General features: G+C 50.0%; 26 protein-coding genes across 26 annotated transcripts; 8 read left to right on the top strand and 18 right to left on the bottom strand.

The window, feature by feature from the left end:
- On the bottom strand, positions 1–749 carry ENH_00067640 (hypothetical protein; the record flags this gene model as incomplete). The annotated part of the gene is made up of 1 exon (XM_013582365.1): positions 1–749. A coding segment is annotated over one exon (749 nt), but the record flags the coding sequence as incomplete, so codon positions are not given.
- A 3,769-nt stretch (positions 750–4,518) lies between these two features.
- ENH_00067630 (hypothetical protein, conserved) lies at positions 4,519–8,666 on the bottom strand (the record flags this gene model as incomplete). The annotated part of the gene is made up of 9 exons (XM_013582364.1): positions 4,519–4,604; positions 4,793–4,911; positions 5,122–5,246; positions 5,349–5,473; positions 5,682–6,173; positions 6,367–6,568; positions 6,715–7,396; positions 7,545–7,831; positions 8,040–8,666. 9 exons carry the CDS (start codon positions 8,664–8,666, stop codon positions 4,519–4,521), a joined length of 2,745 nt encoding a protein of 914 aa, XP_013437818.1.
- Positions 8,667–9,554: 888 nt separating this feature from the next.
- Positions 9,555–9,815, top strand: ENH_00067620 (hypothetical protein, conserved; the record flags this gene model as incomplete). The annotated part of the gene is made up of 1 exon (XM_013582363.1): positions 9,555–9,815. One exon carries the CDS (start codon positions 9,555–9,557, stop codon positions 9,813–9,815), a length of 261 nt encoding a protein of 86 aa, XP_013437817.1.
- Positions 9,816–10,445: 630 nt separating this feature from the next.
- On the bottom strand, positions 10,446–14,101 carry ENH_00067610 (hypothetical protein, conserved; the record flags this gene model as incomplete). Its single annotated transcript, XM_013582362.1, has 3 exons — positions 10,446–12,222; positions 12,652–13,122; positions 13,422–14,101. The coding sequence occupies 3 exons, from the start codon at positions 14,099–14,101 to the stop codon at positions 10,446–10,448; spliced, it is 2,928 nt and encodes a 975-aa protein (XP_013437816.1).
- A 1,540-nt stretch (positions 14,102–15,641) lies between these two features.
- ENH_00067600 (hypothetical protein, conserved) lies at positions 15,642–18,029 on the bottom strand (the record flags this gene model as incomplete). Its single annotated transcript, XM_013582361.1, has 7 exons — positions 15,642–16,039; positions 16,237–16,347; positions 16,695–16,801; positions 16,984–17,090; positions 17,423–17,496; positions 17,688–17,786; positions 17,969–18,029. 7 exons carry the CDS (start codon positions 18,027–18,029, stop codon positions 15,642–15,644), a joined length of 957 nt encoding a protein of 318 aa, XP_013437815.1.
- Positions 18,030–22,336: 4,307 nt separating this feature from the next.
- Positions 22,337–24,660, top strand: ENH_00067590 (hypothetical protein, conserved; the record flags this gene model as incomplete). The annotated part of the gene is given in 2 exon segments (XM_013582360.1): positions 22,337–23,038; positions 23,044–24,660. Coding segments are annotated over 2 exon segments (2,319 nt in total).
- Positions 24,661–26,428: 1,768 nt separating this feature from the next.
- ENH_00067580 (hypothetical protein, conserved) lies at positions 26,429–29,021 on the bottom strand (the record flags this gene model as incomplete). Its single annotated transcript, XM_013582359.1, has 3 exons — positions 26,429–26,787; positions 26,885–28,262; positions 28,695–29,021. The coding sequence occupies 3 exons, from the start codon at positions 29,019–29,021 to the stop codon at positions 26,429–26,431; spliced, it is 2,064 nt and encodes a 687-aa protein (XP_013437813.1).
- A 1,452-nt stretch (positions 29,022–30,473) lies between these two features.
- ENH_00067570 (hypothetical protein, conserved) lies at positions 30,474–33,889 on the bottom strand (the record flags this gene model as incomplete). The annotated part of the gene is made up of 12 exons (XM_013582358.1): positions 30,474–30,545; positions 30,870–30,998; positions 31,155–31,198; positions 31,356–31,471; positions 31,754–31,851; positions 32,020–32,113; positions 32,221–32,300; positions 32,440–32,515; positions 32,651–32,735; positions 32,843–32,906; positions 33,027–33,741; positions 33,885–33,889. The coding sequence occupies 12 exons, from the start codon at positions 33,887–33,889 to the stop codon at positions 30,474–30,476; spliced, it is 1,578 nt and encodes a 525-aa protein (XP_013437812.1).
- A 2,472-nt stretch (positions 33,890–36,361) lies between these two features.
- Positions 36,362–37,998, bottom strand: ENH_00067560 (hypothetical protein, conserved; the record flags this gene model as incomplete). Its single annotated transcript, XM_013582357.1, has 2 exons — positions 36,362–37,034; positions 37,268–37,998. The coding sequence occupies 2 exons, from the start codon at positions 37,996–37,998 to the stop codon at positions 36,362–36,364; spliced, it is 1,404 nt and encodes a 467-aa protein (XP_013437811.1).
- A 994-nt stretch (positions 37,999–38,992) lies between these two features.
- ENH_00067550 (nucleoside diphosphate kinase, putative) lies at positions 38,993–40,972 on the top strand (the record flags this gene model as incomplete). The annotated part of the gene is made up of 4 exons (XM_013582356.1): positions 38,993–39,058; positions 39,682–39,938; positions 40,482–40,585; positions 40,749–40,972. 4 exons carry the CDS (start codon positions 38,993–38,995, stop codon positions 40,970–40,972), a joined length of 651 nt encoding a protein of 216 aa, XP_013437810.1.
- Positions 40,973–46,522: 5,550 nt separating this feature from the next.
- On the top strand, positions 46,523–50,034 carry ENH_00067540 (hypothetical protein; the record flags this gene model as incomplete). The annotated part of the gene is made up of 8 exons (XM_013582355.1): positions 46,523–46,564; positions 47,020–47,343; positions 47,628–47,790; positions 47,936–48,027; positions 48,223–48,290; positions 48,403–48,512; positions 48,686–48,949; positions 49,655–50,034. The coding sequence occupies 8 exons, from the start codon at positions 46,523–46,525 to the stop codon at positions 50,032–50,034; spliced, it is 1,443 nt and encodes a 480-aa protein (XP_013437809.1).
- A 4,682-nt stretch (positions 50,035–54,716) lies between these two features.
- Positions 54,717–55,616, top strand: ENH_00067530 (hypothetical protein, conserved; the record flags this gene model as incomplete). Its single annotated transcript, XM_013582354.1, has 2 exons — positions 54,717–54,980; positions 55,293–55,616. The coding sequence occupies 2 exons, from the start codon at positions 54,717–54,719 to the stop codon at positions 55,614–55,616; spliced, it is 588 nt and encodes a 195-aa protein (XP_013437808.1).
- Positions 55,617–56,119: 503 nt separating this feature from the next.
- Positions 56,120–56,913, bottom strand: ENH_00067520 (ATP synthase epsilon chain, putative; the record flags this gene model as incomplete). The annotated part of the gene is made up of 3 exons (XM_013582353.1): positions 56,120–56,184; positions 56,344–56,438; positions 56,846–56,913. The coding sequence occupies 3 exons, from the start codon at positions 56,911–56,913 to the stop codon at positions 56,120–56,122; spliced, it is 228 nt and encodes a 75-aa protein (XP_013437807.1).
- Positions 56,914–57,496: 583 nt separating this feature from the next.
- Positions 57,497–65,190, top strand: ENH_00067510 (RRM domain-containing protein, putative; the record flags this gene model as incomplete). The annotated part of the gene is made up of 25 exons (XM_013582352.1): positions 57,497–57,607; positions 57,716–57,809; positions 57,915–57,964; positions 58,300–58,480; positions 58,668–58,739; positions 58,889–58,932; positions 59,159–59,245; positions 59,534–59,675; positions 59,908–59,965; positions 60,096–60,157; positions 60,333–60,430; positions 60,619–60,702; positions 60,825–60,876; positions 61,095–61,146; positions 61,520–61,639; positions 61,834–61,872; positions 62,016–62,102; positions 62,402–62,640; positions 62,941–63,086; positions 63,209–63,403; positions 63,615–63,776; positions 63,927–64,335; positions 64,596–64,654; positions 64,764–64,852; positions 65,157–65,190. The coding sequence occupies 25 exons, from the start codon at positions 57,497–57,499 to the stop codon at positions 65,188–65,190; spliced, it is 2,766 nt and encodes a 921-aa protein (XP_013437806.1).
- Positions 65,191–66,512: 1,322 nt separating this feature from the next.
- ENH_00067500 (tubulin delta chain, putative) lies at positions 66,513–68,878 on the bottom strand (the record flags this gene model as incomplete). Its single annotated transcript, XM_013582351.1, has 4 exons — positions 66,513–66,827; positions 67,032–67,681; positions 68,008–68,214; positions 68,398–68,878. The coding sequence occupies 4 exons, from the start codon at positions 68,876–68,878 to the stop codon at positions 66,513–66,515; spliced, it is 1,653 nt and encodes a 550-aa protein (XP_013437805.1).
- A 1,510-nt stretch (positions 68,879–70,388) lies between these two features.
- ENH_00067490 (H+-transporting ATPase , related) lies at positions 70,389–73,070 on the bottom strand (the record flags this gene model as incomplete). Its single annotated transcript, XM_013582350.1, has 1 exon — positions 70,389–73,070. One exon carries the CDS (start codon positions 73,068–73,070, stop codon positions 70,389–70,391), a length of 2,682 nt encoding a protein of 893 aa, XP_013437804.1.
- A 330-nt stretch (positions 73,071–73,400) lies between these two features.
- ENH_00067480 (hypothetical protein, conserved) lies at positions 73,401–73,769 on the bottom strand (the record flags this gene model as incomplete). The annotated part of the gene is made up of 1 exon (XM_013582349.1): positions 73,401–73,769. One exon carries the CDS (start codon positions 73,767–73,769, stop codon positions 73,401–73,403), a length of 369 nt encoding a protein of 122 aa, XP_013437803.1.
- Positions 73,770–76,036: 2,267 nt separating this feature from the next.
- Positions 76,037–78,304, bottom strand: ENH_00067470 (hypothetical protein, conserved; the record flags this gene model as incomplete). Its single annotated transcript, XM_013582348.1, has 7 exons — positions 76,037–76,543; positions 76,698–76,892; positions 77,042–77,107; positions 77,288–77,386; positions 77,547–77,758; positions 77,904–77,996; positions 78,178–78,304. 7 exons carry the CDS (start codon positions 78,302–78,304, stop codon positions 76,037–76,039), a joined length of 1,299 nt encoding a protein of 432 aa, XP_013437802.1.
- A 1,087-nt stretch (positions 78,305–79,391) lies between these two features.
- Positions 79,392–80,231, bottom strand: ENH_00067460 (hypothetical protein; the record flags this gene model as incomplete). Its single annotated transcript, XM_013582347.1, has 1 exon — positions 79,392–80,231. One exon carries the CDS (start codon positions 80,229–80,231, stop codon positions 79,392–79,394), a length of 840 nt encoding a protein of 279 aa, XP_013437801.1.
- A 4,044-nt stretch (positions 80,232–84,275) lies between these two features.
- On the bottom strand, positions 84,276–84,791 carry ENH_00067450 (hypothetical protein, conserved; the record flags this gene model as incomplete). Its single annotated transcript, XM_013582346.1, has 1 exon — positions 84,276–84,791. The coding sequence occupies one exon, from the start codon at positions 84,789–84,791 to the stop codon at positions 84,276–84,278; it is 516 nt and encodes a 171-aa protein (XP_013437800.1).
- A 6,807-nt stretch (positions 84,792–91,598) lies between these two features.
- Positions 91,599–92,099, bottom strand: ENH_00067440 (Generative cell specific-1, related; the record flags this gene model as incomplete). Its single annotated transcript, XM_013582345.1, has 2 exons — positions 91,599–91,751; positions 91,950–92,099. 2 exons carry the CDS (start codon positions 92,097–92,099, stop codon positions 91,599–91,601), a joined length of 303 nt encoding a protein of 100 aa, XP_013437799.1.
- Positions 92,100–99,387: 7,288 nt separating this feature from the next.
- ENH_00067430 (hypothetical protein, conserved) lies at positions 99,388–101,193 on the bottom strand (the record flags this gene model as incomplete). The annotated part of the gene is made up of 1 exon (XM_013582344.1): positions 99,388–101,193. One exon carries the CDS (start codon positions 101,191–101,193, stop codon positions 99,388–99,390), a length of 1,806 nt encoding a protein of 601 aa, XP_013437798.1.
- Positions 101,194–102,863: 1,670 nt separating this feature from the next.
- Positions 102,864–104,428, bottom strand: ENH_00067420 (hypothetical protein, conserved; the record flags this gene model as incomplete). The annotated part of the gene is made up of 3 exons (XM_013582343.1): positions 102,864–103,034; positions 103,158–103,967; positions 104,174–104,428. The coding sequence occupies 3 exons, from the start codon at positions 104,426–104,428 to the stop codon at positions 102,864–102,866; spliced, it is 1,236 nt and encodes a 411-aa protein (XP_013437797.1).
- Positions 104,429–107,492: 3,064 nt separating this feature from the next.
- On the bottom strand, positions 107,493–108,410 carry ENH_00067410 (Leucine rich repeat containing 23-like protein, related; the record flags this gene model as incomplete). The annotated part of the gene is made up of 1 exon (XM_013582342.1): positions 107,493–108,410. The coding sequence occupies one exon, from the start codon at positions 108,408–108,410 to the stop codon at positions 107,493–107,495; it is 918 nt and encodes a 305-aa protein (XP_013437796.1).
- Positions 108,411–112,107: 3,697 nt separating this feature from the next.
- On the top strand, positions 112,108–114,471 carry ENH_00067400 (adenylyl cyclase, putative; the record flags this gene model as incomplete). The annotated part of the gene is made up of 1 exon (XM_013582341.1): positions 112,108–114,471. One exon carries the CDS (start codon positions 112,108–112,110, stop codon positions 114,469–114,471), a length of 2,364 nt encoding a protein of 787 aa, XP_013437795.1.
- A 1,900-nt stretch (positions 114,472–116,371) lies between these two features.
- On the top strand, positions 116,372–124,003 carry ENH_00067390 (hypothetical protein, conserved; the record flags this gene model as incomplete). The annotated part of the gene is made up of 7 exons (XM_013582340.1): positions 116,372–116,999; positions 117,142–118,487; positions 118,629–122,473; positions 122,867–123,130; positions 123,228–123,399; positions 123,558–123,629; positions 123,812–124,003. The coding sequence occupies 7 exons, from the start codon at positions 116,372–116,374 to the stop codon at positions 124,001–124,003; spliced, it is 6,519 nt and encodes a 2,172-aa protein (XP_013437794.1).
- Positions 124,004–135,089: the final 11,086 nt, after the last annotated feature.

The raw sequence follows: 135,089 nt of genomic DNA, 5'->3' as shown, positions 1-135,089 counted from the left end.
TCAAAAGAACAGCTGTACAGGTATCTCAGCACGAGTTGTTCCAACCAGACTGGTTGTACCCCCAAAATCGTGCTGGGATCTCGACTTGCTGTGTTCTCGACATCCTCTTCCTGTGATTCCAGAAGCTGCAAGAGGACCTGTTCTATGGCGTCCTGTTCTTCCTCACTGACCGGCGTGTTAGTGAAGATTTGTCTGTCCTCGTGATCCTCACCAGCCGATGCGATCCACTCAGCCAGTAGCTCTTCCGGTAGCAACCAAGAGCCCCGCTGGTCCCCATCTGTCACATCGAAGCAGATCTGGCCCAGCAAGAGGGAGTGCTCCTGAGATGGAAGCACTTTGCGGAGGACCGGCTCCCACATATTAAATTGACCCGCATCCTGCAGCGCCACCACGTATTCAGTTGACACGTCAGTCCCCAGGCCTCCTCCCTGTGGGCCTACTGTTGGAAGCGCTGCATCGTGGCCCACCACTTCTGGGGCAGGCAGCGTGGGTTTACCGCAAGCAACACCAGATATACTTGGCTTCATCTGGGTTCCATGATCATCGCAAGGTATGCACTGTAGGCAAGCGCTCCTAGCAGTGGAGCTACTTTGATGTCTTTCATTGTGTTTGCCAGTATCCAACGAGGGAGGAGAAGCCTCATACGTGACAGCAGCGTTACTAAACGTGCATTCGGCAGGCCATGAAGCTGAAGGAGGTGAAGATGCGCTAGTTTCCTCCAAGCCAACGCGGCTTGACAGTGATTCCATTGCACCCGTAACTACTTTGCAGCGCAGATTACTCGCGAAGAGTACGCAACTGCTACTGAAGACTGCAAGTGCGTGGCGTGAGGTCCTGCAGAGCCTTAAACTTGCACTCGAGAGAGAATGGGCATTGTTTTCTCAAAAATCTGAATGAAGTAACCGGGTGAGTCGTCTGCAGGCCTGACAATCTCGGTACGCACATGCGGAGTGTTGTGAGGAAAAGGATACAGTGAGGGAAAGAAATGGTCAAATTATGCCATTACACTGCAACAGCATGCTTGCTGAATGCGCCAAATATTCAGGGTGGAACTGGGACATTACTAATCATCAGCTCCTGAGCCGGTTGGAATTCTGAGAAGATGCTGACAATGCGGATTGCTCCAGAAATGAACGCGAAAAACACGCGAGTCACTATAACCTCAAATTTACACAAAATGCACAATTGCTCAGAATATAGGGTCGGTAGAATCCCTGTAGCGGGTTCGCAACCCCACATGGGCTGGTGCGACTAGGAACCCGTCTGCTAAGGAGTGCTGGGATTTAGTCGGTCGATGGCACATTCAGTTTTTCTCGCTACATATTTCGTTTCCAAACGACTATGTATTGTTTGGAGTTTCCGTATATGAGAGGCACTTTCTCTGGCCGCACTGAGCCACTGGAATGGTCCTGGCCACACTGAACCCGCCTTTTTCGTATGCAGTGAAAAACCTCCGTTTCCAGAATTTCTCACGCCAGATTGTGGCAACTATTTGCGCCTGCAGCGGTCTTCAGTGGGTAAATTAGTTTGGTTAGCGCTCATGAAAAGTTAGTGAGTTTGTTGTTGACGCGCAGGGGTTCACTCTATTTCCTTGCAGGCACGCCACGTAAGAAAGGGTCTGCGTCCACATTTCGAAGCACCTCTCTACACATTTATTTGTTTTTGCCGAGGCCGAGTTGACTAGCTTCGCAGTGGTCAACGCTCTGATACTTGGCTTGGTTGGTTCAACACGTTGAGGTCAACAACGTGCGGAGTAAATCGGAGTAAATCTTGTGCATGAATTTTCAGAGAAAAGTAGAAACAATCCGCTCTAGTAGTGGGGCACCTGAAATTGTGGTTCTGGGAAGCACAGTGTTTTCAGGCTTCCGTTTTATTCATAAATGTGGTGCACCACTACCGGCGAAAAAAAAGCCCGGCATTCCCTCTAGAAACGGAAGTTCAGTGATACCTACAGCATCGCCTTTTGCAGCTCATCCACTGAGACCAAAAAGTTAAGTCGGAATATCCTGCTCCTGGAATATATTCCGTAGAGGCAACTCGGTGGAAGGCTAGTTAAGTGGGCGCCTTGTTCACAAACAATATCTGCCAGCAATGACCAGATGCTTTCATAGCAGTCCCAGAAAAATAATTCTATGCCTCTATGGTTAACCTGTTAATTAAAGCTTGCATACAGATTACCAGAACTGCGCCTCCGCTCTTTGCGAATCCTTGCATTGACACTCCTCCTGGCCTGCACTGCTCTCAAGAAAATCAAACTCTTCTTGCTGGGCATGGAAGCTTCCTCGGGCCTTTTCATTTTCTCTTAAGTGGAATTTCGCGCGGCGATGACCCTGTGGGCTTCTTTTTCATGTTGGCACCACAGTTTTGCACGCGAGATTTACTAACTGCACTACGGGAAGGTCTGCGAATTCGGTCTCTACTCGATCAACAAGCAAAACAATTACCGGCCAGTAGACTCTTGAATAAGGCGGCGCCTCAGAGCAAATTGTATTTTTGTACTCTATCCCAACAAGCTGTCAGTAGTGAGGAGGCACAATCTCCTGCCAATGCTCATCGTTAAAGCAACCTGAAGTACGATGACTTTTTAGCGGAAGCGAGCTGAATGTCTGGGCCTCACTCTGTTCTACGCAAAAAGAGTTCAAAAGCCCATTATCTTGCATCGATATTTCTTGAAAGGATGACAGCTTGCCAGGGACAAGCAGCGTGGCACGGAAAACCCATGATGGAATCCTTTCGCAGTGAGGCATTCATGGACATCTGCATTCTCCTCAAGAACAGCAGAGGCACACTGCACGTAGGCATTATGCACTTCAGTGCGCTAGATTGGTTACTGTAGATACGCGAGTGCAAGAAGATGCTATCTTTTGGCTAAGTGAACAGATTAACATCTGCTTGCACTTTGGCTAAGTAAACAAAACTTGCCACTATTCGAAGCAGCCAGTTGTGCTGAAGTCACGCGCATCAACACGGCAGCCAGCATCGCTCAACCAGCACGCAGTTGTTGCCAGGAAAAGCATCATGCTAAAGTAGGCGAGCTACAGCTCTGGACGCATCGAAGAGTTTAGCATTAGTTTTTCTGTCGATTACACTCATTCAACACTCAGCATCTCATACAAGGCGCTGGGCGCCATGGAAGCCAGGTGCCAAGGTACAATGACTGCCAATGGGGTTACCGAAGCTCCACAACTATTCACGAGGAATAACCTGTAAAAGACAAAAAACGATCGCAGCATAAAGCAAAATGTGTGGCCTGTCACGTGCAGCGTCACTCCGTTGGTTTCATTCTTCAAGACTGTCTGCGCATTTGGCAAACTTCTTTCAAAGAAGCATGGAAGGGCTCGATAAACGCCGGAGTCACGTGCACGGTTAAGGCTTCAGGAAGGCTCGTGACAACACGGGGCAAATGTGGCCGACTTTTGAGTGCCAGAAAGCTGGGAATGCGAAGCATGGACCCCAAAACATGAGCGCTGCTGCAGGTTAGGGAGGATTGAAAGGCGATAAAAAATTGAAAACTGGGCGGAACGAAAACACAGAGACATGGTTAGAGCCAAAATCAAAAGCAAGTGCGGCCAGCAGCTCTTTCGCCTCCCAGAGAGACCACTACCTCGAAGTATAAATAATTTACACCGGAATAGTATGAGCAGCAAATGCCCCTCATTGTATTTGCTTCTTATGTCTGCATAGTAAAAATATCAGCACGAGCATAACTCAACCATGATAGCTTTCACGTCTTCGCGCATCATCTACGTTGCAGAAGCCGCTCGCATACACCACTATCGCTCTGTAACAAAGGCCACATCATGCAGTTTTGGCATTAAGAAACACACCACAACTGGGTTACAACGTACTACAGCTGTCCAAAATCACGAACTGCAAGTACAATCCAAGTATGTATCCTATGTGAAAATGCAGTTGGCGCACATAAAGGTACGAATAGTTTGAGTGTCTACTCAGTAAGACTGAAAAAGGACTGTTAGATCCACTCCGTCAGAATTCATATCCTTACACCTCAAGCTGTGCTTCCACATGAAACTAAAAAAAACACCGTAAGTAGCTCCTAATTCTACTGCCTGCAGTGTCTCCATTGTCCAGCTACACTTGACACACGAAAAGCAGCGTCGCAGCATGGAGAACAAAACTTTGCCTCCGTCATTTGGATGCTGCCACTGAATCGTGCTGGCTCCCCGCATAGTGCCTGCTAGCAATTAGCATGCTAGTTACAATCGCGTGACTCCTCTTTCGTTGCGTCTGGCAGCAGCTTACATATAGCGGCTGCTGGCCCGGCTCCCCCTCCACTGGTGCAGCAACCGGAGAGGAAACAAAGAATTTTTGACAGTTCCAAACTGGCGAGAACTTGTTCTATGTATGGGCGCTCATGGCGAACAGGCTGATTAATTGATGAACTTGATTTTACGGGGCACATAACTCTTGAAGTTTGCGACTGATTCCAACAAAGTGTCCAGGATTTTCCGTTGAAGTGTAGTGACGAGAGAACATCACCCGCTTGGCCAAATGCTGCTACTGCTCAGGGGCGAGCTGCTTGAGGGATCCTACGACGCAAGCGACGGCGTCTGTGGACGGCATTAGGGTCAGTTGCGCTATATCTGCAGCAAAAAGCAGATGCATCTCGCCAGCAGATTCCTAGTCCTCTCCGCTGCCTAAATTTGCTGAATTTCCAGCTCCCTTAACTTCTTCTAAACGTCAGTTTATATTTCTGTGTCACTGAAGTGTGCTTGTTTGACAGATGCGCCAGCGCTTGCTGCTGTGCATGAAGCGGGCAGTGAAGGCATACGGTCGCACACTTGGGCTGAGCGACGCAGCATCTTGAAAATGACATAGATCTTTAATTTCGCGCTCTGCAGCAGCACCAGCTCTAGTGGCTGTAGCAACAGACGCGGGTTCAAGCCTGTCCTGAGATTCGCACCGTAGCGAAAACTGACTAAAAAAGAATGCTGAAGTGTGGATGACACCATAACGTGGCAGCAGAAAGGAGCCACATGCCTCGGCCAACGTCCAGAATGCAACAAAGAACTACCCTCCGCTGTTTCAAGAACCGTTTTCGTGAAACGTACATTAATTGGAATTCCATCTTTCTTGAATATATCCAGCGTATCTCCGCACCAAAATTTATGATGGTAGTCTCTCTTCCGACCTCTGGAATGCCGCAGTAAAGGGAGCAACTGCAGCAACACCGGGCCAACTAGAAGGTAGTCGCCAACGTTAGCTCCCACGTCAGTGTACGCTCGCTGCATACACAAGAGCAGATTATTATAGGGAGACATGGCACGGCTCTACGACTGCTGCTGCGCAGTACCTCATCCAAACGCCCTGAGCTAGGATAACCGTACTTCTATGATGCCAAGGGCGTTGAGTTGTCTGTACAGCCGCAGCTTCGCTGCTTCGCTGCTGAACTTCACAGGTTCAGTTAACAGTGACACAAGGGGTCCCCTTAGTTCGAAACATCGCCGATTGCCTGCGCAACACAGAATTCGGGGCGACACTGTACATGCGAGCGGGGACAGGTCTTTTGGAGCTGTTGCAGTGCCTTTCGTAATATGAAATGTTGTTGCCTTGCAAACAGGCAGTCTAGATTATTCAGGAAGCACAGGTAACTGCTGATGCGAAGCAACTTGCTACCGATTGTGGAGCTGATGCCTATTCAGCCAGTGATGACCGCGCACTGATGCTGTCTTCACCCGCAAAGTCTGGGGAAGCATGCAGCACCTCTCGGCTCTGCAACAGTCGTTGCAGAGTTCCGTGTCCCTCAAGCTCCACGAGGGCCCACTTGTAAGGATCATCTAGGACAGGAAAGCAGGGGTACACGTGCTTCTTGCTGCTGATGCTGGATACGCGTTGGGGTGGGGCTGGCGCCGGACGCTGCGCCAAATCTGCTCCTGGGTTCTGCTGTTGCTGCTGCAGCTCGCGGACAGAAAACAGCAACATATTTCGACGCGCCGCTGCAGCAGCTGCAGAGTAGACGGCGAAAAACGCCAGGTGATAAGCAGCTGGGTCGATCTGCTTGTGTTGCTGCTGTTGTTGCTCTTGCTGCGGCTGTTCCTGCTGCTGCTGTAAGTGCAACAGCAGCTGCTGCTGCTGCTTTGGACTGATAGTTGCTAAGCCTGCAATCCTTCGAAGCACTTCCAGAAGATCACGACAACCGTCGCCTCGTAGTGCTGCAACCAGCAGCACAGAGAGTAGGTCTTCAGGGTAACAAGGCGCTCATGTTGCATGTTGCATGCCAGAGGCGATCAAGTGCTGCAAGCGAGCTGCTTGTCGCCTTACGCCAGTAGCAATGCATTTCAGCGGAACGAATGATACGCCACTACAGCAAATAAAAGCAGAAGCAATGAAAAAGCAATGACTCACCCGACACAGCGTACACCTCTTTAATTCCTGTCTGCTTTCTCACGCTCTCTACCAGCTCTGCAGCATGCGATGGGCCTTGCTCTTGCTGTTCTTGCCGTCGCAGGTCTATCTTGTTAAGAACAAGGATTACTGGTAGCTCTGATAGCTGGGGGTTAGCCTGAAGCATCTCCTGGTGGAGCGTCATAAACTCCCCTGCAGGATTCTAAAGCAACAGCCCTCACAGCATCTGTTTGGATGTTAAGCATTTGCTGCCTCCGCGAACTCAGCTCTACTGGCTGCGCTGCCTCAGCTGAGAAGGCAATGGTCTTGCCACTGCTGCTTAACAGAGATACGAGTGGCAGCTCTCACGGGAACGGATCCATCGATAACAAGTAAGACGGCGGTGGCGGCACTCAAACCCTTGAGGGGATCGTCCTGTTGCCCTGCTGCAGGAAGCCATCTGCTCTGTGAGTATGTCGCTGCTTGTTCTGAGTCTGAGGAAACTGCCGGTGTTAGTAGCCCTGGTGTGTCGAGGGCCACAACTGGTGCCGCTGAGGCGAGCGCTATAGCCTGCTGTAAGGCATCACCCAGGCCTCGTTTGCCTTGCTGCTGCTGCTGCTGGATATGTGTGCCGCATTTTACCCCTACCATTTGTTCTGAAGGTGCAGGAACTACGCAGATAGCTGGTTCGGTAGTTGGTAGCCACACATCATCTGGGATCCCAGCTGATAGCCACTGTAACTGCCGTTGTTGCTGCTGCTGCATTGTTACTTCATCTAGCAAGACTTGTTCACCTTGCTCAGCAGTGACAGCGATGGAGTTACTGCCAACTGTCTCACCAACGGCAACGGGTGCATCAGTAGCCGCACCCACAGAATCTATCGCTTCTGCTGGAGCAGTGTCAGTTGCTGCTGAAGTGAGGGCTCTCAGCAGCGTGGATTTGCCACTTTGCATGCGACCTACGACAATGAAGTCTGCAAAGTCGTGCATCACCAGTAGTTTTCGTTTTTCTCCAGGAGACCCTGTTTCGCCTAGTAAGGGATGCCTATTGCTACAACGCCCGCAAAAAATAGCAGGACCATGCTATATATAGCAACTGCACTGGCAGCAACCGTGTGAGTGAGCAGCCAAGTTTGCACCACCTACACTGCTCTCAGTGATGCCATTTACGTCATCAAAAAAGGCTACGTGGAGCTCACTTGTTAGAAACAAAGGCGGAGTTGCCACGCCCCCCGGACCCGCCGCGGGCGGCTACGAGGGTTTCCCCTGGAGCTGCAAAGTAGGTGCAGCAAAGAGGGCGCGATTGTTGTTCCTCTTGCAGCTGTCGATGCTCCTGCTTTAACTGTTCTGCTTCAATGATCTCGTGGTCGCTCTGCTGCTGATGCAGCAAACGCCGCATCGCAACAGCAGCAAGCGTCTGCAGAGGGGAGACGTCTACGACCAAAGCATTTGGAGGGAGTCCCAGCAGCAGATCAGAGCCACTCGCCTGAGACGGAAATACCACAAACACCAACTGTTGAGCTCCGTCTTCGTTTTCGCTCCTCCTATGCCTGCGGCAGCAACAGTTCCGTGTAGGCAGCAAAGCTGGAAGGCATCAGGCCCATGCACCAAGCATTATCAGTAGCAGCAGAACCATAAGTACGATCTGTGGCAGCAGGTGCAGAGATATGCATATTGCAGCAAGTCCTACACACCCCCGTCTTCCCTTGCCCTGCTCCTGTCGCCCCTGAAGCCGCACGCCAGCATCCGCTCTCCAGCAGTGATGCGAAACGCCGCAGGCCCCCTGAGGATTCATCAAGGGGCCCCACAGCCCGCAGCAGCACACATCCGCCTCGCCCACCGCAACCCCCTGCAGCGCCGCTGCGTGGCGCTGCCTTGAGGCGAAGGAAGGCAATGGAACCGTCGCCGCCACTGCCACCCTCTACAGTTACAGGTGTACATACAATAGCAGCTGCAGCGGCTGCTTCTCTTGCTTCAGCTCTTGGACCCGAATCACCCTGAGTCAGTTTTTCCAATGGCTGCTTCAGAAGGCGACGAGCTGCAAGAGCGAAGACGAGCGCCGGGTTAAGGGAGAGGCCACCACCCAGCAGAAGGCAGGGGGCTTCCTGACGAGTATTTGGCAACAGTGTTTTCGATGGTGAGGAATCTGAATTAGCTATCCGACTGTTGCAGTGACCCCTATCTATGCTATTACAATTGGTAGCGTTGCGTGAGCCGTCAGAGCCCAAAGACACGCTCCACGGACGTGCATGCGACACGGGAAACGGATGCAGCATCCAACAATCCGCTCCTGCTGGCCTCTTTGGCACGCTTCCAGCCATTAAACCATTGAGAAATAAAAGGCTTTCCTGGGGTGTCGAACCTCTGCCTCCTCTGGTGTCCCTAAGAATGATGCTTAGAGCCGGGAACAACAGCAGTAGTAGCAGAAAAGGAAACCACACCACGAGAAGGACCCCGCGCGAATAACAAAGAACCATTTCGCATCATTTAACTCAAGTCCGATACCTTCTTCGTCTGGTGCCAAACTTCACACATCCCGTAAAGGTTGCCACACTTCCACGTGTGCAGTGGTTCGTGGCCCTCAAATCTGAAACCTACGCCCTAAACAAGGGGCCTGCACCATACACCTTAGAACTTATGTAGCAACTCTTCTATATAGATTGTATGCCAAGCGTAACTGAAGGTCGTAGGCATCTCCAACTGCTTGAGCGGTCTCGTACATTGCTGGCTGTCTCCATGAGGCGTGTAACTTTTCACCACAGTCACTGCAATGGCGGCACTTAAAGATGCCGCCATTGCAGTGACTGTGGTGAAAAGTGACAAAGAAATGACGCTGAAATACACCATGTTACTCTCCGTAGGCCTTGCACCTTACTTGTCTTGTGTTGGGGCCCCCATTTCTAGTTCCTTCAGAGTACTTTACGCAAGCCTCAGTGGCCCCCCTTGATCGAGTGTTCGAACGACTTGTTCGTTTACTTCTCATGATTGTTGAAGCTTTGTTGAAATTTTGCCTTAAGTGTAGTTTCGAGGGTCTTTTGTGGGGAAGAGAGGCTGTGGTTGCCGTCGTCGCTAGTAGTGTGCGTATGCTGTCCCAGGAACTCCCAATGCATGCAGGTGAGTGCAATTATCGGCGCCCATTAAGAGTAGGTACTGTTTAATTATTTTAATTGAACTTGCGAGCGCAACTTTGCCTACGTTCATACTTCACGATGCATCTGTTCCACCGCAAGGATCCATCGGGAACCAAATGCCCAGCTGCTGTACGACCCCAGAAGGCCAGCGAAGTGTCGGAAAGCGGTGTTCTAGGGTCTTCTAACCAACCCACTGAGGGCACAGCAACAGGGAAAATTACGTCGATAGCCCAAGGGAACCCTCACTATGGAGAAGACGTGGACGAAAAGATTGACAACACAGGTTGTTCAAAGGAGTACGGTATTTTGCAGGATTGTCTGGATGAAACAGACAAGTAGGCATTGCTCACACGCCCTAGATCACAAATCGTCTATTCACCCACATGCTTTGGCTTTCCACTACCTGCCTCTCCGTACGACTGCTTAGCATCGTGTGCTGCGAAAGTGGGCTGCACGGCGTACGTGTGACCCACTAGAGATGAACGCGTACGAAATCGTCTCAAACCTTACACTTTATGTTTTCATTCTAATCCCGTATGTGCATGAGTTGCCAGCGGCACTCCAGCCTTTCACAACACTCGAAAGGGGAACGTTTGTGGAGGGGGAGCAAAAGCGAGATGCACAAAGACCGTGAGATACGAACGAAGAGACACTGCCCGACTGGTGCGATTCTTATTGATCAGGGACTGGCGAAAATGCCAAAAACAACTCCGTGTGTTCCAGCAGTGCTGCCAGCGGAACTCGGTCGCCGGAGCGTAATGAGTAGCATCTAAGCCTTAAGCTGTAAATCGGTTGACAGTCAGCGTAACTTGGGGCCAATGACTGCACTCGTTGGCGAATCCAACTGATAACCAAACAAAAAACTGCTTCCTATTGTTTCCTCCTCAAGGCCCCTGGGCGGCATTGCCCTTCTGCCATTCGGCCGGCTGGTATTGCCGCCGTTGCTGGTGTTGCTGTTGTCACTTGAGCCTAATCGCTGACTACTTCGACCACCACGTATTCCTTTGGGTTCTCCTTTTCCTCGTGATACTGGAGCTGAGCCTGTCTTTGTCGGTCTGGAAGCTGCTGCCTTTGCTTCCTGGATAACTTAAGAAGTTCAAGCACTTGCGGCTGCTGCCGCTGTTGGTCAACTTTCGGACGCTTCTTCTGCCTCAGTCGCTGATGAATTGGAGGGGAAGGGAGACGACGGCGTTCGTGCTGCAGCTGCCGCTGCCGCGGAATCACGTTTAGGAGCAACTGCTTCTCGCCTTGTCGCTGGCTGCTGCTTCTGCTCCCGCCGCCGGTCTTGCAGCTCTGCTGCGGTCTCGCGGACCTACAGACGGATTCGCTTTGTGATTTTGGGGTCCTCTCAACAGCACCAACGTCGACCTCGGCTTCTGCCTCCGTAACAGCCTTTTTGACTGCGGCATCTTCCAGTTGGACCGCTACTGCGCCTCCCGATACTGCTGCTGGTGGCCAATCTGCTCCCACTGGTGATTTTGCAGCTGGTTGGGATTCTTGTGCATGCGGCACTGTCTCTGTTGGTGGAAGCCCTGCCTCCTCCGGCGGCAATGCTGCTCCTGCAGCCGCCTTCTCATTTTTGTGTTGAGAGAGAACTGCAAGCAAGTCGTCGAGTTCCTCAGCCTCGATGCACCACTCTTCTTTAGGGTGTGCTACAGCATCGCGTGCCTCTGCTGCGAGTTCTTGATGCTGCTGCTGCTGCTGCTGTGAGAAGAACTCATCTAGTTTACGCAGCCCCCTGTTCCGTGTCTTTGCCTGTCTGAGGCCGGAGCAGCGCACGCCTAGCAGCCTCACCCATGCTGCCGTGCCTTTGACGCTACCTCTTCCGCTGCTGCCGGCGCTTGTCGGCTTCTTGAGTTGCTGCTCCCGGATGACGGATTGCAGCAAGCCTTGGGCTGCTGTTGCGATTGTTACAGCATCACCGGTGTGCTGCAGCAATCTGTGTGAGATAGTTCTCACCGAGAAGTCCGCAAACTTGACCTTGAGGGTCACATGGTCGCTCTCCTGTCCCATCTCCTTCAGCTCCTCTGCCACTGCTGATGCCAGCTGCTCGACGACCCGGCGCAGCACAGGCAGCTCATTCGTTGCAGCAAACGTTTCTTCCGAGCTGACGCTCTGCTGCTGCTGCTGCTGTTGTTGTTGCTGAAGTTCCGGAGGCATCCCGTCGATCCCGAGAGCCATGCGTATCAGATGCACTGCTGTTATTTTGGGCAGCAAGTGCAACAGTAGCGGTGCGTGCTGCAGGAGTTCCCCACAGGTGTGTATGCCCAGGGCGTTAAGCATTTTCTCTCTGTATTTTCCAACGCCTGGTATTTTGCGTACATTGAGCGAATCCAAGAACGCTGCCGTCGCTGCCGTTGCTGCTGCTGTTGTTGCTCCCGTTGCCTCTACTATCTTCTGGCCGTTTGGCTTGTTCATGTCCGATGCAATCTTTGCTACGATGCGACTCGCTCCAGCACCCGCGCTACAGCTAAGCCCTGTAGCAGAAGAAACAGCGGCGCGAATCTCCGATACCAGCGCCGTCACCCGGTCGGTTGCTGCTTTGGCTGCTGCTGCTGCTGCTGCAACATATGGTTTGGTAGCTTCTCTGGTTATCGGAGTGGTTGCTGTGGGGGAATGTGATGTTGATGGTGTAGTTGCTGCTGTTGCTTTTCTTCCTGAAGACGTATTGTCTGTGTTTTCTGGAGACGCGGTGATGTCCACTGGGCTGCAGGCGTCTGCGCTCTCGGCGAACCGAAACCTTTTGCTGCAACAGTAACAACACTAACAATACCAGCATGGGAGCAAAAAGCAGTGACCATGTGACTGTGAAGCAGTGACAGGAAACGAAGAGACTGCGCAGGTGTAAGACGAAGGGAGGCAAGGAGTGTGGAGAGGAACAGAAGAGACGGCAAAGCTCCAAACAGCTCCGCGAGCGCCCTAAGGGCAAGGCTTGAGAGATATAGTTATAATTAATACAGAGACGAGAAACAGCTACGGAACGTCATAAGGCAAACACAAGCTCCAGAGGAAGGCCAACTGAAGCCAGAGCAAAAATGCACTAAACACAGGCACCAAGGTTTAGAAAATGGACGACAGACACGAATTTTGTTATCTCAGGGTCTCCCAGGCTCCCGTCCTGTCCCTCATGCACGCAGTTGCCACCTCAGCTGCAGCAGTGGCTCATGAGCTTTACTTGAGGTAGTCTGTGACATCCAAAGATGCCTCATCAAGTGAGTGTGAGGAAAGATCGGGGTCGTAGGCCTCGAGCACGCGCCTGATAGCGTCCCCTGCTGCTCTGTATTTGCTGAAATTGGGACGCACAATCACCAGAGACGGGCACAGCTGTTTAGCAATAAAGCCAGGCATTGCCGACCGCACCCCGTACCGCCGCGCGGCATAGTTGGCTGTGGCCAGCATAGACAGGGAGCCCACTGCCATGGGCACAGACAGCAGCGAGGGGTCGTCGCGCATCTCGACGGCGCAGAAGAACATATCCATGTCCAGGTGGACATACACCCGACCTGACTCGCGCTGCTGCTGCTGCTGCAGCTGTTGGAGTACTCGACGAGCAGTGGCAGAAGCAGCGGCGCTGCCACCAGATGACGCAAAGAGCTGTACGCGGCGACGTAGGACCGACAACTGCTGTTCCATCTGCTTGTTCTTCCTGTAACAAGCAGGCACGATGAAGTGACAGCCAAGGATTGAAGAAAGAGAAGTAAAAATAAGCATAAAGGAAGAGTTCAGGCAACTCAAAATAGCAAATAATGCATCTCCACAACAGCCCCGTCTCAACCGCGACGTGCACAAGGACTTCCTGCTACAGTACTTTCAGCAAAGCAATGCGCGTAAGTCGCTGCTGCGCAAGTGCTGCGTCAGCCACAATGTAAGTGCAACTAACTATACTGCAGTACTGCTGTCTCTACTGTCGCGGAACTGCAGTTGCAGGTACGGCCTTCGAAGCACCTCATTTCGTTTGCGTAGAAAGGCGAGTTCCTGGAGAGCTCAAAAATTTTTGCTGCTATTTTCGCCTTCTCCTCTTCCGTCATATCCATTCCCGCTTTCGAATTTGCAAAAATAAATGTCTGGCGACATACTGTTTCGAGGTCCGGTTCGGCAGCTGCTGATGTAGAACCTGGCACCGCAGTTGCTGATGCAGCTTCACACGCATTTCCTGAAGTAGCACCTCCTGCAGCTGCAGCGCGGTTTTTTCCCTGAAATGCATAATTGCCACTATCTGCATTGGGCCTCTCCAGAGCATAGTCCTCATCGCTGCCTTTCCCGTCAGGGCTTGCATGGAGGGCTATCTGCTGCAGCTGGCCACGCCGGTGCAGGTGCTCCTGGGGCTTCTGTCCTTGAAGTTCGTCAGGATCATCATGAGCTTTTTCAAGGGTCCCTTCGGGTCCATGCATTCCTCCTGGCTCTTCAAGAGAAAGGGAGCGATGTACAGAGGAAGCCTTGGGAAACTTCCGTGGAGGCGCTGATAGAGGGTGGTCAACAACATAATGAGAATCGCTACTGGCTGAGCCCACAAGAGGGACGGCGGCTAGGCCAACAAAGTTAGGTGGTGTTCCAACAGCTCCTCCCCCATCATCTGCAACATAAGATGCTTTTGTGCTCTCTTTTGCGGCAGTTGGGCTCTGCATTGCGTCTGCAGAGGCCTTTTGTGCCGCTGCTTCCGAATAGGACTAACGTACGCTGCGTCATGCTGCTGTTGCTGCCCCCGCTACTCCGCTTCAAGGGCAGTGGCCACCACCACTGAAGCCCCCGTGCGTTCCATGGTTTCTGTGCATGTTCAATAAAAGCGTGCAAATAATAACATGTACCAAAAGGCAGGCAAACTATTGGGCTAACTACAGGGAACTCCAAAAACCAGGCGGATAAGCACGGATGCTACGAATCGTTGGCAGCAAGAAGCGAATAGAAGAAATGCCGGGACACGGTAAAGGCGAATCCCAAAATTTCTGCCTCAGTGGCTCAAAAAAATTGAGATAAGTAGAAAAAAGCAAATGCTGAAGTACTCCAAGGGTACAAGCAGCTATCTACACAGCCAAGGCGACGTGTCGGTGCAAGGACAGTGGCCCTGCTTGGCAGGCACAACTAAAATAGTCCCTTGAAATACCCTCATTGCCAGCTGCACAGCAATACGAATGTCAAAATTAATTTTAAAGGAACCTCGTACGACAGGCACCTCTGTAGCGCTGCATGCGGGGCCCTCGTACAAGAAGCCCCAAACGTGATCTTTAAATTGTTTTTTGATCTCCCACGTACGCCATTGCTAATCCTAGTTGAGGACTTTTGCTGCGTATGCCATGATTTTTGGCTGTTGTCATTATGCTCCTCTCGGGAGATTCGTAAGAGCTTCAACTTTTAATAGACTTACGTGTTGAATTCCCAATACGACTCCCCGTCGATTCATCTGCATGTCCTCGAATCGGGTTTCATTGGTACACTGAACGGTATGTATATTACAGCTATATATATACATTTATGGCGTATGCCACTCCCCCACTATTGATAGTGATAAGCACTGCTAAATGCTTCCCGCCGCCACTGTACCAATGCTTCTGCATCACGATTGCAATGCTGTTCTACTCATGAGCATTATCTCCTAATGGGGATCGGTAACCATCTTACCCCAATCCCTGCGGCTGCCGTTCTATAGATTTTAAAAGCAAGGGTTCATGAGCACGGACTAATTCAAGCCCTGGGAATACATGCACGTTAACTACAATGAAGGGAAGTGCAGCTGTTGCCATATTCATCTTTTTCAATGGTTGGTGCTTACAAGAGTAATTACAACAAAATTAACGGCAAAAGAGTGCTAATGGAAACGAGAAGAATGCTGAGGCAACTCAGTGAGCTCTCCGCTGGGCAAGCTCCCAAACAACCAACTATTCCTATCCACTCTGGGCAGGAAGTTTGGCAGCGCTGCATGGAAATCTGTATATGTGCAGATACGCGTTTGCACGTGTAAGCATTTATTTATACGTTGATCAGAAAAAACACATACGCAGATGCATGCAAACCTGTAACACGCAGAGTAAATGGTACACATCGCGTACTCCAGGGCCTTTCCAACGCTGCTCCAATGCTGCTGCTGCTGTCGCGTTTGTCAGCTGCATTCCTGTGTTGTAACTGGGAGCTGCAGAGATTGAGTTTTGTCGTGCATGCGTCATATGCACCTTACATGCCTTGTGAGTCTGTTGTGTCTCGGGATTCTTCGGGTCCCTGGGGCGCCGGCTCTGTGTCATTATCTGCTTCTTCTGCAGACGAGACCGACTCTTCCTCCTCCTCGTCCTCTCGAGCATTATAGCGCTCTAAGATCTGCTGCCGACGCTCGAGCTTCTCCTCCTGTTCGTGAACAGCGACTATCTCCCGGGCCTGTTGCAGCAGCTGGTTCAACAAAAAGCCAAACACCAGCAGCAGCAGCCACACCTCAGGTCGACTGAACAACTCATACACTGTATACCAGCTCCCCCAAAGCCAGTTTTCAAAGGCCTCGCGCTCGCTTCGATGGCTCCCGTAGCCACCCTGTCTCTCCGACCGCTTCGGGGCGGCGCTAACTGAAGCTGTTGGCACACCTGCGACAAGCAGAAGCCCCAAGGCAAGTGCAAAAATTAGCCTGAACCATCAACGTCCTTCAAACGGAGAAGCTCAGCCCCAAGACAGCTCTCAAGACTTCCGTTTCGTAATACAAAATGTCACAGGCAGCATTCCTCTGCGATTGCATCTGTCAATTCTCAAGCGACAGCCCTGAACCCTAATCCAGGAAAATTACCACCGTAACAGGCACGCCTTCTCTGCTTCACGCCTTCAGACGAGTCAGATGCATCCTCCACAAGAACTTCGTAGCCCATCCCACGGCAAAAGGAGAGGCTATTGTCCAGCGCTGCATGCAAGCGGTAGAGCAGAGCAACAACAACATTCCCACTGTGGTATGTGCGTGAATGGCAAATCACACATGTACATGCAAACATGCCGTTGATATGTGCGCAGTCCTATGGTACACCTACGCATGCGTCCGTAGACCTGCATAAGTGTACGGTGAAACACATCTTGCAGCTTGCAGTTGCTGCTCGTACATGTATACACAATCGGCGTTTGTACATGCATGAAGTCCAAAGTGAGCTTCACTGAGACGTCTGCACGAGTCTTCTGTCATTCTAAGCACCAGCTTGGGAAGCAGCTGCCGCACCAACACCAGCAACCAGTAAATGTACCAGGAGCAAGACCCACTTGCAGAGAGCCGCGAGCAGATGAGGCAATTGTCGTCGCAGAAGGTCAAAGCACTGGAGCTGCCAGATGGGGAGGCGGAAACAAACGCTTCTTTACATGCAGCAAACCTGAACAAAGTCTCCAGTAAGTCAAACCTAGGCCCTCTAACCTGAACCCTGAGCCACAAGCCTTCTCAACTGCAGACCTGTACAGTTCACAACTAAAGCGCGTGAGACAGCCAATAGCCTATGCCCACTCTAAGAGCTGACCTAACAACGTTAAATCCCAGCTAGTGGCCCTACATCCTCACCACTTTTCACAGAGCTGCGGGCACAGGACAGGGTTGCCTTTGCTCTCGAATTCTCCCGTGCCAAACCGTGGCTCGCATAGCACGCACATTACTTCCTCTGACACCTTCTGCGCCAGCAGTAGCAACAGGACGCACCAGCAAGGTGGAATGCCAGCCCGCAACACGTAGACTCAGCACGCATTGATGCGCGCCACGTTCGCGGCAGTTCAAGAATCATGCTCAGCAACGGTTCCGCTGGGTCTTGCTGCAGCAGCAGGTGGCATTTGTAGCTACCAGCGAAGGCCAATGCAAACTGGCATCAAGAAAGACAGAACTCTTAATCGGCGACTAGACTGGGCTAGCACCTACAGCGGGTCCTGCAGCAGCATTTCCAGTCTGTACTGGCGCTGCTTCATCTGCTAGCGTCGGAGCAGCAGCTGCAGCAACCGCATCCCCTCACTTTGCATTCTTTGTTGTCCTCCAAGGCCCCTAAACGCCTTTTAATTAGCTCAGTGTGCTGCGGATAGCAGCAAGCTGCAGAGGCAGCAGTAGTGCAGGCAGCGGAAAAGCACCAACCAAGGCCTATTACCTGACAATTCTAGGTCCACCTAAATTGTTAAGACAGCAACTGCAGTTTTACGCACCCACCAAACATCCCAACTAAACAGCAACAACAACAGCAGCTGCAGTTTTAGCATTAACGTCAACAGGTAACAGGGTCGTACTGTTGGCCGCATGATTTGTGCAGCTTTGGAATGAGTACTCGCGCTGGTCCTGTGGGGGCTGCCCATCAAAGCTCAGTCGACGAAGACACACAGCTCGGTCTGCTCGCACGACACCCGTTTCGAGCCCTTCACAATGAGCTCTACCGTAATTTCTGGAAAATGCCGTGGTAGCCAATGAAGTGGACATGTTCATGCCACTGCGGCGGAGTGTTGAATTCAACCCTAACGCCCCCACAGTGAGGATTCTGGGTCCAAGGACAGCGCCTGCGGGAAAAACTCACCAGAGAATGCGGCTCCTATGGAAACAACCAGCGCAAGCGGAAGGAGGACCACCAACAGCATCGTCTGCTCGTTTGTGCTGCCCGTGTTTCGCCCGTTGCTGCCGCCGCTGCAAAGCGCTCGTGTCACTGCCGCTCTGGCCGTAACGGGATCCAATCGCTGCCAATGGCTTTCTGATGCACTCCAGAGATTCCTATTCGGGTTTCGGCTATTAAGTCAGCACGGGAGAATCGTTGTATCCCTTGTTCTTCTGGTGCTGTTGCAGCCAAGCGTCCTGGTCGTGTTCCTCCTGTTTGCCTATCCCGATGTGGCAACAGTTGGGACAGCAAGAGATGCAGCAGCTCCCGCTCTTGTGCAACAGGCCTGATACTTTTGCAGGAACCTGTAGTGCTGCTGCTGCTGCTATACCAAAAACAATGCAGCTTAGGAAAAAGCAGCCGCACCGGCGACGCCTCCTGTCCTGTCAACTCTATGAGAGCTAAGAAATCAGGTTTTCAAAGCTCTCGTGGAAGCATGGACTATCTGCATTCTAAATAGTTCGTCATGGTGAGGCGTAAACTGCAGCAGCCGCAGAAACAGCAGCACATAGCCGCGGTTGCTACGGCGAATCTAACGGGAGTTAAAGCCCCCTCTGAAAGCCGGTGTAAATATCTCTAAGAGCTACTTTGAAACTTGTAGAAGGCAGCAATTAGATTTTATATTGCCAACACCTGGTTTGGATACATGTTTGCGGGGCCCCGAGATCTGGGATCCCTCACGTCGGGGCCCCTTGATCTGACAGCCCTACCAAAGCGTACGCATGCTCATCCGTGCGTTTTGAAGATAAAGTAAGTCAGGTTTTGATTGCTGAATATAGTTTTTTTAGGGTAGAACAAACTAATGAGGAAAATCATCCTGGCACTCGAACGCTATAGCCAAACTCGGCCAAAATTCATCGTAAGAGATGATACGGCCCAAGCGATTTCATCTACAGCGTAGCCATTCTGGGCTACATTGAAGCATCACGGGGACTCGAGAAGATAAATATCACGCAGCAGCGGCAAATCAGCCAACACGGATGGTGACGTGGTCAACTGCATTCCATGGCAATTCCTGTGAATTCTTCTTTCTCGCTGTTTAGCACTTCTCCTGGTATGGCCGGTGCTTTTCATGGAAGTCAGGCAAATAGGCAATGCGCAAAAAAAAGTAGGATTGTCTTGAGTTAAACATGGGCCAAGAGCCCCACATGGTCAACGGCCACTTATGCCACCTATGCGTCTGTGTGAACTCCCCTAATATATTCACTCACGCCTTACGTTGTCAGCATTACAAAGCACGACCCCACAATAATTGTCCCACTGGACCTGCTATAAAAGTCAAACCTAGGCCTGTTGCACTACAGGACTGTTGAGGAAGTCCTGCAATCCTGCTTGGGCATCGAGACGCATGTTAAGAAGCAGTGGAGGTGTTGATCGTCAGTAATGACCCATGTCGAGCCATCCTAAAACACCGTAAAATTTGGTGACAAGCCTGGCTGCAGGCCAGAGCGAATAGCCAGCTCCACGGGAATTTTCAAGCAGTCCAGTGTGCCGCGCATCTTTGTTCCTTGCCGTCCTGGCGGCAGAACAGTGCGCATTCTCATTAGGAAGAATTACCACGATCCTTCTGGCATCGAGAAACACCTAAGTCTTCCGTTATTCTCCTCGTCTCCGCAGAGGCAACCTTATGTCGCAGAGCGCTCCCGGCAATTGGGAAGCAGCGACGCGGCGTGGTGCGTCTATTAGTGTTCTACGGTGGTCAAACTTGCAGTAAGACACTAACTGTCAGAGACTAACTGGGTGTATTCGTCTTCCTCTTAATACCGCCAGCTTCCGTGCGCTTAGCTTCCTCAGGACCATCTTCACTAGCTCCTGATGCACTCGCTCACATGGGGCTCATGCTACAGCTCATTCCAGTCTGCGGACACTGTGCCTAGTGTTAAGAATCTGTGCTTCCTGCAGATCACTTCAAGCCGTGTTGCAGCCTGCAAATTCACTTGAAGCCAACAAGCTGGGGGTCAGCTGTATTCGTTCGTCGTCTCGCTCTTACTTGTCTTTATTTTTCCGTTACACTCGTCTACTTCCTGGCACACCTAGGAACCTCTTGATAAGCTGAAGGCTAAGGGGAGGTAACTGTAATTGTTTAAATTAAGAAGGTCTCACGAAAAAGCGAGACGCCACCTATGCCCAGAGCAGTTTAAAATGAAGAGGATGATTGTGGTGCTTTTTATCTCCCTACACAGCAACAAACCATCCTAAAAATTGGTCTCATGAGCTGTTGTTCAAGATATGCGACGACTGGTGGTGCGCTGTTCAGGAGCTGTTTCTTATTCATACTGGCTTGGGCCGCGTAGCAAGCTTTGCCCTCTCATGAAATCAGTTCGTAACGGTGTCAATCGAAATAACAGAGGCAGTCCGATGAAACGAGCCCAGATCAAATTATCAGTTTAAGCCACCGTCGGTTATGACGTAAACAGCCATGATGGTAGTGCTGACAACGAACTGCCAATCGATTGAGAAAAATCACTCCAACATCCGTAATGTTCAGACATAAGTAAGCAGCAAGATTAATGAGAGATGTCATGAAAGTAAACCCTAAAGATGTGGCAGAAGAATGATTCTTGATTTGCCGAACAAATAGCAATTGCAGAAAACCCATGGGCCCCACGGTGTTGTAGAGCACAATGCATATAGAAGCGTACACGTCTGAAAGGCCACTTTTGATTAAATTACATCCCATCGGCCGCTATTGACATAAAATCCATGAAATTCCTCACTATCAATGCATCTCGAGGGGGGAAAAATTGACAACGACTCTTACGGACCACAACGTAACAAAATGATGCTCCCTATTAATGATCAGCAGTAGACCTGCCCGCACCAGCCCCCTTATAGCTGTATTCATAAGGGGTCAAAACTTTGCTTGCGAAATCAATAAAGGAACACCACGCCCACCGACACTGACGAAATCCAGAGAAGCTGGGTTCTGAAACACGTTGGAACCCGTTGGTTCACGAAGCAGCGGCTCACGGGCATGCCTACAATGGCAAATTCGAAGTAAAAGTCTCTAACAAAGTCTTGAATCACACTTTGATAGAGGTTAATACACAGAAAGTGATCGAGTCCGCACTCTAGGAGCCTCAGGTGCTGACACTGCTTTGGCAGGAGTGACACAGGGGAGGCCACAGTCAGATGCACGCAACTCAGCTGTCTGCCAACTCACAACAGGCCCTCTCCAAGCTCAAGTCAGCTAGTTTTATATACTATACTGAATAGTTGCAACTATTGAGCTTCGAATTTGATTACGCAATTTCAAGCAAATGGCCTGGAGCCGCGGAGGGCTCAGCCGAGACAAGCGATCGGAAGCGCCGAGTTGCTGTCTGCCGAAATGACCCGTGGGGCTGCCGGCGGGCGAAGGCGCCTCTTCTCAGTGCATCACTCTCTGTTTCAAACTATCAAGTAAAATTAAAAATCATTTTTAATACATTTAAAGGTGAGAGGTCTCTATGCGGCTCTTGCCTCGCTCCTAGTTCATCTGCCACTGCCGACAGGCCGCCGCCTCCAGGCCAGCAGGCAGTGTCAATGGCGCGGAAACGGTCGTCTTTGCCCGCCATTTAGCCCCTTTCGTTTATAAGTATCTATTTAAATTCACTTACAGTAGCTGAGCTTAAACCTCTGCTGGCAGCACCCGCTTGGCCGCCGCCAGACATTGAAAGTCTTGCCGCCGCCGCCGGTGAAGCCCCGTGCATTCCACCGTACAGTACAGCGATTGCAATAAGTTTTTAAGGCCCTATAAATCAAGCTGGTGTCTGAGAGGAGGGGAATTTTCGCCTCTTTAGTTGCCTTGGGAGCTGGTAGCGCACTACTCGCCACTGCTGGCGGTTGCTACAGCGGTCACCTCCAGTGGAGCGCTCTGCAGGCATCTCTACGTCGCTAAAAGGGGCACAGGTACCGCTTCTTGGCTCTTTTGCCACTATTTCTACTTCAGGTAGGCACTGAGAGTCGCGGAATGTCGCAGGTGCCGGCCACCCTCTCCAACCCGCCCCCGTTTAAATGCAGCAAGGCTTAAGTTGCTGCACATTTCCTCTTCCGTAGCCACATGCTCCACAGACAACCAAGGCACGCTGTGAGCGAATCGACTCGTGGAAGCTGCTGAGCGCGACAGTTCCCAAGAGTGCTCACAGCGCTACCACGCGACTCAGCAGCGAGATTAGTTACCTCGGCACCAGCGGACGTCAGAGACGGCACGAAACTTTCTTCGTGCTTGGACACTGAGTAAGCGGCGTCAACCTAAGTGCAGCAACTCGGGCTCGAAAGAGCGCCGCGTTCGCGCTGCAGGAGCTCAACCGTACGATGAACGGATCGGACGGGCTCGCTGCGGCCCCCACTGCAGCAGCAGCTGCAGCAGCAGCAGCAGCTCGTGACAATGCGTCATGGCTTCTTAGAGCCGCGCGTAGGTCTGCGTCTGCTGCTGCCGGGATTCACTCCCCATGTTCGGTGCAGCCGTGCACAGATATCAAGACCAAGGTTGGGGACACGCAGCTAGCTGCTTCTGCAGCAGCAGCTGACGCCAGTAAAATAATTACTACGAGCCGCCCTAGTGCCTCGCTCGAATCCTGTAATGACAAAGGAGGGCTCCTGCAGGAACTGAGCATAGCTCTTTTCTCCAAACTTGCTGAGTCGCTGCCTAAGGATAGGGGTCCCCTCAGTTTCATGAGCTGGGAGGACGGCAGTTGGTACTGTGGCCAGATGGCTGACGGGGCCCTTGATGGTGTCGGAGTGTATAGGTACACGGACAACTCGGTCTATTGCGGTCAATGGTCCCGTGATCGGCTTCACGGCTTTGGCGTCTTCATCACCCCCAGCGGTTTCGTCTACAAGGGAAGCTTCGAGGCAGACAAACAAAACGGGCCAGGTTGGCACCTCTTCGTATCTTTGTTCGCCTTTTGCCTTTGTTTTGAATATGTGCTTCGCTGCCGGCTATTGACGAACATGACTGTACTTCTTAGGGACTTGCGTCTCGTGCTCGACATCAAAAAAAGATGCAGCGGCACTTAGAGCAACATATTGGTAGCTTGCTCGGTTCGCATGCGTTTCTCGTGTATTCAGGCATTTTTTTGGTTCCCCAGGGCCCAACCTTTTTCGGACATTTCCGCGAAGGTCGGCTACACGGTTTTTCTTGCTGTGTCTCCCCGTCGGGGGCCTCGCGACCCCTGTTGGGAGAGTGGCGTGATGGGGAGTTTCTTCGGGCTTTGCCACTACACAGCCGCATTGCAGATTTTTACATTCGAGCAGCAGAGGCGCTCGACCTTTTGGAAGCTCCCTGGGGTCCTCTTCCCGTACCAATGCCCGACGCGACTCTTCTCGGGCTTCCCAAGGAAGAGGTCCCAGGAATCCTAGGATCTACCGGTGCCCCCAGCCATGCCCGGAGGGAGCCCAAGCTTTGCAGTGCCGCAATGCTAGAAGCGCTTCGCATAGAACTTCCTAGGAGTCTTCTGCAGGTGGCAGCAGCAGAGGGCGCGCGCCATGCGGCGCAGCAGCAACAACAACAGAATGGACGACACTCCAGTGGGCGACTCGCGTGCAGTGGAAAGTCTTTAGTAAGAAAACGAAAGGCCAGCAATATGCCAAAGGTACAGAGCAAGGACGGGAACGATGCCGCAGGATCGCGGGTCAAGGGACCCGGCGGCGACGGCTACATGTCTGGAGGTAACACCACTGCACCCCCTCGCGCTACAACTACCAAGGCGCAGCTGTTGAGGTGGGAAAGCGAAGCGAGAAAGCTGCCGCGAATTCCGCACCTAAACTACAATAGAGTTCTCGGGCGCTGGTACGCGAGGGTTCGAGACCCGACAAGTGGCCGCCGCATATGGAAGGGATACACCTGCGCAGTACACGGCTTCTTTCAGGCCAGGGATATGGCCATTGACAGGCTGAGACAGTTCAGCCAGCTCGTGGCTCCATTGCCCACAGCAGCAGCGCCGCATGAAAGCACTAATGAAGCAGGTGGAGGCACAGAAGTACATAGTACAGAGACTTCAGGGGATGGCAAGGAGCAACAGCAACAACAAGAACACGACCACCAATCTGTGCCTTCCCAACAAGCAGAATCGGAAATAGCTGTCGACGGCACAGTTGTCTCAACTGCGCCATCCGCAAAGGGAAACGTGGACGTCAAAGAGGCCCAAAGACAGCTGGGCCTAGTTCCTAATGGTGCAGTTTGCGGTGCCATGGCCACTGCAGAATGCAACTCTTCTGCAAACTCTCCAGCTGTTACCCCCACCACTGCTGACACTGCAAGAAAAGAGAGTCCAAGGTCAGAGGCAAACAACCAAGACGGCCCTGAAGTCGCACTACTTAATGCCAGGCAACGGTCACCAGCCGACCTCAAAACCCACGCCAGCTGCAGCACAGCAGACGAAGCAGCTGCAGCTACTGTTGCTGCAGCGACGACCGCTTCCCCGTTGCCGCCTCAGCAGCAACAGCAGCAGCTACCCGCCATCACGCCTTCAGGCCTATCCTTCGGGACAGAGGCAGAGGCAGCAGAGCACAGCTGCTTACAGCACAAGGATTCAATGCAGGATGAAGAGGGTGTCTCCTGCAGCAGACTGACCACAGCCGATTGCAGCGACACGTTGATCAGCCGCTGCACCCCCACGCACTGCGACTCTGCCTGAGTGCCATTTGTAGAGCTTTCCCTTCTCCCTTCCCTATCCCATCACTGGTGACACTGTTCCTATTAGCTTTCTTAGCTCTAGTTGGGATCGCCAAGGCCTTCAGAAGCCCTTGGCAAACATCCGGAGACGACTAATCGTCTTCGTCTTTGCTGCGTAGCTGCCCTTCGTATGTCATGCGCACTCGCTGCTTTTATAGACTTCACAGCTGCAGCATCAGCAGCTTATATACCAGCAGCTGAGGCAGCTTGTCATCGCAGCTAGGGCTGCAATAGCTCCCGAGTTCACACATAGTTACATATTAAGTGTTAACATACACAAAGCGGGAAACTGAGTCCAACTGAATTCCGCACCGAATTCGCTTGCTGCTGTAAGCTCGCTCCACATTCCAACGCCGTGTAGATTGCGCAGCAGCAGCAGTAGGTACTGCTGCTGCTGCACCAACAGTTGCTCCTGAGGTGGCCGGCCGCGGCCATGTGCTTCTGTTTCGAAGAGTTAAATCCGTTGAGGCGGGTGACGCATTGACTAGCGCACAAGCATGAAATATTACTTTGAGTACTTGCGGCAGACAACTAACAGTAGCGTTCCCCTTGAAACACCGAAAACCCAAAGCTGCGTTAAATTACAAGCACCAATAAAGAGTGAGAGCTCTACACACACAAGGCACTTCCACATTTTAGGGTCAGAAGGCTCCTCCAAGAAGCTGCTGCCACTTCGTTGGGAGCCTCTCCCATGCCAATCAGCCAAACAGATGTGGAGTGGGCGCCGTTGTTCTTGCAGCGTACAGTGGCAGTCATAAATTATACACTTATCGTAGTTGTGTATACATGGTTGAGGAAACAGAATGGCAGCATGGACACCTGGGCAGACGGTTTTGAGCTCAATGCCTAACAAGAGCTATTGAGATATGTCTGTTCAAAAGGATTTGGGAAGACAGAACATTCAAGGCTACATGAGTTTTAACAGGGTGGTAGAGGCGCCTGCATAGCACTTACTCTCCACTGCTGTTCTGGACGAGCAGAATTAGTGACCACTGAGATGAGGTCAGCCACTCTGCTGCAAAGCAACGAACCCCTTGAGCTGTTGAAAGGCAGCCTTAGCAAAGGATGATGCGTTTTAGCTGCGGCTAAGGGAGATACGGCGATGCGCATTATTCTGCCGCCTCTTGGTACTCCTACTTCTGACTTCTCTTTCCTTTGGAAGTGCCAAAAAGTATTTTTTAGTTGAAGGAATTAAGACTAAAACTTGAAAAATGCAGCAAGACATGCAGCCTGCACCTATAGCCGAGAAAACTTATGGCCGATTACCTTTGACGCTTGTACCGCTCTGTGGAAATGTACTAGCAGCAACAGCAGCAGCACAGCAGCTGCACTTGCTGCGCACTAAGCTACGCAGCATGCGAGTGCGCTCGACTTTGGATGAGTCCGCTACTTTTGTTGTGGTGCAGTCCCTGCAGTTTGGAGACGGGAAGCTCAGCTTGCAGAGCAGTTGCAGCATCGAAAACGAGTATGTTCATTTGCAAGCTCGATTTTCTCAGTTACACAGCTAAGCTGCAAATAGCTCAGCCAGCCGAAGTAAGTACATCTGAATACATGTTAAACTCCATATTCAAGTATAAAACAGATAGGCAGCCAGTTGCTGTGCCCAAAACGTTTCGTCGTAAACACTTATCCAAAGCTAAAGCTTAAAACAACACCTGCTTGATTAATTCCAATTCCACGCACACACTGCTGCTGCAATTGCTGTTGCGGCTGCTGTAAGGACTGCAAGGCTACGACGTGCCGGTCTGAAGCGGGGACCTAGCCTGCGGTTGTTGTCCCTCTTCTGATTCCCATTTCTCCTCCCCGTCTTCTTCCTGTGACAAAGGCTGCTGCTGCTGGCCCTGTTGTTGCTTTTGCTGCGGTTGTTTTCCCTCCTCGCCCTGCGCATCAAGGCCAAGGAAACTCTGGTGCCTCATTCTTTCTCGAGCCATGTGCAGCAATGGATCTGAAACGTTCGTGCGATCAGTCTCTGCTTTTGGTGTCGTAGCAGCCACCGCTTCTGCCTGGTGTGGCTGTATAACCAGCGCTGGGGGAGGCAAAATCATCCAGGGGTTTCTCTTGATGAGCACCATGTGTGCAAAGAAGAGATCTACAAAAGACAGGCGGCGCAAGCTCACAAGCATATGAAGCTGTAGTGACAGCAGTGCCTGAAAAAAAAGGATCGCACTACTTCTGCTGCACCTTACCTTCACACCATTCGCCAAGGCTTGTGCCTATGAGAGGCAGCAGTAGCACAAACGCCAGTAGCAAAAAAGCAGCTGCTGTTTTCGAGCTCGGTTGCTCCTCCTTGCTGCTGCTTGAAATCTGGTTAACTCGCAGCTGTAAGAAGGATTCTTCAGCCATTGTGTACAAGTTGGGGTTCCTTAGCTGCAGCTCAGAAGAAGCAAGACTAGCAGCAGGAAGAAGACCAGAGGACGGGTGTGATGGCTGCAGTACTTTGGACTGGAAATGCCCTCGCCGCTGCTTCCGGGGGAGCTGCACCACTGAAAGCGGCAACTTAGTGTTCTCCTGCTTTGGCTGCGGCAGCTGTTGCCGTTGTTGTTTCTGTTGGGGAGAGCGCAACGCTGAATGCACGCTGTCTGACTCTAGTGACTCATGCGCTTCAAGTGCGACAAACGAAACTCTCGTCAGGTGCTCTTCCTGCTGGTGCCTAACAGCCTGCGGCAGCAGCAGCCGTTTGACGTCTTGAAATGCAGCAGGGCCCGCGAGGCCGTGTTGTGCTGCTGCTGAGTCGGCGCCAAGTGCAAATAACAGGAGCGACGTCGCAACACATAAGGCCCCAAAGCTTGCTATGAAAAAGGGGCCTCTGAGCCACAGGGCCACAAGCCATGCGCCCTCCGTAGGCGCCCGTTTCTGTAGTGGGGCTTCTTCTCCTGTGGCATTATCTTGGGCTTCTAAGGCCTTCGGCCTCTCAGCAATAACGGCAGGGGCTCCTACAGTTCTTCGTTGTTGAGCCATAGCAGGGCCGAGGCGGCGGGGAGTAAGTTTCTCCCTTAAGAGTTGGACGAGGGTGTCCGGGGAAGGCGGGCATATGGGCTTGCGGGGTGACAGGGACAGAGGTTTGCCAGATACAGCATCTGCGGCCAAAGTGTCTAAGCTGTGCAGGTGAGGGTTGGGAGGACAGAAGATATAGTAACCGCCACGGGCAGTGGCCAATAACAGCTGGAGGTAGTGGGATAACAGCAACATAGCAGAAAGGAATGCTGCTACAATTAAAGGGGACAGCCAACACAAGTGACTGTAACCCACAAACGTGAACCAACCACGCGGGAGCGAATCCACTGCCAGAGCAGCCAAAAGCCGCTGGGTGCCCACCAAGAACAGCAACACCGCTGCAACGCAGATGGCCCAAAGCTTCCCGAGGGGAACCGGCTGTAGCAGGAGCAGCAGCAAAAGCAGGCTGCAAGACGCCACAGCGGCCGCCAAATTTAATGGAGATGATTGGAGGCCGATACACTTCAGCAACGCCGCAGAGACGGCGCAAGCACAAGATGAAAAGACAATGGCCTTGAGGTGAGTCCCCACAAATAACAAGGCGTTGCCCACCTGCGCACGGCAGCTCGTCTGAGGCAGACGCACAGCGCATTCCCAGCCTTGCAATGCTCTCTGGGCGCATTTCACAAACTAGACAAAGTGCAATGTGCGTGCATGCATGCATGGATGCATGAGTGGACGCACGCATGTACAGGCACGCTTGCGTGCATGTAAATCTACATATGTATTCTTAACTACGCATATCTCTGCGTGCGCATATGCCTGTATATTTGCATTCCAGTGTAAAAATTAGCCAGTGCCTGTTTATGTGTGGGTTTGGCGTCGATCATTTAGTTCTGTCTTTGCCTGCATCATCACAGCACTGTCCTATGTGGATCTGCCTCTCTGCTTTGGTAGTTATCAGCTTGCCAAGCTAGCAAGAGTGCGCCGCGGCAAATTAATGCCAAGAGAGGTCAGGTGTCAGCGCTTTTAGATCTGCTGCTGCATGCATGCTTGACTTACGACCCAGGCGACAAGTACTGCGGTAATGGAGCAAAGGAGACAACAGCCCGAGAAGGTGGTGAGCAACACGCATGCTAAGCGTCTCAGTTTTTGCGTCTTGTCTGCTGATTCCGCCCAAGGAGAGGCAACAAAGCAGAAGAAAGCTGCAGCAAGCTGCCCTGCAAGGGCCACGCAGGCCGCAAAACGTAGAACCTTCCTCATGGTACCCAGCGACCAGTAACGGAGCTCCAACTGATATAGACAGTCATACTCGCGAGAAACGGAAGCGCAGCTGCCGTCACTAGAGCCCTTCAGCGGCGCCTTTGGGTCCTCCATGTCTGTCGACATGAGGCCTTGGTTCCTTTTGAGCCTGCAGCCCTAGTTTATCTCCCTATATCTTTTCCCCTTCGCTTTGCTTCCTCTTTTCTTCCCTCTGATGCTTGTCTTCGTGTTTTAGGCTCCTTCTTCCTTGATTTCAGTCCAAATACACCCCAAAAAGTCAGTTTCTCGCGGTCGCCCCCTCAAGTTCATGTCGTATAGCGCCCACCACAACGCTTGGGGACAACAGAGAACCAGGGCTGGCTGCGGGCCTCGTTTCCAAAATAGGTCTCCACCCGTTTCCTGCTGGATTTGGAAGCTGCACAGGATGGTTCTACTGCTGCGTAGACTGCTTTCAAGGTGCTGCGAGTCTAGCAATGGAGGCAAAAAAGGGTTACCGTTAGCTTTGTAGGCATTTGGAGAATCGGCTAATGGGCAACCTGTAGCTGTCTTTTGGCCGAGGCCCATCCTGCGCACTTATTCTTTTGTTGTTAGAATGAAGTGCCAGCGCCGAATCCCAGACAGTGGCGAGATTCCACGGTTGCAGGATGTCGGCTGCCCGTTGTTGGCTGGCTGTATGCAGAATGTTGGAGGGGTCTCTCGGTTCCGAATTATCGATAATGGGTCTCTTGAAAAGCATAATTTTGAAAGCCTGCGTGAAAGGCTTGAAACAGTCAATTGAGTGCCCGAAAATGACACATTGCTGCCAAGTCAGCAATTGCCCATTGGTCTCCCCTTCGGCGGTGCTTGTGAGGCAGCTGTCGGCCAAGGCCAAGGCTCAAGTACGTCCGTTCATTCAAATTAGTTTCTTGCAAATAAGTGGAGTTCGTTGACTGCATAATTGCCATTTATTTGTTTGTGCTATGCACTTTTCCATTTCTACGGCTGGGAACCTCCACACGAGGCGCCTTGGCTGCCCCACTCTAGCTAAGGCTTGCCGCGCCACATGTAAGGTTATACACATTCACAGTAATACGCACGTGAGTGTAAATAAGCATAATTAAGTCTTGGTGTAAACTGTAAAATATGCTCATACTTGAAAGTCAGCTGTTCCTTCCCCCGCATAAATCTAGCAATGAGCCCGTCTCTATGCCGAGCGTGATGCAATAGCGTAGACGTGGATGTACTGATTGTCCCCAAGGCCATTTTCCGCTTTTCAACCTGTGCATTATCAAAGTCTTCAGCTCCCTGTCGTATCCGGTCCCTACCACTGCTACAGCAGAGTCCGCCGCAATCGTCACAAGCTACTGCCAGCCCCTGCAATTAGTCTGTCTCCTATCTATAGGTTCAATTTCGTTAGAAGACACGATTCAGGTCGCTGAAACCCTTCGGCAGAATTGCGCTGTGTTGCCCTAGCCCAACGGGTACCTCAAAGGCATGGGCTTCAACCACCTTTGACGGGTTCTGATACATCGCCTCCAATACATTCTGAGAGGCGCAGAAAGGCTATTTCAAGAGAGTTCTAAGTGGCACAAAACAAATTTAGTTTTTACTTCCGCCTCGTTCTGTAGATGCCGCCCGTTTCCAGCGGCTCGCGAAGTCAAGCTTCAAAAGCTGAAACAAGCAAACAGCAAAACACAGGCGGAAGTGTAAAAGAACAAGCTGCAACCCGCCATCCCTTGGCTTTTTTCTCTACTTTCTTTCTGGTTTCTCCTTTTTCTAGCTCAAAGCGGAGCTGCATGTGTCTGCAGAAGCCGTCCAAGCAGTAGTGACCTCCACTGAAAAGTTCCACGCGTTCATGCGACGGGCAGTGGAAATTCATGCATTACTGTTCTTCGCTTGCAGGCCCTTCATGCATCCTGCTAGCCAGCCGGTACAGAATGACTCTTCAGCTTACTAAAGCCATCGGGGGCCGCTGCTAGGGCTGATATTCCTTACCATTTGTTTTCTGAAGTATAAGGCGTCGCCTTCTTCTGCCATGGGTGAGCACCCCTCAGCCAGCTGTGTTGCTATCATGCAGCAGAGGACTCCTGTGTCTCTCTCGTCATACTGAGCAGCGATCGACGGCTAAGAACACACGGAGAAACCGCCGCGACAGCCTTAAGGGCAATGCTATGAAGAATGCCTGCCGCAAATATGCAGCAAACTGCCATGTAGAGCAATCTACAGCGATAAAAAAGGACTAATAGTGACATTAAGGGGGCGAATTTGAGGCAATCAGACCTCGGAATCAAAGTTGGTACGATAGAGGCTGTAGACCCTGAGGCCTGCAGATCGGCAGCATATGGAGAGGTATCGAGTGATTATATTAAAGGCGCACATTACGCGTATAAAAGCAAGACGCAAGGCAGTTATGCTGCCTGCAGTGAATGTGCATGGGTTACCCCAACTGAGGATTTCCCAGAACTGGCTGTCCTGGCTTACCGTGCTTCTCTGCAAGCCGCTTGAGCAGGGGGAGCAGGTGCTGCACTGGAATCTTTCCTGGCTCTCCGAAAGGGTCAAACCAACGAAGCAAGAACAGCACCGCATTGGGGCCCGTGCTGCAGCAGCACAGAGGAGAATCCAGCGCAGGTGGCAGTGATTCCCATCCACAGAAAGTGCAGCAGCAGATGCAGTTCTTGGCAGAAAAAAGCTAGTGCTTAAATCGTGGCGTAGATACTGAAGGCTATGCAAATCCTGTTGTTGACGACCTTAAAAAAATTAAGACTTTGAATAAAACCGCGAGTGGGCGTAGACAAAAAGGCGGTTACTAGAGTGAATGTAATGAACCAGCGCAAAGTCAAATGAGTTATTTCTAGAACTCTGGGAGCGTGAAGCCCCACATGGTGTCCAGAATGAGAGCTGAATAATGCGTTGAGCCGCTCAGTAAGGGCAAGACAGTTACTTGGGCTTCCAGCACCCCGCGGGTCTCCAATGCTTCCTGCAACCCGCAAGACAGCAGGCACACCCATTACAGAAAACCTCTGAGCCACGAGCTGGGAGTCCTATACTCTATGTTGAGAGCCTGCAGCAGCCGTCGTAAAGCATTTTCTTCACGCTTTGACGACTTTCAGAGCCTATGGTGTTGCACCTAAGCAGGATTCCTCACCAGAATAGCCTCGTTGTCTTCAGGGGACAGAACGGGGGAGAGAAGTTTTGAAGCCAACTCCACAGTCAGGCTTGTCTGCTTTGGTCTTCTCCTCCTGAAACACCACACGACACCGCAGCCAGCCACAGCCGTACTGCTGAATAAAAGTCAACGAACTCTGCGCAAGTTGCCTTATGGAGTCTGAGGCAGCCTCCCCGTGACTCAAAATCACTGATTTGCTCGTGGGCGTGAGCTATGAGGCAACACATGTACTTTGGCGTCGTCAGCGGTGTCTTGTTGATCTGCAAGGCCACATGCACAACAGCACAGATTCACAGAATCTGCAGAACTTTCAGTTGGGTGTGCAGCGGCAGCTGCGGCCTGCGTGTGAAGCTGCAGCTCGAGTTTGATGCGTTTACAAGGCTGTGATGTGGCACTCACCTCGAGGGCCTTCAAGAAAACGTTCACCAGATTAGGAGTCAAGGCTTCGTTGTGTAGCATGATTCCTTGCTCTTCTCTGGATGCACAATAAAATGCCGGCGCTAAAAGGAGTTTTGAGAGACCCGGCTCCCAGTAAAGCGAGCGCATTGTCTTGTGCCACAGGCAGAGCATATATGCAGGAGCGAAGCAACGGCAGACGCTTGAACCTTACGGGTTTACTGTCATCCCTTCAATCTTGAAAGGTGGAAAACCCGCCTGCTCCCAGCGACTAACGACACTGCTGATGAGTTCCTCCTCTGCAGACAAGCCCCTATACATACTCTGCTGCTCCCCGCAAACTTAGTGCTGCTGTTGCTTGTGGGTCGCCGGGCAGACGCGATAAAGATCGTCAGAGTTGACTCACCTGAGCGTGTCATTTTCCTGGCTGTCTCCCCGCACTTTTCATATCTCTTGTTGATCTTTGTAATCTGGGGAAAAATGCAGCAACTCATACGATGATTTTTAGTTATCAGGTGTATCTTCAGCTTCCTATGAAGCGAGCTCGCGCGCTCACACAAACCAGTGCGGGTAACCCCAACCGTGCTCACCGCTTTGTTCACAACTGACGCCGGTAAGGATGATCCTTCGAGGTTTCGCAAGTCAACGGGCCCATTTACAGGTGCGGGGGCCTCATCTTCTGCCGCTGAAGGCCCCTGTTCTCTGCTCGTCTCCCCGTCGCTCCAGTCGCTCTCTTCGGAGTCGCTAAACTCGGGAGTATCACCGGGTTGCTGCTGCTGCTGCTGCTCTGCCTCCACAGGGATGTCTGTGTCGGAATCTTGTGGGTCCACACGGAGCTGTAAACGCACAGGCTTACGTTGCCGCTGCATCTGCTGCTCTTCCAATGGTCCTTCCGTGTCGCTGTCGTCTGATTCCGAAGAGCTAGAGTGCAACTGGAAGTGCACAGATTGCCGGTGTCGCTGCGTTTCCTTCTTCTGTTTCTGCTGCTGTAACAATTGTTCACCATTTGCTGGGTTCAGCGATCCTCGGTGCACCTTGAAGTGCAAAGATTTCCTGTGCCGCTGCTCCTTCTGCCACTGGCGCTGCTCCCCTCGATGCGATGACTGAACTGCTGCTTGCCCCACGGGTTTACCATGCAGCCTTAGGTGAAGAGATCTCCTGTGCCACTGCTGCTTTTGTGATTCCTGAGGTTGTTGCGATTGCCCTTGGCCGTGTTGCCAATGGCCAGTGGTCCTAAGCAAGGCCTCGCCCGACTCCGGCTTGTCGACCGTCAGCCACCAGAAGCAGCTTGGCCCCTCTTCTTCCCTAGAAAACGCATAAACAAGGGATGAATCTCAGTCCCACTAGTGCATCCAGGGGAACAATTGTCCCACACTGCGATCTAAAGAGGGCCCCTGATGATCTCGTACTTTTGTGCCAAACTGCTCCATCTTATAAAAAAGACTTACGGCATTGGGTTCTCTGAAAGGGAAAGAGGCCTTTGGTAGCGTGGAGAAGAGAAGGGGACTTTCGGGGCGTCATGAGGTTCCAAGGCCCGCGCGGGGCTACGGGTCGGGATAGGCTCTCTTTCTGCAGAAATACGCGTAGCGCAGAGGGCATTGCAACGAAAAGGAAACCAGTGGAAACTGCGGATGAGGAGGCACAACTTCATGCGGTGGCAGAAAATACCTAGCCCCGTAATGGGGATAGAACAGCAGACAAAAATAAGGGAAGAGCACATGCAAAGGCTCGAAGATCCACCGGAAAAACGGAGAGAAGATATGAATTGGGAAGCGGGCAGAAAGAAAAAATAAAAATTTGAAATGCAGACAAACAAGCACGAATGGAGGTGCGGGCAGAGGAAGAAGCGCCAAAATGACAGAGGGCACAAATGAGAAAGAGAAATTGTAAGTAAAAAAGAGATAAAAAGATATATAACCTAGAGAACGAAAGCGGTGCCAAGAAGACAGTGACAATCAGGCTCTTAAGCTAATGATAAGGAGACTTCTTAGCCTCAACATTCACCCGCGCCATTCGCTCGATGAAGCAGCTGAAAGAGAGCTGCCAGCCCTAGAATAAGCCCAAACATGCTGTATCTGAGTTAACTTTTTTATTGCTGTTTTGTTCTGTGCCTCCAGTTTGCCTCCTAGGGAGTCGGCAGCGCATGCCTGGACGCAGTTTGGCCCCAGGAAAATTCCCGGCGCCCCCAATCTCAGCTGCTTTGGAGGATTAGAGCTTGTATTCAATGATATAATGTTTGTGGGTAAGCGCTTTGTGGGCTGTGGATCATCAAGCCACCGCACATGCACTGCAAGGACGGCGAGATTCGGCACCAGCCGGCAAGCTACTCAAGTGAGGGGCTAGACGCCCTGTTTCGTCTGCCTGTTCCAATTGAATCTAAATTATAAAAATGGCCATACTATAATCATTTACTAGGTGTTAATCCATGCAAGCGGGAACCAAGAAGGTCTGAGGCCTCAGCAGACCGCCCCGCCCGCTGCCGCCTCTATGTCCAATGGAGTCTCTAAGTCTCCAACGCGTGCAACTGTTTCTGGTGAACTATGGAACAGAAATGAAAAATAATATCATACGGTTTTATTTAATTTTGTTTGTTTCCTGGCCTTTGTGTTTGTCTTCAGCAGGTGCTGGAGCAGTAGCGTTGAGCGCGGCAAATGCGTCCCGCCTGGAGAGAGTCGCGGCTGAGCCCAGGCGATCGTCTGAGCATAATCACTTTCCACAGTGTTTTGCTCTATAGAAAAGCAGATTTCACACAATTTTTAAGTTCGTTTTACAGCTTCACGAAAGGGGAGGGATGCCGAAGGAAACGGCGCTCTCACTGAGGCCACTGGCCCGCCGTGCTGTCCACAGAAAAGTCGTGCAGCAGTTACTGCTCTTGCCACTGCTCTAGTTGCAGCTTTTCGCCAACGATCTTTACCTTTTGCTTCTGACATTTGTTGTTTAGATAATCGAACTAAAGCAGCCGTGTTTATTTTCGAAGGCTGTATCGGCGGATTTTTCCCTTTGACTGGAACAGCACGCTGCTACTGTGTTCAGCCTTCATGAATAACGCGTTGTGCATATTGAGGATATTATTTCTGTGTTTCTCAGTGCTTTTTCAGGCCTTTTTATGACACGTGGACCATGGTGGCAGCTGCCTTCCTGCTCCCCACTTGATCGCGTTTCTCTTCTCAGCCCCACTGTTGGGAGGTGGGAGTGGGCAAGATGGTAGTCCTCTGTGTCAGCGTGCATCGCCTGCTATTGTCTCTGATGCTGCTGCGTACTACTAGGGTAATGCCTGCCCAAGCTTAGCAAAGGTTGCATCACTGCGGCAGAGGTTTCAACGGTAGTAATTAAATTACAGCAGCTAAAGCTTGACTTCATTGGTAGTAGTAGCTTTTTACAGCAGAAGTATCGCTCACAGATGTCTGGCTCTGAGCTTTCCCTGATGTCTTCGTATTAAATGTTGCACGTACCTTGACTGTTTGAGGCCGCAATTGCAGGATTAACAACAGCAACAAAAGCAGCTGCAGCTGTTGCCCCTAAAATAAATGTAGCATTTAGTTCTGCTGTCACGGCAGTGAAGGCCCACTTTCCTGTCTCAACTCAAAGCCCCAAGACCCTCCTGATAAGTGTTGTCTCACGGAGTACTTTACTAGCGATACCCAAACGGATTGCTTTCTGGCTCCCTCAGGCATTTCCTGACCAAAGCCACATGTGCTTGACTTTTTAAATAATTTCGAGTGAATTAAAAAAGTGTTCAGAGTTTATGATTCGTTTAGTAGACGCTCTTGTGGGTTGTGGGTGCCCCTCGAGCTTCAGGCTGCACCGGAAATCAGATTAGCCTGTCTCCAGCGTGCAAGCAGGAAACTACGTGCCCCTCCTAGCCTGAATGTATTGGTCCCCTTTTTCCCTTGCCAGAGTCTTCCTTCACCTTTCTATGCTGCAACTAAGGCAATACTGCATGGGGCGGGGGCGGCACGAGTATTTTTTGGGGAGGAAGGCACTGGGGAGGCAGTGGTAATGTGGCCGGGGGTGGAGGGGGCCCAACCGGTGTGGTGATCACTGGTGTAGCGCACGTCTCGATCACTGCGTGAGCGTGTGGCTGGTGTGCTGCAGCGTGAGCAACAGCCTCGCAGAGCTCCCTGTCTCTTTTTTGCTGCCTTCTCTTTCTTCTGTAGGCATTAATTTTTGGCCCGAAGGCGCGAGCAAACATGAGTGTTGCGGGGTAGAGACAAAGGAAGACCTGCATTGCTGCCATTTGCACCAGGCCAGCCACGCCGACCTCATGGCCCAGGGCAGTAGCCCACTGAGCTAAATTCACCAAGGTTTTTAGCTGGGCAAGCAGCGATGACTCTTTGTGGGCCCTGTTGCTATAGTTGACGACATATGTCTCTTTAGCGGCTGCCCAAGCGACAGCCGCAACCAGCGCCGCCGCTCCAAACAGCCCCATCAGTCCCGCGAATTGCCATCTCCCCAAGCATCCAAAATTCAAGCATAGGAGACAAGCAACAGATAGCAAAGCCGCCGGAGCTCCAAACACGGGGGGCGCCAGGCCCCCTATTGCCCCCTGCACCAGCAGAAAAGTCACTGCCCACGACACTAACAACGCGAAACACGTCCTGGACACAAAAAGCACATACCGGGAAATGTAATTTCCAGTTTGCAAACTGCGAGCGACTGAAGCCTTCATAAGCTGCAGTCATATCCGCGGAGTGTCAGCTACTTGAGTTGGGGCCTCTAGGAAGTCTGAAGAAGCTCATTACGCCTTAGTACGAAGTTAAAGTAGAAAACTATTCTAAACTTTGGTTTACGCTATAGAGGCTTGTCTAGCTCGTTAGCATTTTGTACGTACGTGGCGGCGCCTGCTGCAGTGTCATGGCATGTGGCTCTTGCTGCTCTTGCGCTCGCTGCTGTTGCTGCTGCTGTCATGGCACCTGCTGCTCTGATAATGTGCTCGTGAGTCTTAACAAAGAGCAGGGTGCCATAGTTAAAGGGGACCATGAAGGCAACAACTGCGGGGGTCCGCTGGGCAGACTGAGCCACGGCGTAGCCACAAAGCCACGCACCACAAGTGACAGTGGTAGCAAGGCAAATAAGGGACTGCACTATGCTAAGGGCGCGAAGGACTTTCGCCCATTTGCAGCAGCCGAGGTAGATCGCAACAGCGCCCGCAACCGCAACAGCGAACGTAAAGATCAGGAGCAAAGCCACCAACACAAACGCCAAACACCAGGCGTACGTCTTGGGATCCCTCTGTAGCACGTAAATGTAGATAGACGGCAGCTCAGGGTCCAGAATGTTGGGGAGAAGCCCGTGAAGTCTCATGCCGTTGGTGGCGGCTGCCAATAAAAGCAGCGCTGCGCCCAGCTGCAGACCCACAGAAGCAGCAACTAACCCCAGCGGCGGCAAACACGGCAAAAGCCTACACGTCCACTGCCTATTAGAGCTCTCTGTAGACAGCTCAGAGTCAACCGAGTATAGGGGATACGCCACGGTCAGTGCGCCTGGTTCAAGCACCTCATCAGGGTCCGCGTAGGTCACCCCCACGTCCCCCCGCCAGACCACGTCTGCCGGTGCTATCATCAGACAAAGGCTTCATGCTCTTCTGCTGCGGCTGTCGTTGCTGCTAGGGCTATTGCTCTTGCTACAGTCAATCTAAACTCAAACGGTCCCAGTCCCCGCGCTCCTGCCAGCCGCCCTCAGCTGGCAAGGGAGACAGCAACATCAACCTCCTCATGCCGCCCGATGCCTAAGGGCTGCTGTTTGCCTTTCGGACGGAGCAGCGAATCGAAAGGCTTTCACGAGATGTGTAGACGTCTAGTGTATCTCTGTAGTGTGCGGCTGGAAGTAGGCCTCGCTATTGCATGTTTACGGACTAAGACTAACCCTTATATGTGTTAACACTCTTGTTTCATTTCAGATTACGTAAAGCCACGAGCAGGCGACACCTCCGCTGGCCTTTCGTTCATTGGTTGTTGGTCGCACTCGGTGGGCACTGAACATGAGACGGCTGCAAAGGACAAAACACAGCTGATCAGCCAGCAGCTAGTGTTCATCTAAACTGAATCCTGAAGTCATAGAGCACAGGGTGGCACCATGGCTGCACGGAAACCGGCATTCGAGCGGTTCCAACCATGACCGGGGCTGCATGCGAGTGCAACACCGGATCTGGAACTGCTGTAAAAGCCGTCAAGCTGCAAGCCCCGCATAAAAGTGAACACTATGATTGCCAATATCAATACATATTCTAACTTCGAAGAACTTAGAGTTAGCGCCTACGTGTGATCTACGGGTCACCAGCCCCCTCACCGCCTCTGGCGGTCACCGCAGGACCAACTCACAGCTTCATGGGGGCCTCAACACTGCTTGCATCCATTGTATGCTAAATTCATGAGTGGTTGAAATGACTGTCAACTCAGCATAAAGCAGCAGCCGCCTCACGTACGACTGCAACGGAAACGGCAGCAAATAGAAGCACGCACACACCTTTATCTCCTCGCGTACCTGGCTAATAGTGTTCTGATTAGTACGCATTTTAAGAGTGGGCCAACTGCAAGTAATTGAGGCTAACCTGGCCATGGCGGCGCGACCGGGAGATGGAGCTGTGCTGCTCCTCTTCCCAGAAATTCTGCGACAGAAGAAGGTATAGCGCTACGCGTAACTCTCACTTGCTAGTTCTGCTGCGATCAATTCAGATACTCTCAAGCCCAAAAGAGCATCCATCCGCTAGTGTAATTGGGTATTTCAACGGACGAGCTGGCATGCGTGTAGACTTTACTAAACAGAGTTGCCTGGTTCGCTGACCAATATTTTTCAAAATCTACTGCATATACACCAGAGCTGGCCTGATCGAATTGCTAACGCTTATTGATATTTGAGGGCCTTCCTACATCGCAAGCCCGTGATAGCTGTATGCGCCACAAGGAAACATGCCGTGAAGGCTTGACTGCACAGACTAAACACGAGAAGGAGAACTCTGGGCTTTTCTTCAGGCAGCAGAGGTGGAGGAGCTGCTGCTAGACATGTGCTATGACATAATCAGGACAAAGACCGTCGCATTCACTGAGGTACTGCAAACTTTAGTGCTTGGGATTTATGGGTCAAGGCCAAGCTCTGCTTAATCTTCTTATTCGAGCTGAGAGATGAGGGCTAGGATTAATGGCTCTTGCTGTGACAAGAGGGAAGCAGCAATCTAACTGCTTCACGTAGGAGCCAAAAATCCTGCCTAGGGCTTAAGTCTTCGGGTTCAGGACTTTGCTGCTGCAGGAAGAGGCGAGTGGAGCTTTTCCCGAAACTCCTGAAGGATGGATTCGCTCCCAGTTTATCGAAGAGCTTACACGGGGTTTGTCAGCCATCATTTTGTTGCAGCACCCTCTAGGCAAGACGCGTAAGCGGCTGTCTGAGTCTCTTGCTGCTGCGACTTCACTAGCTACTACATCAATAACTGATGCAGCTGCTGCTGCAGCAAAAGCTGACGCCGATGATGACGCGCAAGAAGAAGATGAAACCGGCTTGGCTGAAGCGTGAGGCCCCTGAGTGCACCTGCCATCCCTAGCTAGCTGTAGAGATATGTATACAGAAACAACGATGTGGAGAAAAACGGAAGCCATGAATCCACTATACACAAGGCATTCACACAAGGAGGCATAAACAGAAAGTGTGGCCCGGACACAGAAATACCGACACAGACAAAAACAGAGACAGAATGAAAAAAAAAGGAACAGGCAAATGGGGACATATAAGGAAACAGACTGCAACACACATTGAAAGGCAGAGGCAAACAATTAAGAGAGAGACACTGCAGCCGATAACCACAGAAAAAGACAAACAGCGCGTCACATCCTCAGACACTTGCCCCAAAGGAGCTTCATAAAATAAGGGCAGGGGACAGAAGCGCACACTAAATGAGCATTTAAGGGGAAGCAAAGAGACAAAAGCAAACGCATGCTACTGAACGTCTCACTTGAGCCTCTTTTTCACGTATTAGAGCTTCAAACTTGACGTTTCAGTCCTGGCACTTGGAACTAGTAATAATTCACCATTAAATGTACGACCGTGTCCTGCAGGTTTCGCAAAGCTTTCTGCATTGGACCCACTGGACCTCAGCAGTTTTATCTGAGCACTTGCAGATGGACCTTTGAAAGAGATGTACTCTTCTTCTACCCTTCAGGTTAGCTGTTGCTGCTGCCACAGTTGCTGCTTCGCTTGTTGCTGCTGCCGCTGCGTGGGTTGCTGCACTTCATGCAATTTGTGGCGCTGTTTTGCTGGATCGCATAGATGGCCATGGCCGTATCACCACTGCAGCTCTTGCTTCACTGCTTCTTGTGTTACAGTGAAGCCGTCTGAAGTAGAGCGTTCAGTGCTGCTGGTAAAACCCAACGTGACAGCAGCTGTTGCAGCAGCGGAAGCGCGTGGGGAGTCGTGTCCTGAGAAGGCTTTGGAGGTGCTGCTGCTGGAAGAGGGCCTCACAATTTTGGCATCCGTTAATTTTCAGCCCAGGAAAAGGGATATACAGAAGCTGTTCCCCGGCCACACTGAAAAGGTGCTTACAGCTTAGAACATCGAACTCAAAACCATAACTGATAAACCGTCACCCGCACTGGGCTCGACAAGCCAACGGTTGACCACCAATCAATTCCCAATAAAGTCCAAAGTCTACGCTCCTGAACATGCACATAACCCGCTTTCTCCGTAGCAAAGTGCACGAGCGCCTGGATTGCATAGAGTCGCTGCAGTTTTGGCTTTTCTGCCCCGCTTTTAATACCATAACAAGTCACACGCAGAGCTTCCGCAACAGGTGAAGCCCACAGTACACTATCACGCAGGCTCTTAACTATCCATTGCACACCTGAAGCGCCACCAGGACACACAAACAAGCAGTTCTGGGGAGCTCCAAGGTTAACGACTCACACCCGCAGGAGCTCCCAGTTAATTTATGGGGGCCTCTCTGTCCAGCACAGCGTATAGGTGCTGCCACGCATGCAAACACCAAAGCCTTGCGGGGGCACTTGCAGCAAGCATGGCACATTAGCACGCGCTTCAAAGGACTGCGCACTAGCACGAGCCCTCCCTGACTCCGCAGGCCACTCAGGGACGGTGGGGCAGCTCCAACGGAATTCAGGAGCCTAAAGGGCTTTCGGATTTTGTGTGCCTCCTCGAATTGTCGATATCCTGCTGCCGCTGAGGCTTATGCAGGCCATAAAAATTGCTGCCACTTCTGTTGCAGCAAATGCCAATGATGCGTACCTGTCGCTGCTGCCTGAAGAGCTATGATGGTACGATTTCTTGCTTCTGGCTTTGCGTCTGCAGCCCTACTACCATGAGATGGAGGACTTTCTGTGCGAATCCCCTGGATGCAGTAAGTCTGCTGCACTATGAGTCAAGCTCCCGGCATCATCAGTAGCAAAAAAGCCGACTCCAACAGCAATTGATGCAGCTGTTGCATTGCTCGGACGCAGCTGTTAAGCTACCCTTACATTTGAACTTCCGCAGAACTGTTGAAGTCATTTTCGTTGTCATTACCACCATTATCGGCAGCAGCAGCAGCAACAGCAATAATAAAAGCAGCACCAGTTGTAGAATGATTAGAGCAAGCCAGCATGGGCGTCGCTGCAGCATTGCCATTGCCATTGTCTGCCTAAAGCAGCAACCACAACAAACCATAAGGCATTGTCAACAGCAGCAGCAGTAGCAGCAGCAGGCATCTGTGCGTGCTCCCATGTGCAGAGGCCATCGCTGTGGAGGGCTACGATGCCCTCCGTCGCCTTCGGCAGCTCTGCGGGCCCCCTGATCCCGCAAGAGCCGCCATACTTCGCCCCAATAGCCTTCGAGCCCTTTGCGGTTCTTCTTTGCTCAGAAACGGATTTGTGAGCAGCAGTGGAAACAACAGCACGGCACCAGCTGCGGCAAATTAGAAATCTTGCTTGCTACTGCATACCTTCATTTAGCAGCAGCCCTAACACAGATAAGAACTGGTTTTGCTAGTTCGCCTGGTGTCGCCGCTAAAATATTTTTCTCTGGAGGTTTGGCTAGTACTGCTGCTTCTCGTAGTGGAGATGCTATTTTTCTGCGTTTTCTTCGGCTCCTACAGCATGCACCCAAAAACCGAGCCGAAGCTGCGCGTTTCTTGGAACTGTTGTTCGGAAGTCCTCCGCATCCGTTGCCCCTCATCCGACCTCAACGCACGTTTGCCGTTTTCCTCATGAAGGAACTGCCGCTCTTGCAGCTGCACCTGCAGCAAGAAGATCACAGGCAGCAAAAGCAGCAGCAGCTCCATTCGCAGCATCAACCGCAGCAACAGCAACAACAAATCCGTAAGTTACTCAAGCAGAGGGGATTCTACATACTGTGGGAAAGAGAGATGAAGCTGGACAAGGAGGCCGTTGGCCTTCTCTGCCAGGTGAGGATTTTTTGCATTTGCCATTGCTGCTGCTGGCGCTGCCTCGTTACTTATTTCGCCTTGAGCGCTCCAAGTGTTTTCCCGCAACTTGCTCCTTTAGCGATTTCCCCTGCTGCTACTAATGTACTCGTTTCTGTTGCTGATCGTGCTTCTGATGTTTGCACTGCATCTGTGGCTGCCATGCCTGCTTAAGGAGTGGCAGGACCGCCCTAGCTACGATTCCCTTTTGTCTTCACTTGAGGGTCAACCAGCCTGGACCTTGTTGCTAGCGCGCACTGGAGCCCCTCGTGTCTTTTCGGATCTATTGGGGCCCTGCTGCCCCATGCCTCTAGGAGCTGCAGCTGCCGCTGCTGCAGTAACGGCGGCAGCAGCTGCTGCTGCTGCAGCAACGGCGGCCAGAGTCTTGGCGAGTGAAAACGGCGGCAGCAGCAGCAGTGGAGAAATTCTTGCAGCTAGGCTGCAAGCAGAAAAAGCCGCAGCAACAGCAGCAGCAGCTGCTGCTGCTGCTGGGATGCCACGACCAAGCAGCTTTTGCGGAATGGCCCGCCGGTGCGTTGGCTTTGCTGCAGCAACCGAGGAGGAGGCAGCAGCACTCGCTACCGCCTGTTCTGATCGGCAGCTGCCACTGTTGCTACCACCTACTGCAGCAAATACTGCAGCATCGTACCTTTTAGAGGCCGGAGACGCAATCGAAGGCCCATCAGCGTAAGCACTACCTAAAACCACCTAGGCACTGCTGCTGGTGCTGCCCATGAGGCACGCAGCAAAGAGAATTTCTGGAAAGATTACATCTGGGGGGCACCTGGGAAATAGCTGTCGCTGGTGCCACCCTGCCTGCTGTCAGTTTCGTTTTTCCTGGTGCTAGTGCTGTTGCTTCACGATATGTAGTCCAGGAGAGTGGAAAGGCTCCAAGGCCGGGCAGCAAAACCTCCAATCACTCCTCCTGAAGTAAGCAAGCGTACAGCATGCAGCCCTTCAACTTCTTGCCGCTTCTTCTGCCAATGCGATGACTAATCCAGTCCTCGATGGTGCCACCCATACTTTCCAAATGTCCCGCTTCTGTTGCTACGAGTGTAACGGCTGCAACTAATGCTGCTATTGCTGCTACCTCTTATGCGGCTGTGTACACATTCGCCGTTCTCGTTTCAGGTGCCTCAAGGCTCTGTGTGAGCAGAATCCTCGGCCCCAGGGCCTGAAGGCGATTGCCTGGATAGGCCATTGGATTGAAGACGAGGTCAAAAGAGAAAGGCAGTTAAAGCAGGATTTGGCTAACTCTGCTAACCTTGCAAACAGTAAGATTCACAACCTATGGGATTAAACAAGTATTTGAAGACTGGAACTTTTCTGTTACAGTCAGTAGTTAATATGGCGAGTTTGAGGGCGACTCCGAAGGGTTGGGGTTTGAAGTGATGGGCAAGAGGAAGTGCTAAAAATGACAAAAGTCAGCGTGTAGCTGTATGAGCTACCGTCGCTGCCACTGGTCCTGCTGTTGCTTTTGCCATTCCTGCTGCGAATTTGCTCCTAAGGCGTACGCCCTGGAGAAGAAGGAAAGAATGCTGCGGAGAAACAACAGCAGCAGCTTCAGCGGCAGCAAAAGCGACAGAATTCTCAGCGTAGGCAGAATGCCAGCACAGAATGCAGTGCCGGCGGGCCCCGTGTGGTATTGCTGCTAGGGAACCAGCCGGAACATCAACCGCCGCACCCCGGAATAAATCCGGCCCCAATCTTATCCGCAGGTGTGTTACTGGGCGAGGCATCTCTCGTGAAGACGCAGTAATGGCACGAGTTGATGCTGCTTGAATTTTTTGCCATTCGCGCCAGCGGTGTCATCGCCTAATATTGCTACTCCTGTGTATTTCCGTTAAGCAGTACAGCTTGCGGTTCCTTCTGCGCAGCTGAGCTGTTAAAAGAGGCTGTGGCTGCAGAGGAGCCTGCAAGGGCCCTACGGGACCTGCTTAATTTGAAGCTGTCTCAGCGCAAGACTTGCAGCAGCAACAGTACTTGTGGTAGCAACAGCAACTGCAACCATGCAACGCTTATATCTGTAGAAAATAAATTGGGAGCCAAGGACTGGCGGAACTTAACAGAGGCTTTCTCCGAAGTGCAGCCCCTCACATTCATTCCTCAAGGTGCGGCGCCCTGTGGTCAGTGGCATGAGCAGTACCAGATGCAAGAAAGGCAGTGGACGGCCTAGCAACAGCTGAGATACTCATATTTGTTGCGGGGCTTGACAGGCACAGTCGTCTCCGGAACTGCTGCATTGACAGCCCTCTCTCGTGCAGAGGCCACCGGCCGGGTAGGGAACTGCTGCAAATGAAGCCGTGCACCCTAACGAGGGAGCTATAGGCTCTTGCAGTTGACTCCTAGAAAAACATAAAGATTCCTGCGTCACGTACCTGAATCCAGTTTACTAAAGAACGACTGCGCATGACGTAAAGGAGCGGCATTTGCCCCGCAGCGCCCAGGTTGTTGAAAGCAGTTGATCAAGGCCTGCAACTGAAGGTTTAGATCACGGAGTAGTGGAGAGCATAGAATGATGCAACTTGAGCTCAAACGTAGAGCGCTTTCCTGCTGTTTTGCAGCTTGTCAAGTACTGCAGCAGCACAAGCGCTCGTACTGCTGTCGCTGCTGTGCTGCGGCCCTCTCTCTTGTTCGTTTTCGCCGACTCCGAGTTGCCGCTTGCCCCACTGCTGCAACGGCTGTGCTGCTCTCTCGGCCTGGCCCACATTGACATGGACAAACTCGCAGTGTCAGCAGCACCAGGTGTTGTTGCTGCTGCTTCTGGTGCGGCGAAAGTCAAGGTTTCTCAAGCATCCCTCTCCGCGGCTGTGGCTTGCCCTGCTCTGATAGACAAAGTAGCGGAGCTCCAGAAAGAAGGCAAGAACTTAAGCCCTAAATTATTGTCCTCTAATTGGTGGCTAGAGGCATTTAAACTTAAAAACCAATAGGCCCTGAGAACTACGGCTAGCCGCTAGCTCATGATTATGGCGGTGCGAAGTAAAGAAAAGCGCCGCCTGTAAGCTCTGACCAGAACTTGATTTGTTGCAGGTTGTCCAGCTTAGATACGTTTGATCCTTGTCAAGTGCTAATGCGTCACGGTGTGGTGCGGGGGTCTTAGAGCGTGGGGTTAAGGGTTTAGTGTTCAGCGTCTATGTTGTTCAGGCTACTCGGGCTTCATTGTGTCAAACTTCCCACGGAGTTCTCTTCAGCTTGACTTTGTCGAGGAAATGGTTAGAGACACACAAATACACACAATAAAAGGAATTTCAGTGAATTCGGGGATCCTTTAGGGGTCCTTGAAAGCCCCGTAAGGTTCTTTTGGAGCCTGGCTGAACTGACGAGAAGCACTCCACGTTCTACTTCGGCAGTCTGTTGAGAGTCTCTCGCCAGCACTTAGGGGGCGCATTGAGGATCACCAGAACCCACAGCGTCTTTGTAAAAAGCACATACATTCTTGTGGAGCACTTAGGGAGCCACTTGCACTTCAATGTCCGCTTATTGTTAAGCTGGCTGCGTTCGACGTTCACTGTGCAGAGGCCCAATTGCTGCTGTTATTAATGCTAGCTGTCTTGCTGCTGCTTGCATCCTCAGCTTCAGTGCCGTATGTGGGGTTTGTCTATCTCTTGCCCACTGAGCTTCTCAAAGTCGCTGCCCTTGGGTTCCCCCAGTGACAAAACCATTTTGGAGCTGGAGAAGAACAGAGCCGCGATGGAGTCGTTAGAGGCGCAAGAAGCTATCGAATCAATGAAAGTAAGGGAAGACAAACACTCACCCAGTACACTTACTGCCTATTTCGCAATTTGGAGCTCTTTGGAGTTTCTGTGCAACTCTGAGGAGCTCCATTGACGGCCTGCACCAGGCTCGTGGACGCGCGCTATGAAGTCAGCAACTCCATTCTGTGGCGCTGAACACCTACACCGTAGCAGGCAGCAACAAATGCAGAGGCAGGAGGCGCTACCACAGCGGCAATGAATGCGCTAGACTGCTCAGAAACATGTCGAGAATATTTGAATTAAAATGGCTGAGGCGCCGGCACATACATGCAAATACGCCTTCTGCTGCAGGCAAAGCTGCGAAAGTAGCAGCGGAAACAACTGCAGCAGGCACAGCTGCAGCCACAGGATCAGCCACAGCAGCAGGTGTACAAGCAGTAGAAGCAGCAGCATCTGAATACTAACACAGTGTATGATTCTTCATTGCTGCAGAGTCGGGGCCTCTTGTACACTGCAGACTTATCTCCCCTTCTGCGAAAAGGCCTTGCTGCTGCACCACACGTGCTGCAACGACTGTTGCAGCAGGCGGCGGCGCAACAACTACAAGCTCGCGTGCTGCTGTTGCATGGACCACCCGAAACCACAGAGATAGCAGCTGAAGCAGCAAAGGATGTTTTGCCGGGTACAGTTGTTGCGGATGCGGAAGCTCTTCTCTCTTTGGAGCAGCAGCAGGAGCAGCGGTACCAAAAGCAACACCTAGGCAGCAGCTGCTGCTACTGTGGAGTCCCGGACGGAAATTGCGAGTGCCTCGGAGATGTCAGTGTCTTTTACGGTGATGGCGCTGCCACCAGCAGCAGCAGCTGTGCAAGCAAGAGCAACACGGCACGCTGCTTTCCCTTTGCAACAACAGAAAGTGCAGAAACGGCGCTACAGTCGCCGCAGTCAAAGAACCCTTAATGCTTTGTTTCGGGGCATATCTTTGCGCACTGAAGCAACCATTTGTGTGTTCGTATTTCTGTCACCTATGGCTAGATGCATTGCAGTCAATTTATTTCATTTGTTTTGTTCAGCACTGGTTTACTTTTGTATTTTGCTCACAGCAAGGGATCCTGCTCTCCCGAGCAATAAACAAGCTCGCATGGCTACGCACCGCCCCTTTGGTGGCCCTCCGCCTCCCACCGTCACTTTTAGGCGCAAACGGAGCTCGAACGCTGGACTCCAACTGTTCTGTAGCAGCCTTGCTGCATCTGTTGCCCGTCACAGGTAAAGGCTCAACAACAAACGCAAATCCTTTTCTGGTCTGGCCTGCAAAAGGCCTGCAGTGCTATTGTCTTAACTTGTAGTCCCTAAAATAGCAAAGCTAAGAGTGAAGGGTTCACGCATTAAGGCTGACGAGCTGTGGCTGTAGCGACGGAGCATGTGGAAGAAGAAGAAGAAGTGAACCTTCCTATCGAGGACCAAGAGCCACCTAGTGCCGCTCTTTTGCATTTCGCCACTGAGGTAACGTGTATATGTGATCAACAAAACATTAAAGTGACTATCTCTGTGCACAATGACTGGCTTCCATTCACACCATTCCACTGAGATCCGCCTCGGTCTGTAGGGGTTTGGTCACCGAGCTGTTGGCGGTCTCAACGTCTCCAAGTGCAGCAGCAATGCGCTTGTAAAAGTCGCCTGTTTGCACTACTGCTGCAGGGCAAAGCCAAACGCATTCTGGTTGTCACAGGAAATGATCCACTGATGCTACGCGAAGAGCTGTCGAGGTGTCTTAAGCAATCTTGCGGTTGCTGATGCCACTGCCGTTGCTGATACTGTATACTAATGTTTTTGTTGCCTTTGATTCCATTTCGCGCCTGGTTGCATTTTTTGTTGCAGCGTTCTGCGACCTGAAGTCGCCGCTGTTGTGTCCCCCAAAGGCCTTGCAACCCCTATTTTCGGTCAGACAATAGCTAAACTGCTGGGCCTTAGGCTCATACCAGACTTTGGTAAGCAGCAGGACTAGGAGCAACAGTTGCTACTGCTGCTTCTCATTAGACAGGGACCAGCGACACAAGCAAGTCCTTCTCTTTCTGCTCTAGCTGAGAGGTTGCGTGGCATCTGCACCAGCGCGACGGCAAAATAGCTTTAGAATATTGCGATATTTGATGTGCCCTTGCAGATCAGCACGTTAAGCAGCAGCAGCAGCAACAGCAGCCGCCGCATCAGGGGTCAACAGCAGGAGCCGCACCACAGGCAGCTGCTGCGGCTGGAGCGGCGACAGGATTAATGAAGGCAATTCAGCAAGCCAAAGGCAACCTAAGGGCCCCTACGGTCATTGCTGAGGCCATCAGGGCCCTCAGGAGGCCTCAGGGCAAAGCCGTGAGCAATGGAGTTTTGCTCCTCGACGTTCTCGACAGCGTTGAATTGGTATGCAGCAAAAGCAGTAGGAAACAGCAGTGGAAGGAGCACGAACACAGAGCAATCAGTAGCAGTGACACCTTCTTCACCGCTGCAGCTGCACAACTATGACATGCTTTTAAGACGGCTTTATATGATCACGGTTTTCTGAGCTGCCGGATACAAAGATCAAGGTTTTTACGGTGTAAAGATGGAGCTGAATCTATCTGCTACAGGCCGAGGAGCTTGTGAGCCGCAAGGTTCCTCTGACCCGTGTCATTATCCTTGAGGCTCCTCAAGCGGTGCGGCTGCATAAACCACCTGTAGCAGCTGCTGGCTGTACACTACTAGCTAGCAATGCACAAATTTTTTAGTCACAGCTGGCAACCGCAAACCTGGGCCATTTTAATCGCTGACAATGGCGCTGCTTAGGTGCTTGAGGAGGTAGACGGACATATCGAGGGAGAGAACGATGACGAAGGAAGCGGAGAAGGAGAAGAGTCAAGGCTAGTTAAGGAGAAAAAGACAAGAGGCAAGCACTAGGGCCCTAAATTGATCATTGCACCCTAGCCTCTAAGTTCCAGAAACAATTAAGGAAGCAGTTTTTTAAGACCTGTGTAAGCAGTTCTCTTCTCAAGGGTGAAGGAAGCCATGAGGCCTCAAGACCTGGAATTTCGGACATCGACTCAAAACGCCCACAGTTTTCAGGGTCAGAAACATAATGTTCTTGGCTACTGTTGTTCATACTCAGATAAAATTGCTGAAGTCTACAAAGACCGATGTGTGCGCATAAACTTGAGTGCTGCTGCTGCTGCTGCCGCCCTCGAACCTTCCCTAGAGAGCAGCGGCGAAGGAGACGATGAAGACTCAAGCGTTGAAGCAGCAGCAGCAGCAGCAGCAGCAGCAGCAAAGGCAGCATCCGAAGCAGTAAAAGAGGTTGCTGCTGCCCTCATGAAGCCCCCCGCAATACTGCTTACGGATGGCTTTATACAGCAAGAAGCAGCAACAGCAGTCCGTCAGGCCCTGGCGCTTAGCCTCAGCTGCAGGCTTCATGTCCTTAACAACGAAGTCCTAGGTAAAGAGAAGCACTGGGTTCAAGTCCTTGAAGCCCAAACCTTAAGCACTTCGTGAAAGCCAAGCCCTAATCTTCATTGTGCACAGCCCAAAATTCAGCATCTGGGGACAAGCCAAGAACTGATTCCTAACGCACACATGCCACATTGCCCATCATATGTTCCAGTGCAATTAGTGGCAGCCGATACAACCTTCAGCTCCAACTTGTCGATAATCGAGAGATTAAAGTTATATTGCCAAACGGTACATAGCGCCAACCGCTTGAGTTAGTCGTGCGTGAGCTGCTTTGGATGCAGGGTTGGTGGGTCTCTTACTCTCACGGTCTGTCGCTCCTCTGAAGGGCTTTAACTCTAGGATTAAGTTTTGGCTCTGCGCAGCGAGTTTCCAACTATGAATAAAGGGCAAAAGAGCATCACTTGCTGGATCTTGAGGTTTTCGTAGTGGTATAGGGTCTAGACTGTAAGGCTAAGGGAACATAATTCGGGCTTCATAATCAAGCTTATGCTGGCTCTTTGGGCCCTTCTGCGGTGTTTTTACAGGGATCATCCTTGCCACTGCCAATCAGCGCCATTTCCCAGACCGGATCTCATCTTGTCCTTGCGGGTTTTCCTAACGCAGTAAATACTTGTGCCCTTCCGCGTATGCAGTATATCACTGCTGTAGCCATAAGCTTTTTGTCGCTCGCATCCATGGATTTGAGGCTCCCGGCTCGGCGCAATGGTTGTGCTCTCAGTCTCTTTCTAATGACCCAGCAGACCTCCATGCCCAGCTGTTGCGAGTTCGCGAACTGTGCGATATTAAAGGTAAAACCTGCCCAGAAAGAGAGACGTGCCAAGGCTTCCCTCAGGGGGCTCAGGTCTGGGTTTTCGGGTCTGCTGCGGAATCCCAGGGGTCTCGTAGTTAAGGGTCTTGAGGGCTCTGTGCTACGAATCCAAAGGCGCCTTTAAAATGACGACTACCGGGCGTGAAAGGCTTGAAATATATGATTTTGGGGTGAACAACTGAACTTAATTGCAGCGGCACTTGCTGCCGCTGTGGTTGGCATTGCTGCTGCTGTTCAGGCATTCTGATTGTAAAGCATCTGGCTGCACAGAACAGCAGGATATCTGTATGTGAATCCAAACGAATGATAAACGTTTTAAAAGCTGTGAACCCAGTCTCCTATCCGAGGGCTGTTTGGATTCTATGTTGTGACAGACACGCATGTAGCCCTACTGAAGTTAATTAGAACTACGGCAAGAATTTCCTCCGCTTACACTTTGTTTGTGTTTTAAATTGATTAATTTCTGCTCATATTTATTTTTGTAGGCACGTTCTGGCCCCTGGAATTCTCTGCCCGAAGTTGCCGCTGCAGCTGCCATTTGGAAAATCAAGACTGCGGAGCTTCAAGTAGAGGTAACCTTACTCTACAACCGTCCCTCATACAGCAGCAAGAGCAGCAAAATGATGAGCTAAGCCAGCACTAGCATCAGCGATAGAAACAACAACAATACCAAGCATCGGCGCCAGCAGTTGTTGCAGTGCCAGAAGTTGTTGCCTTTGTAATGGGACACTAGACCGAAGTCCCGAGGCAGTGCACACACCTTGCAGCTAAAAACACTGTGCCTGTCTCGTCTTGCTTGACCTATGTGCCTTAGGAGAATGCAACAGCCACCGAGTTGCTACCACAGATAGAGTTGCTTCTGCAAGAACTGCAGGAGCCACGAGAACTAAGTCCCCTAGAACAGCTGCAGCAGAATCCTCCACCCCCCGACTCCTCAGAGAGAGAAACAGAAGACGAAACAGACGATGAGGAAGAAACGTAATCAACCCAAGCTCGTGTAAATAGAAGAAAGCGTGCTCTTGCTTAGGAATGAATGCAGCAAGCAGCGGTGTGACCCATGGTAGAAGCCTCGATTGAGAGCTTGTAAGCTCTGATTCTGAGCCGCTTGTGCGTTACGCCTCAAGCCAAAATATGTACAAACACAGCAAAGCATCGAACGAGCTAGCCAGCGTACGGCTCCAAAAATACTAATGGATCTTTTGGAATGCCTTTTGAGGTGGCTTTTCTTTGTCGCATGTGGCGGTTCATGCATATTCATGAGCACTTGTATGATGAGATGCACCTCGCGTACGACACAGTGTGCAGCTCCTAAGGCTCAGCGTTTGATCAGGGCTTTCAGCCTGAAACTACTTCTCAACACATGAGATACATATACGCATATGCATGACGCTACAACTACACTAGTATAAATGTGCGTAGAGGCAATGCACAAAGACAGCATGAAACAGCCGGAAGGCTACTGTTTGCACCACTTTCACTACATGTACTATCCTCGTTGGCCGCAAGTGCAAGGAAAACATCACTGCCCTGTCTAGGCCCAGCACAGATTCGCGGGTAGATGGCTAGGCAGAGCGCACATGAATGCCCAGGCGGCTCGCTGCAGCTTCAAGATGCTTGCCTTCAGCCCTGCTGTTTGCTTATCTTCAGCCCTTTGAAGAGAGTAGGACATGGCTAAGTAGACGAAATTGTAGTTGATGAAAAACTAGTATAGCCCTTCAATGGAAGCAAGTTGATATAGAGACCTGATGTGAATGCCTAGCTCAGTAAATATGGGCATGTGCAAGCTTGAGCCTGATCAGGGTCATCTGACAGAGCAGCTATCAATGTAGCGAAATTGCCTGACGATCATGTTATAATGCCTGCAGTGCGCGAAGGGTTTGCCATTCATGTGGCTACGCTAGGCAGACATAAATGTGCATACAAAAATCACAATCCCACAGCATCGTTGCAAGTTACTTAGTTGTACGTCTACTTGACGTATAGACAAGCATTAGTTAAGTACATTGTCAATGAGCATGCATGGACAGGCAAATGAACTCCAAGATATTGTGGTCAGACCATCACCATGTTGCGGATCTGTTTATACTTTGATTTACTTTGAATTTATCTCTACATAGTTTAATGAATTTCTTCCACTAGCTTGCGTTAAATGGATGTTTCAAAAAACACTCGCCGAGAGGGACTCCACGGGACTGGGGGGCCCCGAGCTGCGTCTCAAGGTCGCAAAATAACGTGGGGAGTGCTAAGCCGACAACAAAATACTGAAGCATTGAATATCTACGCTCTTAATGCTATTTTGAAACAACCGACCAGTATGTTTTAACTCGCTCCGATTTTGTAGTGAATAAACACGCAATGGGTACGGCTAGCCCGACGGCGGCGGTGTGCCTCCTGCATGCATGATTATCTGCCGTGCAGTGTTCCCTTACAAAACATTAATATATAATATTGGGGTGATATCTTTTTAGATATAACAGTTGACTATCTGGGGAAACCAAAGACAAGTGGTCGGCTTAGCATCGACAACTGTGGATCAACGACAGGGGAAGTGCTTCTGGGATGCAGCGACAGCTGCAACGACAGGGCAAGAACACAACTAAAGAGGCAGTGCCGGCTGCCACAACAGCCTGAATGCAGCAGCAAAGAGCCTGTCGTTGCTGCTGAGGGATCAACCACAACTGCAAAGCCAACAAAGCAGCAGCAAAGCCAAGATGGAGAAATACCGAACTTTCGCAGATGAGCAGACTGGCTGTCAGCCCTTTGTGCCAACGTATTACATGAGGCAGCAGCTTCGGGGCCCCCTATGCGGCTCCCGTGTTTTATCTTTTGTGGTTTACTGCTGCAACTGGGCTCTGTATCCGCTGCTGCTCATTCTGGCAGTCTTACGGCTGTTTCTGCTGAGCTTCGCACTGCTGCTGGCTTTGTTGCTGCTACTACTAATTCTGCCACTGCAGCGGCTTCCCCGTCTTTACTGGAGATCCAAGCGGTTGCTGCTGCACTTGCCCGTGCGCCTGGCTTTACTTGCATTTGGTTTCCACTTTATACAAGAAGAAAGAGCAGGTACATTGCTTGTCCACTCTTCCTGTTTGTAGTTTTATTAAAGTCTTTATATATGTCCACTGTTGGCCATTTTGTTCCCCTCAGTTTTCTTTTCTACGTCTAACAGAAAGCGGTAACTCGCATCCGCAGTGGACTAGTGGCGTACAAACCCCTCATGTAGTGCACGAAGCGCACAATTGCCACAGCTACTTAACGCACATCTCATTTTTTGTCTCTCAGATTATCGCCGATTGCAAATCCGCCCTCCATCAGTCAAGCCAAGGTCTATATTTGCTTCCTTCCTGTCTCTCTGCATAAACTCCTCAACGAGCAATGAGAAATCCGATCCCCAAGGGTTTCCTACGGATTTCCGTGGAGACCCCCTTGGGGGTCCCCATGGGGCACTCATGGGCTACTCTAGAGTTCCGTCCAGGGCTTGCCTTTGCCTGTCGACCTTCACTTGTTTTGTTGAAGTACTGTATTTGCAAATGCGGCTTTGCCCTCTTTTTTTGGGACTGCATGCTGATGGTTCGTTGTCCGTCTTGTCTGTTTGGAGTGCTATTCGGTACTCCTTTTCCTTTGAGGTGAGTACGCGCTGTCATTGCTGCCACTGCTGTTTCTTCGTGTCCGGGCTGCTGCTGCTGCTTCTTGTTCGCTGCTGTCAGGTGTGTGGATGGATTGGCGCTACTGCAGCGCGCGGGGTATCTACTGCTGCTGCAGCGGCTGCAGAGGATGGTGAAGTGCCGTCCTTGTTGCAACAGCAAGAACAACTGCTGCTGATTCAGTTGCTGCTGCGATCGCTGTATTTGATGCATGTTCCCTTTTGCTGCAGCTTCTGCCTGGTCGCGGTCAGTACCCATCACTGTCTGCCCTTCTAATGTCCCTTGAGGGCAGCAGCGGCAAAAGCAACGATGGCAACAGATTCATTCCCCCTCTTGCGATGTTTCCAGAGGGCCAGAAGAGCAATGGCAGCTGTTTGTTGCAGTGGGACGCCAAGGGTCTGGATGCTGCAGCCATCAGCAGGCTCAAGGGGAGGGTGGCGCTTCTGGGGTGTACTTACACTCGAGATACAAGCAACAAGCAAGCATCAGCTACAGCCCCAAATAGTTGGAGAGGGCCCGCCTACACTGCTCCACACACAGTAATTCATTCACTATTCTTGTCGCTGCTGTGGCTACTGCTTCGTCCGTAAAGACCCGCGGCTGTTGTGGCGTTGATGCAGCCCCTTCCATTTTTGCTTCAGTTGCTGTTTTCCTACGCAACCGCCGGTATCGCCGTTGCAGTTGCGCTTGCCGCGGTCGCTCCTGGTGCTGCTGCAAGTGTCCCGCTGCTGGACTGTGTTGTTGCAGCTATGCTGTGGCCCTACTTTCAGCTGCTTGAATGCATGAGCACTTAGAGCCTAGGTTTTGCTAGCTACGATGTATGGTCTAAGGCTTGTGCCTTGCGTTGCCAGGTCAACAGCCCTCTGCGCCATATGCTGCTGCTGCTGCTGGAGCCCAGCCAGCACCTGCGATGCATATGGGTGTCTCCTGAGGATGTATTGACGTCTGTTCAGCAACAACAGACCCAACAGCAGCAGGGGCTATTCCAGCAGCCATCTCCACAGCAGCAACAGCAGCAGCAGCAAGCCTACTTGGGTTTTCTCCGCAACATTATGCTGCGTGCTGTCCCGGGCCTAGTGTCTGTCAACAGGTGCGGCAGAGATCTGAAATCCTTCACTGATTACTGGCGCCGCCAGCAGCAGCAGCAGTGGAAAGGCGGTGCGAAGAAAGTGTAGATACCGTGCTGCTGCTTGCATCTCAGCGACCATCGGCACCACTAGCAGCAAATATAGCACTGGGTGGAACGGCAGGTAGTGGACCCGGGCTTGAACAGTCCAAAGTAAAACACAAAGAGGAATGTCCTGGTTGATAGCAGGTGCTCATGGGACTGCCATCGCAGTACACTGCAGCAGCAAACTGCCGCAGTAAACAGCTGGAGCAAGCTGCTGCAGCAGACTGCAGCAGAAGCTGCCGGCCTTGTGACCGCCGCCTTGTGGTATCAACCTTAAACTAGGTCTATCTGGGAGCCATTCTTCATCTGTTTTCATTATCAAAATCGTTGCATGTTTGATTTGCCGCGTGTCCGTTTGACTTGCGGAAGCGAAGAACACAAGCAAGCGCACACAAATCAGGGATACGGACACAGCGCCACTTGCCACTGACCACCCAGCCGCGCACCAAAAACATAAATGAGTTGCAAAACGTCGGCCCAAAGCCTTAACACTTAAGCAGCGGGAAGTTAGTCCGCTTTCTTTGCTGTCCCGGAGCAGGCTTCAAACGCTGCCTTGAGCTTGTCATAAGTCTCTGTAGCACAGCCGTACGCAAAGCCTCAAGCACTGATAAGCCAAGCAACCCCCGAAGCTCGCCAGAGGGAAGTCTGCGGGAGCACGACTTGGAGTTCACTCGATATGCGAAGGCGACTAGCCCGTTGCGCCATTGCTGCCTAGACCACGGATGACTTACCCCTAGACACAACAGCTCCTTGCTTGTAGATGGTCTCCTTAAAGTGGACCTGATTTCTGTTTTGCAGCTGGGTCCTATAGGGCTCCTTGATGCACCTATTCAGCCACAAGACCCAAGAAGATGACCAAAAAACCCGAGATGTCAAACACTTATACAGTAGAGTCCGCAAAACTCTCCTTGAAAGCATCGAGGCAAAAGTGAAGAAAGCATCTAAATGGCTGCAGACTCCGCGGGGTTTTCACAGGGTAGCTACTGCGGCAGCAGTAACAACTCCAGCTGCTGCTCCTCGCCCTGTGGCTACCCAGCTTTCCTCATAAAGTTCTGACTGTGCTACCTGCCCCTGCATCTCGGGACGAGACGCCACAGATGCCTTATGGCGCTCTCTCGCCCCCGTTGCCGTCATGGGCCTCGACTCGCCCTTTTGTGTCCGTAATGAGCGTGGGGCATCCCCATGATTCCTAAATTTGTATGTACCCTTGTGAGTAGATGTGTGGGGCCTCACTTCCTGAGTAGGTCTGCCATCTCGGCAGCGTACCGGACGTAGGTGATACCGCAGGTCTTCCAAATCATCGTGGACGCCTACTGAGTAACTAAGCGTACAGATTTGTCAACATGCAAAGCCTAGCAAGCAAATTGGAGAAATATTGAAAATTATATCATCCAGAGCCGCATACTACACAGCTGGAGAGGCCCAAAGGGCTGTGGTCATGCAAGGAGGTCAGGCAGCTGCATGCAGAGCAGCAGCTGAGCTCTGGCTCTCTACACTGGGGCATTATTTCTTTTTACGATAAATAGATTTTTTATAGCTATTTGCAGCCGAGGGACTAATACTATAGCTGCAAGAGGACCAGGACGTCTCGTCGGAGCTCTCTGGGGGCCCTTTGACCTGAACGCATCGAAGCCACAGTCATACCTGTGCCTCAACCACTGCAGCGTTTGGTAACTCGCCCGTAATTTAAGCTTTTCTTTCGACTGGAATATAGTGAAGCAGCGGCAGAAACCGAAGCCGCAAGAACAACAACATAAGTAGCTGCAGCGGCAACTTAAAACTGCAGCAGGCGGGCACCTGCTCCCGAAGTGCCACTTTGGCAGTTGCACTTCGTGTCCTCTTGTCTCGAGGACAGCATACAGTGGCAGTTTTTGCCACAGTTGGATGCGGCTACTCCGTGTGCTCGAGTTTGATGGTCCTGATTTGCAGCTGCACCGGCAACAGCAGCACTCTCAGGAGTACCAGGGGGAAACATGGCGGACCGTCGCGGTGGACGTAGAGGAGTAAGGGCCCCAATTCTTTAGGCTTCATGGTTCTTGTAGCCGTCAGTGCCGTCACTTTACGTTACAGCTGCTGTGCGGCTACGTCTGCGCTGCTGCTCAGGGTGCAGCGGAACCGGAGACGGCTCGTGTCTACCAGGAATTCCTGAAGACATTTCAGCCAGAGGACCCTTCAGCTGACAAAGCGTTTGTCAGAGGTGAAGTAAACTCCCAAAGTGTAGGGCTTCGCTGCTACTGTCTAGGTTAGAAGGTAGAAGGTCTAGGGTATAGGGTTTTACGCCCGTTCCTTTGCGTGCGTTCAGGGGGAGTGATAAACGCTGGATCGGGCCAAGTTGCTATTGACAGTAAAAAGGTAGGGCTTTTTGCTCACAGCTCACGGTTAAGGAATCGATGTGTTAGACTTTAAGACACGCGCAAAGCTTTAGGGGACCCTTTTTGGTTAAGGGTTCGTAAGCCAAGGCGACGTTGGGCTCCATGAAGTGGCCTGTGTGCTTTTGGGAGAATTATTCGGGTTTAGGTCCCTACTTTGCAGGCACAATCCCCTGGTTCTTCGGGTGCTCCCTGCAAGGGCCTTCTTGTGCTTCAACCTATTAAGCAGCCGCTGGAGCCCTGTAAAGTTCCTTGCGGCGGATTTAATTCGCTCTGGGGTGGATTTTTGTTGCTAATTTCGCTTGTCCTTTAAATCAGGGGTCACTGTGGGTGCCAAGCAATGCTCCCAAGTCAGCCGAGGCAGCAGCCGCTGCCGCAGCCGCTGCTGCAGCAGCTGCGGCTGCAGCGAATAGCAGCAGTAGCAACACGCAGTCCCCAGCCCCCAAACGCATGCCAGGCCGCCCTGGACAGAAGAGGGAAATTGATTCTTTCCTTGAAGGTTAGAGCTTAGTTTTAGGGCGCAATATTTTGCGGCTCGAGCTTAGATGCGTTTATTGTAGAGAGCTTACAGCTGAAGCGCTTTTATTTTCAGCTTCTTGATTGGTTTCGACAATCGAAGATCTTCTATGACTCATGACCCCATGGTCGTTTCATGAACGTACGGTTTGCCACTGAGTGTATCACAGAGATCAAGAAGCGCCAGGAACTTCAAGGTCAAAAACGGAGACTTTACGAAAGGCTGAATCTTTCGCGCACAGGTGATTTGCAGCTCTTGCTGGCGGTATTTCGACGTGTGTGGCTGCTGCTGTTGCAGTTGTTGGGTCTAGCTCACGTTGGCGCTTCTCCTGTTGGTGCAGGCACTGGTGTTGCAGTGCTGCTGCTAATGCTGTTGTTTGGCTGTCTGCAGAGGAGGAGCGATGCGCCCTCCGTTTCCAGATAGCCGCCCTAGAGGTGAGCCGCAGTTTGTGGTCAAGGCTGGGGAAGCCTAGCTCGCTGCTCACTCGCTGTTTTGGCGTTTTACGTTGCTTGACGTAGTTTCGAGGTTGTTGGATAGATCATCAAGGGCGGGAGGTCTGGTCCGTAGTACTGAGGTCTAGAGAGGTCTAGTCCGTAGTATTGAGGTCTAGTCGGTAGTATTAATCGTTTCGGGTTTGGGATCTGTCTTTCGTCACCGCAGAATGCAACGAGGCCCCGTGGTGCCCCTCCGATAGACTTGGAGAAAGAGAGCTCAACCAATTTATATCTTGGCAACCTTTCCCCCGAGGTGCGTATACACTGCATGCATGCTACTTGGAGCTTCGAGTGACGGGGAGCGAATGTGGCTTTCATTCATTGAAAGGGAAGCTAAGCACTCGTTTATGCAGCTGCAGGTGTAGCTGCGTGCAGCACGTCTGTGCTGCTGGAAGACTGGGGCTGTTTTTCGACATGTATGCGTGGATGTGTGCATCTGTGCATTTAGTCCATATATGCAAGCGTGCAAGTAGTGCAGGTAAGGCTATTTTTGTATAGCTATTTGTAGATAAGCTGTATATATTCGCATGCATGAGTGCAGATAACGGAAGAGTTTCTGTGCCAACAGTTTGGCAAGCACGGCGTGATTACGAGCGTGAAAATAATGTACCCAAGAACAGAAGAAGAGAAGCGAAGGAACAGAAATTGTGGATTCGTCTCCTTTGAGACTAGACCACAAGCGGGTAAGCTCTAATCCTCAAGTCCAAGCTTGTGAATTTGCATCGCAGACCGTGAGCCCTAACGAACAAGCCTTCAGCCGTAGTTTGCAAATTCTAGGGCTCACACTGCAGATAGTATTCCTGGAAGGCCAGGCTTCGAATGCTTACAGGCTTCAATTCTCGCGAACAGGAAGGTACCACCGCTCTCAGCAGTTCGTCAGCAGTTCCTCAGCGGTTCCTTTTTGTGTTGTCGCAGAGTCTGCCAAAAACAGCCTTGACGGCAAGTCTTTCTATGGAATGGTCATTCGCATTGGGTGAGGGATCGAACTCCAGGTTTTGGGGTTCAGGTTATGGCTTTCAGCGTATGAGCAGGCGTGCGATATTTATTCTAGTGGATCAGGGGTTTACGGTACAAGGTTTGGGATGTGGGCGCTGACTCTGCAGATGGGGAAAAGCTCTTCGGCCATCATTTGGCGCCACTCCTACTGGACTTAGTGGAGGCTTTTGTGGGTTGCAACGTTTAGGTTTCCAGCTTTGGCGACTTCAGAGGTGTTGGCTTAAAGTGCTCATTTTGTAGGCTTAGCGGTCTGTAACATTGCATTTAGGCAGAAGCACAAACAAGGTGGTGGCTATATAAAATGTCTAAAGCTTAGTTCTGTGGCGTGCATACACCTGCCTCAGCGGACTCTCCTTTCCCTTCCAGTGGTTTCTCCCCGCCTCCACCTTCGGCATTTAGCGCAGAAGTCCCAACTGCAACTCCAACCCCTCCTCCTCCTCCTGTGAGTTTTGAAGCCTCAAGCACAGAAACCTCATTCGCATGTTCATAATTTGCATGTGTGCATGCAAGCATGCGCATATGGCCAAGACGCGTATGCATGGTCGCGGATATTTCGCTTTTTTCACTTATCAGTTTTGCCGTACAATCAATGGATCAGGGTTTAGTGGTGGGTGGACGTTTTTGGCACAGGAGGCGGAGTTAGTGGAAGTGCAGGTTCCTAAGGACAGAAAGGTGAAGATGGTGATAGATCTCCTCGCTAAATATGTTGCAGAGGTGGGATTTCTGCCGATGTGGCTGTTGCTGCTGGACTGCCTGAGTTTTGCGTCTAGTGTAGACCCTGTAGCTGTTCTGTAGGTGCTGCTTTGTGACTTGGTTGTGCTGATGAGATGCTACAGGAGGGACATGTTTTCGAGCAGCAAGTTATGGAAAAATTTCCTCCAGAAAGCGGTAGGCTTTACAGTTCCCGATAGACGGCTTCGCGTATAGAATTCGGAGTTGCATTTTGATCTCATGGGCTGCCTGAAGCAAATTGAAGGAGGCTTTGATAAAGATTGTTGCTGGGGGTCTGCACTATGATTAGAATTATGGCGGCTTTCGAGGTCAGGGCTGCGAGCAAGGGTTCAAGGAATATATTTGGTTGGCAGTGTTCGGTTTCTCGCATGCAGGTCGCCTGAACTTCATTTACGAGAAAGATTCACCGGACAACATATACTACAGGTGAGCATTCTTCGCATAGCTATACAGCAGAGTCATTCGCAATATTCCTGCACTAGTCACTGCATGCCTGCATGCCTGCATAAAACTTCTGGTTTGACAAGTGTCTCTTGGCTGAGATGTTTATATGCACAATTTCCGTCCTTTAAATGCATATAGTTTGGACGGTAGGGCAGCTTTCGATGCTGGTCTTCATCAATCCCACGGCTGCTTTTTTTAATTCAGTTTTCTGCGTGCTTTTACTGTTTATATCGTCGTTCGATGCCCTTCTCCTGCCTGCCTATCTCTTTTCCTGTCTCTGCATACGTGTCTCTTCTGTCCTGTCTAACCTCTGCGTGCGTTCCACGTATTTTTGTCCTTATCTGTCTGTTCCTAGGTGGCGCGTGTATGCGTTTGGCCAAGGTGACACGCTGCGTGCGTGGCGCGTAGAGCCTTTCTTCATTTACTCAGGAGGAAGGCGATGGGCAGCACCACCGGAGAAATACTTTCAGCAACCGTAAGCAGTGAACTGACTGCTTTTGCCAATGTCATTCCTCGCTCTGCTGCTGCTTTAGGGGGAAATACAGGACGAGGTGGTCCGCAGAAGCATTTCCGGCTGCTGTAACTGCTGGTGCTGTAGTGGAGGCGTCGACGCGTGTCTTGAGAGTGTTTTAACGTCTGTGTCCTTTGCCATTTATCTTTGTGGCTCAGAGCGAAGAAAAAAGCAGAAGCAGCAGAGGAACGCAGCATGTGAGCGGCTTCTGTCGCTGCTGCTTTGGGTGTTGTTGTTGTCCGCTTTGATGTTGTTGTTTATGCTGGTGCGGCTGCGCTTGTTTCTTCATCGTTTCTCATCAGTGGCATTCGGATGGTGTTTCGTTGCATGCTGTGAACAGCCGAATAGCAGCTCGCGGTGGCGAGCGGCTGAGCGCAGCGGACCGCGAGGAGCTTGAGGAGCTATTGCGTAACATCACGAGGGACAGGTGAGGTTGATTGATGGGTTTTATTTTGCTCCATTTTGCTTGTCTCATAAAGCCACGTTAGAGCTAGCAGCACGGGCTACTTGCTTCTTGGAGCCGCAGCTGCTTTGCCGCTTCTCGGACTTGCCTTTTCTCTCGCTGCGCCTACTCTCTTGTGCTGGTGACCCTTTTTGCTGGTGCAGCACGTGTTTCTGCTGGCTCATGTATCGTTTCTGTTTAATACAGTACAAAACTGTTGTAACGTGGAGTCTTTTTTGGCATCTAGCTGTTGTGCCCGTCGTCTTGTGCGTTTGTGTTTGTAGGGCTTCCATCTGCGCAGCTATGTCCTTCTGTATGTCTCATGGGAGCAGCAGCGCAGAAGTGTGCAGTTGCCTGACCGAATCGCTGACTCTACCGGACACGGCGCTGACAATGAGGCTAGCGCGAACTTACCTCTTGTCGGATTTGCTCGCCAACTCAAGTGCTCAGACAGCTCATGCCTGGACCTACAGATACCACTTAGAGAAGAATCTACCTCTTATTGCAGATCGATGGAGTAAAGGTACGTATGCCCTCCACAAGCTGCTGCCCGTACCGCTGCACTAGCCGTGACGAGTGCTTCCACAGCAGCGCAACTTGTTTCCCTAGTCTCACGAGCGAATGCCCCTCTGCTACTGGGCACCCACTTGTTCGAGGAAGTAAGTTTCATTGCGGTGGAAGCACTTGCCACTGCTAAAGCGAAAGGGAATTTGCTGTAGATGCAACTCGATGCCTATCTCTGCGGTGTACACGCGCATATTCCCACTGTAGGAGCAGTAAAGACATTTTGTAACTTTGTTTCTCGCTGCTTCTGTTGCTGCAGTTCTAGAAGACCTACGATTGGGAGTCGGTGTCGGAGGAGGCAGCCCAAGGACACAGCAGGAGCAATGGCAGGGGGTAGAGCGGGCCCTCTACAAAATGACAAAACTGTGGGAGGCTTGGGGTGTGTATCCACCTACGTTTCTTAGGGTGAGCCGACTTGCACGCTCTCTTTGTTTTTGATGCTGGCTGGCTGCAGCTGCTAAAGCCTTGTGCTGTTGCTGCCACAGTAGTTTCTCTCCTGTTGCCTCTGACGCTGTTATGTGCCGCAGGGTATTGAGGCCACACTCTGCGGTCGCGACATAACAGCAACACTGCTGGATCCTGACGCAGCAGCAGCAGCAGCGGCAAAGTGCGAAGCTGCCGCAGCGGAGCTCGCAGATCCTCAGCTAGACGGAGAGCCACTTGCGGAAAATCTCAGGCCTCTCATCGCACAGTTTCCTCTGTGGCTGCGGCCCGCTGCAATGGTAAGGAGCAGATACTGGTGCTGCTGCTCGTAAGGATCCTGGCGGGCCATATTCTGCAGATGGAGCTGCTGTGGCATACAGTAGCAGAGCTCCTTGTGTAGGACTACATATGACGTGCTTTAGTGGTAGAGGTGGCCTATTTCGAGAGGAGCGCATGGGTTGGCCCAATTTCACTTAATTTTTCCCAGCTTTTTCCTGCGCGTGCTTGCAGGAATGGCTGCTGCTTGACCGTTATCAGCTGGACAGGCTCTGCCAGCAGCGGGGCCTCGGAGTTGTGCCTTCCCGCAGCAGTAATAGTAGTAGCAGCGAAAGACGACAAAAGCAGCTCGTGCAACTAGCGCGGCAGGAGCTATATTGGAGATTAAAGCAGGAGGTAAAATTGTTGCAGCTGAAGACTTGCGTTGTTCCTGTTGCCACCATTACTGCTGTCACTGCTGCTGCCGTTCCTGCTTGCTAATCTGCATTCACATAGAAAGGTCAGTGGCTATTGTGTTTATTCTCCGCCTATATTGTTATCCGGCAGGCAGCGGAGGTGCCGCTTGACGTGTTGCTGGAGGCTCAGGCTGCTGCAGCAGCAGAGCGTCAAGCGGCAGCTGCTGCAGCCGCAGCAATGGCTGCACCTCAGGGCGCACTGACCACTGCTGCAGCACCGGAGGTGTCCACAAATGCAACAGAGGGTTGCGCGAAGCAGCCTGGGGATGAAAACCAGCAGCAAGATGACGTGGCCAGCGAGGCCTCAGATATCTTTGTATTTGAAAGGGAGGAAGAGGAGCAGGCACAGGAGCAGCAAGATGAAGAGGAAGGCGCAGCAACAGTATCAGCAGCATCAGCAGCAACGGCAGAGTCTCAAGAGGCTCGCGAGTCTGATAGAGAACGCATGCGTGCCATAGAGCTGAAGGTAACGGAGCTCCAGGTGCAGCTTGAAGACCAAAGTGAGGCCGTCCGCTTTGTAGCCAAGCAAAGTAGCTAGTTGTGCTGCTGTGCAGTTACCTAGTGAACGTTCTATGAGGCTGGCTACGCGATGCTCTGCGCAGTCTCGCCTGTCCATGTCTCCAAATGCACCTGACAAATATGGGAGCTACTAAGCTGTGACGTACAGCTGTTGCCGCAATTAGTTTCAACAGCAGTTGTGTGTTCTCGGCAGTATGTAGGGTGTACTTGTCGCTCTTTCGTGGGTTTCACGCCTTTGTAGGCCTTCCGAAGGATGAAATCGCAAGCCGCTGTGACGCTCTCAGGCAGACCCTCCTCGAGGTATGTGCATCCATTAATTGCATTGCTCTGTATGGTCTGCGGCCGAGGGTGACGTTGATATGATGGGAGGAACTAGCACAGTGTTGCTGCTGGCTGGCTTGTGCCCTAGGAGCACCGAGCAACGAAGGAGGCGGCAAAGAGGAAATCGACAAATAATCGCGACCGCAGCAGATCTCCGCACGGCAGCCGCAAAAAAGCGTATGTCGGCCCTGGCTCATTTCGCTCGACATTGATTTGCTCTGTGTCTTTGAATTTAATGTCTGGGCACGGTCCGAACTACAACACCTAAGGTGCCTGGGCTTCAATTCAAGCACATTAACGAGTGTTTGCAACCTCCGTTGTTACATATGCTGCATTGCTTTGCAGTGTTTATGGTAGAAGTTCACAAACAGCAGCGCGGGAGCAGTGACAGCTAGTGTTGCGTCCTCAGATCCAACTGTATGAGCTAACAACTGCTCATTTATGGTGGGATGTTACCTCGAACATTAATTGATGTTTGCAGGAAAGGCATCAGCGTCGAGAACTCAAAGGCATAGGAACAACGCGTGTGTAGCAGAGCTGGCGACGTTCAGTTATGCCGGCACCTCGTTCGGTTGCCGGTGCACAGCCGGCTTTTCCTCCTGGCAAAAGCTGAGCTGCAGCACAGGTTTTACAACTTGCGCGTGCTTTCGGTTGCCTTGTATCTTTTTGGGTTCTTAAAAGGCTGCACGACGCTCCCGGCGCTGCATACCACCCTCTTTTTCCTTCTATTCTTTTGCATTTGTTTGCCTTGCTATGGCCGCCAGTCTTCTGTACGGCGCACAGAAAAGCACGTATCGACTGTCTTGGTGGCACGGAGGTGCATTTGCATTCCGCACATGGAATCGGTAAACCAAGAACCACAGATTGTCGTTGGGTATCTCATGCACTGGGATAACGGTGCTCAACACCGCAGTTCATATAGTAGCGAGAAAAGAATGTATTTGCAGCACAGACAATAGATAACGCAGTTGTGGGTGTTGCTGACATTGACCTGGAGAGCACGCTACAACGAAAATAAGAAGGTCAAGCGCTGCGCTGCCTCAGTTGAGCGTAGCTTCCCTTTTTCCCACACTTCGCACCGAAGAAGGTGCAACGGCTTTAAATGCAAGCTCTATCGTGCATCTGACTAGTCATTATTAAAAGCGATCACTGCTCCATGGAAGAAGGGGCTATCCAGAGAAATATTTGGCCTTAATTGTTGCATATGGGACGTACAGCAGCTGTCAGTAATGCAGAAGAAACCGTGCATGCAGTGGAACAGCCAAACTATGGAATCGCAGAATGCACACGACCCAAGTTCTTCAATGTGACGACGCCGGACTCGGCAAGTCGTCTGAGCAGTGCAACATAATAAATGGAGAAGGTTTTTCTCCATCACTTTGAAACTCTGGTTTGTCCTCGCCTCTGACAGCAGCGAAGTCGCTCAAAGTAGTGCTGGCCTGCAGCAGCTGGACAAAGCAGAAAGAGGAAGAAACGAACTGGTAATGCAGGTAGTGCACTAAGCGTGCGCCAATGCAAAACGCGCACTTAAGCTACGCGCACGTAAGCTTCTCTTGAGCGCTTTGAAATCATGATACGAATGCAAACTGGCCGCGGAGTATTCTAACATCTAGCCCGTGCCTTGGGTTCCTTATCAGTGACATACGGAGAGCCTACAGCACGTCAGTTCTCTCGATATACTTTGTAGAAAAAGCCGCAGCCTGGCTGTTTTTGGGGACAAGAATGCATGTAATGCCATACTTGTCTTCACAGGAGACGGCAAGTGAAGCAACATTTTTCAGTTACTCGTCCCCGACGCCTGCAGTCGAGACCGTGGTATCTTGTGTCTCGGGCGCTACTAGGCTGGGAGGAGGGTGGCGTAAGCATCTGCAGTTTCCTGCAGCTGCTCAAGAGCACCCCAGAGCTCGTGAGACTCCACGCCGAACTGCTCGTAATGATGCACAAAGGCGCCAGCTTGCAGCATATCGAGGCCAAGCTGCACCGTGCTGCAGCAGCAGCGGCAAAAAGGCGAATGCATACCATAGCTGCCAGATGCAAGCAGACCCTCCAACATCTGCGGGACTGATATTGTGTGTTGAACGTGTGTTATCTCACCGTCGCAGAGCAGGCAGTGGCGTGCGACAATTCGTAGTGAGAGCCAAGCTGCAAGGCTCTCCGAAAGCCGCGAATGAGTCAGCAGAGATCTGCACAAAGGCAAAAGATGATACTGGTTTCACTGTGCAGTAGCGTGCGGAAAGGCATGCCTGCCAGGCGATTGATAGACTGTGCACTCGACAAACGCGAATTCTACACGGCCTTCAGTATTAGCCAACAATTAGGCCTGTAAAAGTACAAGCATCAAGGATTTGCTGCATACCTGCGGGGGACTGGCAGCGCATCGCCACAATCCAATGCTGCAATTGGCCATTGGATCACTCTGTAAGGCCCTGACAGCCGGCCCTCGCATGCACAGTTGTGCGGCTACTGCAGCGTTTGGCTGCATGCCGTGCGATATCTCTGCCAGTTTAGGGCTGCTTTTTTCCCGCTGCTGCACTTCTGCATATTGCCTTTGTCTATGACTGGAGGGTGTTGCGGGGCTGGGAGGTGAATGCAGGTCAAGTGTATCCGCCCTAGCAAACATCCGCTCTAGTCGGCGAAGCAAAGAAGGGTAAGTGTATGGCGAAAGCCGTTGGCTGTTTTCAAGAGGAGCAAGCCCCTGTGGAAGGTACCGGCAGGTGAGAAGCTTGAAGGCTCGGTGAGTGACTACGTTACTCACAAGGCCGCGCAGGGTGCAAGTAGCAGCAGAACCTGCTGCCTCATCCCACAGCGGCCTTAAGGCACTTGGGTTGCTGTCCTGGCAAGGTGCACGTGCCCAGCGTGATCGTGCAGTAGGGCGGGTTGGGTATACTCGACGGGGTTGCATTGGCATCCAAGGGGAGCTGGGAAGCAGGCAACAGCCAAGTAGGTCACGGGCGATGCAGCAGTTGATCTCAGTCATGCCAGCTCCTGTAGGTGTAGCCCTGGACCCTCGCTCCCGCTGTAAGATCTTTGCGTAACGGGCATTGTCAAAAATAAATATGCCATCACTGAGCTCAACATACGCCGCAGAGATTGATGCCCATCAGCAAGGCAGCGGCAGGGTTCAGGACAAACCCGGTGAGGATGGAAATGAAAGAGAAGGGATGCTGCCTCCTAATGCTATTAATTTTTAGTAGCCTTCGTCACATATCGATTCAATATTTGAGAAACGCAAACACCGAGTCAGTGAGAAATAGAAAAACTTCTGCTTTGCCAACTTTATTGTAGACGAACTGCAAAGAAGCCTAATGGCATATTTCCTAAGTAACGCGCACTGTGATTCATCGTGGAACTGCTATAATATGCAACCACAGCCAAGCACCTAGAGCTTTGAAGAGATGCCAAAGAGAGGACAGTGTTGAAGGCCTGCGTAGAGACTTCTGAGTCGAATGGCCAAACGCAGCAGCTGGCGATGGTTCTCTCCGGAAGTAAATCCGAGCACAATTCAGTCAAAAAAGACCCAACTCCGGAGCCAGTGCCGCCTAAGTCCCACCACAGGGAAAGCGTTGGAATTCCCACCAGGACACAGCCAGAATCAAAGCGCCAGTAACTGCCAGTAACTGCGACTTTCCGTGGTAAGACTGATATGAGCGAAAACAGCGGTCAGAACTCTTATTATAACAGAATCTGGTGCTAAACCGAGTGCTGAAGCCTAAGCAGCTCACCTGCCAAAGACTGAAGCACCAAAATGGAGCTCACAGCGTCTGCCTCTTCTGCAAGGCTCAGAAGCAGGCGCTCCAGGGTGTCCCTGTGGTTGGGGCCCTGCACATGATGGCCAAGCGCCCAATTATTGCCGCAACCTCCCTGCTGCCAAAAAGCGAATTTTGGATCCCAGCACCACCCCGCATTTGCTTCGCTTGCGCTGAAGTTACTGGTGCCCACTTGCCTGCGATGTGGTGGCGGCATCTGCCGCAGGAGACAGTTCTGGACGGTCTTTGCCTCCATATCGATTAGGAGGCAACGCGGTTTCAGACTAACTCCACGCATACTGGGAGAAGGGCTGCTGAAGAAACGATTTGTCAACGAATGAACCGTTCGGTTGTCGTCCAGGCTGGCGGCGCGTTGTAGTTCGTCATAGAGAGATGTAAATAGCTCACTACCCAAGTAGTTGCCACAGCCCCCTACCATCAATACAATAGTGCTCATCTTTCCACAAAAGTGGGATCAATTCTAAGGCCACAAACAGTGAATTTCGGCTGCTTCACAGTCCAGTCGTGCTGTGTGGCTGCTCCGAGGTGGCGAACCAACGGCGAACACAGCTGGATGGCGCTTACATGCACATCATGAGAAGAATCGAGTTAAAATATAATGTTTCACCCAAATCGCATTTCCTGCCTTAATATGCTTCTGCTCCGGCGGCCTTTACAGCTTCGACCCCAGAGGACCCACGAGGTATTGACAAACCTCGTTGGTCAGTTCTCAGGCGTTGCCTGCGTTATGCTTCTCTCACTGATGTCGTCCTGTTGTTCAGGAGAACACTACAAAATGCACCTCAGGTTGTGAAGAGCTTCCATGTCGTGCATTCGAAAAGCAGTGATGGCGTGCGAGGAGAGAGGTGACCAGTGGAGGGTTGGTTGCAGAGCGCGTGATGAGCCCTCGGCTTGCATGCAACCAAAAGGGGGAAAGAAAATGTCTTTTAATCTAATATTTCACCAAATAGTATTTTATTAATCTGGGACTGCGAGAAGGTGAGCAAGAGGGCTTCGTTCCCCTCGCGCACAAGAAGGAGGTGCACCTACTCCACCAAGGCCTCCGTTTCGCTGCAGCCATGGCGTTCTCTCGTCCTCCTTTTTGCTTCAGCCAGACTATAAGCGTAGGACTCAAAGTTGCTATTTCACCGCGTGTTGTTGCGATCTTTTCCGCAGTCAGATGTATGCAGCTTGTCCTGATTGCGAGTGACCTTTAGTCCTGCCGGGATTTCTTCGGAGGAGGGCGCAACAAAAGTGTGTTTTTTCTCATCAACACTTCACGGATGCAAGAGGAAAAAAAGTAACAGGTGGTATGGCACCACGAGTTGAGTAACGGCTTTGCGTTTGAGTAGATCACCAGATCCACGCTCCATGGCTCTCTGCTCCCACGCGGCCGTTGCTCCTTGTCCCCTACACGCTCACGTTCGACCCTATCTCAATTTTTTTTATTTTTATTGTTTTAAACTTATGGGGGTGAAACGCTAGCACTTCACCTGAACTCCCGATCCATCCGTTGCTTCACTTCGGTCTGTAAAGCTGTGCGCTGTTAATCTACGGTGAGCAAGGCACGCTTTTTAGCATGCATTTAGACCACCATACCCTTCTATATATGTGCGCTTTTTAGTTGCGTCCTTGAGAAGGTTTCATAAATCAAATGTTTATCGACATAGCACCCATTGGATGCAGCACGTCAAGAACCCCACAAGCGTTATGAGCCGCCACTTGCACAATGCGGAAACACATGCTGGAAATGCTCTGCAAATATATCAAATCAAATTTTTGTACAAACGCATAAAAGGTGCGTGCAGGTCCCTTTTCTTGCCGAAGGTGACCGCCCTACGTAATTTTCACTTAAAGTTTGCTGTGAAGACGGAATCGGCTATGAAAGGGTGTTCGGCGCCATATCTAGCTCTTGGTGCTCCTTGAACTTTCTCGTGCCTTCAGGCTTTTTCTGGTTACGCGATCGCTTAAGGGTGTGAGGATCTAGAGACGTGATCTCCAGCGCCTTTTGTACTTTGTTGTGCTGTGTTTCCCGATTTCAACTTCTGTCGGCGCAGGGAATCCATGACAGCCTGCCGCTGCCGTTTCCAGGCCTGTGCCCTCTTCCGCCTCTGCTCTTCCATCGTTTTAAGCGCGAGACGCATCTTGCCTCTGCGCCGCTGCTCTTCAGGCAACGTTTCTGAGTGGCTTTTCCGCCACGTTCTTTCTAACCTTTCAAGATAAGGCCAGATGAAGGCGCAGTGAGCAACCTTCCAGCAGTCAGTGAAAATAAACCAGACAATGCCCCAGAGAATTGTTATTCCAGCGTGGCCCCAAGAGACGCCAACCATACTTGGTCCTGACGAAACCTGCCACTCAGTCCTCCAGTAAACTGAAAGGAACAGAGTTAGCAGGATAGCCAAAATTTGAGGTGTTAGGACAATTAATGATGGAGGACGATTTTCTGCGCTGTAAATTAGCCCAAAGTTGCGGGTACGGCAGCTGTGGAAACTGAACTGAATGCATAAAGTGAACAACAGCCAGACCCCACAAGTAGTTTGAAGGCTCTTCGGCATTTTCCCGTAGGTCACGGTGTCGGATTCCTGGAAGCGCTCTAAGCCGAACGCTTCCCACCAGTTCACTCCATACCTTGGATCGGACAAGTATATATACAGTAACAAGCTTATAGCCATGAGCGTTGCAGTCAGAAAAGCAATGGATGACACTTGAAGCATCGACCAGATCAGTGGCTTGCTAGACGATGGGACGTTATCTCGGGAACAGCTCATGAGCACGAAATCATTTATAATGGCAACAAGCACCAGCACCCAAGTGGGATATTCGTAGTCAAAAATGACTACACAGCCCCACCAAAAGAACAGGGTCATAAAGCTACTATGGATACGAAAAGTGATGTACGCCTCGATGCGCTTGAAAATCTGGCGGGACAAACTAAAGACGGTGATAATGCTGGACAAACCCGGCTCGAGCAGAATTATATCCGCTGCTGCGCGCGCCGCTTCCGTTGCGCCACTGACTGCAATCCCTACAGTTGCCCTTTTCAGTGCAGGTGCATCGTTGACTCCGTCACCTGTCATGGCAACAAGGCGGCCGCCTTGCTGCAGGTTGTCAACAATTTCGAATTTGTGTTCAGGGAATACTCCAGAAAAGCCATCCACATTGCCAATGTACTCTCGGAAAGCCACGTCACTCTCCATGCCTTTCGGCCTGGAACGGAATATCTCTGGCCCAGAGATGTTGTCGCCAAGCCCTAAGAGCCTCGCTGTCTCTGCCGCAATCGCCTGCTGGTCCCCTGTCAGCATTTTCACGCTTATTCCCATATGTTTCGACCGTTCTAAAGTCTCCCTTGTGTCGGGTCGTGGAGGGTCCATCAGGCACAAAAAGCCAACGAAATCCCATGTGGTGTCGCTGACACTCTCAGAGGCCTCTTCGATAGTCTTGACGGCTTCATTTCCGAGTCGCTTAATAGCAACACCCAGGGTGCGTAGGCCTCTTCTGGCTTTATCCTCAATAATTGACTGAAGCGCTTGGCGTTTCGCTGAATCGTCAGGTGCACAGACTAGCTCACTTATTATGTGAGGTGCACCTTTCGTGACCAAGAGGATTTCGCCCGATTTCGACCGCACGATACTTTCAGCACGTTTGTCCACCGGATTGAAAGGTGTGTAGTCAAGGACAGTAAAATTCGCCCGTTCATTCATATCTACAACTGAGTTGATAGCCCTATCAATGGCGTCGGGGTCTGTCAGGCTTGCTGCAAGTGAGGCGTAGACCAGTAGTTGATCAATGGTGTGACTGGCCTCAACGAAGATCTCATCTCTGGACAAACTAAGAATGTTCAGCGTGAGAGTGCCAGTTTTATCGGTGCACAAGACTTCAACGCCAGCTGCTTCCTCTATGGCCGACAGCCTTGACACCACTGCATGCTCCTTGCTCATAGCTACAGACCCCACGGCAAGCACCGTTGTAGTGACTACTGGCATGGCAGCAGGGATTACGGCAGCAATCAGAGTGAAAGCGCGCTTGAACAGGGAGCCGACGTTAACATTTCCGCTGCTCATCTGTATCCAGACAGGGTGAAACGCCTCCCAAAATATGAGGAAAACGGCGAATCCCACAGCTGTCAGTGTCAGTACTTTTGAGGCCTTATCGAGAATCGTTCGCAGGTGACCCTTTGCCTCTGCTCGAGCCAGGAGTGCTATAGTTTTGCCGTAGAAAGACTGAGCTCCGGTCCTTTGTACTAGCATTGCTCCTTCCCCCCGCTGCACCACGGAGCCACTGAGCAGCTCGGCTCCTCTGTGCTTCTTAATCGGTACTGATTCCCCAGTAAGTGCTGACTCATCCACTGTTAAATATTTTTGTGGCGGTATGAACACTCCGTCTGCTGGAACGACCATTCCTGCTTTCAGCCAAACGACATCGCCTGGAACTAAATCAACAACATTGATGGTGATATACGAGCCGTCACGCTTGGTGCTGCACTCTACCGCCGCCAGTTTCTCCACAGCGCTAATCGCATTCGATGCTGATCGTTCTCCAAGATAGTCGGCCCAGACCATCACGTTGCAGAGAAACAACAGAAGACTAAACGAAATCCAGTCTCGCTTTTCGCCAACTTTAATGCACACAGACAAAAGGCAGGCTATCATTAGCAAGATGGGCGTCACACGCATGTACCGCTCTAGAACCTTCTGCCACTCAGCAATCTGCGCGCAGGAAACCATGGTCAGAAATACAGCGGCCACGCCAATGACGCCAGTTAGCTTCACAAGTTCTATACAGCAACGTTTTCTTTCACTACTGCTGCCTATCAGCCAGAGCCTACGGAGCTGATACTTTTTGCCAAGACCTCCGTAGCTAAATCGCAAGCTCGCTCTACTCGTCTCCGCGTGCCAAAATCCCCTCTATTGGCAGTATATTGTAGAGCATTATACTGCGGGAAATGGCATGGACACAGCTGAAATTTTCGCTGCGCCACTTTACCCCACCTGCTTTGGCTTGACAGCATTTGGACCGAAGACTGACCGAAGCTCTTCAACACGATCAGTCGTGAGCCCAGTGTCATTGAGTTCTTCCATATCTACTGCAGATTTAATACATATAGCTGTTTCTTGATTTTGTTCAGTTACGCTAGTAGGATGCTGGTAAAAATTGTCTCTAGGCCCCTGTCGCTCAAGTTCTTTAGGACTCTGGTGTTCGGTCCCCTCGAGCGGTCCAGTTGGCTCGGCCTGCTCTCCATTGGCTAAATATTCACTATGTTCATGTCCAACTGAAGCATGTTCGCCATTTTGAGGTGTGCTGCCTGGCTGGACGGCCTCCAACAAGGCTTGTTGGTTGGGGTCTTCCATTGCCGACCCACTCGTAACGGGTCACGTTTAGCCTCTACCGACGTTTGAAGCCCTACCCTAATTGTTCTGCAGTCAGCGGAGGCCAGACACGAGGGCATCTACTGCGTCGCCCGTGCTGTTCTTTTAGCACACCAAGTCGTTGCTTTCTGTTTTTGTAACAACTGAGAGTACCTCGGGGACAGAAGCATGCACCACTGGTAGACTCTTTGACGGAACGACTGACCAAAATATGTATTTGGGTACTGGCCTTTGAATCAATGGCCGTGTAGGACACTGACCTGCGCTTGCTTAGGAAGTCTCTAGATAAATCGATGCTCACCACTAATCCATCCACAGAGCCGGTAGTGCGAGCTCATGACCACAAGGCGAGACCGGCCTTCCGCTGCTCAACCAAAATGTTATTGCATGGGTTAGAACCCGAATCGCCCCACTTTTAAGCTGAACACGGTATTTCTTGGCGGTTGTTGAAAGGCAGAGGGCAGTGCGCACCGGGGCTGTGAAGCCGTCGATTCCGACAGTCAGCCTGCCCATCAAAGCTGGACAGAACGTCGTTATTGAACTGTAAATGTGAGACGACTTTGTGACATTTTTGGAGCTACTCAGCAAAAGCAGCTGTGGGAAATGTTACCGGCCAGATCTCTACACAGACACCAAACTCTGCTCCATAGTGGGGGCGAGTGACCTTATAGTAAGTTCTTCTGCGTACACCCGAACAATACTTCATAAATTGGATCTGGGCTAGTTCCAAAGGAACGTTTATGGCGGTCGGCGCCTTTTTGGTACCTGCCTCACTGCGGAATGCCAGGATGCACTGTCACCAAGTGACCTTGCCCTGAATTACAGACGAAGTCGCCATTTCAGGGATTCAAAAGGTGAATGGACTACTGGGCGTTTACCCTGCTGGTACATATGCATATCTCTTGGGTCTTTTCCACATATAGGTAATACTGTGCTTGTTCAGTTTCACGCAGCACGACGGTGCAACTATGAAAGCAGTACTGTACAAACAAAACTACTGCCAACAGAGCTATCCTCAGAACTTAAACATTATAAATCTATACTAGCAATACCTCCCTTCATCACTTGTGAGCAGGTGGTGGGGCGTGCGATTCTAGTCGTTTCCTGCACTCTTGTTTCTGTGGCAGGTTTTCTCTTTCTTCCCCCTTTCTCGCGTCTTCTGCTCTATAGCCTACTTTAAACTGTAGGCTTGAGGCTTGCGGGGAGTCTTTGAAAAATTGGTGGAGAGGCTAGAGACCGTTCACGTAGCAGATGCTGTACCACTCATGAACTAACGATGCTCTTACATCATTGTGATTGTGCACTGCAGCTTTATTCGTAGAATCTAATATGTCAATTCAACAGACACGAACTGGAGGCACAAATGACGAGGGCATCGGGGCTATGTGTGAACCGCTCTTCTTAGCGGGAAGCGAGAGAGGCCTTGTGGCCGAGACTGTCTTTTTAAGCGGCTTCGCGCTTCTAAACAGGCGGCTCACTTTGGTATAGCAACTTTAGAATAACCGCAGCCTTTAGGTAATACTCTACCGATGAGCCTCCTTGAGGATAACGAAGTGCATTACATTAGCCATAAGCTTGCAATTTCGAGCACCACCCAAACTAGACACAAAAGTTGATTCATTTGGGTTTCTTAACCAGAAACCGGTGGGTGAAGTATTCGAGCAATGGCTTTCATGAGCTAACGCAACATGTATGCAGGAGTGGAGCATTGTAGTATGTTTTTTTTTGGATATTTCGTCAAACTGAGTCCAAGGCAACCCTTTTGTTTCGTGCTTATTACGGCTCTGCATTTTTGTGAACGTTGCAGCTTTCTAAAGGCACGAGCCATAGGCACCAGATGTGTAAAAGGGAGTGCGCCACTGGAATTCTGCATTGCTCAAGTAAGGATTTGGCAGAATTTTACTTGGAATACTCCACAAGAAGCCCTTGGTTTTTTCTACTTGCCTAGTGGAGCTTATTGGTGCGGCTCCTTGCACCCGCCAGTGTACTGACCCAAAGAAGAGCTTAGTCGAAGACTTGTATATTCAGTCGTTCAAAAGCCTTTCAATTTTGTGGTGCCGCAAGATAGAGTATTGCAGGTCGCGAGTGCGCTGTATCAGACCTTTCGCGTTCAGGGCGGAAGAATCTTTTCTTAATGGAAAACTCTGAAACGCCTTGGGCGCAGCTAGCTTGCGTTAATAGAGCGGTCTTCTGATGGCTGCCGCAAGGTCCACCGGTGAAGCGCTCATCACAGCTCCGCGTCATGCGCTTCAAGGTTTCCAGTTGCTGATGACGGCTCCAATGGAGAAGCCTACTTCCATCGGGGGACTGTCTATGGGCCTCCTCCTTGTTGCATGAGGAGGCGGCGTAGTGGTGGAGGAGCTACGCAGTGCTTTAGCTTTTTTCTGAAGCAGATACTTTTCTGGGTCAACAAGATGTACTATGGGGGGCTCACTTGAGGGACCTGACCGGGCAGCCGATTGTTCAGTAACTGATTCTTGAATGCAATAAACTGCCATCGGGTCTACCTTTGTAGTGTTCTCTCTTGACTTGTCGTATTCAACTTGCCGGTTGTTGAAGCGAAGCGGCCGTGGCTGTTCAGCCTGCAGCTTCCCTTGGAGCGACAAGCTTTTCAACTCTTCAAGAAATTCAGCAAGAGCAGCACGAAGCGGGGCGAAATATTCGCTGCTTACTAATCGAGTTTCCATTCCTTCGTCGGCCGGAGCATCCAATGGAGTCTCTCGGTAACGCCTTCTTGCTGTGTCCCACCCTGGCAACTGTTACAGGGAAGACAGGCTCCAGTGGGCAGATTGAAAAAATTATCATCATGCTGCTGAGTGTTATCTTGGTTGCCTGCGACACTATTTCATTATTCATTCTTGAAAGGTGCTCAACAAACGCGGCAAGACCGCTTGTCCATCTACCGTTTACCTTGTACTTTCCTGGGAAAAAGTCGAACGGGCCAAGCGTGCTATTCGTCGGAAATGCATCATCTGGTCCTTCAGGTTCAGCGCGGCAGTACCCTTTAAGTGATGTAGCTGCCAGTATTCGTGGAACATGTTGCTGCAGCGCTAGGCCGTCACCATGCAAAGGGCTGCTGCCTATCACACTCGGGGAATTTCGCTTCTAAAAGACAGCAAAATGGGGACAGAAGCAATGCAGCACTTACCTGATACTTACCCGATAGTCAACTGCACTCCTATTGGGTGTGTTGGACAGTACCGAAATTTAGATATGCTTTCTTAGAGTGAGCAGACCACTGATCACTTGCTTACCTGGTATCTGGCCTCCAGAGCTTGAATAATATTTTCCGCTGCGGCTAAACGTCTTTTCCCAACATACTGAATATGACAGCAGATTTCAATAGGGTCTGGGCGCGTCGTAAGTAACTGCATCCTAGAGGGGACTTCAGCCCCCTACGAGGAAAAAGCAAAACCTTCAAGGGAAATCTAGTAACTTAAAGTCACTCCTAGGTGAGCCTCCAATGCAATAGAACATACTCGGTAGTGTTTCGTTCTGACTTGGTAGAACTTGTGGTCGTTGACATCCGTGTCGTATTCATCCATCCACTCGGTGCCAACAGAGCTATCAAAGAGCACGAAACCCAGGGCGATTTCTGACTGAGAAATACAAACAAAGTTTGTCCCAAGCTATCCGCCGGAACGTTGAGATAACAAGAACTTTCTGAATTTCTGGGTGTGTTCAAAACGGTGTGGCGTGTCTTTGCATCGCTGTTCGCCACCTAAATGACCCTCGTGCACAGTGAAGGTACAGCCACACCATCAGAAGCGGAAGGAAATACTTGCGGGTGACGAAGTTGCTATGGGATACAACGACTGTCTTTGCTAGAGACACGCCCAAGCAAGATTCCAGTCCGTTTTTGAGGAAGTTCGCTGGGCTCCAAAATCCTCCGCCGTCTTCCTCTACCTGTGTTGTGTTTCCATGACCAGGCGGTGATATCGCTATGGCATCAAAGTCGTGATCATACGACACTAAGGGAGAGCAACCAAACACACAGAGCAAACCACATTCCTAGCTACATGCTCTCGAGAATATTTTTCACCGAATTGCAGTGATTAACTACCTCGCACCTTCATTGCCTTAGTGCATCTGGAACCCGTGCACAGAGTAGCTCACAGTCTAGCAACCCCATGATGTCCCAAGTGTTTGCTCTGGAAAGGCCGATGAATGCAACGGTACCGAAGACTTCCTCGTTTAAAATGTGTGTTTCTGGGGACACGCAGGCCCCAGAAATTCACGTAAAGATGCCAGATTTGATCTGCAGCCGGACTGATGCTACTTGAAGTGCGTTGGTGGGCCTTGAGCAAAGCCGTTTAAGACGGAAAACTTGATATCCCAGGTGAATTCTAATTCTAGTGATGAGTCTTCCAGAACTGTAATGCCGCCTTACTGCTGGAGTGTTCGATCTTCAAGCTGATGCCGTACGGCCCACAGGTCGTAGTGGTAAAGATATTGTACGGATTTGACCACACTGCGTCCCCTGACTCGTTCCCAGAAGAATCAGCTCCGTCTGGCATGTTTTCCTCGATTGCTGTACCATAAAATTAAGGCCTTAGTGACAAATTCAAACATTTATGCTTTCAATGAAACAAAAGCGAAGTTTCTCAAACACTGCTGCGGTCTCTATAAGCTGCCCAAAAGTATTGCCACTAAGCTGGAGCTGACCCCTTAACTCGATAGCTAGGGCAACAGCTAGGCCAATTAGAATTGAGCAGACTATCAGAGTAAACAAAGCGCAGCTCAACCATGCAAGCTGCACACAGAAAAACAAAACATATCCCTAAGCAAAGCTCAGCTCAACCATGCACACAGAAAACAAAACATATCCCTTGTGTTTTTGTTCACATGCCATCTAGCTCGCTAAATTGATGCGAAAGAAGGCCCATTGTATTGATACAGCCACTGTATGCATTGCATGCCACGCCACGGCAGCTTGTCCATCACATAGGACCTGAGAAGCAAGTTTCTCACCGCTTTCACCACACTTTGCCTCCTTTTGATCGAGCATAAGCTCATGATCACTCCTGTTCACAAGCTAGCAAAGACAGAAGAAAATGAAGATCAAGCGAAAACAAAGTTACTGTGCCATGACGTGGATTCAAGCGAAAAATCACTAGTTGCTCTGCATGGGGTTGCATGCGTCCTTCTGACTTTGCCGTGATCAGCGCCTGCCTAACTTCGCTGGAACTTCATCATTTGAAAAAGTCACTGACATAGGGCACCAACATCTGAGGCAGCATTACTGAAGCTTATTTCACTGGTTGCCACTCTCTCTGCAATCTGTCACGGGTGTTTGATTTATTTATGAGACTACTTTTTGCAAGAGAGCATCTGGATCGCAGCCAGTTATCTTTAGTCGAACTGTAGGTGAATTGTAGTGACGGATTTGCTGTGAAAGCGTGTGTTACCATTTTCAACTGACCGATAAACAGAGGCATTCCCAGCGGACAACAAATCAAGGCCCACCGTATTCTGAATTAAAAACAAAACCCCTAGCAACGACGTGTGCAGTGCAGCAGGTTGCACTACGGAAACGCATGAAATTGTGTAAGACGCCGACACAGAGGATGAAGAGATGAGCGGCGTGGCAGCGTACGAATGCTGTCACCCGTATGTGTTGCGTGTTACTACTGACATTTTTTCGTCTTTTCTCATATCATCTCTCCATGGGCATCGGCAGAAGAAGTTTCTGCACGTAAGTGGAATGTCAGGTGCTTCGGGTGTTTCTTCAGGGAGGTCGTCGTCCCTCGCGGCGAACGCCGCAATAACCTCGTCAAGTTCATGACTGTTATCGGGATCGTTGGCCATAAGCCACTTGAGATCTGGAACCTCAGCATTTTCGTTGCCAAGTTGCATCTGAATTAGAGCAATCTGCTCCTGCATCAACTGGTAACGCTGGGCTACTGCCATATCTTGCACAGCCTGCTGTTCCTCATCTAACTGTTGCAAGAGCCTCTCCATTTCAGCGGCCTCTTCCTCCTCCACAATGCGCTGATATTGAGCATGATATGGCACGGAAGTCATGTTCTCGAACTCAATAGAGCTTGGCGATCGCTTCACAGGACATATTCTTCCAATTTCAGTCGATGAGGAATCGTCGGAGGCATCAGAAGAGCACGAGATAACGTGAACTGCTACCTCGTTCATCTGCGCATCCTCTAGGTCGGCATCTTCGACATCCCATGTCCCACTGTCCCGTGCCTGTCGCTTAGCTCGGAGCTGTTCAAGGAGAATAAGCGCTCCGGCTGGTGTTTCCTTGGACTGAGCATCTGCCGCATTTCTTTCCCCACCTTTCTGGGCTTCGCCGTCAAGCTCTTGCTTTGGATTGTCTGATGTTTCTTCGGTAGCCGGAGCTGTTTCCGAGGCGTTCGATGATTGATTGGTGCCACCTTGTTGAGTGGGTTGAAGCTCCTCATGCGAGGAGACTGGCTTGAAACTATCCATTGGGAAAGGCTCTTCTAGTACTCATGCAGTTTCAAAATCTTACACTCGCTTTCTTGTGGAGGAGGAAGACTGCGCTTGTGGTCGAACACTTCGATTACTTGACTTATCCGAACTTATCAAATCTGTGCACGTTTTCAATGCTGAATGTGGTTATTTCAGTATCACTACGCTAGTAGTAAATTGACATGAAATCTTATAGAGCTCTTTTCTCTGGAAAATGATTAGCCTCGCCTGTGCCGCGCTCTTTAATCAAACAGACGTTATGGAGGTACCGGTATGAACTGGCTGCGCATGCAATCTGCTAAGCTGGATTCACGGCTCTTCCAGCATAAAAAAAGCACCTTTTGCTCACAAAACTTCAATTTTAGATGCAGCGACTGTGCAAGAATCACCAAACTGCGTCTCACATCACCGCCGGTCCATGCGCGGTACCTTCCTGTGCAAAAGTGTAATGAGCTTGGCAGAAACTGAAATTTTTTTTTACGGTACATAGACCGTAGAATACCTAAACTATCACTAGTTTCTGCCAAGTCCCTCAGGCCAATTCCAGGGAGTGTCCTCAAGAAGATCATTCGGTGACCTCAGTGACCCTGGCGAGGGATGTCGACTGGGATGAGCCGAATCATGTAGCGTGAGGATGAGCTGTTCCTAGTACTGCTTCATGCGCTAGCTTGTTTCTCAATGTCGAAGAAAAAAATATTTTCGATGAAAATGACGGATTTATTCGCCGACATGTGCCACCGTCCCAACAAGGATTTGCCGTTCACGGCATCGCGCTACTTGGAATTCCCTCCATATTACCTTGATTTTGTTTACATTGGCTGATGGACCAACCAAAATTCCCAACAGCAGCAATCCAAGCCTGCTGAAAGATTATGGTTTGCTTTCGGACGATTCGACTGATGCTGGCTTATCCAGCATTGGGCAATATTGTTTAGTGGCTGAACCTGAAGTTTATGCAACCGCTGTGCAATGCATGAATGCAAAAGCACTAGCACAAGATGACCACAAGTCTCATCGATCCTGGAATCGTTTTCTTGTTGCTGTGAGGTGCCACGGGATCTCAAAGGGCAAAGGTGTCCAATTTCGCCCACAGCCTGGACTGGCATCGTCTGTTGTCCGGCAAAACGGCGACACGCCTGTTTCTCTTCAACCTTTGACTGCATATTTGAGCATTTTAACACCACAAGTGAGCACATTTCCAGCTACATCCCATTTCCAGCGGTGTATCATGCAGCTGCATAGACCATCAGCGCACCGCATGCCTTCACCACAGTGCAATCCTGCGTGCTTCCTGATAATAAACATGAACATGCCTGAGTAGATTATGTAATTATGCTATGGGCCTTGAACGAGCCTCATGTGTGAGAAATTTATGCTGTACTTCAGCAAAATAGCCGTGCTATCATCTGTAAGTTGGATGTGCTCTGTCCATAACCAGGATTTTTCACTTTTCACTTAATGGAATCAAAGGCCTGTAATACCTACAACTTGATCTGACCCGGTGAATATCCGTGAGCTGCATCAGTGGATTGGTTCATCTGACCAGAAACAATTCCGCCGCTTCTATATGACGTTAATCCCACACGCAAAATGATGGTAAGCAGGTATATTCTCGGCATGCGGCCAAATTCTATACCTTAATTTTTTTTACACTGATTTATATAAAATGCAATATTTGCATAATGTGGAGCTACGTTAAAGTCCCGATTTCTTGGTTCGGGTGCACTACCAACTACGGGGACGTAGAAGAGCAGCCTGCTTTTCGACTCGCAAGCATAGACGCATGGGCTGAGTGGGCTGAGGCTCGGATCACGCTCGCATATGCAGGGACATTTCGTCCCAACGTGAGTCTTGAAGTTTCCGATACGGTTAAGACGTGCCAGTTGCTATGAAAAGGCACAAGAATGCGGTAGGCCCCGGATTACGCTCACGCATCTGAAGTGCTTCTGCCGAAACGTGAGCTTCAAGTTTTCTGTACTGTCACGGCATGCTAGTCGCTATGGAGAAGCCTTGTTGTGGCGAAAGCTTTGCGAGTGCGAAGCACCCACGACCAACGTTATTTGCGGGAAGGAAGCCCTTGTATATAAGGGTTTTGCTTGCTTCGGAGCAAGTGCTTGCTCTTGCTTTGACTCAGCGGCAAAGGCAAATGAGCCGGCAACAACCCACTGGGCACCTTGTTCGCGCTATCTCGTTAACAAACTCTGCATAAGAAACTTTGCTATCTCCATTTTTATCGTAGCGGTTGACAAGGGCCTTAAGTTCGGCCTCCGAGGGACGGAAGCCATGGGCTGTCAGAGACGCTGAAAACTCTGCGGCCGTGATGTATCCGTCACCGTTCCTGCAAAAAAACACACTGGAGCAAAAAAAAACATGAGAACTCGATACAATGTTTGGGCACAAAATAGGTGGAGATACTTATGAATAGGGGCTTTTTCAGCTTGCATTGGGCGCTGTACTTGTCCAAGTTGCGGAATGCTGAAGAAAGATCCTTCAAGCAAAGACGATGTCTCGAAATCTCGGCTTGTTCTTCAGACTGAGTTGTCAACAAGCAAGCTGACAGCTTTTCGCATGCCACAATGGTCAAATGTTTCCGAAAGTTTAACGTCTCGTGGCCGTGCTCATGCTGGTTTTACTTCATGAAAGCACGTAATCCCACCAAGGCTCGTTGACAGCATATTTGCCATTCGCGTGTCACTATGCTGTTTCAACGCTTAAAACAGCCGCGTGTTGACATAACTCGCTTACCGCAAGAGTTAGGTCGAATATCGAAGCAACGACTTCGAGCGTTTCGGGGGCCAGGTGCGTCAGGGGCGCTGGGCATCTGTGACAGCCTGTGCTTGTGCGGTTGATCATGGCCTCAGCATACCTCGCCTTTGTGGGAAGGAAGGCCTTTGCCATGTCAGCGTATCTCAAGCGCGGCTCTGCATCGCTGTTTAGTTTTCCAGCAAAAAGACGCGCCTGTGTGAGAGATATGTTTAATCCAACAGCATTGAAGGCCTCCTGTACATGCACGGCTGTTGCATACCCCCTCCCTTCTCTGTCGAAAAGTCCCCAGAACTGCAAGAGATTGAAGTCAGACTTCAGGGCCAGCTTCTCTCTCAGGAGCTCCAGCCTTCTTTCTGTGTCGATTTGTGAGTTTAAAACTCCTGCCACTTCGCATTCGCTTGCTATTAAACAGTCTTTCCTTTCTGTATTGCTGTCGCGCAGTTGGAAGCTGTCCTTACTCTCCAGGTAACCGCATCCTCCACACAGGTAACTTTTCAGCGTGCCGGTTGATGAGTATCCCCTGCGTAACGGCAGCGTTTGCTCCCCAATAGAGCTGCTGTTGGAGCTGCTGCTGCGCAATTCGCTGGATTTCGGGTGACGTTGGAGGCGGCTGCTGCTGCTACTCCGCACCAACGAGCTTGGATAGCAATCACACAATGAGGTGCCGAAAGAACAGATGCATCCCTGATATCCCTACACAACTCAAAGCAAACGCATACCTTGTCCTCCAATCGTATGCTGATGATGTTGGATTGAGAGTTAATGAGAAAGGAGAAACAGGAGAGATGAGCGTGAAGGGTTTGGAAACGTTTGTAACTGCAGCTGGAAAAAACAATGCAAGCACACTATCAGTACCTTGCAGGGCTTTGCAAAGATCTCAGATGCAGGAACATTTTGCCCCTGCCACTGAAGTACCACGAAATATTTGAGAACAGCACTACATACCACAGGCAAAGGGTCGGTAGAAATCCGGGTCTCTGGGTAGCTTGAAGGCATTACCGCCTCTACAAACTCCAAGTACTTAATCCGGCCATCACTGTCCCTGAAACATATAAGCGAATTCGACTGGTTAATGCGAATCTTGCTCCACTGTGCCACTACATGAAGAGGGATTGCAGCACTGACAAACGTACGATAGTACTACAGAGGGGACGCTCTGTAGTACTATCGTACGTTTGTCAGTGCTGCGGACGCCACACTTGTCGAAAAATCAAGCATGCTGAGTACCAATCAGCGTGGCTGCTATCCATCACATTGGCTCTTGCTCCAATGCCACTAGAGCAAGAGACAATGTGATAGATAGCAGCCAAAAATAGATGAGTGGTATGATGACCTGTCGAGTCTGCGAAATATTAGCTTTTGATCCATTTGTGTCAGGACGAAGCCTTCCTCCGCAAGTGCTTCTGCCAGTGACAGTGGAGTTACAGAAGCAATGCTAGGATCTTCAACGAATTGGAAGGCGGCGAGCAGCAAAAAGTCTGGCGAATCAGAGAGAATTCGCCTCCTAATTTCCAAGGCGCGATGCGCATCAATCTCACGCTGCAGCAGCTGAGCGACGCAAACGTCGCCTGTGCTCCAGCTGTAGTCGGACTCCCTCTTGTCAGCAGAGTAGCAGCAGCAGCAGCAACAGTAACAAACGGAACAGCTGCGTCTTGGAAGGCGCAAGGAACGCTGGTCTCGACTGAGTAAGAGCTCTCTTTCCGACGAACTCATGGGCAGCAGAAAGTCAATGAACCTTGCGAGACAACAGCAATTCAACTGCGTACGGCTCTGCATCAACGTCCACTGCATCTGAAGTGTGCTTTTTACCAATCCTGTGGTGAAGCGTTTTCTTCATTAAACGCTTATCCTGCTAACATGACTCACTGCCGTGGAAACGAGCAGGTGATAGTTGGTTCTAAAAGCCTAGGAAACTCACTCAGGGAAAGAGACCCTCCCATCCCCATTCGTGTCGAGGCGTCTGAGAAGGTTATATGCCTCAGAATCCGTCACTGCAACCCCATGGTTCTTTAGGTACCTTTGGAGGTCTCCGCCTATTTAAGGAAACATGGTTGTGCAGCGACAAGGGCCACAACTACTGGTTACAAGCGTAGTGGTCACTGGGCGATGGCGAAATATCGATATGCTTACGCCACACGAACCTGAGCTCTAAGCCAGAACTCCACATGATTTACTAATTAGTAGGGAATCCGCAGTGAAGAGCGTGATTTACTGGTGAGGAAGCCGTTCCCGAGGGGGTCCAGAGTAGTAAATGCTTTGTGAGATGTGAAGGTTGGGAGCTGGGCAAGCGCAACGCGTAGCGCCTCAACCTGAGCCACCAGCCCATAATCAGGTTGAGCTTATAATATTTGTTTTTGAGAATGGGCTTTCCAACAGTCTTTTGGCCTCTACATGCTAGTTCCCTAGCAGATGGGCCTTGTGAAAAATTTCATGTCCCCGGTAGGGAGATCAAAACAAAGCATGGAATAACGGACTGCTAACTTTGATCCCTCCTCTGGCCATATTGAGGAGCGTTCTGTGCCCCAAGTGTGTATCTGGTGCAATGAGTGGGAGCACACCTGCCCTTCAAGTTCGGCTACTGAGACAAAGAAGTGGGCGAGGCGCTGCCTCGCTGCCAGAGAGAGCTGCATGTTAGAAGCGATAGGCCTACAGAAGAGCCTGGCGGGCGTCTGTAGGAGTTTTTTTGTACAGGTGATCCAAGAGGTGCTCACTGCCCACTGCCTGCTCCGCGAGCACTGGCACAGGTCCAAGGTGAGCCGTCCCTGCTCTTTGTCTATTGCGAATTTTGTGTGCCTTTAACTGCGATAGAAAGGTTAAAGACACTTCCACTGTATTTTCTGGAATTAAAAAGAAAATACTCATGCTAAGTCATCTGCACCCTGCTGCACGAATGTCCCGAGGCCCCGGTTCTCTTGAACTGGGAGCCTGCAGGGTACTACCGATATAACGCAGCTTATTTATTAAGGCTTTTAATTTTTCTACTTGCCAAATCCTTGCAGGGTCAAGATCAAGCAGTGTACTGAGCCAGCAACTTCGGTGGCGATACACAAGTGACCTTACCTGTGGGACATCTGCCAACCTCAAGCGATTGCATTATGCAGCGTTCATAGCAACGAAGACTAATTATTGGGCAGAATACCACAAAATCATGAAAGTGCACCCCCTGCATCCTCAACATATCTTGTCTGCCGCGGATCGTATTTCCCTGTTAACGTTATTGTCAGAAAGCGCGTGCACGCCAGCGAGAAGATAAATATGAGCTTTCCTGGGCACAACTTTGACACCTTACGACAACAATTTCAGATAAATCCATGAAAATAACTTTTGAACTAAACAGAACCGTTGCGGGCCTAGCTTGTGATAGTTCTGCCACAGTTAAGCCACTGAGCACCTGTTATGTTCAGTTGCACGCCATGCTGCGAAACTCTTTAGTTGATATCTTCTCCAACCTCGTCATTCCAAGCACTCTCTTTAGCTGTTCTAAGCCCTGCTGGTACATATCAGGATTTTTGCCTACAAGCTTGGGAAATTCCTGACAACTAACTATTGTGGCCACCTGTAGCTCTCATGGCTTGACGAGCCTATTGTGCTCCAAAAATTGTAGGCTTTTCAGGCCCTTCTGAATATCGCGCCTAGATGGCATTGGCAGAGAAAACACCTGTCACACTAGCTGGGAAGGCGTCTCAGACTGCCGTTAGCTGGCAAATCAATGTCCCGCTTTCTCGTAATTTATTCTGCCATATCGATAAGTCACCCCGTAGCCCTTTTAGGCCCAGATATTGTCTCTCCAGTAGATTAAGTGACTCATTCCTGGCTCTTTTTGGATGAACTCAGGCTGGTTTCTTCATTATTGGCTCCATAGTTACTGCTGTTACTACGGTCTTCATCATCGTTAGACTCTTTCCATCTGTTGCTTTCATTATCTCTTTCTGAAGCGGCAGCTCCAGAAGAAGCGACGCTTTCTTCGTTTCCTCTGTCGCTGCTTTGCTGTCCTCCGCTACTGCGCTCCCAGTTAGCAGGATTGCCTGCCTTCGCACCTTCCTTTCTTGCTCTCCGTTTATGTTTTTTCTCCTCCATTGCATGCTTCTTTGCTTCCTTTTTTCGTTGTTTCCTTTCTTTTCGCAGCGTCTTACGATGCTTGCCTATTGACCGGCAGCATTTAAAAGGAATAAGGATGCACTTGCATAGCAATTTAATAAGAGGCTTTAGTATGGGCCATAAAAGAAATAGAGCTACAACGGCAATCCCCGCGAAAAGAACAGTCTTCAGAACCCTTTTAAGTGAACCCATGCAGTCGCTCCCTGCAAATTTGCGCGCAGCTCCTCACAGAAAAAAGCCTTTCAGAATGCGGATTCACTATGAAACATCTCCTCATTCTGAGGGTTGAGCATATCTTTCTTGTAGCCTTCAGTGTCATTCGAAGCAGCTTACAGCACATCTCAAGCTGTATGATTAAGGGTAGTTATGCAGGTAGGGTAGCTGGTATTAGTTTTGACAGGCATTGGTGGATTATATGTTCCGCAAACAGGGACTCTCACAATCAGCTGGAAGGCACAAGACATTCCAAAAAGAGCAGTCGCACTCCCCGTCATCCGGCACAACGTTCATTAGCTTTTGATACCAGTTCCGTTTGTCCTGAAGCGCAAGTTGAGATTTCTTATTTCCCTTGTGTGCCAGCAAGCAGAATTGGTAGGCCGTAGTCTCCAAAGAGCCCGAAGTCAGATACACGGTGCATAAAAACAAACGGCTGAGTGCGTCGTAGTCAGTCATTGTCGTTAACGATATACTCTGGGAATCCTGTAAAGTGCGTTAGCTCCTGAAAGTTTTCATAGTTGTTTTTATCCACGGTTTACACCTCACTTCAGGCGGTTCGATGACTACGACCTCTCCTGCGGGATTCGTTACACCCCCTGGCAACTCCTGAACAAACAGCGGCCGTCGCATATCAGTCCAAAGTAAAACCTATGCGCTTACCCAAATAATTCACCATATCTAGCCTTGTGAGATCATCAGGCAGTGTTGCCAAGTCGGGGTTCACTACCCAGTACCCAGCCATTGTACAGGTTGTTGAGACGCTTACTGCCGCCTTGCCCGTCAGGAGGTCAAATGATTTTATGTCAAGTTGGTTTAGCTCTGAATCATAAAGCTTCATTATGCAGTTGAAGTCAAACTCCTCGACAACGGCTGTGAGGCGGAGAGTTAGGTCAAATGCCTGACTGGCGCCGGCAGGAACATTACGCTGAACTGCCGGCACAGGGTCCAACTGAAAAGAAGCAGCGAAGTAATGATGGGATTCCACTGGTGGTAGCCACCGGCTGGAGTAGGCTTTGGCCACAGCTTATATCACAAGAAATATGACCTGTAGTGCTATTATGTTGCTTATGCAGTGTGGACGCTACCCTTCCATAACTGTTTCGTTGCAACGATTTGCGAAATGCTTACTTTGTCTGTTGGCTCCTCGCTGCCATGCTCTGTGCAGTATGGTAGCTCCAAATAGTACGTTGCATCTATCGTGCCTGGAGAGCAGGGGCATTTTGAGATACAGTCGCTTTTGTACGTGATTCTCAAGAGCAGGAAAACTTTTGCCTAGGGAAATAGTGTGCGTGGAGAATGTGGATGCGATATAGCGCATATGGTTGAGAGAGCCTGTCATGGAGGCTGCATGGAAGCCTAACCTGAGTTGAGCACATACACTTTTAGTGGGCATCCAAACGTCTGAGCATTATCGCATTCACGTGGTGCTGGGGGCCTGAAGCAGATAGCACTCAGCCTGTCGATGGCCGCTTTTGCCATGGGCAGTCGTCAGACGTTCACTTTACCTGCGATGTTACACGCGTCAGAAGAAATTCTCGTAGGAGTACAACAGGACGATTGCATTTGCTTAAGTTGCATTGGCAGGTTCAAGAAGTTTTCCCCTGCTTTCCACACAGGGAGAACTGGCTTACGCGATGCTAGTTATTTGACCTGGAGAGGTAGACTGAATCCAGCGAATCAATCCAGCATTCATCTCAATGCGCACTTTACTTTTATGACTATCCGGATAAGCAAAGGCTAAGCGATGCAGTTCAAATGGACCCGCTTTTGAAGTGTCAATTGCATCATCCACGTTATCTAAGCCGACGTGATAACGAGGGTAATTACCAGGTGGATACTCTAGCTGCAGCAAAGTAACAGAGTGCTGGAGGCCTGCAAATTTATCCTGTGTATCAGCACTTCATGTTGAATATGTTCATGCGCTTGCTTCTGTGCATATATGCTCTTGAAAGATAGCTGCAGTGCAGTGTTTCCATTGTGCACATGTGTTACAGCGTAAAGAGGCGTCCTGCCAAGCTCTGCGGCCTGTTCGTTGTATTCATGAAACCACTTCAGATTTTTCGCAAAGCACGTCCCTTGTGCATAATCACAAAAACCGTCTCTTCCCCATTGCTGCAGTGAAACTCCTGGGAGATCACATGTGCTGCCATCCACTGTGACGTGTTGTTCGTCTAGGACGATCATATGCCTCAGACAGCTCTTGGGGTTACAAAATGGTGAGCCTGAAATTAAAAAGCTCATCGGGAGAAGGAACAGGAAAAGCACTTCGTCCCGTAAAGCACTACTGTAGCTTGAAACGCCACAGCCGAAATCGACATTCTTTGTTCGAGGCGCAGCAAACCATGTAGCGTCAAAATGAAAACCCTGTCACGAGACTGTATCATCATCTCACCAGATTTGCACAGTCTGGCAAGATCTGGATTATCCGTCTCGCTTACTCCCCAGTGTGATAGGTCCTCGGAGTCTGAGCATCCTTCCTGCAGACCAATTTACATGCTTTGCCACAAAAGTGCAACAGCCGTTGGTTTCCTGATGAAGAATAACTCTACGCCGTAGAAAGAACAAAAAAACTGAAATAGTTTCACTGCGAATGCAGAATAATGGAAATGCTAGAAAAGATACTTCAGCCTACCGTTATAAGGGATTCTTGCACCCAGGCATTTGTTGAAGGGGCTGTTGGTAAAAAAACGTATTTGCCCTTAATATTTGGCTCCTGTTAGTGCATAGTTCTCACATAATCCTAAAAGGGCGCGGAATGTTCTGCCTCATTGTGCGTGCGTTATCAGGAGTAAAAGGACGCATGCAACCAAGGAGGACAACGAAATGTTGCTTAGACGCGGTAATGCAACTCACAGGGGATTCCGGTACTTCTGAGCTAACTAGACGCGCTGTAACGTCAAATGTTGCTGCATTGATTAGACATCGTACATGCATTCACACGCCGCTTTAACATCTCGTAATTCTTTATGAAGCGAAAAACCATTAAGCTGGAGATGCGCAATCAACAAAATGTGCGTGCACGATTGATAGAGGAAAGGGCATTTTGTTTTAATTTGAAGAGCTACTCTGCCTTACTGTCTCTTGCAACACTTTTGGCATCTGAAAGCTCGAGAATGGCGTCCGCCATCCCCGCTTCGGTGTGAAGCCGCTGAGAGCAATCGAAATTTTGAGGGTAGCTCCCTTCCTGAACTCTTTTCTCACACTCTGCTTTATATTCTTCATCTGAGAGGCTTGATGGGTTGGGTGGCCCTGCGCATGCAGTGGATGAACCAAGCTCTTTAAGTTTCAATTAGCCTTTGTTCTACCGACTGTACGCGATTTTCGCGTGGGTAAGTCCACTGAGGCATGCCAGGTTAGAAAATGGGATAAACTTACTCCACCAAGATATTCCGACGAGGATCTTAAAGAACCATGTTCTATTTTCGCTGACCTTTAGCATACGATACCACGGATATTCAACAACCGGGCAAAATTTTGTCAGGTAGGGATCCGGGATTTTTCCAAATCGTAATCCTAGGAAAAGGCTCACAGTACAGAACAAAAAAACGCTATTTACCTGCACCAAGAGAGCAGTGGCATAGATACTGCTATGTCACGAGTGCCGGTGCGGTGCAGTGCAAATTTAGAAGTGCCACGTATCGAGCCTCCTACCCAGCCACTAACCAGGCTCGTCTAGCCAAGCTCGTCACCACTACAATAAATGAGCAGGCAAAATTTTACCTCTTTCCCTTGCAAGCACTCACATGCCTACGTCTATTCTCAACACCGTACTGGCCTACCCCAAAAGTTGCACTTTAGCATCGGCTCCCTGCCCCTATTAGGGTTGTTTAGCCAGAGATGCCAGACGGAAGGACACCAACAACATTTCCCCTGAGCTCCATCAACAGGAAGGCCCGTATTAGGACTAATGGGATATCCATTTTCCCCATGCTCATCCTGGCACTTGGAACCCCATGTCTGCGAACAGAAGTTTTCCCCACCGTCTTTGACCTGCCATAGTAGAGCACGATGGGCGTACTCTATCCAGTTGAATGGCACTGCCTGAGAGTTCAAAAGGTAGACACGCCTCAAAAACTCTCAGCAGGAAGATTGCCCGTGTGAGCGTCTACTGCAAGGAATTTTGTAATGATTGGCGCACATGTGTTTACCCAGCACAAACGGCTCGTCAGTTGAACCAAGAAGCAAGTGCTTTGCTCTATCCAAAAGCCCAAAACTCGCTGTGCCTGGTAAATGCCAAGCATATTCTTGGCTTAATACATTAATTAAAAAGACTTTCGTGGGGCCTTAAAGCTTGAAGTCTACCTTGACATAAGTAAGGTTGTACGAGTAAGATACGGCGGTTTTTTGTACAGTTACAACAACTCCGGCATTGCCTGCATCGCTTTTTCTGGGGGACCGATTGTTAATATCCCCTGCTTCCCACTGAAACTGAAGTTTCTGAGAAAACCCCGACAGCAGCAGGGCAGCGACAAAGTACCGCCCGTGATTACGGCGATCTAAGTCCGGAACAGGCAGGGCTGTTTGTGTGAAGCTGCACAGGAAACTCCCACTGTATACTCTGCCGAGATTTTTAGGTGTTTTATGCTTATGATAATTCTGGAATCGGTGACGATTCGGGGAGCGGCTCAGCCGTACATCCAGGTTGTCCACATCAAGCTCAACAATTAGCCTGTCTGTACACCCTAAACCTCCAGAAGAGCACACTGTCTCTACTTTCGAGGTACCCTGGCCTGAACACTCCAATGTCTGTGGTGCCAAGCTTAAGATGAGGAGGAGAAGAAGCATTGTGGTGAGCCAAGGCTTCCTGCTCAGGGTTGCGGATTTACGAAGGGAGTCGATGGTGCCTTTTCCGCATTTACAATCCTCTACCAGATGAAAGGTAGGACTTATTTATTGAGTTTTTTCCATGTAGGCCACTGCGAGTTGCTGTCCGTGACAGTGTTTCCCCGTCAAGGCAGCCTGGGTTTCTGAAGTCTTTGGCGCCGATCACGTATGCGTCGTCCAGCTTGCTCAATAGGGTCCGACCCTCTTTGTGTTTGCCCAATAGTTGTTGAATCGTCCCATTCTTACGTAGTTCTAGTTTGCCTCAGCAGTTTTCCCCTCTGCTGCGCTGTTGCTTGCGCTCGTTTCCCCTGGGTTCACCTCAGTTGCATTTGGAGCTGACGTATAAACGTGTTCTCAGTGCAAAACTCAGGAATTATTACGAAGCGAACCAAAAGCACCAAGTACTTGAGGCTCTTTTTCAGCAACTCTTACTGATCAGGCAAAGTTATCTTCACTGGCATGCGGGGCGAAGCGACTGCAGTCATAGATGGAGCTTACTAAGTTCCTAATTACAAAAAAATGAGTCCATCAGTGCTTAGTATTTCAGAGAGGTAAAAGGAGCAGAGAGCTGCCCCTGATATCATTCATAAGCATTCTGAGTAGCGACTGTGTGTGTGTCGAGGAGTTCCGCCTCGCTGGGCAATCGGATTTACTAGCCAGCTAACGTTGCTTCCACTGCACTTCAACTCACAAATATTCCAGACGCTTGAGTAAATCGAATTGCCTCCGTTAAAAGCCAATAATTCTAAGCGATGGCAAAGTGCTGAACACCGTTCGCTTGCCCTGATGCCTCTTCATGCACGGATTTCCGTGCCAGGTACGCAGTGTCGTTACCAGCGCCAAAAAACTGGCCTTGCTCGAGAAAATGTGGGTTTTTAGGCCCTCACTGCACTATATTTTCACGCACTATGTAGAAAGTTTGTATATTTGGGTATTTACTTTGGAATGGGTCAAATTTCTCGACAACCTTCTTGCTGCACGATGATCATGGCAAAGAGCTTGAAAATCTTTGCTTTCTCCATGGGTAGTCAGTTATGTGGCTGTCGCTCTCGCTGAAATGTTGCTGGTGAACAAACAGTCTGGGCAGATGCATAACAAGGCGCGTTCACACACTCAAGCTACTGTTACTCGTATTGAACAAAAGGCTGTCCACTCTGCAGGCAGGCCAAGCTTTGTAGTGCGCGGGGAATAAGCTGCTGTATTACATGTGGCCTAAACCTTCAACAGCAGATGAACCCGAATACATGCACCGAAACCTTTCATCTGTCTTAGGGACTTTCATTAAGCGCAAACTCAAGTCGCATAGTCGTCAAACATAGATTTCTCTCTCTCAGGCCATCCCCTTGAGGTCCGAGACTAAACCTCCCCTGGCTGGGACAGTGCATCTGCAGCCCGCATGGCACCTCAATCTGCCTGGTGCCTCGACTCGCAGCGGGATGCTGGGGCTGCGCCTCAGCCACGGTGGAAGGTAAGCCGGTTCTACGGGGTTCCCTGTTCTTCTCTACTTCTGGCCTCCAGAGGCCCAAGGGAACCCATTGTACTGCTCGTGCGCTACAAGCTGGCTCACGCAGGCTTGCGCCTGTTGCGGTACAACTCCACAATATTCAATTAACTTTTTCATTGTCACAGGGTTCTTCGATTAGATCCCTTCAGCTCAGTCATAAAGTTCCCCAAAATTTCCACGGACTCAGGGCGTAACATTTCGAAATCTACAAATTCAAAATACCTTCCCATAGAGCATTATTACATCCAGCAGTATTAAGTGAAGGATTTTCAATATGTTGCAAATGTACTGTTTCTAATGCCGCTGTGGAACCATGCTCCAGCTGCTGTGGCTAAGTCAGCCTACGTAGCAAAAAGCACGATTAGTAGACTGCGAAAGCAGGCATGAATACAATCAAATTCATTACACTCTGCAATCAGTGTGGGTAATAGTGCCCCTCATGGTCTTTGATTTTTCATTCCATAACTCTACGACCATGTCCGCGACTGCCGGCCTTATTAGAATGTGCGTCGCTGCTCGTTTGGTGCTTGGAGTTCACCGAACTCCTCCTGTCTCGCATGAACGGCATATCGCGCGTTTTCTTCTCGTGTAAGAAGCCGGTAACTCCACCAGTGAAAGTGTATGCTCCATATTCAACTAATATCTCAAGACTTGCACATTTTAATCTTTCTTACATACAAATGGCAACACTTGCTCTGTGTAGGCGGGCCAGCGGCACTTGGCGCAGAGCAGCGTAGTGAGTATCCTAGAGGTACGTGCATGGGATACGCCACTGATAAGTGAACGTCACAACCTTCACTGTACACCTTTTCGTCAGTCGACGGCTGCTATGCTGCATTCCGAGGTCACCCAGCTCCTCCGTACGCGATTATAGAAAAGCTCCTGTTGTCTAGAGTCTGAAGTGGGATATTTTCTCAGAAAATGTACCCTAGGTCGCCTGAATTGGGGTCTTTCGTGTTCCTATTTAAAATGCCTGGTGGAAGATTTGGGCATTGTAGTTTTTACCTGATACGCAACAAAGTGATTTTCGCATATCTGCCAAGTACTTAATGCCTTACGGGACTCATATTAGTTTACCTTGACGACTCGCTAAACGCTTCTCGGCAAAACAAAATACTGCACGCCTCTCATACAAATCCTGTTGTACGTGTGAGTTGCTAAACGCTCCTCGGAGAGTAAAATCTCTGCAAGCTCTTGCATAAATCTTGTTCCCCTCATGCTGGGTGGGCAACGCGCGTTGGCAAGGGAGCCCCTTGAAAGCAGAAGAGAACCAGCTGCGCAACAGGCGTTACGAGGCCTGCCCTTTGGAGGGCTAAAGTATGTTTGTGTGACTGCGGGTCTCGATAGGAAATTTGTCCTCAGTGACACTGGCTCTGTAATGCGTAGCTTGGACGCAGCTGCAGCCACCGAAGTCTTTCTCCTGCCGGAGGCACGTGAAGTGGAGTTCCTTTTAGATGCGCCAAACGTTGGACCTGACCCCACAACGACAGAGAGCACGCAGCTGTTTCTTCCTCCTTTAAAGGGTAATCGCACCATTACGCAATGGTGCGCCGATTCGTGGGAACCGCTGTTCACTAGGGTCCATTCACTAGGGACTTTGCTGGTGTAGCAGAGCCTATTCAGCGCCTCGAATGAGACATTTCCTTCATGGGAAGCAGCGTTGATCGCACTAGGCAGACACGACAAACGTGGGTGTGAGAGCCCTCTTTGTGTTGCAAATCATTTTCATTGGGCAGTGTACCCTCTGCTGCAGTCTGGTCTCTGGAGAGATTCTGTTTGTATAAAAAAGGCTCAACGAATGCTGTGTCCAAAGACCACAGTCGCCTTCATCGACTGTTACAACTCCCTTTGTAGGGCGCAAATCTGTCATAGCTGCAGGAAAGGATATTGGTGCTGAAGTTTCCCCTAGCGGGTATTGTCCTTCCTCTGGAGGAGAACTACTAATTCAGGAAAAAGCAAACTGCATATTGACAGAGGTGAAAAGGAAAAAAAGCGTTGGATAGACGTGAGGCGAGAGCCTTTCAGGACGCATGTAGTCGTGGTCATGTAGCATGAGCCACGTGTACCTCGGAAAATCGTGCAGTGACCAGTTTTCCTGTATTGCCTACAGTAATCTACCAAGAAGACCTGCTATGAATTCCTGTAGGGGCTATTTGATCCGGGCAGTGCCGGCTCCCGTGTCCTAGCCGTGCCCGCAGCGTGACAATACTGCTACCGCAGGTCCTCATACAGTTAGCACTCAGCTATAGCTCATATACCACCTATAATATTCTATAGACACTATCAAGCCATATCTTTCCAGTTCTATCGGTTACTTTCGCGATTTGCTCACGCCGGCAGCAGGCCACCCAGGCTACATCCAGTCTTGCTGGAGCGCTTCGTCAGTAACGTAACTATAAAATGCTCCAACTCTTCCTACACATAACGTTGTTCACCAGATGCACTGGCGATTTGGAAAAACACGCCGCTTGCTGACTGCTGGACTAATCGGATGGTGTAAAGCTCGGTCTATGTGAGAAACACTATATGAGTGTGGAAGTGCCTGTGGCGCAGAAAGAGGCACGACAAAGTGACGTGTAAAAAATTTTAAGCTCCTCTTTGCAGGTTGAACTATCCCTGCCGAATGACCTGGTGCAAGACTTGGTGAATGAGGCGCTGGGAGGCACTCAGTTTCTTGATGCACACAAGTTATGCAAAAACCGTATCCAGGCAAGAGCACACGTTCAAGCGTTTGTGGAGGAAAATTCTCTCTCAGCACACTGGCATGTTTAGTCTTCGAAACTTCCCAGCTGATTGCAGCGGTACGCCTGGACTTCTCAATCACGCAGAAACACCGTAAAATTGGCGTGAAGGCATACTCCAGTGGAATGGGGATAAGTGCAGTTGTTACAGTTGTTCACGTCTCAAATGTTGTTCGATTTTTTTTAAACATGCATTGCTCTACCGTTCCCTCAACCGCTGGGAGGTGATTCTCGTCTACGCAGTACAACCCTGTCCAAGTGTCGTGGCTCCTGCTGAATTTTGCCTTCGCAAGGCAGAAACCTCTGCAAGCTTAATTTGAAGACCTTGAAGGCTAATGGAACTGGCCTTCACTTTTAGCGGATAAAAACTTGATGAAACAAGTGCTTCCGCGCTTTCTCATTATGGTAGATATTCAATTGCACGCAAACGCAGGAATTCGAGCCTGGCGTACTGGCTTTGGTTGCGGCTGACCTACTGAAGTTCGAATGCCAGTTTATATGCGCGAGCAGTAACCAGTGGTGGACAGAAATCTCTGCAACGTTCGAAAAGCGGAATCATGTCAAGTGGCCACGTACTGTGTCGCCACATAATTGACTAGCAGAGACCATCGTGGTAGCTGCTTCAGCACTTCTGAATTTTTTCGTAACATTTCTACGTCACCATCAAATGAAAAAAATCAACGAAGTCGGCTTATTTTTTCTCATCCGCATATCAGCCAGCCCCACGCATTCACAGGCATCCGCATAAGGCTTATTGTCATACTTGTCATACTTGACAGCCCAATCGCTTGCTGTAGGAGCGGATAGGCAATGACCGCCTTGGGCGGTAATATATCTAGCGCTCTAACAATCATATGCTCGCAATTTTAGCATTTGCTGCGAACGGGGAACCTTAAGCACAGGCGGCGATTGGAGAAGCTTTCTCTTCGGGCATGTGTGCTACTTAGCCTCCTTGCCCAGGCGAAAATAGATTTTGGAAAGAAAAGTCGAGTAGCCGAACAAAGAAGGCGTAAGGTGTTAGCAGAAAAGTCAGACTCCTGGGAACTCTTCTTTCTTGGATTCTCCTTTAAGAGACACATGAGCTAATCTTTCTTTTTGCCCGTATAAGTGCATGCTACGGTTGTGATTATCTTCACCGAAAAAGCTTTCATTGCTGCTGGATTCGCTGTCACTATCGCTGGGCAGCAAATTCCCTCCTAAGAGTGACAGTCTTAGAGCTGAAAAACTACTTTTTCTCTTGTCTCTCACTGCAGTGTTTGCTGCTGCTGTTTGAGGGCTATTGACTGCATCTTCAGCAAAGGTGCTAGCTGGTGCTGCTGTGGCTGATGATGGCAGTGAGGAATGATGACCAACCTGTTCTGCAGAAGCGTTGCCTCCTTTCTGTGTTTGGCCTCCTTCGAAGATCCCCACCATGTAGGCAGTGATTAAACACGCAAGGAGCACAACCAAAAAATAGATTGCCACAGTTCTGAGCAGCAGCATTATATCTTCAGGATTTTCCATATTCACTATAGGGGTAGCGGAGGAAGTAAATATAAGGCCCATGGTAGTTGTTGTAGTGGTTGTTGTGGTGGGCCCATACGCAGCGGCGCAATTCGCATCACAGTATTCCAATACAAACTGTTCCTCAGGACATCGTTGCCCTTTTCCTGTTGCCTGGCGCGTAACCTGATGTATCTGAAGCGTTCGGCAGGAGTTGCAGTGCGACTTGGGAGAAAGTACCGATGTACAGTTTGTGCTTGTACTCGAAGATTCGGCTGCTTCCACACCCACTTTGCTGGACATGCTCTGAGGATACACTGGCCGTGACAGAATTCTATGTTCTAATCCGCTCGTGGACTCGGAAACAGAGCAGAGTCCACCACCTGGAGCAGAATGGTAGCGCAGATGAGCAAACGCAAGATGTTGTAACGCAGCTTCTTATTTGTGCACCTTACAGCCTTCTCTCCAGTGGGTCTTTCAAGATCTCGTACAGCTCAATGTGCTTCTGACTACGGACAAATATATTCTTTAAACTCAGGTGAGAGCTGGAGGACGCCTGTAGAGTTCCAGCGTCAGCATTCGGGCGCTCTCTGTTACCTGTACACGGCTCCAATTCATGAGAAGGGCAGGGTCTGCCACCCCTTTTTGGAGGAGAGACAACGTTAAACTGCCGCATTCGAGTACAACTGATATCACAAATAGACCACTCTTCCCACTCGCCTTGGCAGTCTAGGGCCTCCAACGATGAGGGGAGCATTACTGGAGCTTCGCAATCCTCCTGGTTCCCCAGAAAACCACCTCCAGCGCAAGCTAATAGAGGTGTTGAATGCAAACGGATCTCAAGAACTCCTACACTCCAGTTTCCGGGTTGTGCAGAAGAATTCGGCGTAACCGGGGAGGCCCTCAAATGCAGCACATTGACCCTCTTCAGAGAAAGGTATCTAGTGACCCATGCAAGGGATCCAGCGGGTGAATCAAGAGGAGCAGCGCTGAACGACGATGAGACACTCAAAAGCCAGTTTCCTTCAGCGTCTATGATGCTTAGCACTAGCGAAACACTGGCACGTTGTATGTAGATCTCCACGCCCTCGAGGTTCACTGGTTGCGCTAAGCGGATCTCAATCGATTCCATTCCTGGCCCCAAGTCTACTTTTGTTACTAAATCCTTATCCAAAAGCTTATCACCACTAGTTGCTGCATTATTTGGTGAGAATGTGGCTCCTTCTCGCCAATCTGGGCAGTCGCCACCTTCGCAGTGAACGAGTCGGAATGCATCAGCTTCCCAAGGGCACCCACTACTATTGCTTAGGCTCCGAAAGAGATGACGCTGCAGGCACGAGGAAGGGCATGTGGAGTTGCCAGCCTCCCACCTGCAGACCCAGCAGCCGTAATAGCGTTTCTAAATAACTGTGCCACGCCTGCAGGAAGTTCTTGGACGGTCCAAGCCTACCTATACTATTTGAATCTTTTGTAGGAAAGTTAGGCACTGGCTGCGTAGGGGTTGCACCCGCGAAATGTGGAACTATCCTGTGTTCGCGGACTGTCCTTGGCAGTCTTGTTCACCCTGCTCCACCGAAATGACTACAGCTCTTGAGGTGTCCGACGGCGTCCAGTCCGGCAGCAATATCGAAGGCCCGACGAACGGCGAATTATTCTCTTTAATCGAACCTAACCAAAGAGCACTAGCATCAGAGAGCCTCAGAAGAGGATGTCCATATGTCTGACCAAACAGGGCACCCCAATACACGCCAGCGACAGCAGTTGTAGCAGAAAGTTCCGGGACGCCTGCATTTGATAGGTCCACAGTGGCTGCCAGTGCTTCTTCATCTAAGTAATTCGCTACCGTGAGCACTGCAGTGTGTAGGGACAGCGAAACGGCGTCTGGATTCATTAGCCGCTGCTCCAACACAGGACCCAGAAGTGGAACTGGAGCCCCAAGGCCACTTTCATCCACCCACAGCGCTGCCTTCAGAGTTGCACTTTTTGCATTAAGGCCATCTATATCTGATTCGATCCAAGACACTTCCCGCCAAACTAGCACCCACTTGCCTCCGCCCACAGGCAGCAGTCTTGCTCCAGTGTCGTTGTAATACAAAAGCGAGTCGTCTGGGAGGTCTGATTGCTGAGTCTCCGCTCGGTACCTGCCCATGCTATCCACTGCAAGCCGGCCATTGATGGATATTCCTTGCATGGGACCTCTGCCGCTAACGCACAGGGAAGCCCAGTTGCGTGTTTCCGGGTGTATTGAGGCCACTGAGTAGAGGCAACTCTCGCATTCACTCTTTTGCAGCTGTTCCTTTTCTGGCTCGCCGATACTATTCAAAAGAAGTGTTTCGCAGTTAGGGGTTACAATAACTTTCTCCTCCTTTCTCTCCCATCTTTCCCTCACCACAGTGACGGCAAACTGAGTCTGTTTAAGCCCTGCATTCCCAGTAATTTCACCCCCAACAATAGATGCGCGCTGCTCCTGCTTATATGGTACCACTGCATCATCCGCTACAGTTCTGATCCACTGCAGGACTCCGTTTCCATCGAATTCTGCTAGAAGCAAGGAGCCATATGGCACGCTAGTAGATGAACCCAAACGGATTCCATGACGTTCCCAGGCATCCTCCTTTGTGGCGTGCCAGGCAGCGGCGTCCTTTGCGCTTGATCTCGATACGAAAATGTTGCCAGCACTCATTTTTGTAGGTGCTGTAGGAACAGAGTTGCATTCCCAGCCATGTCCGCCATCCAAACTGTAGCCATAGCATTCGCCGTTTCTTTCTCTGACAGTGGCGCCTGTCCCTTGGCAGATTCGAGCTCCGTTGGGTGCTAGCATCCCTTCATAGAAGGATGAAAGGCAAGAGGGCTCTATTTCCTCTTGAAATATAATTTTGCAACCATCTTCTTTGTTGCATTTGCATGTTTCTTCTTTTGTGGGGCATGTTGCACTCCAAAGGAGTAATATCACTCTGTCGATTGAGCCATTTTTCTCCTCTGCCCACAATCCCACTCCCCGAACTTCTGGGAGGTCTGTAGAGCTCAGCAATTGGATCTGCGACCTGTTCCAGTTGTCTGATGGATCTACTCGCTGCAAGTTTATGTCACATCCGAAATACACCTGTTCATCCAATGGGGGTCTTGCTGAATCATGTGCGTCTGCTCCGCTGCAGCTATTAAGCATCAGCAAGAGTTTTCCACTGGGAAGGGATACAAAGGATAGACGCTCCACAGCGCGAAGACCCTCGACTGTCGTTACTGATTCGAGTTCTCGGGTGGACAAAGCATTCTTGATCCGTGCAGGGCTGGCCGTGCCAGTGTTAACTATATAATTCCGTAACGACATGGAATGGCATGGTGTGAGGCAGTAAAGGAGCCAAGAAGATAGCCATGGCAATGAAAACTGTACTAGGAGGTGCAGCGGTAAGCCTACCATTCTTTTCCTAGGGGAGAGATGCGAGCACCTGCCATGCCACAAGCGGCAATAAAATGTCGATACGTTCTTCTCTATTAGAAAAATCTCTGGCGCTTTGTACTGGATTCATTTGAACAGTAGTAACCGTCCTCGTGCGTTGGCAAGCCAAAATTCTTACTGTCCAGATGGCGTGGGGCCAGCTTCTAGCCCTGCAAAGATATTATCTCTTCAGCATACGGTCGTCTGCCTTCTAAAAATTGGTTTTGCTCGAGCAAAACATTCTCCTCGATATTTAGCTGTCATTTTGCGTAGCTTGGAGCAGCAGTCCAAGCCTCCGACGTCCCAGGTGGCAGGCCCTGCGTATCCCAAGCATAGCAGTGCACAGCGGCAAAAGCCCTCAGTTGTAGGCAACACTAGAGTTTAAAAGCCCCAAAACAACTATATATAGGGGTCACTATCTTGAAGGCAATGCCTTGGTCCGTTTTGGTTGTTCTCTAAAATGAGTTCGAGGTGACCTTCCAGTGGCTCAAGCCCGAAGCAGCGTGTTCGCAGATTACCTTCTCAAAGAATCGCTTCTGTGCCATTGGTGTAGTACACTTATTGAAATGAATAGATTTCATGCCAGAGTTTCTCCTCGAACTTGCTTTTTTGCTCGCGTACTCCGGTGGGTAGCGTCTACTACGCGTGTCTTGGAACTTTGATCGCCCGAGCCCGCTCAAACTCTGCTTAAAGTTCAGGCTACCGATGCTGTGCACGTTCATGCTGCATAGATATGCTTTATTAAGTAATCCGGTTATACAACCTTTAGTTTTGACTGTTCCGCAGAGCGTGGTGAGTTTCCACAACCCATTTTCACTAAAATCACCCCGCATTCTGAACGTTGCAGCAAGCATTCACATACTGCTTATCAAGTTCGTATTCATATACACAGTGCAGGTAGTTTGCTGTATAGCAAATCGTAGTTTACGCTCGATGCTACCCTCTAGAACGGTGTTTCATCAGCTTGTGCCATCGACAGTTCGAAAGTTCGTCCAAACCCCACTGCTAGTGTAAATGGCTCACTACGAGAAGGAAAAACGAGCCCGACACATTCCTGCCGTGCTGACTAATTTGTATGAAGTGCTCAAGAAGCGGGGTTAAGGGATATGCGCTGCGCTTCTTGCTCATGCGCATACTGTTTGGAACAACTCCTGGAGCGAATATAGGACTTCCGTGCTCATTAACTAACCTTCAATACTGCCATTTTACTGCATAGAATAATCCTACGCTTGTGAGGATTTTTTCTTTGGTTGGTCTTTAAGAAATTCTAATGCGGCCGAGTTTTAATGTAATCGGGGGGGAGCTAGCGATATTTCACACAAGCGTGATCATGGTTCGCTGGACACTGGGTTGCCGAGCTCCAAATAAATCATCTCAACGCTCACAAATAACATGGCTGATCGCAACTCAGATGCGAATTTCGCTGCTGCGGACTTCGGCCTTTCCACGGGCAACTCACCGCGCACGCAGTGGGGAGAAGGCTCTCCTGCGGTTACACGCACAAGTTTCTCCAATATTCAGGCTTAAAACCATGTAGCTCTTGGCCATAGTGTCAAATCGTTTCACATGTTCGGGCTTCTGAGGTGTCTGTCTCGCGAGAGTTCTCCAGAGATTGCGTGGCTTGCCCGCCGTAGCTCCCGAAGCTCTCGCATGAGTCCCAAGTAGTCATCCAGCCCTTTTGCTGGCTTCATCCCTTCTGAAGCCCCATTCTCGTACATCTTTATTGCCATTCGCTGCACGTTCTCCGCACACAAAAAAGGCAGGCAGCACTGCACACAATGATGAACATTTATTGGGGTGGAGTCCTACTGGCAAAGCATGTGCAGCGAAGGAATCTGAGAGGCGCATCGTCGCACCTCCCCAGCGTTAGATGTTGCGAAATAATCTGCAGCGCTGTCTAAAGAGTCTTGTTTCCACAGATGGCCTCGCGGTGGGGAATCCCCATAACGCCAGGAGTACAGGGGGTTACTTCCACTTTCTCTAGTATGCGGGCTCTCTCTCTCCCACTGAGGGATATGTGCGCCAAGACTGGGGCTGTTGGCGGCCTCAGAGTTTTGAGCCATTCCAACTGTCGGGCCTATGCTGTTCCACACGGACTGCTTATTTTCTTCTGCTGCTTCACTTTCGGCTGGAAATGAAGATGTTGTATCTTCAGCCCACCAGTGGTTTGATTCGTGTAGTCTATAGGAGTGTACCCCTGTCTCTGGGTTCCAAAGCAGCTCCTGGCATGCATCTTCCACCAGTTCCACTGTGAGTCTGTTCCGTAGGAGCAGCCGAGGAATAGTGCCGCCCCTTGCAACTCGGTGGCACAATAGGTTATATATGCTTTCTGTGGGAATCCCTCTACTTACGGCCGTGTCTCCTGCTTGTTGAGAGTGTAACCGAATGAGCTTCAAAACTTCTTTCCTTATGTAGTGTTTTAAATAGAAGTGCTGGGCAAAATGGCCAGTCACCACAAGAAGTGAGAGCATCATCAAGAGCGCCAGAAAGTGTTCTTGAGCCAGTTGACTTATTCTGCAGCTCAGAGGCTTCCTTAGATCTGAGCCTTTGTAAGTGTAGGTAAATGTGATTCCTTTAGATCTGCTTTGTTCCTTCATAAGGCGCTCGTGAAGTCCAGGGAAGTCTACTGGATTTGCAAGAGGAACAAAGAGATATTGCCTTTCCACCTGGGCACGTGTCGCAAGCCACAGATCACTCAAACTAAGAGCCGCCAGTTGGCTCAACCTCGAAATTTAAGCGCTCTACAGTGCGAAACATTGCATCACTCGCTCTTGAAACTCCGTACTTTACTAAAAGTTTTACGAGGGCGTATGCAGACTGCAAACTCCTTTAGCGTGTAGATTTGGCCTTCTTCTATCAGCTTTTTTCCGACCTGAATATTCAATTCATCAGCAGCCTCTGGGCCCAAAAAATGGTAGAAGAGCCAAAAGTAAACTCCCTCGTGCGCAATAGCTGGGGCAATCTCCGGATGAAAATGCATCTGCCAGCGAGTGAGGCCAGGGCCACTACACATCTGTTTGATAGCGTTGCTCCATGGCTTTCCTCCAAGCTGCTCGGATGGGCTAAAGAGCGGATCTAGAGGGAGACCGCATTCGTACCTTCCTTGTCTTTCCTTAAGGACCTCCATCAGTATTTTAAGAACTTCTTCTGCTTTGGCTTTTGATGCGAGGTCCTCGGTGCAGGTTTGTAATGATGTTTCCTTTGTTTTCGAAGACTTATTTTCCTGACTATTCGTATATCCAGGGAGGCAACTAAGCTTCCCGTCTTTACATTCCGCATTTTCAGGACAGACAGTACAATTTTGGGGTGTTGTGCTGCCTTCTGTGGCATTGTCGCTGTCACAGAAAACCGTTTCAGCATCCTCTCTTGCAGTAATTTCTTCTTGAGCAGGGATGGTGTCCTGCTGGGCTGGTTTGCCTTCAGGTTTGCGAAGAATAAAAACCGTTGAGAGAACAGCAATCTGCAGAGCCAATTTCCAAGCTGCACGTTTTCGGCCTGTGATAGATCTCCTTCGTTGGGACGTTCTTTCATTGGCTACAGTGGTATCCTTCTCAGGAGGAATTCCACTGCTAGTGATGCTTGTTCCCTTCTCAAACGAAATTTGCTGAGGGCAAATCAACGAAGAAGATACTCGAGGGCCTGAGCCCTCAATCCTGGCTTCGCATCAGAAAAGTCACGAACAAACAGGCCGTTGCCATATTTGGAGTGGGTTTCTCGCAAAACAGTGTGCTGCTAGTCTTCTCCTCAAGTTATATTAAACTTAGGAATGGATAGAGACTCAGCTACTCCTGTTTGTGTGGCCTACATGCCTAGTTACGCACCCTTGCTGTTGATTTATCAAACTCTCTAGGGCGCAATGGCGGCTTCAGTCCTCCTCTGCCTACAACGCGAAGCACTCCGGGAGCTTTTAAGTCAGAACGCGAAAGCCGCATGTAACAAGTGCGACTGTAGACGTCATTTGATCGCTTCTAAAATGCATGGCTTAAGAGCACTCACTTTCCTTATCAGTAGGAGCGTTTATTTCCTTAGTCATCTCTGACGAGTCGAGTCAATTTGTATGGCGTGGCAGTTTACTCATAAATGGACCAACTGAGGATGCAAGTGCCTCGGCTTCGAGTCTTTTAATTTAAAAAAGTAATCATTAATACAGCAAAACACAGCTTGTGAAATTAACGCGCGCTCCTTAGCTCCGTAACTCCGTATTTCAGCTAATAAGTACCATTCTTGCAGCAAAAGAGCGAGTCATTTCTTTCCTGCTTGGCAAGGAAGGTGATGGAGCTCGGTGAAGAGAATCTCAATGCAGCCGATACACGTCGTGAAAAGCGATGAAATTATGGAGTTCCTTTCTTTAGGCTGGTTCCGATATGCGAAAAGAATTGATCGCGAGCAAGGGAGCTGGGTGCTTCATCCCTCTTGCTACTAGGCTCAAGATTCCAAGGACAGCACGCGTGCTCGGCGCCGACACTGAGCATTCACCTGATCCTACGACTTGGCCTACCTAGTTAACTAAAAAGTGAAAATGTTAAGAAATCCATTAAGGGTCGTTTGGAAAGTTCGTGCCCTCCTTGCTGGGGCTTCACATTGATTGATGCGGAAGTGACTCCATCCCGCGCGTTGCGGAGCTGGCTATCCTTAGGCCAGACAGCAGCAAAAGCAAGCAAAACCCCCCGCGGCTCTTTCCTGATAACCACATATCTAAACTTTACGTATAATAGTTTTTGTGTTGCGGACATCACCCTTACGTAAGCTGCGACGAGTGCTACCGGGTGCTATTTCTCCGGGAGACTCAGTAACCTAAGGGCCGTTGCACCAGTAAACTTGCTTGGATGAATTTCGTGACTTATTTCCTACAAAGAATTTTTAGTGAAGTTTCTACACGCTTCACGGGAGCGACGGTTGTGTCGTGAAACAGCTTTTCGAGCCAGCTGTGCCTCCCATTGTCTCTCCACCACGGTGCACGATTGCTGATAAACAATGGAAAAACTTTTCCCCTTCTGTGTTTATTTCAAGTGGTAAGGGTAGCCTCGTGGTTTTCCCTATGCAGTCACTGAGGCATGCACTGCGGAAACGTCGCAGGAGAGCTCAAGCAGCTTGCTTCAACAGCCACTGCAGTAGATTGCTGTACCTGCTTGCTCTAAGCTGTTTGGCAGCCCACTACAAGGTCAACCATAATTTCAAGATGATGTTTGCCTTCTGAAGGGCAACATTTGTGGCAGCACTGGCGTGGACTGGTTGTATCGTGTGATTTACAACGGTGCAACGGCTACACCATTTCCCGAAATCTTCTCGACCCCTCTGTTGTTAATCTATCCTCAAGATCCACTATCTGCCTCAAGCAGCAGTGTCGCGGATGCAGCAGAACTCGCACACCTTCGATCGCTAATGCAGTGACATCTGGCCCCCTACTTCGGCGGCCATACGCCCTCAGTTGCGGTGTTCAGGCTGGGCAAAATTAAGCAGATATTTATTCCTGTGTGCTTTGCTGGCCGTGAGCATTCTTTTGACAATCTGCTCGCGAATTGCTCCATCTTCGTGTCCCAGCGTGTGAACTCGGAAGGCGTGCGGCGTAACGCGCACCCTCAAATTCATTAAACTGACGATTTCAGGGATTTGACGTAGCCCCTGACAGGTTTGGGTCTCATGGATTCGCATGGCCAAATGGTCTACACTGCATAGAGCATGCCAAAATTCTCTTGGCGCTTTCTTCTAGAGCTGTCCAATGCTTTTGGTTGGCTCTTGGCTTCGTAAACTCTAGCATCGACTAAAAATTTTGGTTCCTAGGCAGTTAGCCATACGCACAGCAAACTGTAGAGTGGGATATGGAGAGGGTGATAGCACATTTGAGTGTATCAAGTCGCTGGACACCTTGGGCCGGTAAAAGCCAGAAGCTTGTACACAATAAGGCGATATCGCAGACGCTTTTGTGAGAAAAACTGTTGGCAGGTATGAGGTAAAGATCCGAGGCTGCTTCAATAATTCCCACTAAGAGAGTTCCAGTGCAGCGACGAGCTCCCTTCTTTCTAATGCAAAAAACTATTGTTCTCTATAAGCACTTCTTGGACTCGCATTAGGAAAGATTTGTGACTCTTAGCTGTGTGAGGAAGCTGCTTTCCGTGCAAATCATTGTTAGCGCTAGATTAAGTACTTCCATGGTCCACCACTAACTTTCGTCCGCAGCCATTTTGCTGCTTTTAGCCTGCCGTATTTTCCTTGCTTTCCTGCTTCTCCTCCTTCTCATTCTGTGCCTCACTGAGCTCATTTTCCCGCTGCGCATTCGCTTCACGTAAGGCCCTTGCTGCCTTCAGTTCATCCGAGGTCACTGCACTGCCGTTAATCCAATGCAATCGAGGAAGAACTCGTAAGATTTCTGCCCTAAAATGCTCCTCCTCCATATACGGGTCTGTAGAGGATAGACAAACTTCCCTAAGCTTAGGGAGTTGAACCAGAACGTTGATCTGGTCTGGAGGAAGGGGAACGCCCTCCAGATCCAGCGTTTTGATTTGGGGTAGCTGCTGTAGCTGTCGTAGCTGCTGCATCGGTGTGTGCGATAAGTAAAGGGATGTTATGGTGTCAGATGGGGGCAAGGAATCTAGAGTCTCCAACGGTGTCCCTCGAAGGCTTAAGTGGGTTAGGGAAGGCGGCTGCACGAAACCCTCTAGTGTGGTAATAGGGTTCGCATCAAGAGCAAGACGCGCAAGTCTCTGCAGGGCCAACCGAGGAACCCTAGATATTTTGTTACTGCTAAGATTGAGGAGGAAGAGGTACGGAAGTGCCTCTGGAAATGAAAAACATGTAATGTCTTCTATTTGGTTCCCTGCTGCGTTCAACGTCAGCAGATAGGGAAGCCTGGAGAAAGGAGTCAAGTCTCTGATTCTGTTGCCAGATATATCAATGTACCGCAGGTGTACATACAGCTGCAATGCATTCGGTAACGTAGTCACACCCTTCCCGCAGCAAGTCAACCGGGTGAAGGCATACCCGCTTCCATCAGCAGTACGAGAGACGTCCCCTAGAGCCTTGTGCAGTAGATCACCACGAAGCAAAGTCCCTGCTGCCTCTGCTCCTGCAGAGGAGTCGCCTGCTTCTCTAGCTCTCCTTCCCCTTGCCATCCCTACCACTCTTACACAACAGATTCCACTTGACTATGGTAACCCACTTAGTAGCAAAAGAACAGAGTGTGGTTCATGAAGAAATTTTAGTTCTCGTTCACTTCCTGTGTACATTATACGACGCGTGTCGTTGCAGGTTGGGCAGCCCTTATGGCCACATTTCCCCAATTCAAACGACGGGCAGCGACGAGTGAAAACCGAAAGTTTCACTTTTCGGTCAAAGGACCTCAGATTACCACCTTATTATGGAACCTGCAGTAACTGTGGGAATGGAAAAAGAGCAACCGCTCCAAAGTACCCTCCCGGCTCGCTAACAAACTTCCAGCGTGGCGGCAATTCAGGGCCAAAGCCAGGCTCAAGCTGTCTGCATGCTGGTACACCTCTGTGCAATGTTTACTTATAGCCTTCATAAATAAAAGAATACCTTTCAGTTTGATTTGCTGTGACGGCAACGCTGCTGCTTCATCCTCGATGCTCTTCGCGAAGGTCACGAAGGTCACGTGCTTGACGGGCTGCCAAAAGCGGCGCTCGAGGGGAACTATCTTGCCAATAACTATTGAAGGGCGGAGTTTGAAGCACTTTACACTTTAATCCTATATTATAGAATCAAACTGGCTATAATGTTCTAGACGCTGCGATTTTACCGGGACGCTGCGAAACTTTCTCATGGGCCAAATTGGTTGCCCGCATGCTCCTGGCTCCGATTTCAAAATTGAGTACATTAAAGCTGCATGCTTCCTCATATAATCGCATCATAGTATATTGGTGTCATCAACTACGTACCGAGAGAAAGTGCATCACCTCCTGTTGCTGTCGTGCCTGTTATTTCTCCTTGTCAGATTGTCTCCTCGGCCGCTGCTTTTTCACTGTCAGAGGTAGATTGAAGCTGCCACTGGTCCAAATTGTGCAGTCCTACGGAGAGAGCATGTTACTGTTGCTCTCGCTGCACCATATGTCTGAGCAGCTCAGCGTTGAGGTCGAATGTCAACAACAGGGGAGCGAGCATTCTGGAAATGAGCCATGACCACTAATGAGCATGCATTTAGTTCAGTTTTCCCTAGAGACTGCGTTCATGCGTCGTCTGTACTGTGGCAAAGAACGTGTGGCCTCTAACCCATGAAACACAAACAATGTGTGCCTTCAGCAAGGCAAAATTGCCCGTTTACCATCTAGCCTTCGTCTTTCTAGATATTGTAAAGCATGTTGGGGCAAGGCTTTCTGGTAGCGATTCATTGTGGCCTGGCACTTTCCCTATTTCTCTAACGGTTTGAGTAGGTGAGTGCTTCCCTGCTTCCCATGAATGTGTACGCAAACACTCCCCACGAGCGCTAACTATTAAATATGAAGCGAGCTTATGGCATGCTGCAGAGCGAAATTCTACCGGAGCTACTATGCAACTTTCTGGAACAGGACTGAAGAATCGGCAACAGATCGGGGATGTAGAATAGGGCCTACATTGAATATGAAGCAAGCTTATGGCATGCTGCAGAGAGAAATTGTACCGGAACTACTATGCGCCTTTCTGGAACACGACTGCAAAGTCAGCAACAGATCGGTGATGTAAAATTGGGCCACACAAAAGGCCTAAGGAAATCCTGCAATGCTGCAGAAGCAGCTGACTCTCAGCAGTCCGGTTCGTCTGCCCCATATTTTATGAATCATTCCACTGTTGCCGTTTCCCTCGAAGTCTTGCTGCGGAGGGGCACTCACATCCAAATGCACAGGTGCGACTGGTGGCTCTGACGGAACGTATGCTTTCATATGTGGGACCTGTTTCTTGCAGAGAGCGGCGAGTATCGTGCGATTAGCTCACGCCATATATATTTATTTGCCTTTGTTGCATAGTCACAGGGAGTTTACAGTGCTGGAAGCGTGCACTCTGGCCACCAAATTATAGTATGCAGTGCAGTTTTCGAAGTGGCTTCCCAACGATGGCAGCCTCTCCCACCCAGAGTAACTCTGGTGGCTCTGAGTAATACTTCATGCACATCGGCTGCCTTCGTGCTAGAGCGCCACAGATGAGCTAGCTGATGAATGGCTCAGCCTTTCACAGCCTAGGGGGATTAGTGGCTTTCGCGCGGAAGCAACTGCGCTTGGCGTTTGTACCGAAAACAGAAATGTTCTTTTGCAGACTTCCGATGCCCACGATAATAGTTAGTTACAATAACGTTCTAGGAGACACGGAAGGCAAATGCCTCTGTTATCAGCAGAGTGCATCACAACCATGAATAGGCTTCTGAGTGAACAGTAGTTTTCATAGTACAAACGACAAAGGTGCATAGGTTCTGATAACCATTTGAAGCAGAGCAGTCACTGTGTGCGTGTTCTCGTTTCCAAGTTCAAAACAACTGCTTGGGGTCACTTCCTGAGGTGCAGTGGCCTTGTGGCGCAGGAGTAGCTGGCTAGTGAACAGGCCCTTCCTCAAAAGGGTTAGCAGTGGCCTCTACGCTTCTTCATCTTTCTGAAAATTCGGATATTGGGTATTGCGCATGAGCTGCGTAAATATAGCTCTCCCTTCGGACTACTCCGTTGTTCCACGTGGCCGCTCATTCTGCCTTGCCATCGAAGCGATTCGCGCCGTAGCTAAAAAATTCCATCTCATATTCGCTTTGTGGGGCACTATTTTTCAAAATAGAGCAAGAGACACTGGATCATACTGCAAATGCTCGAGGCGCTCTGGCGTTTGTCAGGAGCCAGGTGGCGTAAACGTGGAAAGCCCCACCAGCACGACACGCACCTCTCGTGATGCAGCAATTAACAACCGGGAAAGCGCTTTATATCATTTCAGCTAACGTTATGGAGGCATGTCTGCTGTATGGATCAGCATGATGTGCGTTCTGTTCAAGTTTTGTTGTCGGCTTGCTACCGCGCGCCGGAGCGAAGTAGACCCAATGGGTTTCCACAAAGGCAGAGAAAGCCAAGAATTGGACCAGATCATCTCACCTATCGAAACTCCCCACGAATAATCAGGGAAAGAGTTGCGCTTTAGGAGCAAGTCTCCACCGACTAAGCGCTGGGGTACTGCGACTAGCCGTGGAAACCCACTGCGCAAGTAGCCAGGGAAAACATCCTGGGAAAAGACAGCATTTCTGTTCAGTCAGCTGATTAGTTTCGCTATCTGCCCAGATTCCAGGCATCTCCAATGTTCTCCCCGTAGTGTGCTTCTGATCGAGCTACTTTATCTGTATGCTAACGCTGAGTATTCGGAAACACCTTTGCTAATGCATGCCTTCTCCTGGCTGTAAGTTCTAGGGGTCATATATTTTTAAGGCCCCGAATCAATTTTCCCTCGGATAAACCATTTACCAGCCGCCTTGTTCACCCTGTATCTACAACTGCCACTGAAATGGACCGACAGCAGCGGCATAGCTCTGTAGCTTCCACAAAGAAAGGTGGACAGAACGACTCGAAGTTCGTTTCTGTTTGTACACGTATTTCCCATCACCAGGCAACAGAAGTAGTAACAACAGTTGCAACTGTATATGCTTTGTTTGGAAATGATCTCAAGTTGTGGGCTACGCCAGTGAGTGCTGACTTGCCATTCGACATACTTTCCATCCTGTGCTTGATCATTTTTTCGACGGAAATCTTTGTTAGCTGCGTAGGAAAAGAGAATTATACATGGCATACATTTTTCTGGTTCGATTTAGTTTCGACTGGGACTCTAATATTAGATCTATCATGGATATACTATGAAATGTATCTTGTTGTCGAACAGAATGCTGAAGTAGCATCTAGCGATGTAGTGCAAGTGTCACGGGCCGGAAAGGCAGGGTCTCAAGTCGCTAGAGTGCTCAGAGTCATCCGTTTAGTTCGGCTTATTCGAGTTGCAAAACTCTACAAAACTCTTGCATTGCGATTCCAAGCTAAAGACGAAGTTGTGGATCAGCAAGATATGTTCCTCGAACCCGGGGAACGCGCTCCAGATGATGTCGGGCTTGAAGAAGAAGCTGACGCCACAGACGAGGGAGATGAGTACGACAGCAAAATTGGAAAGGAGCTCACGGACAGGACTACCAGGAAAGTTATTTATATAATCCTCGCGATGACCATAGTTCTGCCTTTCCTCTCCGAGGAGCAATACATCACAAGAACAAGCTCTGAGCAGTCTGGACTAGATAGCGTCGCGGAATCTGCCACAGCAGCCCGGCGGTACAACACAGCACCTTGGTGGCGAATGTACTCCATGAATACCGTTTACTACATCAATTACCATCGCAAGAACGGCTTAGGCTACGCAGAAGGAGAAATCAATCCAGCAAATTTAGTGTACATGGAGCTTCCGCTTCCTCTCAGACACGTCACTGAATCGGCTGGCCGAGTGTTCGTAGATATGGCATGTCTTGGCTTCAAGAGCTGCGAGCATCCGTTGGAACTCCCACCAGAATGCGCACAGGAATTGCTTCTAGCAAGCGCAGTCAACGGAACAATGCTAACTGACGAGCTGGAGTCGATAGATTCACTCAGGCCTAGTGAAAGGGAAGTTGTTTCTACTGCTTTCTGTCAAGGACCCTCGGAGGAGGTGGCAGGTCCACTTGAAACACAAAAGGCATCATCCTGTGTTTCTGAAAAAATTTCTTCTTTCAAGGCAGTTTACGACAAGAGAGAACTTTCTCATCTAGAATCAGCCTTGAGCATGCTTAAAACTGTGTTTGTTTGTCTGATCATGGTCATCGGTACTGTGGCAATCAACCATGATATTAATACTCTCATTTTAAGACCTATAGAGCGAATGATAACAAAAATGAACAGAATCAGAAACAACCCCCTTGCCGCCACCAATATGAATGCAGACAGTGATGGTAAACAAGTTGAGGAAAACGCCGAAAACGCAGAGGGAGATCCTCTCCAAGCGCTAAAAAACTGGATGGGCGGCAAGGGATCGAAAACGCAAAAGGAGAACTACGAGACTGCTATCTTGGAGAAAACCATTATCAAAATCGGGGGTTTACTAGCTCTTGGCTTTGGAGAGGCAGGAGCCGAAATTATTGCCAAAAATATGCACACTGCTGATGGCAACATAAACGCAATGATCGAGGGACGCAAGATGGAAGCAATCTTTGGCTTTTGTGACATACGGAATTTCACAGATGCAACAGAAATACTTAAGGAAAAAGTTATGGTCTTTGTGAACCAGATTGCTGAGATCGTCCACGGCACTGTGGACCAGTTTTCAGGCAGCGCCAATAAGAACATAGGTGATGCATTTCTTCTGGTCTGGAAGTTTCCAGAGAGGGAGATCGCCGATGGCGTTAAAGAACAAATCATCGACACCGTTACCAGCAATAAGCTGGCAGACATGGCATTGATGTCGTTTGTTAAAGTTGTTGCGGGGATCAACAAGTCATACACATTGGCTGAATACAGAGAAATACCGGAGATCATTGAGCGCATGGGGACGGGCTGGAAGGTTAAGATGGGATTTGGCCTGCACGTTGGGTGGGCTATCGAGGGTGCCATTGGATCAGAATACAAAATCGATGCGTCATACTTGTCTCCCAATGTAAACATGGCTTCCAGGCTTGAGGCAGCAACCAAGCAGTATGGGGTCACAATCTTAATATCTTCCGATCTCTACGACATCATGTCTCCGCAAACGCAGACATACTGTCGCCAAATTGATCGAGCTACCGTAAAGGGCTCCAAAGTACCTCTTGGACTCTACACTGTTGATTTAGACCCTGGTCGTCTCCAGGTTCCCGCAAGGACCCCTGTGACAGTGAACTCAAAAAATGCAGTCTTCCTTCAGAGGCAACAGCGTCTCCGAGAAAAGCATAAGCTTTGGTCTAGTCGAACATCGATTTCTGCAATGTTTGAGACCGACCCAGATATTGTATCTATGCGTGAGCACTTGACCAAAGAGTTCTTGGGTACCTTTCGCTCCGGATTTAGGCATTACGAAGCTGGTGAGTGGTACACCGCTAGAGAGATATTTGTCCGCACACAGTACATGCTGGGCGTGGAGGATGGACCGTCAACTGTACTTCTCCATTTCATGAGCACCAAGAATTACGTTGCCCCTGAAGACTGGGGAGGGTTCCGGGAGCTTGTAGAAAAGTAAATCAGATAGTTATGTCCCATCAACTTCAGATGCCAGCCACCGGAATGCCCAGAAAGCATGGGCATGCCTCTCGACAAAGCCACAGTCTCAAAGATCGGCATCAAAATTTGAGACTGTGCATTGTGACAACTCTTCTCTAGCACAAGTTCAAAAATTACTTTTCCTCCCTTGGATGCCAGAAAGCTCTTTATACTGGGTTCCAGAAACATTGTTTTCCTTCAAGCACAACGCTGTATCTGCTGCAATAAAGGAGAAGCAACTGTACTGCCAGTCAAATTCAGTGGCTAGCTGCAATTAGTGCACTCGCACGTTGATCTTCCAAATTATGCATGCTCCTTTATTATACTTGTGTCGTTTCTTGCGCTAATGCACTGCCTTTACATCTCACCTGCGGCGCTTTGCCAGCGAAAAGTACGCTTTCAACCAGGCACAAATAGAATCAGGATGCTTTTCAACTTGATGCCTGCGCCCAAAATGCCCAAACTGGACATGCCGAACTCCGATAAGAATGCATACCTCACCCCTGCAGCTTCTGCATGGCGACCGCTGCACATTGAAAATAAAGTTCTGTGTTATAACGGTAAGGCTCACATTGACCTTGATCAGCCACAACTTCTAGTTGCAGAGCATAGAGTCCGCTGAGAAATTTTTGTTTACGTGATAGTAGTGCTGGCGTTGGAAAGATGCCCGAACAGCAGCTCGTGATGGCCTTTGGTCGCTGTAAGCACGGCTGCGCCAAGTGTCACGCGAACATCAGCTGACAAATTCAAAGGTTTCGGCGTAGAGAAAAAGCATTCGAAATCCACCGGATACCCATTTTCTCGAGATGCGGTCGCTAACGAGACATGGTAAGGCGACTGAAGATGTGCCCATGCACTGGTTAGGAAGGAGTAATAAGAGCCTGCGCGCTGGCATAGAAGAAGTTCCTTGCGCGACACAGCAATCACGAGGAAAACCAGAAAAATGACTAATTTGATACTGCTCCGACCCAAAGTGGAGGAAACAAACAACACCAGACTAATCTTCCAGGCTGAACGGTAAACGAAGGAGTCAATGCCATTTCAGCTGGAGGTGTTTATAGTTATGCTGTCTTCATTATACACTGATTGCATGTACAGGCCTCATACTGACCGTGGGAAAAAGATTCTGGTTAGGAGCTCTCGAGCGTCAGCAAAACACTACAATAAACCAACAACACTAAAAAGACCGGAAGCCACGTGCACAAACGCATCTCTTTTAACCAGAGGCGGATGGATCTGGTCCAATTGCATAGTCTGCGGCTGCAGAGGAAGAAAACTAATATTGTGGCAAAGCCTATAATTTGTCGCTGTATATGAGCGCGTAGCTGGTCAACTGTGGAGCTTTCCTATAGTTACGAGTGGCGGGGCTGAGCTCCTTCACTTCATTTACAAAATGGAATTAGTTGCAGTATAGCTACCTTATAGCATGGCAGTGATGACCACGGAATGATTTCGTATGCATTACCCATATCTTCTTTCGCCGAGTGTGCAGCAGGACTTGCGACGGAGACTGTGCCTCAGCCTCTCTTGGGAGGTGACCTCCAAGTGAATCTCGCACTGCCACTCCACTGCGCGGTTTTCTCTCCCGGCAAGATATGTACAACGACAGAACAATGTTTGTGTGTGTGTAGGTAAGGCATTTGAAGCGAGCTGTTGCTCTTTTACTCGGGCATGTGGATACAGCGATGAGCGTCTCGCCGACTGTTGTTAGCTTTTAGTCCTAGATCTCGTAAGACGCATGAAGCTACGCATTTTTTCTCTATGAGAAGATTTCAGGCGTCCGCTGTGGTTTTCACCTCATCGGACTTTCCTTCGGGCTTCCAGCGCACGCGGTTTCATTGGGTGTTGGTGACCCATCCATTAACACCAGTAGGCAGGAAATGTCCTTCACCAAGAACCCTGAAGCAGCCTTCTACTTACCTGCCAATGACTATGTGCCTAGCTTTCGTGCTGCAAGGGATTATTTGGCAAGCCATGAACCGTTTGCTGACCTCGCGGGCATCACCCACTATTTCTCAGATTCATCTCTAAACTCAGAAAGCCATTGCCTCATCGACAGTCTTTATGGGCCTCAAAGAGCAGGAAGCACCTCAAGCAATGAACCAAACACTTTGGGCGAGCTTCGCAAAGCAGACACGGCGAGATTCAGCGGGTGGTCCCCAGTGCCCGAGAAAGTGGGACAGCCTTTAGACGCGCGATTCAGCCTTTGGGACTCCAGCGAGAGTGAGAGCTGCAGCATTCATGAATGTTCTCCTCTTCGCTGCACATCAACACAATGGACTACCGAGGAACGTGCAGCACAGTGGACATCAGCATCTCGCAGGCAAAAAACCTTCCCCGTTGCATTACGCAGCAGCTGTGTTTTGGAGACTGATGAAACAGGCGTCTTTGGATCATTTTCTACTGAAGACGATGGATTCTGTATTACCAATGTTTCCCGGTCAATAGACAAATTAATTAGCGACTTCTTGCAGACACCCCGGAGAACCTCGACCCCCCATGCAGAGCGTATGCTAGATACCTAAAACAGAAAAAAGCCACCAGTTGTCATCATGCATAACCACTGAAGGAGAAACTAAATTTTCAGCAGCTATGCTGGGCAATTACTAGGATGGAACGCGCCCACTGTTCTGTTGCCCGTTTGCCACAGGCAGCACAACGTTCCGCAGTCCAGGCGATAGTACAGTTGACAAAATTTCCCCCATGAGCCCTCTGAAGACAACTTCCGAGGGCTGGGCTGCAGCAGCAACTGCAGCAGCTTTTGCTGCTGCCTCGATAGAGGATTCTGAAGGCTCATCTGTGAGACTGCTGGACTCAGCAACGACGTCGGGATTGGGGACTGCGTTTAAACTCAATGCAAGTGAGATAGAGGCTTTTTTAAGAGCTAAGAGCAAGACAGAAGAAGTTGCTGCGAGGATTAGGAAAGAAGTTGCAGCGGCACGAGAATCTACGGGAGACCACAAAAGCATTCGGCCGCGGTCTCCTTTGGCAGGGAAGATGCTCGGAAAATCTCTGGTGCCAGGAACTTTCTTCAGGCCGTCCCAGACCGCTAGCATGAAATACTCCACGTCCTTTAAGGAATGCGTATCGAGATGCCGGAGAATTGTTCAAGGGTCGGACGCAAGACCCTTTTCAGCTCTTAGGTCAGTCAGCAATAACAAAGGCAGCGCAAGGCTTCCCGCTAAAAGCCGGTGCAGCTCCGAGAAGTCTAACACAGTACGGCGAAAGGCAGGCATAGTTGGACCAGCTAGCGACCTTTCTGCACTGGGGAAGAAACTGCAGCCCGTAATGATCAAGCGTCGAGGCTGCTCATCAAAGTTGGGGATTGAAGGCAACCCAGCAGGAGCTCCAGGGACGAGCACTTCCATCTCATCTGGGGTTCTGGCATCCGCACCGCCCAAAGACGAGGCACTTCACTCGCTGAAGCTCGAATCAGCCGATTCAGGGCCCCATACTGTAAGTGATGAGCCGCATCTATGGGACTACGGCGAAGCTCGCCGCTGTCCCAGCACTCTTTCAACAAGTTATCAAACAGACCCGATACCTGAGGATTCAGGAGCATCTCTAACCACAAAACGGGCACTTCTTTTCACCCCATCTAAAGCTACTTCACCAAGGAGCCGAATGCAAGAGGCGGAATACTGCGCTGCTGCACCTACTTCACCTTCTGCAAGTGCTGCATCTAGACTCCAAGAGGGTCCAGAACAGTCAAAATCGTCAGCTATATCAACGACTGCAAGTATAGCAGCACCAAATGTGGCTTCTGATTCAGCAGTTCTACCTCCATCAAGTCCATCTGCAGCATGCACAGAGCCAAAGACACCGGAGGAAGCAATTGGCTTGTTTGCTGGGCTTCGAAGTGGGTTACACCCTGCTGTTGACAGCAGGTCAGTAGACATTCCTGGTGAAGGTGCGTTCATTGCGACTCCTGCTGAGCCACGGGGAACACTCTCACAAATTGCGGCACTTCGTCATCTCGCCCGCATCATCAGTAAGGTAAGATAGCTGCTGGCTTTTCCGCTGTCACTCTGCATAGTGGAATTTCCCCTTCCCCTTGTCTTTATCTCTACTGTATGTTGAACTTCTGACTGTCTACTTTCCCGGCGGGCAGGTGCTTGTCACTTTTTTTCCGCATAGGCTTTGAGCACTGCAACTATTAGGCAGCTGCGCAACGGTGCACGTAGGTTCCTGCGGAGGTGTCAAGGAAACCATAATAATGGAGAAGAGCCCTCAGTGGACACGAAATCAAAGGATGCACCGACACAACTGAATAGGATGACTCATTTCCTCAAGCCAGTGCCCAACGAAGCCGGCACGAATAAAAAACAGAGTATTGATTCTTTGTCTGAGCAAACTGGCGAGAAGAACTGTTGGGCACTCGATAGCTCAAAGTTGCAAGAATGCTCAAGTACAACTACCGAAAGCACTGGTAGACTAGTAAGCGCTGTCAGACCTCGAGATGCCGACGGAGCTATCAGCAGTAATGTGTCTTCTCAGAAAGGCCTCCTGTCTCCTCCTGAAGAGGAACCTGAGATCTGCATAAAGCACAATTTGCCATTTTGTGGAGTAAGAAATACAGTAGGCTCTATTCACGACTCAGCAGTCCGCCATGGTGAGACTCGGGACGTTCAAAATTTTGAGGTCTTTCCACAAAACTCACCTCATGTGGAAGACCTCGACGGTGCTGTTGAAATAGCCTCTCACCAGGCTAATCTAAGTTGCTCACGGGCTCCTAGTCCTATAGCGTTGACAGACGTCAGCGCGGCGCTCGTCGCAGCGGACAGAGTGCTGACCACAGCGGATTCTACTGCAGCAGAAGCTGCACCACTATCTGCTGGAGCTGTAAACGTGCAAGACGAGCGCAAGGACGCTTGTCAGCCCGTGCGCTTAACAGAGCAACAAGCAGACAGCAAGCAGCGGCCCGTGCTGTCCGGATACAAAAGCGTTCTAGAGCACCACTATGAAGATAGAATCTCTGAAAGTGAACGAGCGCCGGTGTGCAATCTGTCCCCTTATTTCGTGGATGAAGAGGAAAGTGCTTTCACTAGCAGAGGGCCATCTGAAACTTTCCAAAAGAGACCGAGTACTCGAATGGTGAAACTGGAGCCAAAGAAACAATGCGAACCCGTATCGCATGAGGAAGGCTGCCACCGGGAACCGCCGCAAGGGGCTTCTGAGGAAAAAGGGGAGGACAGCAAGCGCACTACCACTACTCAGATGGCGCATTCATTGACCGACACGTATGGCGAAGTAAGCCTTTGCTGCTCAGTTGTGCAAAAGTCGATGATGGCAAGAGGTTCTGAAGTCTCGAAAAACACAATTCGAGGTGCTGGTGGGAATCAAGATAATTCGGCGTCCGATGATATCCCAACATCGCGAGAAAATGTTTTGATGCCAGCAAATATTCTAACGTGGAAAGTAGGACACGGCGCAGAGTTCACAGTAAAATCACCAGAGGCTTCCTCAAAACGAGTGTACTATGAGGCGCGCACATTTTCAAATCCGCATATATACCATAACCAATCCCTCCTATGGATGTCACAGAGCACTAATTCGTGCTGCTTCCAGGGAACAAGTGTCGAGTCATCAATAAGGCGCAGCAGCTTTGATATACAAGAGAATGTTTCAGTCAGGTGCGGCGAATGCCTACCATTAGGCAAACGTATGGAATTAGAGGGAGGCGATTCTGAAGCAGTTGCACTTTTTGCCAAGCATTCAAAAGAGATGTTACAGCCGCTGAAAAATTCTGAAAAGTTTCAGGAAGAACAACAGGGACTGCAGAGAAACAAATGCTTTACGCAGTATCTCCAGCATGAGTTGGAAAATCTGAGACAGCAGCTTAGTGCTCAAAGAGAATTGATGAGCCGTCTAATTATGCAGTATGATTCTGGCCCATGCAGAGCTCAGCTGTGCTCCGCTTCATACCAGCAAATCTCCAGCATGCGTCGCTCGGAGGAAGTCCACAATATGCAAATGATGGAGCAGGAGGTCCCCATGCACGGAGAGGGGGAAAGTTCGTTGCATTCACCACTCCAAGACTGCCAGCATGCAGAGGTTAAGGCCGAACCGCAAATGAAAGAATCCGAGCCAAAAGGGGCTTTACACGCAGAAGTCTACAATGTGGAAATGATGGAGCAGGAGGTCCCCGTGCACGGAGAGGGGGAAAATTCGTTGCATTCACCACTCCAAGACTGCCAGCATATAGAGGCTGAGGCCGAACCGCAAATGAAAGAATCCGAGCCCAGAGGGGATATACACGCAGATCAAGATCTTGTAGAAATGACCGCTGGAATGCAACAAGGCCCTCACGACACTGCTGTGCCCAGAGCTCACCAACAGCTTCCTCCCAGGTCTTCAGATGTAGGATCTCAGGAGCACCTATACCAGGGTCTGGACCACGCGTCTAGCCGTGAAGCAGGCGAGGAACAAGAAGTGTCTTGTGCAGCTCGTATTGCCTTGGTGTCACTAATTAAGCGCGTGGAAGCTCTTAAACGGCGCTTTGCGCAACCTTCTACCATAAAACTGCCCAATGGAACTGACGCAGGCAACAAAAAGCAACCGGACGAGCGAGTCGAAGCACGCAGCACACGACAAAATCCACTTTACTACATGAACCCCAAGCAACGGGTAAAGGCTCATATTCAATTCCGAATGCGCAAGCAGAAGCTACAGCACCCCCAGACAAAGTTGTTGCCTGAGCTGTACGTTGTGGGAAAATCAATGGCGAGCGGGACTTTGAAGACTGCAGGAGCTTCAAAAGCGACGCTTACACCAGATAATCACCCACAAGCATTTGCACTGCCTAAGAGAACACGCTTCGGGGCAGAAAAATGCGGGGGCCAGGACACTTGGCCTCCACCACCTATGGAGCAGCGGCAATTTACTATGCCAACAATCCCCGTTGAGCAGAATGAAGTGACTCATGGGCTGCCCTCCGCCGCACGCTTGGGTTTGCAAGGCGAACGTTTCAGTCTTGCCACGCCACCGCAAAGCGCACATTCTTCATATTTTCCAGAAGAAGTGAATAAGAATGCACTACAGGCTGCTAATCATCCAACGGAAGCTCGAGGCACTACTTGTAGGGGACGCCATACGGAGGGAAAATTTTTTGCAGAAAAGGGTGACTCAGGAGCCCTACAGGAGAGGTCTTTTTCTCCTACAATGAACAGCCAAGTGCGTGATGATGCTAGAGATGACAGCATTGCCGGCAGCAGCTGCTGTATGACGTCAGCGCAGATGAAACTTTGCTGCTGCGGTGCTAGTTCCAGCCAAGTACCAGCGCAGGCGACGACACTGACATCTCAGGCTACACTGTTGCAGTTTCGGCCCGTTGTTTCACCTTTGAGTTCAGCTCATGCGGATGTAATGAAAACGAAGAAGCACAAAGCTTTCTACAGCAAACACAGGTGTCCGGAGACGTTAACTGGTGCAGCTGCCTCTCTCTCTGGCAGGGTGGTGAAGATGATGGTAGCTAAATCGCGTCTGATACAACAGCAGGCACAGTCACAAAACTTCTTGCATGCCTCTTCGTCGAACGTTACATCTGCGGAAAATGTGGGATTTCACCTAGAGGAAGCGATCCCGATCGTTGATGCTTTGGAGGAAAGAGCATTTCCTAGAGAAGACCGCAGCAACTTGGCTGATTCACGGACCCCGGGGCACGAAACATCTGGCCAACAAGTGGAGACCGAAATACAACGCATTCATCAAAAACAGAACAGACCCTGCTGCTACGTTCCACTAACTTCACAGCGCTGTCCTCTGCTCGTCCACTCTGGATGTAGTGGCTCCAACAAGCAACACCAAGGGAAAGCAATGGAGCAGAAGAAAAACACGAGAGTAGAAGAGCTCCCTTTGGCCGCTGCATCGCCTGCATATTCGTGCCACCAAGCTCAAGAAAGGTCATCATGCCAGGAGGTTACGGAGACACCTCATCAACGAGCCCGCAAAAGACGAGAACGTCAGATCGCGCTTGCTTGCAAGTAGGTGTTTACTTCCCCGAGTGGTGTGCTGAGACTTAACTACAAGTTGTTTCCATTTGTAGATGCAGCTGCATCTTGCACGCTGCTTGTCATTTTTGGCGCGCACTCGTTAGCATAATATATCCCAAGCCCCATTGACGTCTTGGTGTTTTCTGCCCTCAGAAAGCAGGAAGACCAACACTCCTGTACAATGCAGCAGCAGTAAGGCTTAATACATGCACGCAAACCAGCAGCAATTTGTCTAAAGCATTAGCCTTACCTTCTTGCTCAAACATGCGGGTAAGAAGTTGGCGTAGCACTCAAAGGGTACTTGGATGTTAGGCGTATGAAACTGCGGGAGGCCGCAACTTCCATTTCATAAGCTGCGTCACGTATGTATGAGCGTGTGCACAGCGCGACGAACGAGCACCGTGCGAAGGGACCGAAGACCCATGCAGAGGGGAAAATCGCGAAGCAGCAACGGCGTTCTATCTCCATCGGAAGGGCACACAGTGACACAGCTACTGCGCATACTGTTGCTGCATTCTACCACACATTACTCAAAAAAAGCGCATTCCAACAACTGCATATGGAAGCCACTAGTGTCGCTGCACTGATACAGCAGCACGATTCACGGCGAGCCACAGACTTGATGGCCCGATGCTTTCAATCCTGGAGGTAAGCGACTCACAAGACAGTAGTACTTACAGTGACATAGATGATGCGTTTTTCTGACGTACGCGCAATGCCTATCAGGTGGTGAGCATCGCTGCAGGGTTGCAGTGCTTCGCAAAACCGTAATTACCCACGCAGCGGCAATCGGCAAGATGCACCAGCGCCAACATTTCTGCAACGCTCTGGCAAAGTGCGCAAGCTTTATATTGGCCCGCAACGTGTTGGCACACCTGAGGCAGCTGGCTGAGCAATCAGTTGTTCCAAGAAGAAGGGTATGTGACCTACTATTTGTGCTCCCTGTTTTCTCGTGACTTCGTAATTTCATTTTGTGTAGCTTCGTCAACCCACCGTAGTAAATGCCCACAGGCTGCAGTAACTGTGGAGGCACAGAAATGAGAAGAGACATCTTTTTTCACTGCATGTGCATCAGGTCCTTTGTCGGACGGCAATCCGTGCACTACAAGGCGCTGCTACACTACAGGCTACGGAAGAGGAGCATGAGGTAATGCAACGTGACCAAGCTTTATTGCATATGCAGCTCCCACCTTTCTCCTGGCTGAGAAAAACTGAAGCAGATAGACGATAGCCTGTGTTTGTCCCTTACAAGGAGCTGCGCTGAATGGTCTAGCACTCATTTGGATAACGCCATCCCACGCGTTCTTGCAGCACGCTTTTGCATATTAGGCGGTCGAGAAATTGCAACGAGCCGCTCTTAGGCGACATATACTGGCCTGGTACCAAGTGAAAACGCGAACAGCGATTGACCGGGAAAAGCAATGCCGCCAGCAGCAACAACACAAGGACAAGCTCCAACAAGTCAAGAAGCAGCTGTGGGCAAGAGCTCTCAGACATATGGCGGACTATGAGCGCGCATGAATCAAGGCAGAATAACGAATTGTTTTCCTGGGGCTAGTGGACAGAAACTGCTTTTGCTCTTCAGGCTGTCTTGTGAGGCCCGCACTAGAGCAAGGAGTCTCTCCAGCGGGTTTTGAATGCACTAGAATCTCTTCTGCAGAGCAGCACTACGGTGCCGCATATGGTCAGCCACTACCTACACTTATAAAAGCTTGGAGACTCTTAGTCGTTCTCCGCTGTCTCGACGTCGCAGAAAATCATCATGCACTACGAAACCTGACACCTATGGACGGCAAACCTTTCGGACCCACGGATGACCAGAGGAATGAAACTTTTCCTGCACTTCCAAGATTGAGAGATAGCATACAAATGCGAAGGAGCAGCAATGCTGTTTCTGCATCCCCGTTCTCGCTGCTCGCAGTATTTTTACGCTGAAAGTTGTGTAGAACAGGAGTCGGAGGGGACAGGAGTAGCTGTAGCAGGATGCAATTCACTTTCACTCCTATGAGTGTGAAAGACTTTGTCATTGCCATATATTTCAGTGGACATAGGATTCTTCGCCCAAAATCGATGGCAATATGGGAAAGCTTCCCATCGACGGCAGGTGCTGCATATGGTTATTATTGTTGAAGAACGACTCTGTTCCAGAGATGGTCCAAAGCGCAAGCAGATGCCGGAACAGAAAGCAAACCACCAAATCGGACATAGCGGGTTAACATAAGTGCATTGAAAAGTTTTTGTATAGGCAAAAACTGACTGGTGGGCCACAGGGCAATTCAATGCCACGAGGTCTCCTGTGCAGCAGCGACTCTCACCTCTACAGCCATTCAGCATCAGGACAGGCTAGTATCCACAACTTCAATGCATTGTACCACCTCTTTTTGCCTGGATGCCAACCATTCGCCTAACTGAAGGAGATAGCTATGAAGCTACAAGAGTCTTCATAACCTCCAAGATATGCACTCGGGTTTGAAGCTTCACTGAAGGAGATGGCAGCAAGCGTTTTTGGGCTTCAGCAGTACAGATAGCGAAGCGACCACATTAGGATACTTTCACACAAGCGAACTGTGCCAGCAAGATGGCTTACTTCAGCCAAACGGAGGAGTGAGAGCGGCAAAAGTTTGCGCTCTTTCTAGTTGCCCAGAGACGCCATCATTGCCTACCTCAAATGACGACACATGCAGAACGTACTATGGCATCCGCAGAACAGCTTAGCTCTCCTCCACGACTGCCGATATACTTCGCCCATATGCCCATCTCTAAGCATGATGTGCTTTCTGGCTGGTGATACCTTCTCCGAACAAAATGCAACGGAAGTAGCTCTGTCTAGCTTCAAATCTGGAATGCGACTGCCAGGCGCAGTGAGCCCATAGAACGCTCGGGAAAGTCAGGCGGGAATGGATCCAAGCATAAGATGTAGCTTGATAAAGGCTGCTGCCTGTCGCACAGCTTGCGTGAACTGTGCAGTGCACAATTCAATGGACAGTGTTCAATTTGAAGCAATAAACTGGGGAATACTTTCGCGGGAGGCAGCATATTTTCCAACACTACAATGTCAGCTGAATAAGACTTCTGCGTCTTGTACACAGCGCATCATTACCTATTGTAGCGCGGAAGGCCAAAAAAAGGCATATCACAATGCTGTATGCCCTTTTAAAGTGCATACACCCAAGTAAAACCATCAAGTCGCGCTAGTCCTTTGCTAGAACACTCTGCGTTGGATACTGCCTCAGTCTAGTTCCATAACATTCAGTTTACAACATCGTATGATACAACAGCTCGACATGTTCTGACTGGAACACGTGCTCGAACTCCAGGGGCGCAAATATTTGTGGCCATGTATTCCTGTGACAAGTGTGAACTTTAGTAGTGTGCCTTTTGAAAGCAAATGGAACTAAAAGCTGATAAAAGGCTCATTTGATCTCCTCGTCTGAGGCATGTGCGCAACTACCACACCAAGGCTTGCAGCCGCTATCACACGGAGTACCTCAGCGATAAAAAATTTCCTCAAAGGTACAGCACTAGACAATAAAAAGTGGCAGTTTCGTCCCGGTATGTGAAATTAGTAGATACAAGATGCGCCTGTTCCGGTAGTGCGCAGACACCACAATAGGGCTTACCTGGAGAAAATAGGGCTCATCTATAGAAGATAGCTAACTGACGACATATAAGCAGATAAAAGGTTGAGACACTGATTCGGGGCTGTAACTTCTTACTAGTATAGTACAAAACCAATTTATTAACAAAATAATATGTATAAAGTAGAAATGTCTACGAATAACCGAAGACTGGGGCTGGCGACATCGCCGGCACCAGTGCGCGTCACATCTTCACCGGACCAGCAAAGCAAGAACCATGAGGAGCGACTTTTAGGAAAAATGTTTTTCGGAACTTGAAACAGAACGGGTATTTTCAATAAATTGGTAGACGTGACGCGACGGTGCGTCGATAGTAGAGAAGATTTCATAGAACTCCCAAGTTGTGGGGCGTGAAGCATCGTAGTCGGAGGAGAGACGGCGGTGCACTACAGTTCCTGTCCCAGAGTGAGGCTGTGAAATTACTTGAGAGCACCTGTTCAACATAACAAGATTAGAAAATGTGTCGGTAGTGCTTGCTGTACTTCCAAAAGTGCCACGTAGAAAAATCTTACACAGGTTGTCATGTAAATGGTCATGAGACCCAGCGGGCCAGAGCAGTGGTGCTTGAGAAAACGATGCGACTAGCATAATCGATGTCTTCACCCGTTTTCTTGTTGCGTTTCAATGCGTAATCGGCTCCCTCTCTGGGACCTGCCTACATTTATGCCACGCAGATGGATGGCAACGCTGCTTATGGAGTGGGGTCCAAGAGTCATCCCCATGACTTCTATGACGCACTCTGCTACGAATTTCTTTTTCACTGCAGCAGTTAGTAGGGTGATGTCAGCCGAGAGATTATTTGCTATATTGTAAGCTTGGCGTGTTCATTCTGTTGCTAGTGCAACCTGCATTTTAGGAGAGCAACAATTGTGCGAACTACTGAGCCTCATTTCAGAAGTGTCTATGTCTATTAAGTAAATGTTCTCTCTAAGCTGTTGCATACGGGTAGCTTACCAGTAATTCGTCATCTTCTGTGCTAGACACTGTGCAGCCCACGCTTGGCGCTAATGCGCTGGACGCCGGCTTTGTGAGTTGGCACACGGCATTTAGTTGCCTTGCTGAAAGAAGACCATCACTTCGAATAGAAGCACAAACATTTCCGTTCACTTCCGTTCATTATTCATGCATTGAAGTCTTCTACAGTGCACTGAAATCCCGGGAACCTCGCTGGAAACCCAGCTCTACTACAGCGTCGCTGTTCGATAGCAGCATCGTTAGAGGCTCTCAAATGAACGCGGATACCACTGTAATTAGAGGCAGTCATGCAGTTCACTAGCTATGCTCCGTATTCTACGAATTTTGGGACTTACACAGTAATTTCAACACCTGGATTTTTTCACGCAGAAGCATTTCGCATGAAACCGCTGCAGAACTATTGCCATGAGCAGATACCACATTATGGCTCTTCGCTGTTCGTGGGCAACTTTTTTCCCCGTGCGATTCCTCCATGTTTTGTGATCCTTTCCTATATCCTACAGATTCTAGGAACCTAGACCCGCGAATACAACAGGCGCGTGTGAAACTGTGACACTGTTTGCGCCTGGGAATTCTCCATTAACTATGGTGTAAATACTAGCACTCGCAATGCCATCCACTGCCCCGTGGAACCAGCTATTAGGTGTTTCGTGCTCTACAGTAGGACATCGTGATCCAATCACTTGCACTTCCTGTACATTTTGTTGCTTTGAAGCTTTCTAAGACCAAAAGTGCATTCGAAATGTGCTAAGGCACTAATAGCTCGTGATAGTGGCATTGTTACATACTGTGGCACACCACCACTAAGCTACTGGGCCGCTTCAAAAACCAAAATTTTTGTTGTTCGGCGCCTCTCAAATACTCGGTTAAAATGCGCCATTAATGGCATGATCCTGCTGGACTGAACAGTTCGTTCGGCTCTCCTGTTTATTGTCCCAAAAATGCCATATCTGCATCTGTTAGAAGGCTGCCACTCCTCAGTTCTTTTAATTCTCTACGGGTGGTCAGGGGGCTCCCTGCATGATGTTGCGACGCATACTAATCAAAAGCCAGACCTCCAGCCGGAGGATGTTGTCTATTGACTGTAGTCGCGGGCGTCATTCTGCCGCCTGCTGCCCCTCTCTTGGTCGGCGTTGCTATGGCTGTCTTCGTAACGAGAAGGTCAGCTTGATCTGTCTTCATCACCATAACGTTCTGAATATTGAGCATGGAACGGCCTTCCTTAGATCTATGCTTTATTATGCAGCAGCCCTCTTGCAATGAAAAGCACTTGGGCTCGGACATATTTGACAAGTAAACCCTTATCCCGCCTCTTTCCCATTTCTTGGAGGCACCGGAAGTTGCCATGGCACCCCTGGCGACCGCATTTTCCTCCGATACTTGCACTGCTTTTCCTCAAGAACACACGTTTAGGAGACAAATTTTATGGAGCAGTTATTTTCAGTTTCCACCGTGACAGCAAAAATGCCAGCTGCTTCTCTCCTGCGGGGCTTAGTTCTCCGCATGGGCTTCATGCTGACGGGTTGAAATTCATTTCCGAATCATCTTGATCTAGATTTGTCAGCAAATGGCTCTCCCTATTCTATGCAGTATTTTCTGCGATTAAGCCAGGAGTTTGACACGTAAGGTCGTTTAAATTGCCGAAGCGAAGATTACAGAGGGTCTGTAGGATGGGAGCTCGACATTCCGGTACAGCCTTTGCACCACATGGTCGCTAGGATTGGTCTTTTAATTCTGTTCAATGTAAAAAGGAGAATTTGACCTGCAAGTTATGGTCTTTCGAATAGGGTGTTTCAGAGTAACAGCTAGTGCACATTGCTGCGCCTCCACATAGGCTTCGTGCAATAGCTTTCACCATGATGCTAGTTTATTTTGCACTAAGCGCAATGCCGATTCGATTTGTTAGTGGTCAAATTTTCCTAATCATCATCACCTTCTCACCGAGACGTCAAATTTGGCTCCCCACGGGGCTCATATGTGTACTGTGCAAGTAATTACTTTCAGCCGCCACCACTGCAGAATATCTGTGCAACAGCCTGAAACTCCTGTAGGTCTAACCTTTGTTCCGCAAATTACGGAATTGTTGGACATGCTGTAGAGCTGGTTTCCACTGTCACAATTCTGCGACTTGAATCTATTTCCTTCACGCGGGGAGTACGGCATGCGCTTAGTGGCTCTCTTTTTGTCGACTTCCTGGGAAATTATCCTTTCAAGGGATTATTTCTGATAACCAGTTTCAGCAAGTTTTAAACCGAACTCGCCGTTTGCCCTGTGTATTTTTTCAGGCAGCCACCCACGCAGCATTTTCGTAGCTGGACCATCATGCTGGAGTTCATGGCGCTTTACGCTAAAGCGTAAGAAAATATGCAGCCAAAAGATGCGAGTCTCAGAATTTGCTGACTATGCGAGTCACATATTTATTCCAAAACTCGTCTAATCCAATCTCATTTGCGCTTCAGCCAGCGGTGCGTGAGGTTCCGCAGGAACAGTGAAGACACGCGTCAAGTTGTTCACGAGTGAATTACGCACGCAACCGCGCCAGTCATCCAATTAGGAATGCTTCACAATTTGTCCCCACACTTTAACTTCAAGACTCTCTAATTAGTGCGTATCGCAAGTGTTTGGAAGCCAGATTTCTGCTATCCTCGAGTCGTCAACTGCCAGGAGTTTTTTGTCGTTTAGTGCGTTCGCATACCTTAGCGCCTTGCTAATTTCCCGTAAACACCATCAGCCGCTAGTGCACTTCACGATTCTTCAGTTCTTGGCACAACTCTCTGGTTTCGACTCACCTGTTACAGACGCATGCTCTGACGCGATAGGTAAAACCCAGTGAGTGCTTTGGGGCATTCAAGTAAGAACACCACGCAAGTAATAGAGCAGATATCTGCTCTTAGCGTGGCTTTGCTCTTGCAAACCCAGACTTTACTGTGCCAGTGAAAACGTTTGCAGAAAAGTATTGGACTGTGAACGATCGGGACTATTTCAGATGGTGTTTCACTCTTAAGAAGCCGGTCAAACGCAGGTTTTCTACTTGTTCATAGATCCCCGCCTACAATATCACGTTGTTGTCTTTAGAGATCGTCTTCAGCTTTTTGTCGCGGAATATTCGCTTCTCTATGGCTTCTCGTGTACTTGCTGATTGTGCTGGCTCATCCATAACCGCTACATTGCTGAGCGCGAAATCGCACTTCAGTACGAATCAAAACGCTAAGTATCTAGTATTGAGTTATAGCGCAAAAACACCCATGGTTCGAGCGCTCCTTTGTAGCAGGCCTAGGCGTTATTATGCTACCTTGCTCCACGTCTATTTTTGAGGCTTTGATTTGCGCAGATATGAATGAAGATGAACGCTACTTTGGGCATTCTCGCCGCACTATGTCTCTTGACGTAGCCGAAGTACGCCCAACTGGGGGCATGCTATTGGAAGGACGGGATGGCAGAATTGAGAGAGTTAACTAGGTAGTATCGCTACCACTCAAACTCTATTCAGAATTCTTACGCCAATCTAGCTTTTCCTGCGCTGAAACGCACACTTGATGACCTGCCTCCAGAGACCTTTGCTGTGAGCTGAGCATACGTTATTTCTTTAGTGGCTCGACTGCTCCGGGTACAGAAGAGCACATTATTTGACTGGATAAACGCAGTTTAGGAATTCACAAAATGCAACTTGCACAGTCTTAGTATAAGTTGTAAGATGAATGCACCTCGGCGGGTTGCAATGTTGTGTTACCTGCAATTTTTTCTACGGTCTATACCAATCGACACATTTGACTTTAAGCGCCATTTCTTGCCTAGATTCTACTGTTGCTAACTATGAAATCCTGGAGATCATGTTGCAACCCCCAAGGGTTGGCTTGTGTCACGCGGCGCTTTCGTTAGTCCCATCAGGCCCCGGGAATTGGATAGTAATATTTGCGTCGGGGTGAAAACAGACTGGACTTCCTGTTCTTCTAGACACTGTCTACGGCAGGGGTGTCCATGTTTGTGAATCTTTGTGCTAACAACCTACTCAAAAGCGTTACGTGTGTGTTTTTAATGCATGCGAAGCATTCCGAATTGTGTGAAAGCCCAGGACGTATGCACAGTATGTTCCGATGAAATGCGATGCTTGAGCTCGCATATGTCACTCTTGCGTTTGGCGTGAGATTCTCTGGCTGTTAAGGTACGACACAGTTTCCAAAGATTCCCGGGACTGCTGATGTATTATCCTGCATTGATGCCAGACCGTGAAATGGTGCAGTGCATACAGCATTGAGCCACTGCAGGCAGAAATAAACTATGGGATAGAGAGCTTCGAGCCCTCCAAGAGTTCTCATAGGCATTAAGCAGGTTCTTCTGAAGCTGTTGAATTCTGTCAATAGCACATTCGAACCAGAGGAATAAGTGTGACAATTTCAGTTCTAATCATCCAACATTTTCTGCACACCTTTTGCCGACGTGTCTGCCTCTTCGAAGAGAGTGAGCGTACGGTTGCACACGTAGAGGACGCACGAACAACTACAAACTGGGTAATAAAGCTCCTACAGGGAACAGTGTATCTTCTATATGATGGTGTGATTAACCACAGGGGTGAAACTAAAGTACACACGTAAATCCATACGCTGAGCACAGTTACTTCACCTTGTGTTAGCCAAGATGGTAGACCTGCGGCTTCACCGTCTATATCAACGCACACATAAATTCGTCTTGTCATGACCCTAATCGTTTGCATTTCATGCTTAGTCGAAAGAGGAATATCACTGTCAGTTTTGGCATTGCTGTCGCCCTATCGACACCAAAGCCAGCGTGCTTTACCCTCGTTGAGCCGCGCTGGCTGGAGCTGCGTGAAGTAAGTGAATTGCGTCGTCTAGATTCTGATGAGAATATTCCAGTGAGAGGTTCGATGAGGGCTGCTGAGTCGAGGTATCGAATTATGAGTGACTGGCATTAGATCAAATTTCTATGAGCTGCGGAGCAAAAGTGTCCGTGCAACTGCAGTTCCACATGCTCGTCTTCGTGAGTTTCGTGAGAGGAGCTGAGGTAGGCGCACCTAGGGGTCTTGTAAATATATATATAGACTGCGGTGGCACTACGTTTTTTCGTTGACTGGGCTGTTACGGGAGAATCCTGCGACATCGCTCATTCTGCGTAATCCCAGGTTGCAAGCCTGCCTCATAAAGCAAGCACGCTGAGGCTCGCTTCAACAATGAAGTTGTTTTGATCTTGTGTGGCTCCTTCTTTTGGCCTGGGTGCTTTGGCGCTTTCAAGCTGGCTATCGCCTGCATCAATCGTAGAGAACCTTTCGAATTTCATACTATGCAAGGCGCTACCACTCGGAGTTGTTAGGGTATCGTGTGGTGCCACGAGGTTGCTGTTTAGCTGCCTAGTCGTATTCCTGCGGCTCGCGTAACCCTGCAGTGCTAGCGAACAATATTCGGAGTATCCTTTTTGAGAGCAACCGTTTGTTTCGAATTGATTATCGCTCAAGACGTTTTCTGCTTCTTAGTGAAACATCCATATATCTATTTGTATACTTGATAAGCATCCGCTTCCCTGCTCCATGTAGGTGGCAAATATTTGTGAGCCCCCTCTTCCATTTCAGCGAATGGTGCTGTGATGGCGCGTTGTGAGCGGTGCCCAACGTTTCTTGCTAGTGTGCCTGCACAGCTTTTATTTTGTGCTAGCTGATTTATAGAGCAGGTGATGCCACGGCAGAGACAAAGCATTCTACCTTGTACTCCTAACCGCGAGATCGGATGGTTGCTGTCGTAATTCTAGGTCATGGTCAGGGCTCACACTAGACGCTTGTTGCCGCGTCCACTGATCGCAAGATGAAAAATTATCAAATCGTGCTTAACCGTAGTAAGCAGCCTCTATTATGAGTGGATCCATGGCTTCCATGTCTTCATGGACCGAGGGCTTGGTCTCCTCCCGCAGTCTAAACGTAGCTCATTATTCCATTAGTGCTTGCACGGTGGCAGCGAACTGGCCGCTGAACGAGCCAAAGCGACTTGGTACCAGCACCTTCTTTTCTCTGTCAATGCCATGCGCCGGGAACCGTGAACTGGTGATAATTACACCTAGGAAGTTTGTAGAATGTTTGAAAACGAATATAGGGTCTCATCGCTCTGGCAGCAGTTACAAATGTGCGGGCGTATCTCACTTCAAGTGCCCGGTGGCACCACGTTCGACCAGCACTTGAATAGGCATTTTACGCACTCTCCAGCGCCCTAACGCTATTTTACGCACTTTTGAGGGCCCTACCACGTTCGATGCAAAGAACAGGGGCTCAACGTCTTGTGCGCCCTGTAGTACTGTTGTTTCATCTTGGCATGGCCTTTTTCTCATTCACCCAGACAGTTTACCCTTAGGGTGTCACTGCTGTCTGCAGATATTGGTAAGGCAACTCACGAAACACCCAAGTATACCGGTCAAATCCTCACTGGCAATAAACAAAAACATAACATTAATGACATCATTAGTCTATTTGGTGAGGCTTTTACGCCGTCCTACAAAGATTACACAGGCTTTTGTCTTGCGAGCGATTTACAGACGGCTGAAAGCAGCGTCTTGCACAGCGAAGCACACATGCAGGTGAAGTAAATGCACAGAGCTGGTCTTAAATGTCCTGGTTCCTGTGAAGCTCCCTTGCAGCAAACTTAGGCTTAGCTGCCCCTATTCGTCTGAACCCCACTGAACGTCTACTGCAGAGCTAGTCTTAACAAACCTTATTCCTGCGAAGCGCACTCGGCTTCAAGGACGTTGTGAACTAGTTTGCAAAAGATCTACGGGTAGCACGCCTTCATCCATGTCGTGCGACTGTACGTACGCTCAGACCGTCATACATTTCCCCTCGTTCTCAGCTCTGGACTCCATGTTAGCCGGCTCAATCTAGTAAACGTCCTGGGCCATACATGGAGTCAGCGCATCGGTTTTTGCTGCTCGTTAGTGGTTTTCTTGAGTTGCTCCTTTCCACTGTGCTGGGTGCAGACTGTCTGCTAGCAGCTGGAAAAGGGCATTTCACTAAAAGCGCAGAGGCACATTGGGATATTCAGCAAGTCAGTGCTAGCATAAAACGTTGGTCAGATGGCTCATTGCGTTCCTTGAATATTGCGAGAGGCAGCTGCGTAATCCTGACGGCTATAGCGCTGACGTTAAGTTTACTCCTCTGCAAAATGCAGACAGCATTCTGTCAATGAGAGCAGTAACAATGGGAATAAGACACTCAATCGTGCATATAGAGCCTCCTCATACCAATTCGAGGAGAGGCGGCAAAAAAAAAAATAGCGGCTGTACGAACGGACTCCAGAACTGCTGCAAAATGGCCATTCACCGTTTGCAGGGAACTACTTTTCTGGTGTTCAGCCATAAATGCACCGAAGCAAGTAGGACTGATGCAGCTCAGAAGAGCGCTGCTATGACTTCCTTGTTGGGTAGTTGTGTTTCAGCGAACTTTACACACATTTGTAGCTTTTCTGCAGGCAGTATTAGGGTGAAGTGCCTCTACGCACGTCTCTATTACACATTTATTTGGATAAATTGTACTTCTGCGTGAGACAGCTAAGGCTATTTCTATGCATAGCCCTCCTACAAAGAGGGAAGAAACTAGGTTGGAGGCGGCACTGGAGCAACGATGTGAATATCTTCATGCGAAACCTAAATAGTCGATATGTAGAGCGGAGAGTTCAAGATAGCCAGAACGCGGGAACGTGGCTTTTGCAAACTGTAAGGAGACACTGGCCGAAGGAAGTGAATATATGCGCGAGAAAGCCAAATAGTCGACAGTGTAGAATATCCAGAACACCGAAACGTAGCTTTTGCAAACAATGCAAAATGAATGGTGTCATCCTGCTGTCTGTTTCACTCAGGAACTAGGGCTGATGGGGTATCGTGCTGTGATATCTGTAGTGCACAGACACTACAATGGGGCTGGTTAGTGCTCTAGAGAGGATAGCTAGCCAGCGACCTACGAGGGGTCGCAAGACTGGAGGGAGACAGGGCGCTCTTACCAGACA

The sequence above is a fragment of the Eimeria necatrix genome, genomic scaffold (assembly GCF_000499385.1).
Source record: "Eimeria necatrix Houghton genomic scaffold, Enh_scaff62, whole genome shotgun sequence".
NCBI classification, from domain to species: domain Eukaryota; phylum Apicomplexa; class Conoidasida; order Eucoccidiorida; family Eimeriidae; genus Eimeria; species Eimeria necatrix.
Note: the sequence above shows the minus strand (reverse complement) of the source record. Positions and strands in the feature narration are given on the sequence as shown.